Source organism: Schistocerca serialis, chromosome 5 (assembly GCF_023864345.2).
Source record: "Schistocerca serialis cubense isolate TAMUIC-IGC-003099 chromosome 5, iqSchSeri2.2, whole genome shotgun sequence".
Lineage (NCBI taxonomy): Eukaryota > Metazoa > Arthropoda > Insecta > Orthoptera > Acrididae > Schistocerca > Schistocerca serialis.
The window spans coordinates 111,954,736-112,085,888 of NC_064642.1; the positions used below are offsets into that span (position 1 = coordinate 111,954,736).

Consider the following 131,153-nt stretch of genomic DNA (forward strand, 5'->3'; position numbering starts at 1 on the left):
CTTTTGCAGACGATTTGGCGATTGTCACAAAAGGTATAAAGGAAACAAAAGACGCTATTGAAAAACTGCACGAAATCGCTTCCAAAACTGGACTACAGATCTCTTACGAAAAGACACAGTTTATGAGCACAAAGAAACTCTCATCTCTGAACACAAAGTATGGCACGATTTACAAAACGGCAAACTTCAAATACCTTGGTGAAACACTACAAATGAGTGGACATAACAGAGACTCAAACGAAGAAAGAAAGACTAAACTGGACAAGGCATACAAAGTAGTGTGGAATCATTACAACAAGAAGTCTATCTCACAAAAAGCCAAATTACGCCATTACGACACGGTGGTGCTCCCCCGAGGCACTATATGCAGCAGAGACCACACTAATCCTAGGGCATACACGTATCAGACAATTAGAAAAAGTAGAACGGAAAATACTTAGGAAAATATTTGGCGCAACTAACAACAATGGAATATGGATCAAGAAACCTACAGAGGAACTGTACAAACATACGGAGCCAATCACAGAAAAGATTAGAAAACGCAGACTACAATTCTATGGACACCTATACAGAATGTCATCACACAGGCTGACCAAACAGATCTTTGACTGGGTAACCACTAGAAACAACAAATGGGTGGCAGAGGTAGAAAACGACCTGAACCAGCTCAACATAACAGCAGACACAATAAACGACAGAATAAAGTTCAGAAACATCATTAAGAAAAGTAAACTACATGAGATACAATGTAACAAACGAACAGGAATAAAATGGACCGAAGAACGCAAGCAAGATCACAGCCAGAAGATGAAAGAAATATGGGCAACCAAAAAGGCAATCAGGATGAGGCCGAAGACACAAAGCCGACAAGAAGCATGGACAGAGGACCGGAAACAGAAACACAGCGAGCGAATGAGGGAAGTTTGGGCAGCAAGGAAGGCAGCAAAAGGAACTGGCCATGTAGTTTAGTCCAAATGCGCTCTTTAAGGGCAAAACACCAATAATAATAATAATTATATATATATATATATATATATATATATATAAAAAATACAGGGAAACATTCCACGTGGGAAAAATATATCTAAAAACAAAGATGCTGTAACTTACCAAACGAAAGTGTTGCTATGTTGATAGAGACAATGACAAACACAAACCCACACACACAAATTTCAAGCTTTCGCAACCCACGGTTGCTTCATCAGGATAGAAGGAAGGAGAGGGAAAGACGTAAGGATGTGGGTTTTGAGGGAGAGGGTAAGGAGTCATTCCAATTCTTTGCCTTTACATGTCTGCTTGCGTCTGTATATGTGCAGATGGATATGTGCGTGTGTGAGTGCGAGTGTATACCTGTCCCTTTTTCCCCCTAAGGTAAGTCTTTCCGCTCCTGGGATTGGAATGACTCCTTACCCTCTCCCTTAAAATCCACATCCTTTCGTCTTTCCCTCTCCTTCCCTCTTTCCTGATGAAGCAACCGTGGGTTGCGAAAGCTTGAAATTTCTGTGTGTGTTTGTGTTTGTTATTGTCTCTATCAACATATCAACGCTTTGGCAAGTTACAGCATCTTTGTGTATGTATATATATATAGAGAGATTCCCAGTACACACGTGTTTCGCATCGAGATCACAGAATGCTCCAAAGAGCTTGGAAAACAAAGATGTTGATACGCAACTTGGTCAATAGTTGCCACATAGCTGTACTATTCATGTGAGATGAAGTCATCATTCTAGTTGGGGAATCACTACCAGTTTGCTGTTGATCCTCTTGCTTGAGCAGAATATACTGCTGCTCTTCCATTCTCTCGATCACATGCTCTGATACATGATGCAGAAGATATATTTTCTGAAATGCGGATGTCACCATTGTAGATACTCAATTTCACTCAAAACTGAAAGATGCGGATAACAGCAATCAATCAGAGAACTTTGTTATTTCATTCACCAGAGATAACAAATGGAGATAACAAACTGACTGTCTAAGAATAAAACATTGTTAAAGTTCTTGCAGTGCATTCGCCCTCATGTATTTACCTCTTGATAATGACTTGTGTCAACGCTCTGTCCCCACATGCTCACATGTAAAACATGATCTAGAAAGATGTGTGTTCTACAAAATAATATTGTGTGGGCAGTGCCACACTCAATATTGATAGTACATATTTAGCAATTGTTAAGGCTGGTGCACACTTTATGTCCACCTTTTGAAAATATTGTAATCTGGTCAGTTACTTTATACTTTAAAATTCTGAAAAAAAAAAATTAATGAATTGGTGTACTGATTCCATGAATGTTTTAAATTTTACAGTTGAACTAATTAAAATATTTAGGTCTTAGTAGTCTATGTCACTGTCCCCAGTGGCTGATATAATCAATATTATCAGGTTCAAGATTTTACTTACACATCAGTGTCCTTATAAAAAGTATGTTGTGAGTAAAAGTCAACAACATTTAACGAAATTTGTTTTTTTTTTTTTTGTGGGCACAAAGTCCTCCCCCCCCCCCCCTTATTAACGTGCATTGTGGAAAACACATTAGTATTTCTTGGGTTAAGCAGTCACAGTGTAATATCTTTCGAAAGAAGGTAGCCACTCACTGCTGAATTTTTTCGTAGAAAGATACACAAGATTTGCGATATTTATTGTATGTACATACATTTGCTCAAACATCTGCGCAAACAGACCCTTTCATGTACCGGCCTTTACTTCCCAGTAAGGTTCACATTTGTTAAGCTAAGTATATGGTGAGTGCAATTTTGCACTGCGTCAGGGTCCTTCAAACATCATTGAGGCTAAAGTGATTTTGTATAAATCTTTAGGCCCTAGCTTGTAGTAATTAATAAAATAAAATGCTCAGTGATAAATCAGCAGTTGGGCAGTATGTTACAGTATTATATTCCAAAGAAGAATATAGTGTGGTGGAACTGTGACTCACAAGGGGAGTCCCCATTGGTGGGGCTGACTTTTTGAAACCAAATAGGTTAAGATCCCAGGTATCACACATTGTAGCCACCTTGGTGGGCCCTCATTTGCGAGTAACTGAAGAAAAAAATTTCGGTATTTTGCGTGATAATAACATCAAAAAAGTCAAATTAGCTGCTAAGATAGTAACTTAATATGCCAGAGATTATGGATTCGAGTCATGCCGGGTGCAATAATTTTTTCTTACTTTTAAATCTTCATTGAAATGACTTGGATCATTATTTTTATACAATTAATTCGTTTAAATGAAAAATTTTTATTGCTATTCCTTTGTCACTTTATTTAATCAGGGTAAAAACTTTTTTCATTTGTTTCATTTTTTCTTTATTTCACTCTTTTTCCAATTGGTATTTTTGTGAATATGAATTTAATAATAGTTATCTGTTATCATATTCCATTATTTGAAAATTCTGACCTATCAATTAAAAAACAGAAGACCAAATAATCTATTTATATTGACTGTGAAGTGATCTGAAAAATGTATTTTTATTACCAGATGTGCAATTTTTTGTGTGGTAATCGTCATACAAATATTTAAAACATAACCTAAGTACCTATTGCACTACAGACAAAATAACACAGATAAAGATTTAAATGAAAGGAGGGTTTGTAAGTATAATGAAATTCAAACAAAATGGGATACAATGAACGCAGTAATGTGGACAAAAAACAAGGTGATAAAAGTAATTAATGCATAAAATTAATTAAAAGCACATGAACAAAGATTTTATGTGGAAAAATAATGATAGAAAGAAAAACAAGAGAAAATGAAGAAGTTGATATAGCGATTAAAAAGATGTGACAAAGTATTTAAACCAATTAAAAATAACGATAAAAGTTATTTTGAAAAAGATTTAAAAATAAATGCTATTGTCACAGAAAATTCCGAAATTTTTACTTGCAAATGAGGGACTACCATGGTGAATAGCTGCAGCATGTGACACCTGGAATCTTAACCTACACAATGGTATAAATGGTTTCAAAAAGTCGATCTCACAGCTGGGGACCTATCCTCGTCAGATGAAAGCTGACGGCGCAAAAGTGACCAGTATGGAAAGGACAAAGTCCTGCTGCCTGTGACCAGAACAAAATGCTAAACTATTTTATCCTTGGGAGGATGTGATAAAAGAGTTATCAGTCCACCAAAACCAACAAAATGTGGCTATTTCCAAGTACCAGAGCTTCAGTTATTCGTGCAGTAAGGCATGTACCCATACTGTAGAGTAATCGTAACAGAAGGAATTTTCTCCTTGCAAATAGTTAGTGTAGTATAGCATTTTCTAAACCTGAAAATGAATTAGTTGATTGCTAAAATATTGTATACCTGTATATTTACTGTATCATTTTCTAAATATGGTTCAATATTTTATGCTCTTGCCCTCAAAACTTGGTGTTTTATTCATTCCTCATGTTCCTGTATGTTTACTTTAGAGGCATTCATTGAAGTTTATTTTGTCTCAACATTATATTAACATTTTTTCGTGAATAAATGATCGAGGGGCTCAAAGTAGAAGTGCAATTAATATTGGCCCCCTTTTATAAGGTTCCAGAACCACAGATGTGATGTACTTTAATATCTTTTTTTTAAATTGATGACGTATGTTTTTAACAAAACTAGAAAAATGAAATTTGCTGTTTGCCACTATTCTTTGTTTTCTTGTAACATATAAAAAGATAGGAATAAAGTGTGCAAAAGTAGCCCCACATTATGGTGCCAGTGAAGATGAAAATAAAAGTACAGAAAAATAGTAGTTAAGTTACTATAGTTTAAAATCAGATGATAATAACAATTATTTAAAAACTGAAATGAAGCAGAATTTTGAGGAACTGAATAATAATAATCTGGAATGTTTAGAAGATGATATCTTAAAATACAGGGTGTCCCACTCGAAAGAGAACGTGTAGCAATTCCACTAAAATTGCACCGTTAATTTGTGATGTTTGACGTGGCAACATTGCACTCTGCACAACAATGGGTTTCTGTACATCGTTGTGGCTGGAGTTCAGTGTTTAGTGACAATGTATTGCTGTTCTGTCACAGAGCGCATATTTCTTGTGAAACAATATTGGATTACTGATTCCATTAAGACATGTCAGTGAATGATCACTGAACGATTTGGTGACCAGCTTATGCCGTCTAAATGCTACAAACAAAAGTTACTGAACAAAACAGAGAGCAGTAGAATGGTGTTGGATCTTCACAGCGGGGGACAGTCGCCATTATTGGAAGAAAAAGTGACTGACGTGAAAGAATGATTGTTGGGCTCTCCCGGAGAGTCTGACATTCATCTCAGGAATGTGTAATGTCATGGACCATGTCACAGAAGTGAGAAGAAAGTCGATATGTATCTAAGTAAGTTTACAGTTGTTCAGCAACTGAATGTCAATGACAAATACAAACGCATTACATTTTGCTGTTGGTTTCAGCAATTTATTGCTCAGAGGGCAGGAATATTGAAGTACACATGGTTCAGTGATGAGTGGTTCCACCTCTCTGGCTATGTATACTCTCAGAATACATGTTTGTGGAGTAACGAAAATTAACATACACTGGTCGAGCAATGCCTGCATTCACAAAAGATTGGCATGTTCTGTACAGTATCGCAGAGTCGAATCATCCGACCAATTTTTTTGGGTCTACTATGCAAAGTGCCATTTACATCAGAATGTTTCAGGTATTTGTAAAACAGTTGGACGATGAAGAACTTGCCCTCGGCTGGTACCAAAAGGATGGAGCCACAAGCCACACATCTCAAGTGACCATGGCTGATGTTGAATCATTTCTCCCTGGCAGAGTGATTTCAAAAGGACTGTGGCCCCCAAGGTTACCTGATTTAACTCCACCTGACTTTTTCCCCTGGGGTGGCCTAAATGCAAGGTCTACAGGACCAAACCACATAGACTGGAAGATTTACAAGAGAACATCATCCATGAAATCCAGGCAGTGACACTAGTGGTTCTGGCAGCAACAGTTGAGAATCTACAGTGTCAAGGGCGGTAACTTCCAGCACCTTTTGTGATTTACCTTTGCTTTCCAATGAACAAGGTATGACATATTCATTTCATTTCCTGATTTTTATGCAAAGCCTGTAAATGTAATTCAAGCAAATGTTTGTGGGGCCTTTTTCAAGGGAGACACCCTATGCATGTAATTAACTGTGACATCACGAGTAGTTTATATATATTCAGTAAAACTGGGTAGAAAATGAATGAGAAATGTGCATAAAAATTTAAAATCTGAAATAAGATTAATCAGCACTGAAAATATAAACAATTAAAATGAGATTAGAAACACCTGTAACAAACAAATCAAAGTAGATGTTCATCCTTGTCACGGCATGTTAACAGAAGTAGCGTAAACTTGCTCTGGTAGTAATATTAATTAACTAAATCCCCAAACTGAGCTAATATAAACTGGCATAATGAATGTATGAACCCACTGTATGCGAGTTGAAACTTGAAAGGCCGAAAATGGAGAAGTCAAGAAACTTCACAAAATTGTGCCAAACAACAGGTAGGGAATCGATTTAAAATTTTTTAAACTGAAAATAAGGTAAATGAGATGCAGAATGTAATTATCTGTGTAACCTCACTGTACAAAATTTGTCACTCGCTTCAGAGAGCACAATGGTCACTTTGTAACACTCTAAATGGTGTGGAAACGGTACCAGGTTATTGGACTCTTCACTGTCATGGCAATGCAATGGCATGTAAGTGTCAAATCACTAAGCGGGCCTAAAGCTTCTATTCAGTCCCTTGTTGACCAGTCTGAGTTTAAGATAGCAAAATGAAAGCTGAAGTTTAAAATTTCACATTCAATAAATCGTTCACACAGGAGAACCACGCAAACCATCGGACAGATTGCCATATGGACGACATAGAAATAAGCTTACCTGTTGTAGAGAAGCAACTTAAAGATTTGAAAAAAAAAAAAAATAAATAAATAAATCACCAGTTCTGTATGGAATCCCAGTTTGATTTTACAAAGAGTACTCTACGGCATTGGCCTGACCCCCTAGCTTGCATTTATCATGAATCTCTCGCCCAACACAAAGTCCCAAGCGACTGAAGAAAAGCGCAGGTGACTCCAGTACATAAGAAAAGTAAAAGAATGGACCCGCAAAATTACAGACCAATATCCCTAACTTCTGTTTGTTGCAGAACCCTTGAACATATTCTCTGTCCAAATATAATAAACTTTCAAAGAATGTTATGTCCACGAATCAGAAATGTGAAACTCAACTTGTCCTTTTCTCACATGATATACTGAAAACTATGGATGAAGGGCGACAGGCAGATTCCACATTTCTAGATTTGTGGAAAGCATTTGGCACAGTGCCCCACTGCACGTTATTAAGGAAGGTACAAGCATACGGAATAAGTTCACAGACATGTGAGTGGCTCAAAGACTTCTTAAATAACAGAACCCAGTATGTTGAACTTGATGGCGAGTGTTCCTCAGCAGCAAGGGTATCGTCAGGAGTGCCCCAGGGAAGTGTGATAGGACTGCTGCTGTTCTCTATATACATAAATGATTTTATGGACAGGGTGGACAGCTGTCTGCTGTTGTTTGCTGATGATGCCACGGTGTACAGTAAGGTGTCTAAGTTGAGTGACTGTAGGTAAGTACAAGACAACGTAGGCAAAATTTCCAGTTGGTGTGATGAATGGCAGCTAGCCCTAAATGTGGAAAAATGTAAGTTAATGCAGATGAGTAGGAAGAACAAACTAATGTTCAGGTACAGTATTACTAGTGTCCAATCTGACACAGTCAAGTCATTTAAATATCTGGGCATAACACTGGAAAGCAATGTGAGGTGGAACTAACATGTGAAAACTGTGGTAGGGAAGGCAAATGGTCGACTTTGGTGTTTTCGGAGAATTTTAGGAAAGATTGGTTCACCTGTAAAGGAGACGCTATATAGGACACTGGTGTAACTGAGTCTTGAGTACTGCTCGAGTATTTGAGATCCGTACCAGGTCAGATTGAAGGAAAAGATCAAATCAATTCAGAAGGGGGTTGCTAGATTTGTTACTAGTAGGTTCAAACAGCACATCAGTGTTATGAGGTGCTTTGGGAAATCAAATGGGAATCCCTGGAGGGAAGGCGGCGTTCTTTGTGGCATATACTGCTCAGAAAATTTAGAGAACCAGTGTTTGGAACTGATTGCCAAAAGACTCTGCTCCCACCAACATGTATCACATGTAAGGACCACAAAGGAAAGATGAGACATTAGAGCTCATATGGAGGCATACAGGCAGTCGTCCTTCCCTCACTTTATTTGTGACTAGAACAGAAGCGGAAATGACAAGTAGTGGTACTGGGTACCCTCCTCCATGCACCTTACAGTGGCTTGCAGAGTACCTATGTGGATGTAGATGTATCGAATCTGTGCAGTAAAATGGGTCAATGTAGAGATGCGACACAACTGCAGACAGTAGCTACTGCATTTGGACAAGCCCATGGCAACATCATGAATAAAGTTACACAGTTTGTTGTGTTATAGAAAAACCGGGATGAATAATGACAATATAATGAAAAGGATAGATTGCCACTCACCATATGGAGATGTTGAGTCACAGACAGGCACAACAAAATGCCTGTTATACATTTGAGTTTTCTGCCAGAAGGCCTTCTTAAAAAAAGTAGAAAATATATATACACACACACACACACAAACTCACAATGGAGTCGAGTCTGGTTTCAGGGGCCAGAGACAGTATTTTCGTTGTGCCTCTCTGCAACTCAGTATCTCCTCTATATGATGAGTAGCAAACTATCCTTTACATAATATTGTCAACATGTCAATATACCACTCACAGCCACGTAACAAGGCACAAAACAGCAGTTGCAAAAACATCCTAACCAATAGGAAACGGAGACAAGTGTCATGCATTGTCAATGACATGTGGTTTCAAATCTGACATTGGTGATAGAGATTTATGTGATCAGTAAAGTAACATACGATGGCCACTTTTTAAGATTTTACAGAATCAGTACAAAACATGTTTGCTACAACTTATTTTATTGCTTCTCAAAATATTTGCCGTAAAAATTTACACACATTTGGATGCACTCAAACCAATGCTGGAAATAATTTTTCCTCTCAGATGATGGCACCTCAAAAACATGGCTCTGGAACAATTTTTCAGGTGCTGTATATCACTATTCAAGCAACTTTTGTTTGACGTATAACAACAAAAAGAAGTTACCAGGGGATAAAGAAACTAGTGCATGCAGGAAATGACACACTAATTAGATGTTTTTCTCTGACAAATAATGAGTTGTTTTATATGCTGTATAATGGCTGATATTGTTGTGATGAAGAATGACATGATCATTTTTAGTTGTTTTCCCCTATTTCAGTACCATGTGCAAACAAATACTCAGCACCCACTGTCTCCACCCACAAAGGAATAGTCATGGCAAGGCCCCTGTAACCAAAGAAACAAGTGATTATTTTCCTGAAAGTGAAACACTTTTGTTAGTTTCTGTTCATCTTAGAACAAACAGTTGAGGGATGCTTAGTTTTCATCTTGTATAATTATCCCAGATTGGTCTCCTGTTACATTGTTGTATACAGATTTTGCATTTCCTTAGTCAAATTTTGAGCTTTTCCTTACACCAGTTCAAAAGAGCTTGTTCTGAGTTTTTGTCAAATTGTGCAGAATCCATTGGGACTAGACCTTTTTTGTACCTACATGTTCATGCAAAATGAAGTACTGCCATCCTTAATATGCCAAAGGCTGTTTCTACTCATGGTTACCACATGCTGATCTTCACTCATACTGTGCACAGCATCAATGTTTTCGAACAATAAAAGATTTTTTCTTCTGCCCTTCACAAAATTTGTCACTGACCAAAGCACAACCACAACTAAATTCATAAACAAATTGTAAACAATCTTTTCTGCAGGTGATCAAGTATCAAGAGTGAAACAAATGAATTAGAAGCACTGATGTTGAGTTAGTCTTTTACAAAAATCATCAAACAAAATATTCATGTGAAATTTCATTTCTTTTTTCAAAATAACCTTTCTTTAAATGCTCATTGTAAACAAAATACTCTATCAATTCATGTAATGCCATTGCTTTAACTTTTAATGCAGTTGTAATGTCACAGCACAATAGTACCATCTAAAAGCTGTCTACGATATATGGTGACTATCATAAATGCTTATTATTTAAGAATGTTGTGAGGAGCCTATATCCTCCCATGTGAATATATTTGTCATTCTTTGTAACATTAAATCATAAATTTGTCAATCTGCTTCATCACAAAGTGTATATTACATTAATGTAGCTACAACTGGTTTAGGAGAAGCCAGAATTCCAGAGTAATCGTTGTCCACTGACAATGCTTGTAGCAAGTGTGTGACTGTTGTTGCTAGGTACAAGTGCTTAGTGCTGCTGTTACAGTCTGCAGTCGAGTCGAGTCAAGTCGGATCGGGTCAAGACAATCTTGGTGTCGGCATTGCTCAGGTGTGCCTGGCTGATTTGCTTTCGATATGATTCACAGTATGTTTTGTTTGTTTTATGGTTTCTTTGTGAAATGACCATTGTTGTACGGCAGCAAACGAGATACTGATAAAATGAATGCGTGTAAAAAATTTTGAGATGAGTAACATTTTCAGTAATAAACCATATAGTTCATGAACCTCAATTCTTTGATCAATCTTGGACAGGAAATATGATATAGACTGTAACTTTGATTATAAATATATAGTTGAACAACAACAGCTAGTCAAACTGAGAATGATGAGGTCAGTGTTGCTACAGATCTCATTAATGAATTGTAACTCATTAGCAGAATTCAAAGTGTAGATGCAGTGGAAAATAAAAATTCAGATTTGGACAAAAACATGAGGCAGTGATAGACAACAATCACATTGATGCAGTAGGAAAGGAGGATGCGTTAATGCATTTTTTAAGAAAATTGGATAGAAAAATAGATAACAGCGGGAGGTGAACAAAAGACTTGACAACACTAACAAAAAAATTCCTGATCATGGGAAAAATTTGAACCAAAAATCTATGAGCACAGCCAAAAACTTAAAATAATATTGGGCAAAATTTTGGATCAAAGGTATTAGATATTCACAATGACTTGCAGGAATAATTCACATGATTTGAAAAACATCACCATAGGGCCAAAGAAGTTCAAACATTCTGACTGCATTCAGGGTGCAGTAAGCAACACAACAAAGAGAAAGAAGAACAAGTGCTTGAAGGTCAGCTCAATTACTACTAAAGCAGCAAGAAATTCAACGAACTACTGAATAGAGTGTAGTAATTTATGATACCGCTGTTGACATGCAAAGGTCATTGGGACAAAAGTAAAGCAGACACCAAGTTGATTTTTGATGTATGAAAAGTTGTTCTGATTTTGAAATTAGCATTAATGAACTGAATAAATTTGTCAAAATCAAATGCAACTGCAATGCTTATGTGATTAAAGTTTAACATGAGAGGATCTTGATTTGGTGATGCAAGGAAGCTACAATTAGAACTGTTATTTCAATGTAATGAACTATGATTTTGCTATCAGTGGATAGTTTAAACTTTTACATTCATGAAATCCAAATCGAACAGAAAGGATGAGCAGTTGTGCACAACGAATGTATGTTTGGGACTACATAGAGGGAAAGTTCAGCACGGAAAATGTTACGACACCTGCAGAATTTGAAACAACATTTTAAGTAAATATTTGTCCAAGGATTGGCAGAACAGTATACATAATTTATTAAGTCATGACAAAAACTGCAATTGGAACTTACTGGAGGTAGGAAGAAAAATTTAAGGTGGAATAATAGATCGAAAAACAGTGCATGTAGAAAAAAATGGAAGAGACTTGGAAGCTGATTTCCTGAAGAAGAAGAAGAAATTACACGGTTACACTTGCGTGATAACAACTAGTCGTGACTTTCAAAAATTTTGTTTGTGTAATGATTTATTACTGTTTTCAAGAATGAGTGTGTATTTAACATTGTTGCACTGTTATAAACTCTCTCTCTCTCTGTGTGTGTGTGTGTGTGTGTGTGTGTGTGTGTGTGTGTGTGTGTGTGTGTCTTAATATGCAGTGATACTGCAGTCTGTTCTCTCTGTATGTTCACGAGGTCCCAGCATGCAAAGATACATCACTGTGACATCATGAGTGCAGACAACTGATTCATGGAAGCAGTACTATGCCACTACCCGGAAGACCAACAGCTGACAAACATCTCACTGAGCAGGACTAGTCTATGGTGCATGAACCTGCAATGCACCAGACTCCACAGTGTGAATTTTCTCAACGTGGCAGACAGCATGAGAGCAGTCTGTTTATCAACAAAGTCTGAATAACATACCAAAGATGCGAGTCTCAATTTTGTTTGATGTATTTACAGTGTCAGTCAGATTCTTTATAGAGCAGAGTGCCCACAAGTGCAGTGAATTGTAGTGCAATACAACTTGTGTAAATCTGGATATTTCAAATTTTAATGTGTGTATGTAATTAGGTCTGTAAACTGCATGCCACAAACATAGCTCTGCCCCCTTCTACTTTCTTCCCCTCCCCCCCCCCCCCCCCTTTTGAATCTATAATTATTAATATTTGTGTTTCTAAATTAGAACCTTAATACATCTTGCGTATACATTTTATTAAGTTACTTTTGTTCTGTTACCACACAAAAATTTAGTATTTATTTATCATGATAAAACAAATGAGACATTACTGTCCTTGATACAAAGTTTGTTAATCCTAATAGAGCTTGCATAAAGAAAGGTGGACAAAATAAAGTAAGATGTGCTGATTTATATTCTTCTGTAAAAACTCATTTAATTGTGAGTAGTTACTATTAGTTAATATATACATTTTATTAGTTTGTTAATTACCTTTTCTAAAAATCAAAGTATACATTTGTTTATTGCACAGTTACAGTTAGAGAATTGTGACCTTCATGTTAAGTACAACTGTTCTTTTTCATGCACAGTGGCTGCAAATAGCTGTGTTTTTTGTCTTTTTGTGGCAACATTTTCAAGAACATCGTATGAGAAATTTTTTTCAGTAATGTTATACATACCTATGATTTAGAAATATATTTTCAAGTGGTGATAGCTGCTAAGTGTAAACAGTTCCAATCCTTGTAAATTTAACATTACCTATTCTGTCTTTCCTATACACTGGGGCCCTTCTTGGTTGATTAATCTTACACTGAAACTTTATGTCACCATAAATTTCCATGCAAAATTTATTTTTTGATATCCAGGGATATATGAGGGTTCCTATATCCTCCCACATCAATATATTGGTGATCTATCTGCTTCACAGCAGGGTGTATATTACATTAATGCATCTACCACAGGTTTAACCAGGACCAGAATTCCAGAGTAGTCACTGCCCAGTGACAATCCTTGGCATAGTGTGTCGCTGTTGTTGCTGGGCATGAGCACTTAGCGATGCAGTCAGTCAGCAGTTTCTGACCAAGTCGAGTTGGGTTGAGACAATGTATGTCGGCATTACTCGGATACACCTGGTAATTTCCTTCTGATATGATTATTCATGCCACATTTTGTTTGTTTTAGGTTTCAGTGTGCAATGATCACAACGCATGGTGGCAGGTGGAATCCTGCTATACTGGGTGTATATAAAAGTGTTTGAGATGAATTGTGTTTTCAGCAATAAACTGTACAGTTGGTGATCTGCAAAATAAAGGAAGAAAGGTTGAGGTTAAACACTCACCCATTCAACAGAAGCATCCATTTTATGAAACACAGATTTCAATAAAATTGTATTACAAGAAGAATAAAGTAACAAGAATTGAAAAAACATTTTTCTCTGTACAAACATAGTCAATTGTACTGTACAACTCAAATAGCACATCACACCAGTCTTGTCTTCTTCACAACACCCACTGCGAATAAAGGTAAAACACAACTGCAGTTGCCAGAGGAGCTATGGCAGCTATAAAAATATATCCTCTTGCATCCTGAAACACAAGTTAGTATCTATTAGACACATATTTACATGTAAATGTAACACCTATGTACTGACACTATACAAATGGCAGGAGCCTAGATCCACATTGTCAATGTATGAAAAATTACTGTCAAGTTTCCACCAATACTGATGCTACTAATAAAACAATTTAGTACCATGATTCAAGAAAAGCTAGGTTAATTGTGCATTAATAAGACCTTACATGGATTATGGATGCATTTGTTATGGTTTTGCAACACAAAACTAGGGAAGTGTCAGTATAAGGCTATCAGAGTTTGTATTGGAGCATTCAGATCGACTCCACCTAATGTTTTCCTGGTGGAAGTACATGAAATGCCATTAGAACTATTCAGGAAACACATCACCATCAAATTATTCTTGAAATGTTTTCACTTCTTAAATGAAATTTCATCAACAAAGATTGGAGATCTCACAACAAAGTGCTATGCAGGCAGGTATTGGATTAAGATGAAGCTACCACACTTAGCAGACTTTTTTCTTCGATGGAGATTAATATTTGAATGCAGCAATGAAGTTTTGGCTGAACTACACAATAAAATTTGTTGTTTAGATCATTATACTTTGGCATGTAAACTACTGTACGGGACACATGGTATTCCCACCAGTGGTTGGAATCTTATCAACATAACCAAAACCCAAATCATTTTCACACACAAATCAACAGGAATAAAAATAAACTCATATTGTTTCTGTTTTTGACATACAACATATTAAATAGATTCACTACAATTGCAAATTTTGTAGTGACATAGGTATACTGATCAATGGCCTGGTGCGAACCATATCTGACACATAAATGAAAATTGGTGAACATGTTACTAACAGACAGCAAATGATTCAGGTATTAATTTTGATATGGTAAGGAAAGTTCAAATAATTTAGGAGTAAATAAAACCATTCACTGGATAGTAGAAGCATGGAGTCATTGACTGTTGCACTTGAGGCATTGTGTAGGAAGAGGGAGGAAGGAGTAGCAGGTGGGAAATAACAGGAGAATGGTACACGAATGCAGAAGGAAGAGGCAGTGGGCACACAGCACCAAAGCCAGTTAGTTCATGCAGTGTGCTGATGACAATGACGTGGAGGGCTGGGCTGGGAGGAGGGGATGACAGGACATAGGAAGGAGAGACTGTTAGGTAGTGGGTGTACACGCACACAATCCCTCAAACCAATCTACATCTACATGATTACTCTGCAATTATCAATTAAGTGCCTGGCAGAGTGTTCATCGAACCACCTTCAAGCTCTTTCTCTATCATTCCACTCTCAAACAGTGTGCAAGGAAACAAGCACTTTAATCTTTCTGTGTGGCCTCTGATTACTCTTATTTTATCACGATGATCATTTCACCTTGTGTGGGTGAGCATCAAATGAATATTTTCGCAATCAGATGAGAAAGTTGGTGACTGAAATGTCACAAGAAGATCCCACTGCCTTTGTTTCAATGATTCCCACCCTAATTCATCTACAAGCTCAACTGCAGTCCTGGCACTTTGTGTTCAGCTCACTGTGTGTGTGTGTGTGTGTGTGTGTGTGTGTGTGTGTGTGTGTGTGTGTATGTGTGTGTGTGTGTGTGTGTAGGTGGAATAGAAGGGGGGGGGGGGGGGGAGGTTTGCATGCATGCCCTCTAATTCTAGCTCATTAAAGGATTCATATGAAAGATTGCTAAGTCTTTTTAGCATTCCCACTAGCAGACATAACAATGGATGGAGACAAACAAGCTGGCGTGAGCAGTGCAGCGGGATAGTGCAAAATCCTGCCATGGAGGGTGCTTGTAATGTGTAGTATGGGCACACCTGCTTCATGGGGGTGTTTACCTGCAGGCAGCAGCAGGCCAGGCAAGCCAGTTCTTACTCATCTTTCAAAACCGTGGACCTTGGCTTGTGCGTCTTTCCGTGTGTTGTTGTAGAGTACTTAGCTATTAGCCATTGGCGCCAGTTGGGTGCTGAGTCAGTCCCATGCCCATCTCTGCTTGCCATAGACTGACTTGCACAGCAAGTTCATTTTCCTCTCAAGGGTTCTGCTCTCCGGCTATTATCGAACCACCATTGGCCTGTGAAGTATCAGCATTGACTGTGTAGTGTAATGGTGTTTTCACACCTGTGCAGATACTAAAGTGGTGATGAAGGATGTTATTATGCACATGATGCTCCTTTTTTTCTGCTTTCCATTTTCCTACTGTTAACTTGGGTCACCACAGACCCGGCATTTTTGCAATGCGGGCAGGAACAGTTGCATCTACAAAAGGAGCAGCAGCAGCTGCTGCTGATGCAACAACAGCATAAGTAGATGCAAGCACTGATAAACCAGAACGTGGACCTGCTTCACACCCTTGCCACCCACCGTGCAGTTTCCTCCGCCATCTCTGAAATTGTTTGTCAGTTTCAGTGAATTGAAGAAAAGGTGGGAGAATTACCTGCAACAGTTCTTACTGCACATCATCAATCCATTTGATAAGGTGGCCTTGTTGTTGTCCCGCGCCGTGAGTTTATATGAAGTTGTGTGAAATTTGAAGCTCTTCACTGTGCCAGGGCTTCTGGTGGTGGTGCTGGCAGTTGTATACAGACTGGATAGCCAATCTGCAAGGCCTCTCACGCAACTGTAGTTTTTAGTGTCCCAAATGTGCTACTTCTTATGCAGACTCGCTAATGTGGGCCATAACTGACTGGTTAGCTCTTGATCTCAAGCTTCAGAGTAGAGCATTGCCCTTGACTGACCCTTCTTTAGCTGATGTTGCCCAAACTACGGAATGGTGTGAGATTCTGGCGGTGCCTAGGGATACCTTTTCTGGCATCACAATTAGGTGTGCACAGTAAAAAGCCTCTGTGACCTGCAGGATATACCAAGCAACCTCACCTCTGAACAGGTTGCTGTGTGTTGGCGATTTGAGTGCAGCGCGTCACGTTGCTGCCCGTCCTCACCCGTGCTGAGCTTCCCACATCTATAAAACCAGTAGTTGGTTTTCCAACACCTCTTGGAGACTGGCCTTTATTGTAAACTGGGGAAGTGCAGTTTTTTCTCCTCAAAGATGTATTTTTTTGGGACAAGTGCTTAGTAAAGATGGTCTCATTCCTACAGACAACCGCATCAAAGCCATCGTCAAACTACCAGTGTCCAAAAACATGAAGGAGCTCCACTCTTTTTTGGGTAAGATTTTGTGTTATGCTCAATTCATTCCCGGACTACGCACATCTGCCAGGCTCTTAACGAGCTTCACTGGAATGGCATTAAGTTTGTCAGGCCTGCAGATTGTCAACAGGCTTTTCAGTCTCTCGAGCAGTAGTTGTGCTCAGCTCCCAGTCTGGATTCCTTTACAATGGGTAAATGTGATGCATCCCAGTATGGCAATCGTGCTCTCCAATCTCAACAGAACCCAGATGTCACCAAACAGCCCATTGCTTATGCCTCGAAGACACTTTCCGCTGCACAGCATAATTATTCTAATTATACACAAGCAGAAAAGGAGGCACTAGCTATTATTTTCGGAGTTAAAAAGTTTCACGTTTTCCTGTACGGGGCAATGTTCCTCCTCACCACTGACCACAAGCCACTGGTGTCTTTATTAGGCTCTCATTCCATGCTGCCCACCAAATGCAGAGGTGGGCCCTCATTCTCAGTAACTGTTGCAATAACATTTATTACCACTCCACTGCACAGGATAGCAATGCTGATTCACTATCGCAGCTACCAGTGGGCCCATGTGGAGTCTGAACAGCACAGGACTCTCATGTTCACGTTGGATGACACCTAACAGCAAACCTTAGCAGATTTTCCACTGATGGCACATGAAGTCGCAACCAACATGGCCACATACCTGCTTTTCCAGAAAATCGTTTCAGTTATCCTGATTGGTCAGCCGTAGCACGTCTCTTCGGGTGCATATGTTTTTCCGCCTAAGTGATCGGCTCAGCGTTGTCCAGGGTTCCACATGCTTGACACAGAGTAGAAATGCTGCTGAGAGGACATTCCCCAGTGTTGGTTGTGTCCTCGCACCCTCTAGTTGCTGCATGCGTTGCACTGAAGTATGTCTCAAATGAAGGCATTGGCATGAAGTCATATCTACTTGCCAGGGACTGATCGTGACATGAGACATCTCATGCAGGATTGCGGGATCTGAGCATGAACCCGACTGCACCACCATGTGAGTTTTCTCCATGGCCTGTCTTGGAGTACCCTTGGGGCAGGGTGCACATAGATTCTGCCAAACCATTTTTGGGCAGCTTATGGTTGTTGATAATCGATGTGTAGTCCAATTTCCCATAGGTAGCAAGCTGTCCTCCATATACTTGGCTGCCACTGCTCCTGTGTTGTCAGTTGTTTTTGCCATTGAGGGATCCCCCAGAACCCTAGTGTCCAATAATGGTAGGCAATCTAAGTCATGGTAATTTGAGGACTTGTGTGTTTGCAATAGTATCCAGCATCTGGTTACCACCCTGTTTCACTCGGTCTAATGCACTTATGCCCCTTTCAAAGACAAAGCTATGTCAAGTTTTCTGGCTAAATACTGTTTGCTGCTTGTCAATGGGTGCAGTCTTGCGTAACTTTTACACAGGTGCCAGTTGTGGGGTATCCTCGATTTGCTGCACCCAGAGATGCATGCCACAGACCGCCATAGACCCAGGGCTGCCATTTGGGCCTGGTCCTTCGGCCAGCAGCAGGAGTGGCTGCCAGGTGGTGTTGTGTGCCACAAAGGTTGGCAGTTGTTTGTGGTTATGATGTCAGAAGGGAGCGGCTGACCTGCCATGCAATTTAGCTGTGCCCATGCCCTATTGAGATACCACTATATTTTGGTAAGTCAGATGGTAAGGTTGTTCACAACACTGTTATGGGTAAGGGCTCACACCTGCAGCAGTGTGCTTACTCATTGTCACACCCTCCATGCACTCCACTGTCCTCCTGTCACCTGCAGCCACAACTCCCAGTGAGGCTCCCACCTGTGCCTGCCGATGTGGAGCCCATGGATCTGCTCCACCCTCCACCCTCCTCCATCCTCCTCCTTATTTATTTATTTATTTATTATTCTGTGGGACCAAATTAAGGAGTAGTCTCCATGGTCATGGAACGAGTCAATGCATGAAATTATAACACGATATTAGAAACAGATAAAATGAAATATAAAAAAATATATTCAGGTGACAAGTCATAAGTTTAAATAAAAAAATCAACAACGTAACACTGAAACTTGCTTAATTTTTTAGCTCTTCCAGGAGCTCCTCGACAGAATAGAAGGAGTGAGCCATGAGGAAACTCTTCAGTTTAGACTTAAAAGAGTTTGGGCTACTGCTAAGATTTTTGAGTTCTTGTGGTAGCTTATTGAAAATGGCTGCAGCAGAATAATGTACTCCTTTCTGCACAAGAGTCAAGGAAGTGCATTCCACATGCAGATTGGATTTCTGCCTAGTATTAACTGAGTGAAAGTTGCTAACTCTTGGGAATAGGCTAATATTGCTAACAACAAACGACATTAAAGAAAATATACTGTGAGGGCAATGTCAGAATTCCCAGACTATTGAATAGGGGTCGACAAGGGGTTCTTGAACTTACACCACATATAGCTCGAACAGCCCGTTTTTGAGCCAAAAATACCCTTTTTGAATCAGAAGAATTACCCCCAAAAAATAATACCATACGACATAAGCGTATGAAAATATGCGAAGTAGACTACTTTTCATGTTGAAGTGTCACTTATTACAGATACTGTTCTAATGGTAAATAAAGCAACATTTAGTTTCTGAACAAGATCCTGGACATGGGCTTTCCACAACAGCTTACTATCTATCCGAATGCCTAGGAACTTGAACTGTTCCGTCTCACTTATAATATGCCCATTCTGTCTGATCAAAATATCGGTTCTTGTTGAATTGTGAGTCAGAAACTGTAAAAAGTGAGTCTTACTGTGATTTAGCATCAAATTATTTTCCACAAGCCATGAACTTATTTCATGAACTACATTATTTGATACTGTTTCAATATTACACACAAGATCCTTCACTATCAAGCTGGTGTCATCAGCAAACAGAAATATTTTTGAATCACCTGTAATACTAGAAGGCATATCATTTATATAAATAAGAAACAGCAGTGGCCCCAGCACCGACCCTTGGGGAACGCCCTACTTAAGAGTGCCCCATTGGGACTGAACATCACTACCACTCTCAATATTGCGGAGAATTACCTTCTGCTTTCTGTTCTTAAAGTAAGAGGCGAACCAATTGTAAGCTACTCCCCTTACTCCATAATGGTCCAACTTCTGCAGCAATATTTTGTGGTCAACACATTCAAAAGCCTTCATTAAATCAAAGAAAACACCTAGCGTTCGCAACCTTTCATTTAATCCGTCCAAAACCTCACAGAGAAAAGAGACTATAGCATTTTCAGTTGTTAAACCATTTCTAAAACCAAACTGGACATTTGACAGCAAATTATGTGAATTTAAATGCTTCTTGATAACTTTAGCAAACACCGATGGCATAGAAATAGGTCTAAAATTGTCACCATTATCAATGTCTCCCTTTTTATAAAGTGGCTTCACTACTGAGTACTTTAATCGGTCAGGAAACCGACCACTCCTAAAGAAAAAGTTACAGATATGGCTAAGTACTGGGCTAACATACATAGAACAATACTTCAGTATTCTGATAGATACCCCATCATATCCATGAGAGTTCTTGGTCTTTAGTGATTTAATTATTAACTCAATCTCCCTCTTGTCAGTATCATGGAGGAGCATTTCAGGTAACAGTCTCGGAACACTTTTTTCTAAGAGCGCTATATGATTCCCTGTTGGGACTAGGTTTCTATTTAGTTCACCTGCTATATTCAGAAAGTGGTTATTAAATACTGTACATATATGCGACTTATCAGTAACACGGGCATTCTCACTACGCACTGATTCTATATCCTCGACCTGTCTCTGCAGACCAGCCACTTCCTTTACGACTGACCACATGGTTTTAATTTTATCCTGAGACTTAGCTATTCTATCTGCACACCACATACTTTTTGCCTTCCTAATAACATTTTTAAGCACCTTACAGTACTGTTTGCAATGGGCTGCTGCATTTAGATTTTGACTGTTTCTAACGTTTTGATATAATTGCCACTTTGTTCTACAAGATATTCTTATCCCTCCAGTCAGCCACCCAGGCTGCCTGTTTGTGCTAGTATCCTGTTTTGAACGTTCTAACGGAAAGCAACTTTCAAAGAGCACGAGAAAAGTCTTGAGAAAAGCATTATATTTATCATCTACTGTATCAGCGCTATAAACATCTTGCCACTCTTGTTCCTTGATAAGGTTTACAAAGGTCTCTACAGCAACTGGATCAGCTTTCCTAAACAGCTGATGACTATATTTAACACGTGTTGCAGCACAAAAATCTTTTAGAGTTAAAATTTGTGCAGCGTGATCTGAAAGGCCATTCACCTTTTTGCTAACAGAATGGCCTTCTAGTAATGAAGAATGAACAAAAATGTTGTCTATGGTTGTTCGACTGTTCCCTTGCACTCTCGTTGGAAAGAATACGGTTTGCATAAGATTATATGAATTAAGGTGGTCTACCAGCATCCTCTTCCTTGCACAATCACTTATACAATTAATAATGAAGTCACCACATATAACTAACTTTTTGTATTTCCTATAAAGTGAACCAAGAACCTCCTCTAGCTTTAGCAAAAATGTTGTGAAATCGGGGTCTGGGGATCTATAAATAACAACAGTTAGAAGTTTAGCTCTGTTAAATTTAACCACACCTGCACAACATTCAAACACCTTTTCAGTGCAGTACTTTGAAACATCAATTGACTCAAATGGGATGCCGTTTTTCACATACATGGCTACTCCCCCACACCACAAAGAGCTCCTCGAAAAGCTGCCAGCCAACCTGTATCCTGGTAAAGGAAGCCTATGAATTATCTCCTTATTTAAGAAGTGTTCAGATATACCAATAATTTCAGAGTCAACATCTATAAGCATTTCACTAACTTTATCTCTAATGCCTTGTATATTTTGATGAAATATACTTATTCCCTCATTACTCGGATACCTAAGCTCTGTCAAAAGTGGTTCCTTTGTTAGAGAGACTTCACTTAAGCAGGAATACCTATCAGCTGACTTCAATCTAAAAAAGGTGCAGCTCTAACACCCACTACTGCAGGAATTTTCCCATGAGTGATCCCACCAACCACACCTATGCTGTCACCTATAAGCTTTGCCAACCTCCCCTTCCCATACCTGTTGAGGTGCAGGCCATGTCTAGTGAAACCCGTCCTACTGATAGACTCCACCGACACCACTGAAATGTGACCCATGCTTTCTGTCATCAGCGCACCCCCAAGTCTCATGTTATTATGCCTGACGGCTGTATTAAGATGAGGCTGATCGTGAGGCTGAAACAGTTCCACGAAATGCACATTCGTGTTGCCAGTCTGAGTAGCTATCTTTTCCAGGTCACCATCTATGTCATACTCCCCATCCCTATCAATACTATTACCAGCCCCACCCACAATCATCACCTGATCCTCTTTAGTAAAATCCCTACATAACCCCCCTATGTTAACAATCACCTGAGCCAATCCTGTGTTAGGCTTCACAATGCTGGTGACCTGGTACTCACTCCTCAGCATTTCCTGCAACTGCTGGCCTACACCTCTACCATGAGAACTACCTAACAGCAGAACCTTCTTCTTCCTCTTCGACTTGCAACTGTTCTAGATGCTGTAACTACTGAGGTCTGCTGCATACTTCCTACATCAACAGCTACTAGAGATTCCTCTCCACTAGACTCTGACAGTTGGTCATATCTATTGTAAACACCAATAGTAAAACTATCTGAAAATCTTCTTCTCCTAGCACATCTCTTGCCAACAGCCAGCTCCCATTCCCCAACCCCGTTCTCCCTCCTCATCCTATCTAGCTCCTCCTGTGCATTTTTCAACTGCACCTGAAGGGCACAGATCTTATGCTCCTGCTCCTCTATCAACTTAGTCTTGCTACATAACCTGCATTTCCAGGAGAGGATCTCACGAGAATGCCCACTGGCTCCCCCACTGCATTCCCCCCAGTGAAAATGCTTCGAACAAGTCTCACACCGCAATCCACTACTCACGAACCTACGGCAAAGCCCACACTTCTCACTCATGGTAAAATTTTACTTTTTCTAAGTTCCGCTACTACAATAAGATGATGTTAAAAACCTGACTATGATAATCACAAACTTACTCTACAAGGGAAGTAACTACTATTATAAACAGTATTAATAAACAACAAATGTGAATATAACAAAAGACTAATACAGAAAGAGAATCAAATGTCTAATGACACAGTAACGAAGTTGAAAACAGTTCCCAAAAGGTTCTTCTGAAATTATTTCACCAGAAAGCACAAAAAACTCCAGTTGAAGACTACTAAAGTTCCTAAATAAACCACTATACAGAAACAATTAATTAGTACTTAGCTTTCGATGCGCCGCTACAGCTGCAACTGGTCAGCGCGGAACGTAAACACAGGTAAGAGGTTACGTTGCTCGATACGAAACACTCACAAATATTAGGTCACAACACAAGAAAGGCAGAGGTGAATGAAGAAACCACTAATAAGTTACTTATATAGTAAATATTATCACAAAAACTGTTAAAATATGTATCTGAAACCTAAAAATATATAAAAACTTAGAGAGCAATCTCACGCAGTCACTCGCTTATGACGTCACACCAAAGATCTCCTCCTACTCCTACTCCACCTCCTCCCAACCCTCGCCAATGGAGGTGATCTCACCACCACTGCTGCTGGTGGACCCCTCTGGGCCCTTCAGGCAGAGCCAGTGTCATCATGTTGCATGCATTTGTGTTTCTCCAGGGGCCTCTCTGCAGTGGAGGTCATGTCCCAAATCTGCTTATTTTTGATCCTACATGGCCTTTTCAGGGAAGAAAGATTTAGTATCCTTGTCAGTAGACATCATGAAGGTGGTAGATGTGAGCTAGTGTGGGTAGTGCGGAAAACTGCAATGGTGGGCAGGATGCACAGGACACAGTATGGGCAAACACGCTGGTGGAGGTGTTTACCTGCGGCAGTAGTCTGGGAAGGCTAGTGCTTAGCAGGCATTCAACTACTGTGGAACTTGCCATGCGCTTCACGCTGTGTGTTGCTGCTGAGTACTTAGCCATTATCCATCATCACCAGTTGCATGCTGAGCATTCTCAAACTTGTTAGAAAATTTAAAAAGGAAAATGGATACGTTAAAATCAGATGCAATGGGAAGTAGTGAAGGTCAGTGGCAGGAGGAACAAGACCTCTGGTCAGGTGAATACAGGATTATAAATACAAAATCAAATAGGGGAAATATAGGAGTTGGTTTAATAACGAATAAAAAAGAAAAATAGGAGCACAAATAAGCTACTATGAACAGCATAGTGAACACTTTATTGTAGCCAAGATAAACACGAAGCCCACGTCTACCACCATAGTACAAGTTTATGAGCCAACTAACCCGCAGATGATGAAAGAATTGAAGAAATGTATGATGTGACAAAAGAAACTATTCAGACAGTTAATGGAGACCAAAATTTAATAGTCATGAGGGCCTGGAATTCGATAGCAGGAAAAAGAAGAGAAGGAAAAGTAGCAGGTGAATATGGACCAGGAGTAAGGAATGAAACAGGAAGCCGCCTGGTAGAATTTTGTGCAGGGCATAACCTAATCATAGATAACACTTGGTTTAAGAATCATGAAAGAAGGTTGTATATGCGGAAGAGGCCTGGAGACACTGAAAGGTTTCACATAGATTATGTAATGGTGAGACAGAGATTTACGAAACGGGGAATGATTGACAAGAACAGGGGAAAGAAATACAGTAGGAGAAGAATGGGTAGTTTTGAGAGATGAAATAGGGAAGATAGCAGAGGATCAAATAAGTAAAAAGATGAGAGCTAGTAGAAATCCTTGGGTAACAGAAGAGATATTGAATTAAATTGATGAAAGAATATATAAAAATGCAGTAAAGGAAGCAGGTGAAAAGGAATAGAAACGTCTGAAAAATGAGATCAACAGGAGGTGCAAATGGCTAAGCAGGGATGGCTAGAGAACAAATGTAAGCATGTAGAGGCATATGCCACTAGGGGTAAAACAGATACTGCCCACAGGAAAATTAAAGAGACCTTTGGAGAAAAGAGCACAAACTGTATGAATATCAAGAGCTCAGACAGAAAACCAATCCTAAACAAAAAGAAGGGAAAGCAGAAAGATGGAAGGAGTATATAGAGGTTCTATACAGGGGCGATGTTCTTGAGGACAATATTATGGAAGTGGAAGAGGAGGTAGATGGAAATGAAATGGGTGAAACGATACTGCATGAAGAGTTTGACAGAGCACTGAAAGACCTGAGTCAAAACAAAGCCCCAAGAGTAGACAACATTCCATTGGAACTATTGACGGCCTTGGGAGAGCCAGTCCTGACAAAACTCTACCATCTGGTGAGCAAGATGTATGAGACAGGCGAAATTCCCTCAGACTTCAAGAAGAATATAATAATTCCAATCCCAAAGAAATCAGGTGTTGACAGATGTGAAAATTACCGAACTATCAGTTTAATAAGTCACACCTGCAAAATACTAAAGCGAATTCTTTACAGACGAATGGAAAAACTGGTAGAAGCCGATCTCGGGGAAGATCAGTTTCGATTCCGTAGAAATGTTGGAACACGTGAGGCAATACTGACCCTACGACTTATCTTAGAAGAAAGATTAAGGAAAGGCAAACCTACGTTTCTAGCATTCGTAGACTTAGAGAAAGCTTTTGGCAATATTGATTGGAGTACCATCTTTCAAATTCTGAAGGTGGCAGGGTTAAAATACAGGGAGCGAAAAGCTATTTACAATTTGTACAGAAACCAGATGGCAGTTATAAGAGTTGAGGGACATGAAAGGGAAGCAGTGGTTGGGAAGGGTGTGAGACAGGGTTGTAGCCTCTCCCCGATGTTATTCAATCTCTATATTGAGCAAGTAGTGAAGGAAACAAAAGAAAAATTTGGAGTAGGTATTAAAATCCATGGAGAAGAAATAAAAACTTTGAGGTTCGCCGATGACATTGTAATTCTGTCAGAGACAGCAAAGGACTTGGAAGAGCAGTTGCACGGAATGGGTAGTGTCTTGAAAGGAGGATGAACATCAACAAAAGCAAAACAAGGATAATGGAACGTAGTCGAATTAAATCGAGTGATGCTGAGGGAATTAGATTAGGAAATGAGAGTAAAGGAGTTTTGCTACTTGGGGAGCAAAATAACTGATGATGGTCGAAGTAGAGAGGATATAAAATGTAGACTGGCAATGGCAAGGAAAGCATTTCTGAAGAAGAGAAATTTGTTAACATCGAATATAGGTTTAAGTGTCAGGAAGTCGTTTCTGAATGTATTTGTATGGAGTGTAGCCATGTATGGAAGTGAAACATGGATGATAAATTGTTTGGACAAGAAGAGAATAGAAGCTTTCGAAATGTGGTGCTACAGAAGAATGCTGAAGATTAGATGGGTAGATCACATAACTAATGAGGAAGTATTGAATAGGATTGGGGAGAAGAGAAGTTTGTGGCACAACTTGACTAGAAGAAGGGATCGGTTGGTAGGACATGTTCTGAGGCATCAAGGGATCACCAGTTTAGTATTGGAGGGCAGCGTGGAGGGTAAAAATCGTAGAGGGAGACCAAGAGATGAATACACTAAGCAGATTCAGAAGGATGTAGGTTGCAGTAGTTACTCGGAGATGAAGCAGCTTGCACAGGATAGAGTAGCATGGAGAGCTGCATCAAACCAGTCTCAGGAATGAAAATTACAACCACCACCACAACAACAACAAAAACAACAACAACAACTAGTGAAACTGTGTGTGTAAGGTCTCCTGGTGTACAAATCTATAATAAAGTGACACAGAATGTGATTATAATAATCACAAATTTAGTCTGGCCTGATTTCTTGTTTAAGTTTCTCTTTCTCTGTGTGTTGATCTACAGATGCAAGTAACAAGATTACTTACACCATTTGACAGGCAAATTGGATATGCTATTAAGAGAGTTGATAATGAAAGCATTAGCAATAAAATTATTTTTAACAGTGGTAGCAGATGAATTTTTTTGTACACTACCTTGTCTGTTATTTTTTTGCACTTAAACTGTAGAACAGTACTAACGATTAATAATTTTGTTCAGACACGTAATTAATACTGTAAAAAATTCTAGGGCAATCATACTGATAACTACAAAAAAAGTAAAAGTCGATCACATACGCATCATGAACTGCAGTCATCTGACGATTGACTTATGTGACACGTGGAAAAGTCTGTACTAAGATCAGCAATTTCTTCTCCAGTTGTGTCCTCACATTCTACTGAGTTTAAATCTTTGGTTTTCTCCAGGAACTTTGCAGTTACCTGCCACTTCATTGTGTCCTTGGCTGCTTCGGTTTCCTTCACTGAGAGTACTCTTCTTTCTGACTAATACAGAAAATAATACTCAGTAAGTGAAAGATATAAATATTGATTTAAGAAAATAGTAATGGTGCACCATATATTAATTGTTTACCATTTGGTGACAGGTTTGGTGCTTATTTTTTGTTACAAATGGTGAAATTATAACAAATTAGAAACATCACGGACAATTACTTACATGAGGCAGACAGATTTGTCAATGATAACTTGGGCGTAAAGATGATGATTATTGAACAGTTCATTATTGATACTGCTTTTATAGGAATGTTTGGTGTCTGTTCTTGCTTTTGACCTGAAGTGTAATTAAGTAAATTAAATAACAATACTAGTTACATGAGTTACTTTGCTACTAACATTGAGTGAACTTCGGTAGCACATCCGACCGCTTACACTCCAACCGCTTACACTCCAATGTCTTCCCATTCATCTTTGTCGATCCTCGTCCTCACTACAGGCGACTCACTATCATCCTGGGGTCTGAATGACCTGACTTTCATTTTAACTTTCCCCATTTTACACCTCTGTCTTTGCTGAAGTAGGGATTAATAGTTCCAAAAGTTAGGATAATGACATCACTGTGTATGTCTATGTATGTGTCTATCGGCAGTGGTTAACATTTTCCCTCCTGGAGTTAAGTCCTGGCCAGCAATTCTGTCTCGCATAAATATTATTATTAGAAATATTCCATTGTATTATTTGAAATTGTCAAAAAATGAAATTTATTTGTTAAGGTATTTGAATGAGAAGCCAACAATTTTCCAACGAATGTTATTTTTGCCCATGTTTTATCTTGTTTAGTGTTGCAGGAATTATTTTTTATGTAGATTCAATAAACAAATCTCTGTCTTCATGGTGCATATAAATGTCCTTATCAAGCTCTGAAATGAATTTTAAATTCCCTTTAACAAAACAAATAGTCTACAGATACAGAGGAAAACAGTTATTTCTTACCTGGTTCCCATCCTCAGTGACAACTTTCATTTTATTATGACCTGCTGTTAAATGTATACGTTCATTAATGTGCACATTCGCACCATCTGCAATTAGGTGTATCAGCACTCTAGCTATGTTTCTAGCATCATCAATACCACAGTGAGGCCTTCCTTCAAATCCAATTTCCAGGTGATCAATCATCATCTTCAGGCAATACTGTAACAAATGTAATGATTTGCAGTGTATATATTAACTGATTTTTATGCTTCACGTTAAAATTTACGAGGACTGACTGACACACTGGATATATAAGTAAATTTCTTTCCAGTTTTCCTTACAAAAGGTTTATGAATGCAGTGGTGTCCTTGATTTATTTTTTTTAAAAAAGTTTTCAGGATGTCACTGCATCAAGATGTTGGGACATGATTATAGGAACAGTAATCAAGCAAGCATTCTTCAGTGCAAAGGCACTTGCTGATCAATGAGTGCCCTCAAACTGAATAGCATCAATCAAGATATTAAAAATATATTAGTATTGGTTGAAACAGTAAAAACTTTCCATTTGTCTGAATACACAGTAATCGCTTTTACAATTCCACACATATTTTTTGTGCTCTCACTGAGCAAAGATTCAAACACAAACTCATCCAAATGTCCATCCAATAGGAACATGGAAACATACATCACAAACTCTATTGAAGCATTCCAAATATAAGGCTTAAGCCAGCAGAGGTAATTTGAATAAACAGCTAGATTGGGCACTCTTTGGTGGATGAGTATCAATAATTTCATAAGTGCCACGGACCAAAAGCAGTTTGCATCCACCTAAGAATATCAAAGTTATGTTTAATATTAATGTTGTGGTGACCACTTTGCCCTTTTTACATGTTTTAATTTGGACTCCATCACTTCACTCATAACAAACTTGACTTATGCCTACAGATAGGTCAGTATGTAACATCCCATAACAAGTAGTTTGTAAGGCATCTGGCTGTGTATCAGCCTCGAATGATGTCACTACTTCGCTGTAACCATTGTTCACCAATATATCAGTTAGCTATTTGTGGATTCATGGATTCAAACTACAGCATTATTCTGCAGAACTCACTGATAAACAGTTTGTGCTCATATCTTATGAGACACTGAAATGAAGGAAAAAACTGAATCCATATTAATATTATAATTGCTGAACTCTGTGTGTGTGTGTGTGTGTGTGTGTGTGTGTGTGTGTGTGTGTGTGTGTGTGGGTGGGTGGGTGTGTGTGCGCGCGTGTGTGTGTGTGTGTGTGTGTGTGTGTGTGTGTGTGTGTGTGTGTGTGTGCGCGTGCGCGCACACATCCTTGTGGGTTTGTGCACATAAGTGTGCATGTTATTTTCTCATGACTAAACCACTGAACCAACTTTGATAAAATTTGGTATGGAGATTGCCTGAATGCTGAGGAAGAACTTAGTGTACTTCAGAAAAAAAATCACTCCCTAAGGGGGTGGAGCATCTTTTTTTACCAGTGAACATAACCCACGTTAAAAAATGATTAAATATATTTCATAATGTAGAGCTAATTCAGTAGCACAGTGCATAGATGTATGCTCCTACACACCCCTCAACATGCACTGCTTGACAGCAACAGTGTGTGATGCATCATCACGCATTTATGGTTGGGGGGGGGGGGGGGGGGGGGAGGTACACATCATGAGCTACACTTACCCAAACAGACAGACACGTGAGAGAAGTTGATGTTCTTGCATATACAATAGCTTACTTACACACCATCATTCATCATAGCAAAACTACTGACAGGTGAGTGCAGCCACGGGTTACAGCTAGTAATAAAATAAGGAGAACCAATTTTCCATACAGAGAATCATCAGTAGGACTTGAGTTGTACCTATCAATAAATTCAGTGTACCATTTGTATTATGAAAGAATACATCTCCGATATATTACAGTAGAGACTCTTCAAATAAGGAAGGTTTACAATGTCACCTAAAATTGTAGTAAATGCTTACACCAAAAATTATTCTGGCAGTTAGTTCAGAAGCACACTCAGAGTGTAAATAATTGCCATAGCATATTACACCTCTTAGAAACAAATATTGCTGAGCAAATATGCATGCTAGTATGTATTTTTTCCCATTGTAGCATTGTCAACACAGTCTGGGTCTTTTCTTATGAACGTAATGCAAATATTTGGAAGGAGGTGGGCGCGAACACTGTCAACACCATCATGAATCATTCAGCTTACGACTCTACCACTTTTTACAGTAAAAGTAAAGGAAAAAATCCGAAAGTGTAATAAAAGTATGTTCTGCAATAAATGATGTTAACATTTCCGCCTGATTATTTGGGTGTTTATTTCCGAATATGCGACGAGTTCCGAATAGTTGGTGTGGCAGGTATCTTACAGGGCAGCATAAATTTCTGCTACGGAATCAAGCAGCTATAAAATTCGTTTTTTTTTATTTCCAGCATGCTAGTTTAGTAACAGGACAGCAACTTGAGTTAACCAGTTTGATGCAGAAAACAGCCAAAGTTTCAAAATTCAGTTGCTTTTGTTTAATTGATGACCGATTTCATGTATCAGAGCCCATTCTCAAATCATCCAAAAAAAGAAAAAGGTGTACTCTGTAATAGCACGCAAACCACATTAATATTGTACATGATTGTGTTTAACCCATTAGTCAAGTTTACAGAGACCATTCATTGGCAGCACTACTGTTTTGTGTATGCTTGCTGGCAACCCTTGCGAATAAACAATATTTTGCACAATACCAATATCATTGTGGTTTTCAAAGCTGAGTGCATATTTTTCTGCATGTACTAGCTTACCAAAATTTTAATTAATATCGATATGATTGATTTCAAATTTTGTTGAAATAAGGTTCGCTTAAGCAGCTACCATACAGCTTTCCGCGCATGCACAGAGTTGAAATCGTGTATAAGTGATGCCTACTCACACTTTATGCTACTTGCCACTTGGAGCATGGCTCTTTGGTGTATAAGCAGTGAGAGAAAGCAGCCAGAATCCACCCGGAAAAGCTGCCAGATTCACGCATGAGCATAGCTGTCTGAGTTAGAATGGGGGTACACTTCATTAGACTCATGTTTTGTTTGGGGTGCATTTTTCAATCATTTCGAAGCTATAGCATTTCCCGCATTCGGATACTCATTTTTACCATCTGTTGTTCTTTTTTTTTTTATAGACTCGGCGACGAACACATGTGCTCTGTGAAAATGCCGAAACCTACAGTAACCACTGCCAAAAGGGTGCAAGAATTTGAAATCGATGGTTTATATGCTTTTGATAAGTTAACAGTGTTTTGTAAATTCTGCAATATCAGAGTTTCTATAGTGAAACATGTGCAGACCGGAAAACATAAGGACGACAAGTTGAAGCAGACCAATTTGCAAATAAAGTGGCAGTCTAAAATTAGCAACAGCTTTGAAATGACAAAAAAGAAGAGCGATTATGAATATCTGGCCCAAAGGACTGTGGAAACATTTTTGAAGGCCAACATTTCACTCCACAAACTGGAGAACGAAGACTTTCGGCACTGGATGAACGAGTTCATTGAAGGTGCCCAGTGGTGTTACTTTTTTATTTATTTTGTGGCTACAGCTTGCATCAAAATTATTTTGGTAAATCTTCACTTTACATGTACTCTCAATCAGTTCACAATTAAACTCTGTACCTCTCATATTTTATAAAAATATAGGGGGAACTGGGGCAATTACAACAGAAATTAATATATATTTTTTAAATACTTGCAAAACTTCAAAACAAAGAAAGTTAGATATTTGAGTTAAAATTTATATTAATGTTTAGACTTTCCCAATTTTCTCATCTTATGTTAGGGGCAAACCATTAATAGTTAAAAAAATAATAATGTTAAGTCTGCAACTGTAAATTCTAATTACCACATCTGGAGGTATTGGAACAGTGTGTCCCACTCCTTCACACTAATAATGAATGAATGTATTGCACGGCTGTTCGGAACGTAACTAACCTCAGCACTACATACCCTGAAAGTTTCACCAAAATCTAATTAATGAATCTTAAATAATAGTATTAAATTAGGCACAAGAGCTGATTGTTACAAATCCACAACAACTACTTGGTACCAGAATGAAATTTTCACTCTGCAGTGGAGTGGGCGCTGATATGAAACTTCCTGACAAATTAAAACTGTGTGCTGGACCGAGACTTGAACTCGGGACTTTTGCCTATCACGGGCAAGTGCTCTACCACTTTGAGGTGCTGGTAACATTTCAGGTGTTAAAACAATGAGAGACACTATTGTGCCTTCAATACAACAGCAAAGAAAAACTGAGGTAATGGAACAACTAGCAGCGAAAGATGTTGTTATATTAGCCGACGAGACCACTGACAGAAGAGGCTGTTGTGTTTTTGCTGTTTTGTTGAGAACTATGGAAGCTTGGAATGAGCAGAAAGTTTTTGTGGCAAGTGTGACAGTTCTCGATGCAGCGAACTCGACACAATGTGCTCATGCTACTTTGGAGTCTACAAACATATAATATACAGTGTGATAATGTTAAAACAGTAGTGAGTGACAGTGCTAAGTATATGAACAAATGTGTTGACTCCTTGAAAAAATAATAGGTGATAATTTAATCCATGTTCAATGCTGGGCACATAAAATTAATTTAATTGGCAACATTTATTCCAAGGAACTTAGTAAGTTAAATACTACAATCAGTTATTGAAGAGCGCTTTTTAAACACCAGAAAGAGGAAACATTTATGTTTGCAGTTTCTTAAAGGGAAAAATTGAATTCCAAAGGTTTTTCCTCTTCCAGTTTTAACGCAATAGAACTCTTGGTTCTCCACAGCCATTTACGTAGCAGAATATTTTGAGGTAATGATTGATTTCTTCCGCAGTGATGATATGCGAGAGCTGTCGAATGCAGGCACTGAGTATATTACTTCACTGTCAGATAATGATGTAACTAGGATTCTTGCAGAGGTCATGTTCATTAAAGAACATGCCAGAGACTTGATGAGCATGGCATTCTTCTTAGAGACTTCAAAGCGGCCAACTTCACATGGACTTTATTCAAAGTTGAAGCATCTTGAAGTATGGTTCAGTTTTGTGGGAAAAGGAATATTTGGCAATGAAACCAGTGAGATTTTAAAAACAATAAAGAGCGAAGTGCTTCAGGCAGAAATTAAGGAGGGATTGAAGTGAGCTGGGCTGCACCTCCAAACGAGATTGTCGTCTCTCACGGCCACAGATCCAAGTAAACCAGTTTTCAAAGCCTTGGATTCTTGTTTCGATCCAAGGACAATAATTCTCAATACTATTAATTCCGAAATAGCCAGTATCTTGCAATCTGTACCTGGGATGACTGTTCTTAGTACTGTAGATACTCTGAAGGGGTATCAATCTCTCCAAAATTTTGTTCAAAACCAAATGTCAATGCAGCTGGGACATGTTGACATAGTGAAATGTCTGCGGGCAACTGCAGTCGACAATCACCAATTTGCATTTGCAGTATTGAAAGCTGTTTGGTTCTCGTGTTCCACTGTTGACAGCGAGAGGCTATTTTCCAACTATAATGAAGTACTGCCAGATAGGTGGCACAATCTCTCTGAAGACAACAATGTTATAATGACAATGCTGTCATTCGAAAAATTGTCTACAGGGTGACGCCTTAGTGATACTGTAGACCTATCTTTGTTAGTTCGTTTCGTTATTCTTCTTTAAAAAAAAACTATGCATATTCTCACTTTCTCAAATGTTTACTAGTTTTTACTTCCCTGATGTGAGGAAGAACTATGCTTCTTTTGTTTGAGGATGGATTTTTGTTTTGTCTGTCTTTACCCTATTTGTCCAGATATCGGTAAAAACAGCTGAAAATACAGTACATAACTGAGCCTTACTACCATTTGTATACATGTGTCAAAAAAAAGAAGAAGAAGAGGAGACTATGTTAAAGGAAGTATTTTTGCAATTAAAAGATTGTGTTAGTGATGGGAAATAGAATTTAAAACTCAAAATTTGTACTGAAACATATCATAAACTTTATTTCCAAGCAACATGTGAGGGAACATTAAAAAATTAAGAAACTTAAATTTAGTCTTATTTTTAGCCCAAGTTAAATACCTTTTGTAAATGTTTATAAATATTTTGTTACTTATGAAAATTAAAAAATAAACTTTAAGCTTTCTTGGTGATATTCATACAGAAAAATCTCTTGGGGATGTAGCCAAAACATTTTATTTATTAACAATAGCACTGCAGAGGCAAATATTTTTCTTTACATTAAAAGATTTTCTTCTAAGTTTCATTATTACTATTCTGTACGAAATTTCAAGTATTTACAAGGGTCACTCCAAAAGAAATGCACACTATTTTTGTAAAAATACAGTTTTCATTCTGCATGTGTGAAAGTTTTACAGTGTGTAGATACATCCTTCCCACTTGTTTTCAAACTTAGTTCAACCTGTTCCCGTGAGTGGCACTGTCACAGCATGTCTTCAAGATGGCTCCTACACTTGACATTCGTCAGAAGCAACGTCCTGTCATAGAAGTCGTGTGCTGTGAAAACGAGACAGTGGGAAACATCCACAAAAGGTTGAAAAAGGTGTATGGAGATGCTGCTGTCGATCACAGTACAGTGGGCAAGCAGGTTATGTGATGAAAGCGGGCACGGCAATATTGAGGACTGTCCTCGAGGCGGCAGGCCTCATACTGCACACACTCCAGACAATGTGTAGAGAGTTAACGAATTGGTGACTGCTGACAGATGCATCACAGTGAACGAATAGTCACGCTACGATGGGATAGGGGAAGGAAGTGTTGGCAGAATACTGTAAGTGTTTGCCATTAAAAAAGGTTTGTGCCAGGTTGGTTCCCAGGATGTTGACGGTGGCTCACAAAGAAACAAGAAAAACGATTTGCAGCGAACTTTTGGAACAGTAAGAGAATGGTGGAGGTGAATTTTTTGGAAGAATTGTGACAGGTGATGAAACATGGCTCCATCATTTTTGACCAGAGACAATCAATGGAGTGGCATCATGCAAATTTACCCACGAAAAAAAAAAAATTCAAAACCACACCTTCTGCTGGAAAAGTTATGGCCACAGTGTTTTTTGATTCCGGGACATCATGCCAAGTGGAACCACTATAAATTCTGACACATATGTGATGACACTGAAGAAACTTCAAGCTCGACTGAGTCATAATCGACCACATCGGCAAAAGCAGGATGTTTTGCTGTTTACACGACAATGCACGGCCACATGTCAGACAAAAAACCATGGAAGCGATCACAAAACTCGGATGGACAACACTGAAACACCTGCCTTACAGTCCTGACCTGGCTCCATGTGACTATCATCTCTCTGGGAAACTGAAAGACTCTCTTCGTGGAACAAGGTTTGAAGATGATGACTCCCTTGTGCATGCTGCCAAACAGTGGCTCCAACAGGTTGGTCCAGAATTTTACCGTGTGGGTATATAGGCGCTGGTTACAAGATGGCGTAAGGCAGTTGAGAGAGATGGAAATTATGAGGAGAAATGAAAATATTGTTCCTAAAGGATGTATCAACACACTGTAAAACTTTCAAACATGTAGAATAAAAGATGGATTTTAAAAATAATAGTGTGCATTTCTTTTGGAGTGACCCTCGTAATATAAATATTTAAGTCGGTGAGACAAATTGTCAAGTGTCAAAAATAGACTGCAGACCAAAAAAAGGGGAGTTTTGTATATTTTTTAATCTGCTGGATACAACATTGATAAATAATTTTTTAAAGTATTTAAAATACATGTATCACTCCACACCATTCTGGCCAAGCAGAGCAACAGTATATAAATGTTAAAAATTGAGATAATAGTCTCTGTTGAAGATACTTCATAGATGACGCATTTCATGCTTCTGACGCATCTTCAGATCATTCTTGAGCCTCGGAAACTGGTTTCTGTGGTCTTCACATCTCAAGAATGATATGAAGAAGTGTGAAGCATGTCATCAATAAAATATCTGCAACATACTGCTATTTTCATTTTTACCTTCGGTATTTGTTTTTAAATAATAGTTTATGTCAAAATTTTTTGTTAAAATAATTTTTCTCTACACTTGTCTCATTTTTGACCCACCCTATCTTCCAATTTCAACATAGCATTGAAAAATGGTCAAATATCACAAAATAGATAATTATATAATAGAGGGAAACATTCCAATATGGGTTGTGAAAGCTTGAAATTTGTTTGTGTGTTTTTTATTGTGTCTATCTACCAGCGCATTCTCGTTTGGTAAGTTACAGCATCTTTGTTTTTTATATATAAAATAGATAATTAATAATAAAAGTAGCTTTCCAGAAAATAATACCAATAAATAACACCGAAAAGTGCAAAAAATAACACATTGATTTAGGCCATAAAATAACACCAATTTTTTCCTGTCCCTACCAATACTGTACAATGATAAGGGAGTTTTTGTGGCCTCATTTGGATGGAATGGACATTGAAGAGCTGTGGTTTCAACAGGATGGTGCCACCTGCAAAACTTCCTGTGAAACAATTCAGTTGCTCCACGAGCAGTTCCCTGATTGCCTCATTTCACAAAATGCTGATCATCAATGGCAACCAAGGTTAATGTAACTTAACTCCTTGTGACTTTTTTCTTTGGGGTCATCTTAAGTCAATGTTGTATGCCAATAAACCCCAAAATATCCATGACCTGAAGGAGAAAATCTGATGAGTTGTCAGTGAACTTGTGTAGGCAGAGTGAATTTCATGGATCTATTTCTTGCAGGCCACTGCAGTAGAGGTGGTCTTTAGTACAGACTTCAACTCTATCTCAAAATCTGTCAGAAAATCCACAGAGATTCTGGTCGTACGTAAAGCATACCAGCAGCAAGACACAATATCTTCAATGCACAATAGCAACAGTAATGTTATCAATGAAAGCTCCACTAGATCAGAGTTACTAATCACGGTTTTACGAAATTCCTTCACCAACAAAAACGCAGTAAATATTTCAGAAATCAAATCAAGAACAATTACAAATATGAGTAGTTTGAAAGCAGGTATCTTCAGTGTAGTGAAGCAATTTAGGTCATTAATAAAGGCAAGTCTTCCAGTCCAGACTGTATACCAAATTTGCAGTAAAATTTTGGAACATATACTGTGTTCTAACATTATGAAATACTTCAAACAGAATGGTCTATTGAAACCGTCAGCACAGATTCAGAAAATGTTGGTCTTGTCAAAGGCAACTAGCTCTTTATTCACATGAAGTAATGAGTGGTACTGAAACGGAATCTCAAATTGATTCTGCATTTCTAGATTTTCAAAAGGCTTTGGACAGCATTCCTCACAACGGCTTCTATCCAAGTTGCACACCTATGGCGTACTGTCACAGTTGTGTGACTAGATTCATGATTTCCTGCCAGAAAAGTTACAATTCGTAGTATGTGATGGAGTGTCATCGTATAAAGCAGAACTGCTGTTCCTAATCTACACAGACGGTTTAGGATGCAATGCGAGCAGCTCTTTTATACTGTTTACAGATGATGCTATTATGTTACTATATACTAAATTAGTCAGAATACCAACCAAACCAATTGCAAAATGAATTAAAAAAAGGTATCTGTATGGCGCAGAAAATGGCAATTGACTCCAAACAACAAAAAGTGCGAGTTCCTCTGCATGTATACTAACTAAAAGGGGTTCATTAAATTTTGGTTACATGATAAATCACACAAATCTAAAGGTTGTCGATTCAACTAAATACCTAGGGTTTACAATTACAAACATATTGGAACCATGTCACAGAAAATGTTGTGGGGAAGGAGAACAAAAAAACTGTGTTTTACTGGCAAAATACTTAGCAACAAATCTAATAGAGAGACTGCCTACACTATGTTTTATGTGGTCTTCTGGAATATTGCAATGCTGTATTGGATCCTTAACCCCATAGTACTGATGGAGGACATCAGAACATTCCAAAGAAGGGCAGCTCATTTTGTATTATCACAAAATAGGGGAGACAGTGCCACAAATACAATACGCGAGTTAGGATGACAACCATTACAACTAAAGGATTTTTCAATGCAGCAAGAACTTTTCACAACATTTCAATCACCAACTTTCCCTGCAAAAATATTTTGTTGACTACCACCTACATGGGAGGAATGACCATTGTAATAAAATAGTTGAAATCAGAGCTCGCATGGGAAGACCTAGGTGGTAATTTTTCCCAAATGCTATTGAAGAGTGAAACAGTAGAGAAATAGTCTCAATGAACCCTCTGCCAAGCACTTAAGTGTGAAGTGCAAAGTAGTCATGCAGATGAAGATGTGGGTGCCACTCTATCCAATGCAGAACAGATGCCTCAGTGACTGGATCTAAGTCAATATATGTTTGACAGATTTAATTTAAGAACTTAATGAAACTACACTAACTCTGAGTTTAGGAAATTTCTGTTCAGCTTACAGAGTGTTTTTGGATTATTTTATAGAAAGTACCAAACATTAGTTGTATGTGATGTCTTCAATATTAATTTTATAGCTTTATAACTGATTGTGCAAGAAAAGTATGTTGGAAGACTTCCTAAATTCTTTCCAGATAGACTGAAGGGGAACAGCAGCAAAACAATACACAACATTTTTGTTTATTCCTTATAACTAGTGGGGGCATTCTGTTAGTAAAAGTGTAAATGGTCTTTCGTACCATGACACACAAATTTTCACTAAAAGGGATTTGTGCACACAGAACACAAACACATGTTAAATATAATTACAAATTGTTTAGAAATTTTATCCCAGTGATAACAGAGACATTTTCAACCTCATTAAAGAACAAGAGTGGCAGGATGTTTATAGCATAGATAACGTAGACCAGCGGTTCTCAAACTTTTTTTGGTGACAGAAACCTTTTGAAATACAAAATATTTTACAGAGACCTAAATAAATAACAGCTGGTTTGAGGTCCATTCCTTGATTATAATCATTTAATGAAAATCATACAAAAATAGGTACATTATACACCACTGGCTTCTACAACGATATACAAAAACAACACACAACAATACAAAACACAGAAATAACACTGTATTGATTCCGCAGTAAATTGATAACATTGTTTACAATTAATGGGAGATGTGAAGTTGTTTTTTATTTTTGACCAACTGTTTAATGTCAGATCTGAAAGAAGAGAGTTGAAGATGCATGTCAGATTCACCATCCAGTATACTGCGGGTATTTTCTTTGTAGCTGCATATGCTAAACATCATGCTTCACACAAGTACGTTTTGGGTATAGGAGAAGATAACTCAGAGCTTGTATGCCACAGTGTAGATATTCATCACAAACCCTGCACCCAAAATCATCAAGTGACATTTTGAAAAATGATTCCATGCTTGAATCTGGTGTCATTTCCAAAGAGATTTTGTTTGACATATCTTCTGGCTTCTGCAAATACAGTATCCAAGGATTCTGAATAAACAAATTAATTTTTCCTTTTGTAGTCCGATCCTCAGGAAAATATGTCTCTTAAGATGCACGTACATTGTGGATACATTGGGCCAATTCTTCAAATATTTCATTTGGTAATTCTGCTATCTCACCAATGAACACTTGCCAATACAAACAATCCACAAATGTATTTTTAAGGCAGTTCTTTTGTTAAGAGTATTGTCTGTTTTCCTTTAAAGATAGATTTAATTCAAACAATGGAAAGTCCAGGATAGAATAATGATGATATCATGAATAGGATAGACTGCTTCTCACCATGCAGAGGACATGATGAGTTGTAAAAAGGTAAAACAAAAAGGCTGCTATACATTTAAGCTTTCGGCCAAAAAGCCTTTGAAAGTGACGGGTAAACCATAGGAAAGAAGAAAAAGAAAATGACGAATTGACACTGAGTAAAGTAATGCATTAGAGAAAGGGAAACAGTACTGGGTTCTGGGTTTCATTCATTAATCTTTACAAATATATTTGGCAAAAATGGTAGTCTGAACAACTAAGTCACATCCCTCAAACTGTCTTTTAATTTAAAAGAAACGTCAGTCAGCTCGTAATTCAGCTCTCACTTCGAATAATCCTGTTAAGGTCTTGCCCTGAGGTAACCAACTAACATTGGTATCGAGCAGTAGTGTTTCAAGTCTGCTCCCATCATCATTACAGTTGAGACGGTTTATTTAAAAAAAAAACTGTTAATCATGTTAAAAAAATTCTTTCCTGGTAGTGTTAGTTGGCAGTGATCTACACAAAAGCGACACTTCTTTGAGAGAACATTTATAACGGATATCATACAACTGGCATCAAGACAGCCAGTCCAACAACATCATGTGACCCACCCATTTGCAAAACAAATTTGTTGTGTTGAAGGTGACCAATTATTTCTTTTTCGATTTAGCCTGCAAAATTGTTAATTTGATGCAAAATTGTCATTAGAAAGTGGCATTGGAGAAAGATCCTTTGCAGATTTGTCATCGAGCACACACTGTGTTATCTGCCACATATGGTTTTATTTAATTCTCAGCGACAGTATGCACTCAGCCGTTTGTGCAGTGTGACAGCTGACCAAATACGATGCCTCTACAGATTTTTCATTCACTGTTTGGATCACAAACTTCAGAGGTGTTTGACTTCTTAATAACTGTCCTTTCGTATGTATAAAAAATTCTTCATTCTTCTCTTTGAAATTGGGCTGTATAGTTTCTAAATGTCTGCACAACTTATCAGGTGTCACAGAACTACTTGATAGTAGCTTGTTACATAATATGCACAGAGGTGAGCCATTATAATCAACACATCCGAGAATGATGTAAGATTTGTCATACTTACTTCTATTCACCTTCAGACAGTAATTAGATATCTTACTGCTTGAAACCATGGAGCTTGAAATCATTACATCATCTTCTTGGATATCATAGTCAAGACTGGAAATCTTTGAGGGTGATGCTACATCTTCTGGGCAAACCATCTTCGAACTTCTGATGCAAGAGTTTGTTACGATGTCTTTAAGCCAGCACTCCAGTCCATCTTTTCAAATCAACAGTTCAATTTTACAATATGTCGGGTACAGAATAACATTGCCATAAGGTATTCAATAAGAAACACAAATCAAATATACTGCGGTCCAAGAACAGTGGGCTGATTCGCCAAGCCAAATTAGACCACACATTGCAATTGCAAACTAGAGTAGGAACTGTACTCTGTGATGCGCAGCATGGTTTTTTTTTATATATATATAATGGAAGGAAACATTCCACGTGGGAAAAATTATATATAAAAACAAAGATGAGGTGACTTACCGAACAAAAGCGCTGGCAGGTCGATAGACACACAAACAAACACAAACACACACACAAAATTCAAGCTTTCGCAACAAACTGTTGCCTCATCAGGAAAGAGGGAAGGAGAGGGGAAGACGAAAGGAAGTTGGTTTTAAGGGAGAGGGTAAGGAGTCATTCCAATCCCGGGAGCGGAAAGACTTACCTTAGGGGGAAAAAAGGACAGGTATACACTCGCACACACGCACATATCCATCCACACATACAGACACAAGCACACATATGTCTGCTTGTGTCTGTATGTGTGGATGGATATGTGCGTGTGTGCGAGTGTATACCTGTCCTTTTTTCCCCCTAAGGTAAGTCTTTCCGCTCCCGGGATTGGAATGACTCCTTACCCTCTCCCTTAAAACCCACTTCCTTTCGTCTTCCCCTCTCCTTCCCTCTTTCCTGATGAGGCAACAGTTTGTTGCAAAAGCTTGAATTTTGTGTGTGTGTTTGTGTTTGTTTGTGTGTCTATCGACCTGCCAGCGCTGCCAGCGCTTTTGTTCGGTAAGTCACCTCATCTTTGTTAAATCCCCAGACAGGAAGCATAGACAGCGAAGTGACAAAATCTTTCGAGGCGGTTCAAGGTATCTTGAGGATGAGAGAGAGATGGAGCGAGTATAGTGGAATATCTGCATACGCGAAACACAAAGTTTGGTTTCACAAGAGGTTTAACAACCAAAAATGCTATATTGGACCACTGTAGAATAAGAGGAGTAGCTCACAACTGGTTCCTCCCACACTTTAAGAACAGACAGCAAAAGGTCATTCTCCACAGTAATGAGAATGGGTCTAAGGTGGCATCTGATAGAATCACGGTTAAGTGGGTGGTGCCTTGGGATGGTCATGCTGGAACCACTACTGTTTCTTCTATACATTAATATGCTTTCTGATATGACAGGTGATTCTAAAATATTTCTGTTTGGTGATGACACTAGCTTGGTAGTGCAGGACATTGAGTGCAGCACAGGCAATGTGTCAAATGGTGCAGTTCAAGATATAACTTTATAACTTACGGAAAATAAATTTGTGCTAAATCACAGTGAGGCTTGGTTTTTAGTTTCCAACACACAATTCAACTAAAATTGACATTTAGATTACACAGAATGGGTATAAGATTAGTGAGTCTGGATAATTCAAATTCCTAGGTGTTCAGGTAGATGGTAAGCTGTCATTGTAAGCTTATGTTCAGGATCTTGTTCACAAACTGAATGTTGCTATATTCACCACTAACACAATATCTGCAATAAGTGACAGCCCAACACAGAAATTAGTCTACTTCGCTTATTTTTATCCACTTATGACATACAGGGTAACTCTTCCCATTCACAAAGGGTATTTTTGACTCAGAAACAGGTAGTTCGAAAAATATGTAGCATAATTTTATGAACCTATTGTCGCATCTCATTCAGGAGTCTGGGACTTTTCTGACATCGGCCTCTTAATATACATCTCATTTAATGTCATTTGTTGTTAACAATATGAGCTTATTACCATGCCATAACCCCTTTCACTTAGTTAATACTATGCAGAAATTCAATCTGCACTTGGACTGCAAATCCCTGACTTGTGCAAAAGGGCATGCTGTATTCTACTGCATCCATTTTCAATAAGCTACTACAAGAACTGAAAAATCTTAGCAGTAACCCACACACTTTGAAGTCCAAATAGCAGAATTTCCTCATTGCTCACCCCTATTCTGTCAGTGTGTTCCTGGAAAAAATTAAGTTGATTCCTGTGATGTATTGTTGATTGTGCTAATATATGCTCACAGCTTGATGTCTGCATAGGATTCATGTAAATCTTATTTTATCTACTATTTCCTCATTTTAATTTCATGTACAAACTCGTTCCATGACAGGGAGATTTGCTCCTCAATTTGGTCCTACAGAAGGACATGAATAAAGAGGGAGTTCATTCTCAATATCAACCCTGAAGGTGTGGATGCACCAAATTCATCACTACATCTATTACATTGGAGAATTTAATCTCACAGCACCACTGGAGAGAGGCTGCAGAGTTGAGTTTAGGTATTCAATCAGTCTTTCGAACAGGGATGCTTTCCCTATGTTTTGAAGTATGAGGAAGTCGGACCTCTGTTCAAGAAAGGGCCAAGGGAAGAGGTGTAAACTATCAGCCTATTTCTATTCTTCCAGTCCTATCAAAAGTGTTAGAGAAAGAACCTGCAAACCAGATCAAAAACTTTATTTTTAAAAAAAATGATATTATTATAAGTAACCAATTTGGATTTCAACCAGGAAAAAACACTCTGGATGCAGTGAATAACTATTGAAAAGATAGGCAAATCATTGGATCAGAGGGGTAAAGTTGCTGGTACCTTCTGTAATCTCATAAAAGCATTTGACTCCGTGAACCGTGACTTGCTTATCTACAAATTAGACAAAAAAGGATTAAGGACAATGCTCTACACTGGCTAACATCATACTTACAAACAGAAAACAAATGATAATTAACACCTCAGATGCTGTGAACTATTATTCTAAATGGAGTACAGTATCACAAGGTGTGCCTCAAGGCTCCATTTTGGAGCCAATCCTTTTCCTATTCTACATAAATGACTTACCCATAAATGCAAATTCCCCATCAGTTCTGTTTGCAAATAGTACTTCTGTTTTAACTGAAGATTAAAAAAAAAAAAAAAATCCGAGCTCTGTCATAAGCACACTGGTTCCAATTAAATGGGTTGAAACTGAACATTGCAAAAATCCATATGGTACATTTCAAAACCAAACATTTGAAATGTGTGGAATTTAGAATACAACATAACTATCAACCTATGAAAGAAGTTGACACTGTCAAATATCTGAGACTAAATGTGGACAAGAACTTCGGCTGGAATACACATTTTGACTTCCTATCAAATAAACTAAGCAGTTTTGCATTTGCAATGCAAATAATAGCAAATTCCACTGACCTGAGTACAAGAAAAATTGCTTATCATAGTTATTTTGAATCTGTCATTAGATATGGGATAATTTTCTGGGTAGGTTCAAGTAGTGTATCTTGAACACTGAAACTGCAAAAGAAAATTGTCTGATACATGTGTACTGCACAGCAAACAGTCTTGTCACCCATTATTTCTTAAACTGCAAATCCTACCTGTTCCCTCCATATACATTTATGAAATTATAATCTTCCTTCATGGCACACAAAAATTATTCAAGGAGAATCATTTTAACCAAACATATAACACAAAAAATAAAAATAATTTTATGCTACCCACACACCAGTTGAAATTATATGCAATGACTCCACAGTATATGGAGATGACAATATACAACAAGTTAATCAGCAAAAACATATTTAATACGAAGCCAGAAATTTTAAAAATAAGGCTACAGCAGATTCTGTGGGAGAAATGCTAATACTCAATAGAAGAATTCACAGAGGACGAAATGGCAATTTGAGCAAGGGGTAATTAAGTGTCAGATTTTATTGTATGTATGTATAACAAAATTGTGTTATTATTATGACGCTGTCTGTTAACATAAACTATTCTCTGTATGTGGTGAAATTTTACCACAATTTGACGTGTCTCCTGTAACTGAACCACATGATTTAGATTATGCACATTATGAGACAAATAAATGACAATTCACAAAAAAGGGATGAGAAGAAGCCCATGGCAAGCTGGAGCTTCTAGTTTCTGATCATGTAATTGGTAGTACACTGGCAGGGAAATGTCATGATCTGCATTTGAGTCAAAGTCAAGTACACAATTTTAAATTGTCACATTCACTCACAACAATGTATACTGCACAGTAAGTATGAGAATGGAGGTTGACACATATTCAATATTCCAATTGATAGCAAAAAGTGCCTGTGTCAATTTCACCCAGAGATTAGTTTAGCACCCAGCACATTGATGTCCCTTGATGAGTGCCACCAACAGAAGTAAAGAGAGTAAGTGGTGAGGGAAAAATTATCATGAGCACCTTTTTTCATCCAGAATAGACACAGAATTACAATCACATATAAGGAATGTAGCACAGTAACCACATATTGTATGTTAGAATATGTCTTTCTATGCTTTCCAAACCAACTCAAAGCAACACCTGATGGACTTGCAATACCACTGCCCCACTACAACAAGGCAGTTGCTGAAGAGAGATCAAAACTTCACAGTTCTTGAGGATTCCAAATCAAGACACTTCTGCAGTAAACTTACAGTTCAAACACACAATATCACACTCTATCCCCAGGAACATCTAGGTCCATTTATAAAGTGTTCTTCACTAAACTTTCCACAGAGGATTATCATAAGAGTTTCACCAAGATACTTATGAGGATGCACTGGTCTACGCAACTTCTCGAAAACCATCTTGAGAAACTGAACGTAAGTTATCAGCAAAAGAGAAATTTGTACTAGTTATACAAAACTATCATAGTAACCCTAACATTCCTTCAAAGATGTCATTACATACACGCACTAGCACAGATTGGACAAGGAGAAGATACCAAAAGCCCTCATTTACTGATCAGTCTGACATCTGCTCAACTGATAAAGGAAACAATAGAAAATCAAAATCAGAAAAGCAGGACAGTGATTTGGAACCAACTCCTTTTGAATATGAGTCCAGTGTATTCACTACCATCTGGGAGGTTGCACGAATGTTGTCATACATTTTTTGCATCCATACATAGCACCCTGAAATTTGCGTCCATGCTCTTGAAAATGCAATGTGCCTCCGCGATTTAAAACAAAGATACTTTTGTCAAAATGTCATAAGATTCCTGAGTTCTTTTTAACTAATTCTGCAAAACATAGAGTACAACAATGTGGTTCTTCAACTTCTCCCAGTGTAATTCGTGACGAAATAATTCACGGGTAAATGTCCGGATGTTAGTTTCCGATGGGCACAATATTTTGGCATGCTGCCACATTGCCATCATCAGATGTACTAACAAACTCATTGCATAAGAGCTAGTGCAGTGTGTGTTTAGTCAGCACCCAGGTGCAGATGTGCACCTAGTATCTTCTCATCTCCTTCCCCCTTCTCATGCCGACATCCTGCTCTGTCCGTGGATCGCCTTCAGGGCCCATGCTGTCAGTGTCTCAGCTGTTGCTCCACCTGCACAAGTTAGTTTGTTGTGGGATGTCTCCTTCCTCTTATTAATTGGACCAAGTGTGGTAGCCACCATTATTATTGATAAGTGGTTCTTTTACTCAAATTGAGAGAGAGACTTAATTGATGCAGTTCCAGAACTTATACGCCTGTGACAGAAACTCTGTATGGTCATACTCCAGTCCTTGTAATTCTGATAAGCAACATTCTACGAGGCCTGACATTTTAAGGTGCTGCGGTCTCATGTGTTGTTGATGTTCTCGGCAACTATCTTCAGCATTACACAGTCTCTGACTCAAGTATGTCATGTCACATTAGCAGCAGATCTGATAGGCACTAGACTTCTATAGTGTGAGGTTGTCCTTGACACTACCAAGTACATTCAGAAAGATTGAGGGGGGAGGGGGGGGGGGGAGAAGGAGGAGGGGGGGGGGGATCTTTACACCCCACTCTTAGTAGCAATGATGCACTGACATACTCACTCACCAAATCCTTAAAGATATGACGAGCCCTGTCAGAAGACGTCAATTTCTTATTCGTAGCTCCATGAATTTTGTTGGGCATCTTAACAAGTTTAAAGCTTTGTGATTCTGAGATCCTTGTGTGCTTCAACATTGTCTCTCTTTTCACCTGCATATCTTTACAAGAATCCTTGTAGCTTATTGGCCAGAAATTTGACATAGAGACTACTAACCTTTCTAGGCTTTCTTGATGATATACTTTCTTTCTGGCAGTGGTTACTATGAGCAGATGGAAGGAGTAACCATGGGGAGTCCACCCTCACCAGTTATTTCCAACATGCATGTGAAACATTTCAACAAAGAAGTTCTAGGATCAGACCTAACTTTCTTTTCCGGTATCTCAATGACACCGTCATATGGCCACATGAATGATTTCCTCAGACATTTCAATTCCATACACCAGAATATCAATTTTTCCAAAGAAGTTGAAATTTGGAGTGTCTCCTTTCTGTATGTCCTGGTAAAAAGAAGAGCAGATGGGACACTGGGCCACAGCATCTACTGTAAGAAGACACACACCAACCTATACTTACAAGCACACAAATCCCACCACTTGGCACAAACAAATGGGACATTCTAAACATTAGATAATAGGATTCGACAAGACAGTCTCAACAACAATGAGAGTCTCAACAACAGTGAGAGTCTCAACAACAGTGAGAGTCTCAACAACAGTGAGAGTCTCAACAACAGTGAGAGTCTCAACAACAGTGAGAGTCTCAACCAAGAACGTGAACACCGAATATGGTGTTTTGGAAGAATGGCTCCACAGAGAGGCCAATCCAATGAGCACTAGATCCCACACTGACTGTACAACTGGTGGAAATTGAAGACCAATCTTATGATGATGTGCCCATTGCGTTTATTCCATTTTGTTGCGCATTATCTGAAAAGATAGGACGAGTTCTCTGGAAACACCAAGTGAATGCGGTCTTCTGCCCATGAGCTAAAACAAAGGCACTGCTCGGCAGTGTCAATGACAGCCTTGGAATGTGAAAGTCCATGGTCTATCAGAACCCCTGTCAATGTGGCGCGACATGCAGGAGTCAGACAGTGCATATTGTCAAAGATTGTTGTCGAGGACACCAGCAACACACCAGAGTCCAGCAAGCTGACAAGCTGGCAGACACGGAACATTGTCTTTGAGAATCACATGGAATGGAGTACAACCATACTAAGATTCTGACACAGACATCTAACTTCTGGGACTATGTCATTAAAGAATCTATTGAGATTTGAGTAAGAGAGCTGCTTATCAATCGTGACAGTGGTTACATCCTTAATGGGGCTTGAGAGCTTGCACTCAGTCAGATTAAGACGTGGAAGTAAATATCCCACAACAAAGTGATTTAGGGGACAGGCAGAGCAACAGCTGAGATGCCAACAGTACACATCCCTAGGTGCAAACCACAGACTGATTGAAATGTCAGCAGGATGTGATGCTGGATGTGCACCGGTGCCTAGGTGTGGACTGCATATGGAGCACGAGGTTGGAGGGAAGAGGCAGGGTAGGTTAGGGGCAAAAGCCCTACGCCAGCTCCTAGGCAATCAGATCACCAGTGCACTTCATGATGGAAATGTGATCACTTGTCGAAATATGGTGTCCATTGGACACGGGCTTCCAGCCGTTCATCTGTGAACAGTTTCATCATGGAGTACATCATCAGCGAGAGTGCAGTATACAATTTTTGGAAACTGTCCCGTCATCATCATAAATGGTGCTTCATGACATTATGCGCAGTTTTACTCAGGGGGATAACACACTTAGCAGAAAGTCTTACACAACTAAATCCACGACTTCAGAAAAGTAACCAGCTGGCTCCTGGTAGACTCAATAACACAGGTAGTCACTGAGGTATACAAATCACAGGAAAACAAGACACATACTCATGGCCACACATTAAGATCCTGTATTATCCCCATGTACAGTTGCCCCTAGGGGTTTTAAAGATGAAGTTTTTTATTCAAATCACTAAACACGCGTAAAATATTTGTACACACAACAGACTTGAATTATGCAACTAGCTATTGAAACACTGTTTAACCAGTGATATTTTCTAATTAACGTTCTTCCGACTGATGACGTTACATTTAACAGGGAAGGTATCTTAAACATGCACAACACACATCACTGGATATCAAAAGATCCTTGTTTCATAAGTGAATGGAGATTTCAAATCCTATTGTCTATTTATAATTTAGGTTGGAATTTGAATGATCTACTAAAAGATCCACATTTGTTTTGAAAGAAATTGGATTCTTTTTGTTTTCATCTTACACGTTCTCTCAGTTTTGTTAGAAGTCATCACTCTGCAAGCAGTTCAATGCATGTGGATTCAAATGGATGTGCAACAGTACACTGTGAATCTGCTGTGCAATTTTATTTAAATAAAGATTAGCAAGATCAAGGGAGTGATTGTGAAGGTCTCATTCAGTGACCAGTAAAGTTTCCATATTTGAATTCCATGGATTTCTCTCCATGAGACCACATGAGGCACTAAGGTTTACCAAAAACAAACCATACACTATCTTTAAGCTGACAGTACTCCTCCATGCACCCATGATTATCTCTTATGCTGATACGAGGCAAAAAGTTAAAACGTTCACAAGTATATGACTAAGCATTAAAGGATATAATGCCAACAACAGAAATAATTGTGAACAGTCATGGTGAATTACATGCAAGTTGTACATTGTAAATTAATATTTTTCACTGTAGCAAGTTAAGGTTACTGTTATGGTTGTAATAGTATTGAACTTTGCATTGTGGCATACCTTTACGTGTTATTACTATAGTGTAACAGACAATAACATAAAAGTTCAAAAGTGTTTGAGAGTCATGAGATAATTTTAAATCTTGCTCCTCATCCTGCAGTGCTACCATATTTGTTTTAATTGGATATTTTCTCATAAGCACAGATCGTGTGACTTTCGGAAAAGACTATTTTTATTTTAGAATTCAATGACATGTCGCATAGAGAAGAGCTTGGAAGTGAATTTCAGGACACCCTTTATATTCGTCAAGCCTCTGCACACCACGTTGTTAAGGGTACTTTAAATCAATATTAGCCACTCCCTTTTCTATTTGATTTAGGTATAAGCAAGGTAAAAATTGTCTGTGTGCCTCCCTAAATCCCTTTGGTCTTATTTTCATTACCTCTACATGATATGAACAATGGAAGTATCAGAACTATTGGAAAGCCTTCATCAAATACCAGTGCTCTACACTGGTCCAACAAAATGTCTTTAGAACAATGTCACCCTTCTTCCAAAGGTTCCCAATTAAGTTTCCCACGAAATCTCTACTGCACATTTACATGGGCTATGATGAACTGTAAACATCTAGCAGCATGTTCCTTAATTTGTTCAACAAACACTCAAAACATAAGGATTGTTTTCTAGGAAAAGTCCCACTGGCGTATGGTATGCGACTTCCTTCACAGAAGCACTGCTCTTTCCAAAAATCATCCAAAACAAATGTCAAGCTTTAATTTGCCTGCTCTACTGCTGATTTCATGTGTTTGTCCCATTTCATACTGCTTTGTATTCGCAATTCTATATGCACATAAATAATGTGAACCTTACATAGTACTTGGCTGGTGATGGTTCCACTGGATGTAGTAAACCACTGCCTTCCTATGACCTTTGACCTGAGTTATCCACACAGTTATAGGGGGGTATATTGTCTGTTCACTTTCTAAAGAGCCTTGGCACCTCGACTGTTGCCATTTGCTGTTTCAATATAAGTAAAAAGAATGTGTATGTCTTTGGAATAATATTCACTTGTTTATGGTCACTATCAATCTTATAATTCTGATAGTATCACAGCCATATTGTTTCCTACTTAATTCCACCATATTGTGACTTGCAATCTGTGATACAATTTATTATTTCAAAATGAGTGAGTCTGCTCTATCACTGATGGTGACACATTCAACTCTTTCCGCTCCGTTCATGAAAACAGAGCAGTGACTCACATCCAAGCTCACAGTTTAATGCTGTGACACAGAAAAACAGCAAAAGAAATTGTTACACCTGCTTGCTCAGTCAAGATAGTGAGCTGCTACTAACACCAGAAAAAAATGTCCAGCCTAAAGCAAATCCTGAAGTTCACAAATATTCATCCTGGTGAATCTCCAGGAAAGAAGAAGATGTCAGTTTCAGTAATTCTTCTGGTAGGTTGGTTTGGGGGAAGGGACTAAACAGTGAAGTCATCGGTCCCGTCAGATGAGGGAAGGATGGGGAAGGAAATCGGCCATGCCCTTTCTAAGGAACCATCCCGGCATTTGCCTGAAGCAATTTAGGGAAAGCATGGAAAATCTAAATCAGGATCGCCAGACGTGGGTCTCAACCATCATCCTCCTGAATGCGAGTTCAGTGTGCTAATCACTGTGCCACCTCACTCGGTAGTAATTCTTTTCTTCAGCAGTCTTAGTCCGAGCCCATAAGAAATACAATTTATGCATTCAATTAGAGCCCAATCACTTTGCATAGAAGTCAAATTACATATGAATTATGTGATTATTTTTCTCTTATGTAATGAACAATGTTGTCTAAGTTTCTATAGTACATCTTTCTCTTCTTTTCTTGGGAGAGTTGCTTGTAAAGTCCAGAGTGAAATCGACAACTTCAGTAAGTATGTGATATGAGACAACATGTATGAATTTTATGCTGTGCAGAAAGTTGTACCAAGTGTTAAAGACACTGTTGCCTGTGCTACAACAAAAGACTGATAGAAGATGGGGTACGACCTCACTGTGGGAACTATTAAAATCAACAGGTTTCAAAGGGAGAAGAGTTCAGAAGAAAATAACAGTATAACATACTGTGAAGACATTATGGACTGGCATTCCCAATTCCTTGTGGAAAAGAAAGGGATTCGAGAAGGCAGAGCTGAAATTTTTTACCTAGGCGAGTGTTGGTTGGACGGCAACCCAACATTTGGAAAATGCTGGCAATGTAAAGAAATAGCATGAGGAAGTGTCTCAAAGCAACTAATAATTGCAAGTGTAGTTTCCAAAACTAGGTTTATCAGTGAATCCCAGCTACAGATCTGGAATAAGTCCATCCAAAGAGTCTATCATCATCAAATGAACTCCATGAACTTTGAGGAGTGGTTTTAGGGATTACTTCTGCCAAACCTTCTTCTACATTTGGTGACTGTCGTCCACAATGCACCGTGTCACAACAGGCACCCCAACAAGACTCCAATAAGATGTGACATTAAGTGATGATGATGGAGTGGCTGCAGAAGAGGAAGATCAACTGTGATGACAGTATAAGAAAAGGAGCCCTCTTCGCCCTGACTGAATTGCACAAACCAGCAGAGAAAATGTATGCTTCCAACGAAATGGCTTTAAGTCAAGGCCATAAAATTGTCCACTTGCTGCCATACAACTGTGATCTCATCATAACTGAACTCAACTGGGCAAAAAGAAGACAATCTGACTGCGGACGTGTCTGGTGAAACCTTACAAAAGCTTGCTGGCACCTGGCTTCAGAAAGTCACTCCAGAGGATTGAAGAGGGTACCACAATGAGGTGGCACAATTACAAACTGAGTACCAGGCGAACAATGGCAACATGGAAGTTCCATTGATGAAATAATTATAAACACAGATACAATTCACTCAAGTGGTGGTGAATTGGAACACTCCATGATGGACAAAAGTGTTAATGATAGTGCAGGTGAAACATATAGTCTTCAGAAAATCTGTATGTAATGTTTAGGGATTGAATGTACATATTTTCAACAAAATTAAAAATAAAGAAGTCACTGGTAACATATTCAGTGTTTTGTAAATTTTACCTCTGCCTCCTGCGTAAACTAGATTTGATTTTAATTTAATTTGACCACTGTGCTCGTAGTTGCTTTACAATCATTAAAGATAATTGAAATCCATATTTTCAATTACTAATACATGTGCATGGTGACAACATTTCCACATGTAAGCGGAATCAGATGAAACGGTTACCCTTGAAAATGCTGAAACGAGTGAAACAAAATGGGTAACGTAAAAATATAGGTATTTTTAGTATTAGCAAATGCCTTTTAAGTATCTTTAATAAAAAAAATTCATTTGTGCAGTAACAGCAACACATTTTGTAGAAAAGGAGTGTCTTCAGTCGGCATAACATTTCTGTGATCTTGAACTCCATGTGTAAAAATATGTCTGCTGCTGTTTATGATGCGACACATTGTCGCCTGCTAATTACAACAGTTTGGCTACACCACAACAGCTGTCACTACTGACTGAAGCCATTTGACTTTTTTGCTTTTTAGCCAGCGGACAGACAATACAGTTTAACATGGACTTCGAACCACAGTGTAATTCAGCATTTTTCTAGTTAATAAACATTGCCAGATGTGATAAGTAATGAGATAAAAATTCTAATCTGACCAGTGAGCCACAGAGCCAATTGGAAAAAAACCTTACTAGGTTAACCTTGAAAAATGGCCAGAAAATCATTCATAACAACACTAAAATAATGTATAATAAACAAATTGAAAAGAACATGGTACAAATTACCAATGAAGTTATAGAACTAGTTGGTGAGTTTTTATCTTCTGGGAAGCTCATGGTAATCACTGGATGGATAGTAAAAGATGTAAACAAAGAGTAAAAATGGCCTAGAATGCTTTGGGTGCATTAAACAGAGTTTTCAAAACAATGTTTGCAACATGGCTGAAATAAAAGGTTTGCAATCCCTATATACTGGCAGATACACTGAAGAGCCAAAGAAACTGGTACACCTGCCTAATATCTTGTAGGGCCTCAGTGAGCATGTCGAAGTGCCACAACACGACGTGGCATGGGCTCAACTAATGTCTGAAGTAGTGCTGGAGGGAACTGACACTATGGATTCTGCAGGGATGTCCATAAAACTGTAAAGAGTACAAGGGGGAGGGGGGCGGGGGGTGGAGGTCTTTTCTGAATAGCATGTTGCAAGGCATCCCAGATATGCTCAATAATGTTCATGTCTGAGGAGTTTGGTGGCCAGTGGAATGTTTAAACTCGGAAGAGTGTTCCTGAAGCCACTTTGTAGCACACCTGGACGTGTCGAGTGTCGCACTGTCCTGCTGGAATTGCCCATGTCCATCAGAATGCACAATGGACATGAATGGATGCAGGTGATCAGACAGGGTTCTTACGTATGTGCCACATGCCAGAGCTGTATCTAGATGTATAAGGGGTCCCATATCACTCCAACTGCACACGCCCCACACCATTACAGAGCCTCCACCAGTTTGAACAGTCCCCTGCTGACTTGCTGGGTCCATGGATTTGGAAGGTTGTCTTGATACCCGTACACGTCCATCCACTCGATACAATTTTAAACGAGACTCGTCCGACCAGGCAACATATTTTCCAGTCATTAACAGCCCAATGTCACCGTCGATGGGCGCAGGCAAGGCCTTAAGCTTTGTGCCGTGCAGTCATTAAGGGTACAAGAGGGGGCCTTCTGATCCGAAAACCCATATTGATGATGTTTCGTTGAATGCTTCACACGCTGACATTTGTTGATGGTCCAGCATTGGAATCTGGAGCAATTTGCAGCAGGGTTGAAGTTCTGTCACACTAAATGAATCTCTTCAGTTGTTGGTCCCATTTTTGCAGGATCCTTTTTTGGACACAGCAGTGTTGGAAATTTGATGTTTTACTGGATTCCTTATATTCATGATACACTCGTGAAATGGTCTTACGGGAAAATTCCCACTTAATCGCTACCTCACACATGATGTGTCCCATCACTTGTGCGCTGACTGTAACACCACATTCAAACTCATTTAAATCTTGATAATCTGCAATCGTAGCAGCAGTAACCAATCTAACAATTTCACCAGACACTTGTTGTCTTATATAGGCATTGCCAACCACAGTGCCATATTCTGCCTGTTTACATATCTCTGTATTTGAATTTGAATGCCTATACCAGTTTCTTTGGCGCTTCAGTATACGAATTACTGCAAGTGAGGCACAGCTTTTAATTCAAACAAGATTCAAAAACTAATCCTTTCTTAGGAGAAATGAAGAAGTGCACCCTAGGAATCACTGAGAGACAGAGATTCAATGAAAATGAAATGGAGGTGGGTAGGACACAGCCACACTAAAGTATGGCAGAGAGACCAAGGAATAACTTTGTCAAATTCCAAAGGTAAGACTGTAAAAGCAACCTAATGAAAAATGATTAGAAGACATTAGAAAAAACACACAAGCAATGTGGATGCATACAGTTGAAGGACATTACAAGGCCATAGCAAAGATATCCTTCAACTCCAATTCAAAATTCTATTGAGACTGAATGATATACGGAGGATGGAACTTAATAGTGACAACTATTTATTTATGGCTCGTACAAAATAGATACGTGTTTCAATGTTTTACTGACCTTCAAAGTAGTCACCAGCATTGAGTATAACCCGTTGCCAGCGATGTGGAAGTTGTAGGGTACTCTTAGCAGTGCCAGTTGTGTCGACAGTTCGAGCAGCACGGTCTATTGCCCGACGAATTTGTAGCAGTTCTGAAGTGAATGCCGTGAAGTGTTTCCTTCAGTGTAGAAATCAAGTTGAACTTACAAGGGCGTAAGTCAGGGGAGTGCAGTAGTTGGTATAGCACTTAGCAGCCCCATCAGTCAAACAAATCAGTAACAGCTTGCACTGTGCATGCTTGAACATTGTCCTGCAAAATGATGGTCATGTCCTGCAGAAAGTGTCTTCTGTCTCTATGCTGTTCATTATTGGAACACAACCTACGACCAGCTTAGAGGCAGAAGTGATAACACTTTCTGCAGGACATGACCATCATTTTGCAGGACAAAGCTCAAGCACATACAGTGCAAGCTGTTACTGATTTGTTTGATTGATGGGGCTGTTAAGTGCTATGCCAGCTCCTGCACTCCCGATTTAAGCCTTCGTGAGTTCAACTCGACTTCTAAACTGAAGGAAACACTTCACGGCATTCACTTCATAACTGCTACAAATTTGTCAGGCAATAGACCGTGCCGCTCGAACCGTCAACACAACTGGCACTGCTAAGAGTATCCTACGACTTCCACATTGCTGGCAACGGGTTATACGAGGTGTGGCTAGAAAAAAACAGGACTAGTACTGGTGAAACAATAAAACGAGTGCAATAAGGCTCAAAGTCGCGTGGCCTGTCACGTGACTCTCGCTCCGCCTACTGCTCGAGTTTCATCTGCCTCCTGCACTCAGTCTGCCCGTGGCGTCTGTTTTAAGTAGTTGACGTTTTGTCTGTGCGTCGGAAAATGTTGAGTGTACAGAAAGAACAGCGTGTTAACATCAAATTTTGTTTCAAACTAGGAAAATCTGCAAGTGAAATGTTTGTAATGTTACAACAAGTGTACGGCGATGATTGTTTATCGCGAACACAAGTGTTTGAGTGGTTTAAACTATTTAAAGATGGCCGCGAAGACACCAGTGATGACACTCGCACTGGCAGACCATTGTCAGCAAAAACTGATGCAAACATTGAAAAAAATCGGTAAACTTGTTCGACAAGATCGCCGTTTAACAATCAGAGCAGTGTCTGAGTTAACAGGAGTTGACAAGGAAAGTGTTAGGCAGATTCTTCATGAAAGTTTCAACATGAACAAAGTGTGTTCAAAAATGGTTCCAAAGTGTCTCACAATTGAACAGAAGGAATGCCGAAGAATGATTTGTTCTGACATCCTGGAAAACATTGAAAGTGATCCCACCTTCTTACAAAATGTTATTACTTGCGATGAATCTTGAAATGAACTAGATTTGAGACTGTTGAAGCAGTAAAAGAAAAAGCGACGGAAGTAATGTATGGACTTACCGAAAATGATCTGCAGCATTGCTATGAACAGTGGAAAATTCGTATGGAGCGGTGTAGAGACCGAGGAGGAGAGTACATTGAAGGAGATAACATGAAATTGTAAATAATTGTAAATAAATGTTTTTTCCAGCATCAGTCCGGTTTTTTTCTAGCCACACCTCGTACACAATGCTGGTGGCTACTCTGAAGGTCAGTAAAACTTTGAAACACATATCTATTTTGTATAAGCTGTAAATAAATAGTTGCCCCTATTAAAGTTCCAACTCCCATATTTCTCAGTTCAAGCTACAAATTTTCAGTGTTTCCAATCAGATGTGCAGGTCTCACAAAATATGCAGCAGCACTCACCATGCATTTGCTTCAGACCCCAATATTGTGTTACTTTAAATACGTGACAATCAATGTGCAGTCACATTTACAATCGCTACAGACTCAGGTGAGCACAAGCAGTCAAGGGAACTGAAGTGGAATGGTTCTTTTCTGTGGATTTGTAGGAGAATATGGATGAAACAAGCTACTCCTAAATTACAATACATTCCCTGTCAACATTTCCGTATCTTATTGAATACAACTATGTGATAAATTCCATATTTACTCTTGGTTTTCATGAGTAACTGCCCTGGCATATCTGCAAATAAAATCTATACAGCATTGTTGCATTAACCTCTCTCAATATTCATAGCTTTCACCATTTAAAACAGAGATCTTGCAGAGACATTTTTTGTGCCAGCAGTCATTTTATCTACCAGTTAAGTACAAGCAATAATGCACTCAGTCATTAAAGCTCCTTAAAGAGCAGAATCTTCCTCTGTGGATATCAGTTGTTCAATAACAAGGAATTCAGGGCAATATTCATAATATATTAATTGTGGGAACACACTATGGCAGAAGTCGCGAAAATGGGCACCTCAAGGTCACCTCACTGTCTTACAGCATTGCCAGTTAGTGATAATTTCATGTGTTAATAACAATTTCGAAAGAAATATTAGAAATATTTATTTTTAGTCTAGAATATGATGTAGTACTTTCCAAAAGAAAATTCTTCACAGGTACTACAAAATAAACACAATGACAATGTTGCACGGAATTTTGAAGAAAAGTAATTTTTTACTTCAATCTATGGAAAAAAAAGCAGAGCCACTAACATTTTTAGACCGAAAAAAAAGAACATATGAACATTCTCAAAGCTTACTGATGCAAGTGATACATATTTCATCATGAAAACAAAAGTATTCTGAGACAAAAAATAAAATACTGTAAGAGATGTGAAACTATTCTGCCTGTGAAACTAAAAATGTCGTCACTGATGAATATGCATTCTGTTGGACCTTGTAGGAATGTCCAAACAGTAGTCCCTGCCGCTCTCTCTTTTGTTTGTTTTTTAAACTGCAACTCTTACTGCTCCTTTGTCACTGCATCCATCACCCAAATCACCAATATATGCTACAGAAAAGTAATTGTATGTATTTTCAGGCCATTATTTCTGCTGAAGTCAAGTAAAACAAATTTGTGTGCATGGTTTTGTGGAACCCAAGTTTTATCGAAGTATACTACAAGAATTTTGTCCTCAGCATGCAATATGTACATGTACACAAAACTTTGTTCTTACTGTTGCAATATCTCTGATTTTCTTTAAAAATTTTCGTTTGTCATTACACTTTCTGAGCCAAAAACCAAGTGAGCATAGAAGACAAAGAATGAAGGTCTCTGAGCCGGCATAATTAATTTTTTCTCTGAGTATTTATTTAGCTGTAGATACTCTCCTTTGTCAGTATGGATGTATAGTTCTATGCACTAATTTTTTGTCAAAATCATCAAATTCTGTAGATTTCCGTTTTGATTTATATCACCTTCTTGGGGAATCAAATCACTTGCCCACATCTAGAGATTCTGCCAATGTCACTGCACTGTTAATATTGCACACAGTCGATTTAAAAATACAAGTTTTGTCATCATTTTAGGAACATGTGCAAAATTTATATTATTCCTGGTTTCTTCACTATTGACCAGATCAGTAAAAAACCTTAAGCACATTTGAAATGACAATCTTAGTTAGCTTTTGAATGTCTTTTTGCACTTTCTGCACATTGACTAGAATACGCCCTTGCTCCTTCATTTCACTCAGTAGCAAACACACATCACTCTACTATTCCACAGAGGATTAAAACCACACATTAACACAAGCTGTTGCACAGAAACACTAAACACTCAGCTGGTGCTGACCTACTGCACTGTTAACAGTGTATATGTCAACAAAGCTATGAGATGGGCAAATCAGTGTTTAGTGCCTTTGGACTGCAGGCAACATGTGTGACCTTGAGGTGTCTAATTTCATGAGGGCCACTACAGAAATCATACATTTATCAGTAGCATGGGTCATAGTATTTATAAGTTGGGTACAAGACAATTATGTTACTATTGCTCATACTAAATAATAAATTTTCTCTCTCGTACTTTTATTTAAATAAAGAGAAACCAAAAGGATTGGCTTCTTTTCTTTCTCATTTATTCGAAAAATGTCGTAAACCACTGCCAAAAACTGGTTATAAACACTTTTTGAATATGACCAGTTTCAGTCTTCAGACAATCGTAGAGCATTGTAAGACATTTAAAGACTGAAACAGCTTATAATAATGAAGTATTTATTATAAGTTCTTGGCAGTGAACTATGACTATTTTTAAATACCTATGAGCTATGAGACACCACCTTCATAACATATATTTCTTATTTATAATGCTTCAGTTACATACCCTTTTACTTTTGTAGAAATTGCTGAATGTCTTTCTAATATTTATCCATTTTTTGCCAAAACTTGGGTATGGTATGCCAGAGAGCTAAAAAACAAAGCAGAATAAATCATACATCAATGTAAATGCAACTGACTATTGCTACTAGACATTCATACTTTTTAAGTGTTCATGCAACAACATTACAACAAACTTTTAAACACAGTGACAGTTTGTAAGTACAAGGGTTGGAACTTAAATAGTGGCAAATATTCATTCACAACCGATACAAAAGAGTTACACGTTTGCACCTGTTACTGTCCTTCAAAGTAGTCACCAGCATTGAGTAGAACCCGTTGCCAGCGATGTGGAAAGCATAGTATACTGTCAGCAGAATCTGTTTTGTTGATGGTGCAAATGGAGCAGTATACTGCCTGTCGAGTCTCTGGAACAATTCTGAAGCAAATGCCATGAAGTGCTTCCTTCATCTTCAGAATCAAATCAAATTCACAAGGACTTAAGTCCAGGGAGTATGGTGGATGGTACAATACTTCCCAGGCCCACTGACCGAACAGAGCAGCCACAGCTTGCGCTGTATGCGCCCATGCATTGTCGTGCAAAATGATGGGTGGGTTGCACGGAAAGTGTCGCCGCTTCTTTTGCAAAGCTGGTCACAGTTGATGCTCCAAAAACGAACAGTAATACTGTGCACTGACAGTCTGCCATGGAGGAACGTAATGCATTAGGATAACACCATCACAGTCGTACACGAGAATCACCATAACTTTCACCATACTGGGGCTCTGACGCACTTTCGACTTTCGCGGCGACCCATAATGACGCCATTCGTTTGATTGGCATTTCAGTTCTGGCTCATACAATGTGGCCCCTGTCTCATCCAGTGTTACAATATGGCATAAGAAAGCCTCTGCTTCGCACTCATAGCACTCCAAGTGCGTCTGAGCAGCATCATTACACATCCGTTTCTGCATTTCCGTCAAGTCATGCGGAACCCAACGTGATGCAATTTTTCGCATGCCCAGGTGTTCCTTCAGGATGCGAAGCACAGTCGTATTCGTTAATCCGGTTTCGTGAGCAAGCTCAGTGTTCTGTAAGGCAATGGCAATTACCCGCACACCTCTTGAAGACCTAGATGACACTGTCGTGCTGTACAACCTTTGGCACATTCAATCATGATCCAACTCTGTTGTCCCTGTTTCGAACTACTCACTCACAAGTAACTGTTTTTCCCTCAATTGGGTTGCAAGCCAGAGCCGTGGGACGGGCAAGTCTATTTGTTCGGAGGTAAGGCAGGTATGTCAACAACGTGTGCTATCAGCGACAATGTTGTTGTTGTTGTGGTCTTCAGTCCTGAGACTGGTTTGATGCAGCTCTCCATGCTACTCTATCCTGTGCAAGCTTCTTCATCTCCCAGTACCTACTGCAGCCTACATCCTTCTGAATCTGCTAAGTGTATTCATCTCTTGGTCTACCTCTACGATTTTTACCCTCCACCCTGCCCTCCAGTGCTAAATTGGTGATCCCTTGATGCCTCAGGACATGTCCTACCAACCGATCCCTTCTTCTAGTCAAGTTGTGCCACAAACTCCTTTTCTCCCCAATTCTATTTAATACTTCCTCATTAGTTATGTGATCTACCCATCTAATCTTCAGCATTCTTCTGTAGCACCACAATTCGAAAGCTTCCACTCTCTTCTTGTCCAAACTATTTATCATCCATGTTTCACTTCCATACATGGCTACACTCCATACAAATACTTTCAGAAATGACTTCCTGACACTTAAATCAATACTCGATATTAAATTTCTCTTCTTCAGTAACGATTTCCTTGCCATTGCCAGTCTACACCTTATATTCTCTCTACTTCGACCACCATCAGTTATTTTGCTCCCCAAATAGCAAAACTCCTTTACTACTTTAAGTGTCTCATTTCCTAATCTAATTCCGTCGGCATCACCCGACTTAATTCGACTGCATTCCATTATCCTCGTTTTGCTTTTGTTGATGTTTATCTTATACCCTCCTTTCAAGACACTGTCCATTCCGTTCAACTGCTCTTCCAAGTCCTTTGCTGTCTCTGACAGAATCACAATGTCATCGGCGAACCTCAAAGTTTTTATTTCTTCTCCATGGATTTTAATACTTACTCCGAATTTTTCTTTTGTTTCCTTTTGCTGCTTGCTCAATATACAGATTGAATAACATCGGGGAGAGGCTACAACCCTGTCTCACTCCCTTCCCAACCACTACTTCCCTTTCATGTCCCTCAACTCTTACAACTGCCATCTGATTTCTGTACAAATTGTAAATAGCCTTTCGCTCCCTGTATTTTACCCCTGCCACCTTCAGAATTTGAAAGAGAGTAATCCAGTCAACATTGTCAAAAGCTTTCTCTAAGTCTACAAATGCTAGAAACGTTAGGTTTGCCTTTCCTTAATCTTTCTTCTAAGATAAGTCGTAGGGTCAGTATTGCCTCACATGTTCCAACATTTCTACGGAATCCAAACTGATCTTCCCCGAGATCGGCTTCTACCAGTTTTCCCATTCGTCTGTAAAATTCGCTTTTGTATTTTGCAGCTGTGACTTATTAAACTGATAGTTCGGTAATTTTCACATCTGTCAACACCCGATTTCTTTGGGATTGGAATTATTAAATTCTTCTTGAAGTCTGAGGGAATTTCGCCTGTCTCATACATCTTGCTCACCAGATGGTAGAGTTTTGTCAGCTCTCCCAATTCTGTCAGTAGTTCTAATGGAATGTTGTCTACTCCCGGGGCCTTGTTTCGACTTAGGTCTTTCAGTGCTCTGTCAAACTCTTCGCGCAGTATCATTTCACCCATTTCATCTTCATCTACCTCCTCTTCCATTTCCATAATATCGTCCTCAAGAACATTGCCCCTGTATAGACCCTCTATATACTCCTTCCACCTTTCTGCTTTCCCTTCTTTGCTTAGAACTGGGTTTCCATCTGAGCTCTTGATATTCATGCAAGTGGTTCTCTTTTCTCCAAAGGTCTCTTTAACTTTCCTGTAGGCAGTATCTATCTTACCCCTCGTGAGATAAGCCTCTACATCCTCACATTTGTCCTCTAGCCATCCCTGCTTAGCCATTTTGCACTTCCTGTCTATCTCATTTTTGAGATGTTTGTATTCCTTTTTGCCTCTTTGCCTGCGACAATAGTAGATTCAATTGCATCGTGTCTCCACAGCAGTGTTGTCACTAATTAAGTTCCAACCTATGTACTATCTTTACAGATAAATAGTAGCAACAGTAAGAGAAATAGAAACACTGATTGCCTTAAGCTTTGAGATTCAAGGGTAACTTTATGCGGGACAGAAAGGGAGCAGAAGGAAGAGAATATAGTAAACAAATGGAGAAGAAATTCAGCCCTTGCAGCCTCGGATGGTATGGAACAGAATCAGGTTCCACTCCATCTTATTCTGTACGTGAGTGTCTTTCATCTAGTGTCATTTTTAAGATAAATGCTACAATTTTTCTTTCTCCCTTTTGTCTTCTGTTCTATAAGAACTACCTGGTTTTGACAAATATGTTGTCAACAGCCTACTATTTATGTATTCTTTGATTAGGTACTTTTCAAAACATTTTCAGGCCATTTTAAAGTGTTTACTTCTCTTTCTCAGTTGGCTTTAGCTTCCAACATAGGAACCCATTTCTTGAATTACAGATTGATTGCCTGATATTTTCGTTTACTGTTCCAGCTGTTACCATCTCAGCAATCAGTATGTAAGCTTCTTTTTACCACTTCATTGTATGGATTTTCATTGGTACTTTCAAAGTTTGAATTGGAGTTTGTTAGTTTAAATATAGATATATCCCAGACAAGCAGCATATTATTCATATCACTACTCAACTATACAGGGTCAACCTAAACTGTACCAACAAACATCAAGAGGTTAAAAAGGATATCTTGAGGAATTAATTAAGGATAAGGACCTATGTCTGGAAACATCATCTAACAACACCACAGTGCATGAAAACTCGAGACCAATCTAATGACACTCTTCGAGTTTGTGTTCATCGCAACACACTTCCTGTTTGATATAAATTATTATGAACAGGCGGAGAGCATCACCATGGGTCACCTGTTGCTGGTGGTGGCAAATTTTTTCATGGATGATTTTGAAGAGAAGGCACTATATCACACCCAACTAAAATCAACTTATTTCTACCGTTTCATTAATGACATGCTCACTGTTTGGCCACATAGATGGAACAGCTTCGGTGCATTTCCCCATCACCTCAACTCGTTTGACTCAAACATACAGTTTACTATGGCGGTGGAAAAGGAGGGTGCCCTCCCATTTCTTGACATCCTGAGGAAACAGAAACGAGGTGATTTTGGGATGAGACAAGGTTAAACGAGTATTTCGGCCAACCATTAAGACCTTGATACTGCTAAGTCTATTCAGTGAAGGATGATCAAGATCTCTGGGGTCTACCAGACAACACCTGCCATTGCAACAAATCTTACACTGGAGAAACTGTTACACAGCATAAGATACTTTCCATGAGCGTAAGACGACACATTGAATTGTGCCAGACCATTAAATCAGCCACGATCAAGCATAGCATAAAAAGAGGTCCTGTCATAGGTTATAACAAAACCAAGATACTTAGGCAATCTTCCTCCTCCTGGGATTGTGTGATTAAAGAGGCCATTGAAATTAGCATTCATGATTGCTAATTAAGAAAAATAGTGGCCTACAAGTTTAATCAGGTGCTGAATCCTACACTGGGCCTAGAAAAAGGAAAGCATTCCTGTACAGTGAAGTCTGCACCCGAGAGAGACAGCGCAGACACACTGGATGCCACAGTTTGCAGTCAGTTGTCACCATTCCCACCACGAGGGCTACACAGACTACGACAGGAGCAGAGGGACTTAATGAGAGGATGGGTAACAGCTAGTGTAAATAGGATGCTGACTGAGCACAGCAGCAATCATCAGAAACCATCTGAAGATGGCAACAAGTCTGCTTGTTAGAATAACCTGGAGAACTTGCAACCTTGAAAAATCTACAAGTTAGAAATATACCAGCAAAACATCAGATCACATGAATTGTAACACCAACACCTCTGCCATCAGTGTGCAGTGTTGTTGTGGTGGGTGTGAGTGCAACTGCCACCATCTAACATCCTGAATGCTGTCTGACCCTTTACAAGGAGTTCCACTTGAAATCGGCTAGTTACAGTGGGGCCTAGAGTTTATTGTGGACTCCAAATCATTATGCGACTTTAATTTCTCATTCATAATAATCATTACCAGTGGTAAAACAAGTGATACATAACACGGGCAGACACTCAAGAAATCTACAATTATCTCAAATTATTCTTGGGACCAAGAGCTGTATGAATCATCAAGTGGAAAGCTCTGAGATATTTAGTGAGCGATGGAATGTACATCGGAAAGACGCATCAGAGGCCAAATTAATTGTTGGATGTTTTTTCCAGCCACCCAATTCTGCTGTGACAGTTCTGGAATCATTCAAAGAAAGTCTATGTCAGTAGCATATAAGTAACCAGATCATGCAATGCTAGTTTGACTTTAACCTACCAAGTGTAGACTGGGTTGTTTATGGATTCATCGCAGGGGGTAAGACTGTAAATCGTGGTCTGGAGAGTTATGTGCATAGTGAGTGGATAAATGATGGAAAAGACCCACCATAGTTTAACAACAAAATTCAGAAGATGCTGAGGAAGCAGAGGCTGTTGCACTCTTGGTTCAAAAGAGAATGCACATATGGCGACAAGCAAAGATTAGTAGAGATTTGTGCTTCTGTGAAAAGATGCACGAAGCATGCAACTACTACCATCATACCTTATCAAGAGAACGCAAGAAAATTCTGGTCCTATGTAAAATCGCTAAGTGAATCTAAAGCTTCCATTCAGTCCCTTGTTGACCAATCTGGTGTGGTAGTTGAAGATGGCAAAACAAAAGCCAAAGTGTTCAAGAAATCTTCCACACAAGAGAATCGTACAAACATACCATCATTTGACCACTGGACAGAAACCTGTATGGATGACATAGTAATAAGCATTCCTAGCATTGAGAAACAACTGAAGGATTTGAAAGCAAATAAGTCACCAGGTCTAGATAGAACCCCAATTCAGTTTTACAAAAAGTACTCTATGGCATTGGTCCCTCACCCAGCCTGCATTTATCATGAATCTCTGGCCCAGCACAAAGTCCCACGTAACTGGAAAAAAGCACAGGTGACTCCTGTATACAAGAAGAGTAAAAGAACGGACCCACAAAATTACAGACCAATATCCCTAATTCCAGTTTGCTGCAGAATCCTTGAACATATTCTCAGTCCAATATAACAAACTTTCTTGAGACTTAGAAGCTTCTATCAACGAATCAGCATGGTTTTAGAAAGCATCACTCATGCAAAACTCAGCTTGCCCTCTTCTCAGATGATATACTGAGAACTATGGGTGAAGGGCAACAGGCAGATGCCATATTTCTAGATTTCCCAGAAGCATTTGACATGAAGCCCCATTGCAGGCTGTTAAAAAACATGCAAGCATATGGAATAGGGGCACAGATATGTGAATGGCTTGAAGACTTCTTAAGTAATAGAACCCAGTATGTTGTCCTCGATGGTGAGTGTTTATTGTCAGGAGTGCCACAGGGAAGTGTCATAGGACCGCTGTTGTTTCCTACATACATAAATGATTTGGCAGATGGAGTGGGCAGCAATGTGCAGTTGTTCGCTGATGACACTGTGGTGTACAGTAAGGTGTCAAAGTTGAGTGACTGCAGAAAGATACAAGATGACTTAGGCAAAATTTCTAGTTGGTGTGATGAATGGCAGCTAGCTCTACATATGGGAAAATGTACGTTAATGCAGAAGAGTAGGAAGATGAAACCTGTTTGGATACAGTATTACTAGTGTCCTGCTTGAAGCAGGCAAGTTGTTTAAATATCCAGGCATCACGTTGCAAAGAGGTATGAGGTGGAACGAGCATATTAGAACTGTGGTAGGTTAGGCAAATGGTCGACTCGGTTTACTGGGAGAATTTTAGGAAGCAGTGGTTCACCTGTAAAAAGACCACATAAAAGACATTGGTGCGACCTATTCTTGAGTACTGCTCAAGTGTTTGGGATCCATGACAGGTCGGAGTGAAGGAAGACATCGAAGGCAATTCAGAGGTGGGTTGCTAGATTTGTTACCAGTAGGTTTGAACAACAATTTAGTGTTATACAGATGCTTTGGGAACTCAAATGGGAATCCCTTTGGGGAAGGTGACATTCTGTTTGAGGAACACTATGGAGAAAATTTAGAGAACATGCATTTGAAGCTGACTGCCAACTGATTTCGCTGCTGTCGACATAAAACGTGCATAAGGCTCACAAGGATAAAATTAGGGATCATGTGGAGGTATACAGTCAGTCATTTTTCCCTAGCTCTATCTAGAGATTACTAGTAATGGTACAGGGTGGTTGGCTGGTTTAAAGGAGGGGGGAAGGGACCAAACTGTGAGGTCATTGGTCCCTTGTTCCCAGTAAAATAACTACTCAAGGGAAGGAAGAAAAGAAAGGAGACTTACAGCAGAATAACAGGAGAACAGAAGAACCAGAAGAATGACAGAAAGACAACCAACACTACTACGGACAAAACAGGTAAAGAAAACCACAAAGAGAAGCAAGAAACAGGTAGAAGGGATAAAACAAGAGAGCCTATGGCCATGGCTGGCCGACCACAAGAATAAAAAGAAAAAGCCAGCCACTTGTGACAGATTAAAACATCCAGTCTAAAAGCATTAGAGTGGAGAACACAAAGGGACCAAGGACGACGACAACTTATATAGAATGACAAAACTTACAGTCACATATAAAACGTAAAACTAAATTAGCAGATGAGACTTTGTCAGCTAAAATTAATGGCAACAAGTCCAGTAACTGAGGAGACCATCACAGGGCAGCCAAAGAAGTACAGCTCACCAATATATTGGCCACTGTCAGTAGAAGGTAGCCATGTGTCACCCAAGTGTCACCAATGAGGAGCCGACAGAGAACCACTGAGTTCCTGCGAGAGGCCCGCGTGGAGATCTTCCACACATTCATAGTCTCCTTAAAGGCACGCAGTTTGTTGTGCGTACTGAGGTTCTGCCTTTCCATCTCCCAAAGCCGCGAAACCTTGCAGCGTAGTACTGAACGCAGGTCAGTTGCAGAGAAGCCGATTCCATAAGCAGTTTCTGCAAGCCTGTTTGGCCAGCGTGTTGGCAAGTTCATTGCCTGGGATTCCGACATTACCTGGGGTCCAGACAAACACCACTGAATGACTGGACTGTTCCAGGGCACAGGTGGACTCCTGGATGGACACTACCACAGGATGAAGAGGGTAACACTGGTTGATAGCTTGTAGGCTGCTCAAGGAGTCAGTACACAGAAGAAACAACTCTCCACAGCATGAACGGATGTGCTCAAGAGCACAAGATGTAGCCACCAGCTTGCCAGTGAAAACACTGCAGTCATCGGGCAAGAAATGCAGTTCAGTATGTCTTTCATGGACATACGAAAAGCCGACGTGATCATCAGCCATCAAGCCATCAGTGTAAACCACTTCATGGCCTCTGTACATGTCAAGAATCAAGAGGAAGTAACAGCGGAGAGCTGCTAGGGTTAACTGAGTCCTTAGGGCCATGTGAAAGGCCCAGGCGAAGCCACGGCCTGGGTGTACAACATGGAGGTGTACATGAGTGACCTCAAGTATAGGTGGTAAAGGCAAGGACTCCAGTTCAGAAAGAAGGGATTGGGCATGAACTGCAATTGGAAGCCCTGACCTGGGCTTCCGATGCGGGAGATGAACCGCCGTGGGTGGGAAAAGGTCGTTATTCGGATGTGCAGAAGAACTACAAATGTGAGCAACAGAACTGGCCAGCAGTTGCGCACACCTAACCAGCAATGTAGCTACTTCGGCCTCCACCAGGATGCTGGTCACCGGACTCGTCCAAAAAGCTCCTGTCACTAGGCGAACGCCACAGTGGTGCACTGAGATGAGCAAACACAACACTGAGGGCACCACCAAACCATAAACCAGACACCCATAGTCAAGGCAGGATTGAACAAGGGCTCTGTAGAGCTGCAGCAGCGTAGAGCGATCTGCAACCCAGTTGGTGTTGCTCAGGCAGCGGAGGACACTGAGGTGCTGCCAGCATTTTGCTTAATCTGACGAAGGTGAGGAAGCCAAGTCAATCAGGCATCGAAAACCAGTCCTAAGAATCGATGTGTCTCCATTACACTGAGTATATCGTCATTAAGGTAAAGGTCTGGTTCCGGATGAATGGTATGACGCCAACAAAGTGCATAACACGCAACTTTGTGGCTAAAAACTGGAAACCATAGGGTAGAGCCCACAACTGCGCCTTGTGGATAGCTCCCTGTAGATGCCGCTCAGCAACACCAGTACTGGTGGAGCAGTATGAAGTGCAGAAGTCGTCTGCATACTGAGAAGGTGAGACGGACGGCCCTACAGTTGCTGCTAGACCATTAATGGCCACTAAAAATAGAGATACATTCAATACAGAGCCCTGCGGGACCCCATTCTCCTGGATGTGGGGGGAACTATGGGAGGCACCAACTTGGACACAGAAAGTACAAAGCAACAGGAAATTTTGGATAAAAATCAGGAGTGAGCCTTGGAGACCCCACTCATATAATGTGACAAGAATATGATGTCACCAGGTCGTTTCATAGACTTTTTGTAAATTAAAAAAAAGACAGCAACCAGGTGTTGGCATAAGGAAAAGGCTGTTCAAATGGCAGACTCGAGGGACACAAGATTGTCAGTGGTAGAGCAACCCTGGCGGAAGCCGCCCTGATATAGAGGCAGTAGGCCACGTGACTCCAGGACCCAATCCAACCGCCGACACACCATACGTTCCAGCAGCTTACGAAGAACGTTGGTGCAGCTGATGGGTCAATAGTTATCCACATCAAGCAGGTTTTTACTGGGTTTGAGCACCAGAATGATGGTGCTCTCCTGCCATTGCCATGGAAAAAAGGCTGTTCAAATGGCAGACTTGAGGGACACAAGATTGTCAGTGGTAGAGCAACCCTGGCGGAAGCCGCCATGACATGGAGCCAGTAGGCCATGTGACTCCAGGACCCAACCCAACCACCGACACACCATATGTTCCAGCAGCTTACAAAGAATGTTTTTGCGGCTGATGGGCCAATAGTTATCCACATCAAGCGGGTTCTTACTGGGTTTGAGCACCAGAATGATGGTGCTCTTCTGCCATTGCAATGGAAAGACACCACTGCACCAGAGCCGGTTGAAGATGATGAGGAGATGTTGCTCGTAGTCAGATGAGAGATGTTTAATCGTCTGACTGTGGATCCGATCTGGCCCAGGAGCAGTGTCAGGGCAATGTGCAAGGGCACTGAGGAGCTCCCACTCTGTAAATGGGGCATTATAGGATTCACTGTGGCGTGTAGTGAAGGAGAGGATGTTCCCTTCCAGCTGTCATTTGAGAGTGCGAAAGGCTGGGGGTAATTCTCCCACGCAGAGGCTTGAGCATAGTGCTCAGCAAAGTGCTCAGCAATCATGTTTGCGTCGGTAGATAACATGCCATTTATGTTAACACTGGGAACACCTGTTGGAGCCTGGTACCCGAAAACACATTTGATCCTTGCCCAGACTTGGGAAGGTGACGTATGGCACCCAATGGCCGAGATGTATCTCTCCCAACACTCCTGATTCTGGCTTTTTGATAAGTTGGTGATCGCGGGCACAGAGCCGTTTAAAGGCTATGAGGTGCTCCAGCGACGGGTGCCGCTTATACCGCTGTAGAGTTCACCGATGCTTCTTAATTCTTTCAGTGACTTCCGGTAACCACCAAGGGACTGCCTTTCACTGTGGGCACCCTAGAGAATGAGGGATCGCGTTTTCTGCTGCAGAAAGGATTGGTGTAGCCACCTGCTCAACCATCACATCAATGTTCCTGTGTGGGAGAGATTCAACGGTGACAGCAGAGGTGAAAGTTCCCCAGTCCGCCTCGTTTAAAGCCCATCTGGGCTCACGTCCGTGGGCCTGATGCCAGGGCAGTGACAGAAGATGGGGAAGTGGTCACTACCACACAGGTCGTCATGTGCTCTCCAGTGGATAAATGGGAGGAGTCCTGGGCCGCAAACTGATAAATCAATGGCCGAGTAACTACCACGAGCTACACTGAAATGTGTGGCGGCCCCAGTATTTAAGAGGCAGAGTTCGAACTGAGACAGTACAGTTTCGACATTTCTGTCTCCGCCAGTAAGCATGGTGCCACCGCACAAGGGGTTATGGGTGTTAAAATCTCCCAAAAGTAGGAAAGGTTTAGGAGTTGATCAATCAGTGCAGCTAATGCTTTCAGGGGTACTGCACCATCTGGAGGAAGATATACGTTGCAGACAGTTATTTCCTGTGTCATCCTTATTCTGACGGCCACAGCTTGAAGAGGGGTTTGAAGGGTCACACTTTCACTACAGACTGAGTTTAGGACATAAACGCAAACTCCACCTGACACTCCATTATAGTAGCTACAGTTCCTGTAATATCCCTTATAGACACGGAGGGCAGGGGTCTGCATTTCCGGGAACCAGATTTCCTGGAGGGCAATGCAGAAAGCAGGTTTAAAGCTTAACAGTTATTGTAGCTCAGCCAGGCGGTGGAAAAACCGCCACAATTCCACTGGAGGATGACGTCATCGTGAGACTGGGAAGGCATGGAACATTCAATGAGGCAGTTTATGCCTCAGGGTCACCTGCTGCCACCGACTTATTGCCTGAGCAGTCTATATCCACTGTGTCTGAGGGTCTGGCAAGATCTAGGTCCTTAGTGGACGCCAGAATCTCCACCTCATCTGCAGACGCAGAGCTTGTAGGTAGCAGTGGTGTGGGTGCCACCGCAATTCCCTTGGTCTTGGGGATCTTCTTTTTGGATTTCTCACACTACTCCTTGGGTTTCCCTGGCTGGGAGGACTTCACTGATTCAGTCTCCGGGACTGAGCATGAGCATGAAGCCCTACGACCAGCTGCTTCTGGGCTCTTTAGTCACTAGCGGATGTCATCTTTTCCACTAGCAGAAACCTGGGAAGAGAGTGACCTAAGGGACCCCTTCTTAGTGAGAGGAGCTGAAGAACCTGTATGCTTCTCCGGCACACAAGTGGGGACTAATATCCCCAATTGTTGGGGGTGGGGGAGGGGAAGGGGGTGTTGCTCCCGAAGTAGGTGGTGCAGGAGCAATAGGGAGGGAAGTGCCCCCCACCATCAAGGGGGCAGATGTAGTCTTCTTACTCTGAGATGTGACTGGGGTTGGCGGAGCTGATGAGGCTAGAACTGTTGCAGCGGCGGCATAAGACATGTCATACGTACAGGATGTAGGCGTTCAAATTTCCTCTTAGTCTCAGTGTAGGTCAGTCGGTCATGGGTCTTGTACTCCATGATTTTCCTTTCTTTCCAGAGCATCCTGCAGTCAGGCAAGCAAGGCGAATGGTGCTCTCTGCAGTTGACACAGATGGGAGGAGGGGCACATGGAATATTGGGACATGATGCATCCGCAATCTCCACATGTGACGCTAGAAGTACAGCGGGAAGACATATGGCCGAACTTCCAGCATTTAAAGCACCACATTGGGGGAGGGATATAGGGCTTTACATCACAGCCGTAAACCATCACCTTGACCTTCTCCAGTAATGTATCACCCTTGAAGGCCAATATGAAGGCACTGGTGGCAATCTGATTATCCCTCGGACCCCGGTGGACACGCCGAACGAAATGTACACCTCACCGCTCTAAATTGGTGCGCAGTTCATCATCAGACTGCAAAAGAAGGTCCCTGTGAAATATGATAGCCTGGACCATATTTAAGCTCTTATGGGGCGTGATGCTTACAGAAATATCCCCCAGCTTGTCACAGGCGAGTAACGCTCGTGACTGGGCAGAAGATGCTATTTTGATCAAGACTGACCCAGAGCGCATTTTGGACAAGCCCTCTACCTCCCCAAACTTGTCCTCTAAATGCTCAACAAAAAACCGAGGCTTCATTATCATGAAAGATTCCCCATAAGCTCTCGAACATACAAGGTACCGGGGCAAATAAGAGCCACTGCCATTCTTAGCCTGACGTTCCTCCCATGGTGTGGCCACGGAGGGGAATGATTTGGGGTCCTACTCCTGTGCATTGAATTGAGCCCATGAATGCTTAGAGACTGCTGGTGTTTGAGCACCACCAAGGGATGATGCACTACGCTTTGTCACATGTCATCCGCCCTGATGCCACCCACTCCGCCCGGGGGCCCTCCCCATGGGTGCCACCCAGCCACAGCGAAGGCCATCTGGCAGGATGGCCATTGCTGGGCGTCCCGATGCCCCAGGGTGACGGGCATCTACTCCTCGGCATACGCAGGGAGTTAACGGCACAGGCATCAGTAGAGCGATCCCTGTGTGGTCAGGGAGCTACAACCAACAGGGTACAAGGCGGCCCCGCCACAACAGACTGGCTACCGTGCTGGATATCAGGTGCAACCAGGCTAACAAGTCCATTATCATCATCAGTGTAGAAAACGATACTGCACAGTTGATAGAAAAATACGCACCAAGGAGGGTGACCTAGCCCAACAGTTGGAGAATGAGCAGAAGTGCAGATCCACATCAACAAAGGATGTGATAGGTCTTTATGAAGCACCACGTAAGGTGCCCTTCCTCAATTGGCTCACTCTTTGGGAAACTTTTGAAAAATGGTCAAACCCTACAGGAGACCATCACATAAAAGCCGAAATGTGTGAGACTCCTTTTAGTCACCTCTTACGTCAGGCAGGAATACCTCGGGCCTATTCTAACCCCCGGCCCACAGGGGGTAATGGTACAGGGTATCATACGGTGGCTAGTGGAGTATCAACATAGATGTAGATAAGTGGGCAAAAATTCTAGGACCAATCAGGTACTGACACTTGAACATTTGAGTTTGTAATCTGACACTTACACACTCTGCCACCACATCATGGAAGACACAAAGAGAAACAAAAATATCGTCCTCATTTCCCTCTAGACAACAGCACTATCGCTGAATAATAACAAATAATTTACAAGCTGCTAATTTCATCCGACAGTTTGTATACATTGGGAACATAACCAGATCTCCTGATATCTCTTTAAAGACATCAAATATTATTGCATTGCAATATCTAACCACATAATGTTTTAGGAACTTAACTTATTTAAGGCAAATGCCAGAATGGTTCCTCCAAAAAGGGCACAACCTATTTCCTTCCCTATACAATCTTTCTCTATGTTCCCAGTGATCCTGTCACTAAGGATACTTTAAACCTTGCCCTTAATCCTTCTCCTGTGCCTTACTAATTATATCATCTCACTTTCAAAGCTTACTAAATAACAACAAATTTGATTCACTTTTATAATTTTGATTTCTTTTCTTATTGATCATGTCACATGTGGCACTTATTCCCATCTTCACTTCTTCATACACACTGCTTCCCTTCCATTTGTCTTTATTTCATTATTAATTCATGTTCACAATGTAGTTCCTGGAGCATCTCAACACCTTTCTCTGTCTTCCCGCCCTCTCCACAGTCCTTCCCTGACTACTCCCTCTCTCAAAACTTGCCAGACTACCTAAAACTTTCTCACATACCACATCGGTATTCATGCGGATCCTTTCATTGCATTTCACAATGTTATAACTGCTCTTTAATTAATTACAAGCATGTAATTTCCACTCAACATTCCTCATCATTAATTATATCTCAGAGTGTGTACAAATTTATCAGAACTAAGAGCCTCTTTTCTTTATAATTACACTGGTGCATCAAATAACACCAGTATTCTTTTCAACAAAACAGGATATTTTTCATTTCAAAGCAATAGTAGAAGATTTTTTTGAGAAGATGAGAAGCATATACAGCTGAAATAAGAAAAATTGGAGCAGCTCTGGAAAACACACAAAACAACATATAGTATAAACAATAACAGTAATAAGAGTGCTAGTTTTCATTTAAGGTTTTTCTTCCATCAGTAGACAGGAAGGAAACCAGAGAAAGTAAGACATCCTGAGCACATAAAACATAAAATAATGTTATTGAAGCATTACTAAACATTTTGCAATTTATTAGTGTAATAAGTTTCCTTTAAATATAATCTGACATAGGTTCATTAGTGTTGAAAACTATATACAAAAGTTAAAACATTTAAATCACATTCAACAAATAGGTGGATTTCAGATTAAACGCCGGGAAAACTCTTGATTGTTCTCATAACAAGCAAGAAAAGAAATAAAAATCTAATAATAAATAGCAAAACAAATCAATTTGAAACAACTCAGTGTTGCGAGATACACATATACTGACTACTAATTTATACAATCGTTGGAATTACTCACCTGGCATTGGCCATACAGAAACCTCCCCATATCCCAAGGCCCATCTGTCACGATGGCATACTTGTACTTCGTTCCAAGTCCATGTTTCACCAGCCAAGCTTCAAAACGTGACAGAACTTCTGGAAATGTTTCAGCTTTGTCAACTTGCTCCTGAGTGATTCCCGTCAATTCAGTGCAAAATTTAGACAGTGTTGATTTTATAGTTGGTCTACAATATGACTGAAAACAATCCTCAATTTCTTGCTTTTCTGAATTTACCAGTACTGCTGGGAACTCTATTATTTCATGCCTGGAAATTTAACCAACATGTGAATTTAAAAGGAATCAAACCACTGTAGTCATGGAAAGAAATGGTTGAAGTACATCTATGAGACACTGCTTTTTAATCAGATGTTAACATACTTAACTGATTACTAAAGTCAACATTGACTTTTTGACCTCTAACCTCAAATTTTAGTTGTGAGGGAAAAAAACACATACTTCATTAACATAACTAAGGAACTGCAAGACAGACGTAGTGGCAGATAGCTCAACTGGTAAAAGCATTATGATTCAAATGTCCAGGATCAAAAGCTGATAAATGATATAAATTTAAAGTGATACACTTGCACTAATTTTGTCCTATTCCCATAGATGTATATTTCATTTAGATATACTGAGAAATATGGGACCAGTACGAGTAAACTTCCTGTTTGACATCGCCCAAATTAACTTACTCCTTGAAATACATCACAAATTGTGAAAAACAAAAACATCAGAATAATCTCATGATGGTTTCTTACTATTATCTACCAAATACTCTAATAAAGGACAAAATAACAAAGCACAAAAAATTCTTCACAGATCACAAATCCATAGATCCCCCATTGTGTTTTATATGTCTTAATATGACCTTTAAATTTGAAAATCATCAAATGTCAGCTATTAATGTACAGTAACATTATCACAATGAACAGTCAGCAAAATTACACTGGATCAAATAGTGATTCGTAATGCACAATACGTAGTAAGAGAACAACAGATATGTTACTGATATTTCACAGAAGACTCAGACCACATAAACAGAACCAGTAACAGCACACAATAACTCAATTAGTGGGAAAAAATATTCCAACACACACAACTCTTCCACATTTTTATTTGCCATAACTTGCATGTTTTTGTTCTCATAAATCTACCTTCTGAAGGATACAAAGAAATTTTCTTTCTTTTGGTTATTCAGACATGTTTGAGCACCAACATGTCCTACACAGTCAGCTAAGGACTGGATTTTTACACAAGGAACAAGTGGCACAATTACTCAAACACACACAGAACTTTTAGAGAGAGCAGGTGCTGTCAATGTAAAATTCCCATTTTGTAACATTTCGTTGTTTTAAATTCCAGAGTTTCTGATGATGCTCTTGTAAAATTATAGAGTAAAACCGGTAAAAATAAAACATTCTGATTGCAACTTGTATCTGTCCTGATAAAATCAATTCCAGAATACTTTTAGACTGAAGATTCCTGTACTAACAGTACTTTTTTAACTTTTGTAGCAGTAGGCACCAATCTGTTTTGAACACAAAAGATCTGCAATGGTGCCTATTTGATCTTTTTCACTGTCTTCAAAACATAGTAACATTCAACAGTTAAATATCGTTTCAAAAGTGCTAAAACTGTCATTGCTAAAACTGCCACTGAACCATACAAAATAACACAATAAACAAATGATTATCTAAGTCAAAAAGGCCTTCCAATAATATCTTATGCAACATATTATACCACTGATTAGTAAGAAAATATATATCAGCACATTTTTAAAAGTCTTAATAAATGTTGACAGCCTTACTTTGACCTACAAGGATGAATAAAACAAACACCTCTCTTACACCAATGTTAAATGGCCAGTATCAATCTTAATGCACCATTTCCAGTTGGTTCCTTGCCACTTCTGCAAAAAGTTTCTCCAAGCTGTACTGCAGTTCAAAGTGACACCATATTAAAGTTACACGAAAATCACACTTATGGTTTCCATGTAAACAAATGCAGTTTCACTTTAGTTATCATGCCAAGTCTGTATTTCCATGAATGCTATTTCCATCTAGCTAGTAGGTCCATTACTTAATTCAAGTCCTCCAATGACAAATCACGTGTTCACACCTAACCACAAGAAACTGAAAAAATCCGAACAGCACTACACATCTGCACATGGGAAACACACTGTGAATTCTTGCATTCTTTCTTTATTACAAAAGCAACTTTATTAATCTGTATTATCAATAACTTCTAACTGCAGAAGGTAGCACTCTCAATTACTCCCACCCCTCCCCTCCTCCCCAGAGATGATATTGCTCCCAGTATGGCTGTCAGATGACTTTCTTGGGTTCCAAGCAACTACTGAAATTGTTTAAATGTTTGAAGTCCTTCAGTGAATTAGATAAGAAGTTCAAAATTTATTTATTTTATTTTTTTAAATTCCAATGCAGATATTCCCATCAGTCATTTTCTTTCCACTACTGTGCTTATCTGGTAAGTGCTGTCTCCTGTTTTGATTTCTTACATTATTAATGATAATAGGGAAAATACCTTACATCACCATTAGGTTTCTAGTTCATAAGTGAGCCTAGCAGATTCTGACCCCAACATTCAGTATTGAAAATCTGTTGGAGGACTGTCTTCACTTGTATGAGGGAAAGCCAACCCATCAGCTCCCTACTTCAGACCAAATGAGGATTGAAGTGCACGAAAAACTGTCTCTATAGCTAACATAATACCTCCTCTGAACCCTTGTCTCAATGTAACATAGATATGATTTGTACATGATAGGATAAATGAGATGACATTTATTAAGAAATATACAGAGATTGCCAGAAAATGGAACCCAGGTGCTAAAAACATATCTGAGTGACAAAAAGAAAAAAAAAAAAATATCACTGAAAAATAATGCGTGACTTCCAGAATCCTTCATCCAAAACATATGAAAAACACACTGAAAATATGAGCTTCAACGTCCATCGAGATAATTACAATTCGCATCGCTCTCCTCCATGGTTATCCAACCCCAGTTTCTTTAGTACTACGTTAATTCCTCCCTACCTGTAATTTAGCTCTTTCTCTTATTATCTTCATCAGCAAAACAGTTTGTCACATCTTCACAGAAAGCATTCTTTTGTTTTCTTCCCTTTTTCCCCATCTCTCACCTATTTCTGCACATTTTCCGCCATTCTTACGCATTTATTCCTTACATTTACAATTTTATTGCTCTCTGTTTATATTCGCACTGTCCCTGACATCATCCACCACTTTTCATTTGTAGTTAGTGTTCTAAGGCCAGTCAGTGACTTGTCTTTTATCATATCTTCCCTATTCCAATGTTTGTTCAGTATTCTGTATATGGGTGTTCTTTACTTTCAGCTTTCCAGAAATATCTGTATGCTCCACAACTGTTTCATTTTAAGTAAATCGTGATATTTTTCTGGAAACTTTAGAGACATTCTGAAAATTTGCTCATTTACTTTTGTCTTGGCTAGTTGTTTTAAACAAAACAAACCAAATGCTCTACAATTTTGATACTTATGATGTTTTGAACAATGCTTCATTTTGCAGCAAGTTCTTATAGAAATTACAGAGGACTGTGATTTGTAGCTTAACGCTGTTCAATACATTGTAATTTTTATCACTTCTAGTGTTTAAAAAATCTCTGTGCGTGACGATGGCATAAAAGGTAAAATGTGGTTTGTGAAATATGTAATAAATATTGTAGAATACTACTCTAGTGCCACGCATGCGCATACGTGTGTGTGTGTGTGTGTGTGTGTGTGTGTTCTCTGCAGACATGTAATCACCAAGGGTGAATGCCATACGAGGGGGCCTGGGTTCGATTCTCGATCGGGCTGGAGATTTTCTCCGCTCAGGGACCGAGTGTTAAGCTATCCTCATTATCATTTCATCATCATCATTGACACGCAAGTCATCAAAGTGGCGTCAAATAAAAAGACTTGCAGCAGGTGGCCAAACTCCCCAAAAGGGAACTCCTGGCCAAATATGCCACACACGGCGCGCATGGGCACGCACACATGCACGCGCACGCGCACGCGCACACACACGCGCACACACACACACACACACACACACACACACACACACACACACATACAGGACCACTTCTGAGACTAGTTTACTGGCTTTCCTATGGAAAAAATAAAGTTGCTGAAAGATTGTGAAGACCAACAAGAAGCTGTTGGGATAAAATGTAAAACATGAGATAAATTACACATATTTGAAGGAGGATAACATTACAGGTGATATATTTATCACCTGTAATGTTATCCTCCTTTGGAGTGACGATAACAACTCCCCGAATAGTGGAATCAATAGGCACAGAAAAACAAACTTTTCTAGTCATCAAACATGACCCCCTCCCCTGATTCTTTCACTTGAAAAAGGATTTTTTGAAAGCTAGTGAAGTTATTTTTTAATGCATGTCAAAAATTTTACATTTCCATTATTTGTCAAGTTGTTACTTTCACTCCCAAATTGTTTACAATCTGCCAGAGAAGATAACATTATAGTCAAAATGGTTGGTTGGTTGGTTTATTTGAGGGAGACCAAACAGCAAGGTAAATCAAAACAGTGTCTGTCTGATCTGGAAGATATGAAAACCTCAGGGTCTACTTCCTCAATACCCTCTGCTATCCTGTGAACAGCGTAAATGGTGCTGAATGGTTCCTTCAGGACACTAGGAGTCTTCATTCTGTCCTTTCCACTGCATTCAATGGTGTTATGAATGCAGAGTAATTATTTGTAAGTTGATAGATTTTGCTGTCAGCTGTTTCCATACAGAGATGGTAAATTCTGTTCTGAGCTCTGGAGAATGGCAGATGATGGAGAATATTCATGCTGAAGGACTATGTGGCAAAAAATAATACGCAAATAAAACCAATATGAAGAGAGTGAAAGGATAGAATTATTGATTACGCTTTTACTCTGGAACAATTTCTTCAGAAGCTATGCTGTATGAAGTGCACTGGCATTTATAAAATTTAGGTCTTCCTTTAACATTAATCTGACTGTGACAAACAAGATGTTGCTTATCAGCTCTTATTAAGGGCAAGCAATTTAGCTGCATTGAATTTATGTGGACCATCCAACACAGGTGCCATAACACAAGGTAACAGAATAGTAGAATTAATTTGTTTATAGGCACACAGAGGTAAGATACAGATTGACACAACACAGTGGTATGTTGTTATGAAATCAAAGTAACAGTATAATTCAAGGTCAAAAAATGCAACTGACTTATATTTACATACATAAGTAGATGACTGATAATGATACAATTAAGAATGCATATTAGGGAAAAAAATTATAAAGAATAACACAAACACAGATATGTGATAACAAAGAGGGGACAACTTTCTTTTGAAACAACATCTAACACTTATGAATATCTTGTCATTTACACAAATTTCATTTGCACTATAAATATGTCCAATATTTAATAGCACACATCTCACGTACCAATCATCATAGAATCAACCGTTTAGGCTTTATTTTTTTTTGTTTCATTAATGTACATTCACTCCCAAAATTATATTAATGGATTGTGAATAATTTAAATTTTTGTGACGGCTCCCTAACCCAAGGTCCTCGGCGGTAATTTTGGGGCAGCCACCACAAATTGTATAAAGCGTGGGTAGTGACCTGGATGTAGCTATGTCTGTTGGCCAAAAAATAATTAATGACAAGAATTGTGCCAGCTAGAATGAAGAGATAACTTATCTTTATTTCTGATGAAACGTGCACCAGCAATACAAGTCCAAGTAATATCCAAGAGTAATCCATGTACTGAGCCTAGTCGAATACAATAGCAAATATCCCACTGCAATGGCTCTGCTATAAACTCCATGAAAGGCTAGCAATAGACAATCGACAATAGACTGTCCGTCTCGGGGCTAGCGTTCCTCCTTATATGCAAAAGGCAGGGGGCGCTGCGGACCCGAGCTCAGCCATGGCGTGACCTCTTCCGTCAGCGGTAACGCACTGAGACGCCGACGGCCGCGACAGGAACTGTGGCCAGCGATGTCATGGTTAGGGCGCACGTGCGCGAGTTGGTTGGTTGGTTGGTTGGGTCCATGGGTAATGTATGTTGTACTTGTGGGACACATTTTGGTACCGTTTTGTGATGCCGGAGGCCAGGCAGACGGGTATATAAGAAAATCAGGATGCCAGAGACACACAGATAATTGTGGCCAGTAGGCAGTTAGCATGGGAACCTGATGTAGCAGATGTGTGGTACAAATAGCTGGTGGTTCAGTTTTGTGGAAGTGGCAGTTGAGTTTTGTTTGGTAGCCAGAACATATTGAACAGTAGCTTGAATGGTGGATCAGCCATGTTAACGAACTGAAGTTATATTTTACTCAAATGAATATTTTTATCTCAGAGAATTACACTTTTTGGGTTTATACAAATAATGCTTCCCACCCCGTGAAAAGCATTTTGCTTATCGAGTAACCAAGCGTTAAAATCTGGACTATTAGATACAAATTGAGAAAAATATTGCTCATGAACCTCCACAAGTAGACTTGTGATGGATAATACTCAAAATGTAAATATTCACTGTAAATTGTACAAAACCACAAAATGTGAAGCATCTGCTGGGAGCCATACTTTTGTAAGCATACAATGACAAACTTTGCTGTAATGGTGAAAGAAATGTTTGGATTCAATCACTGATTATTTTAATGCAAAGCTGCTCCCAAATCCTGTGCAAAGAAAATTATTTTGAAGAAAACAATACAGAATTTAGACCAGCTTAACTTAATACTGATGATGTTCCCCCCAAAAAATTCATCATTTTCAAGGTGGCAAAGTTGAAATTTGTAATCAATACAAAAAAAGAGCAAATTTTCAGAACTTTACCAAATCTTTTCCCTGAGACCCTTTCCCAATGATCGTATGACTCATCCATTTGCAACACTAACAACACAATGTAGTGCATGTACTATTTTTCAGCTCAAAAAAATAACTGCCACGGCTTTAATCTTTTCTAAAAATGTCAATAATTCTGCATCAATGAAGAAAGATCACACAACACTGATGAATAACCCTTTCTCCAATGATGATGTGAACTAGATCTGTTCAATCAATTCTTACATGGGAAGGGGTGCAAGAAACTGTTATTTGCTTCATGCACTGTGGTGTTCCACAGACTGCTCAAGTTCCAAAACACATTTTTCAGACACAGCACTAAGTGTTGATCCATTACCACATATCCTCCTCTTATACTGTCATGAATGCATCCAGTGGCCTGCTTCTACTGGATGACCACTCATCCCCACTTATTGCATACTTGCAAATTCAAGTATGAAGGCTATCCAGTAAGTAACTTCTGTTAGACTATAAATAAAATATTGGAATAACTAAAGCCAATTTATTACAAAAATCTTGAAACTAAAATTTCATATTACTTCTCTACATGAACACTATTCACATCTAAACATTTATCATGTCTCTTAACAGGTTTGCAAATCCTTTTGCACAAAATGCTGCCACATGAGATTGCATGTGATATCATCTTTAAGTTCTTCATCAAAGTTGAAGCACTGGCAGTTGAGCTACTTTTTCATGTGTACGAAGGGGACAAAACCAATTAGAAACAGATTTGAGCTGTGGGACAGATTTTAAAAAACGTTGCATTTGCACTGTTGCAAAAATTCGTGTTCGCTGGACAGAGAGGGGCTCAGCATCATCATGTAAAAACGAAACACATGTTGCCAAGAGACAAGGTAGCTTTTCTCTAAATGGCTTTACCGGTTTCTTAACGTTTCACAGTAAGCTTCACATCTAATTGTCATTCCATTTTCAATAAAGTCTACAAACAAGATTCCTTTAGCATCCTTTACAAAATTAACACAAACAACCAGTAGTCATAACCTTTGTGGCTTTTCTCGATTTTCTGGGCAAAGCAGTAAGCCAACTGCTGTTTGTCTTCTATTAGGATACTCATGCCACCTGTCACAATTCTGTTCATGAACCACAGACCTTGCCGTTGGTGGGGAGGCTTGCGTGCCTCAGCAATACAGATAGCCGTACCGTAGGTGCAACCACAACGGAGGGGTATCTGTTGAGAGGCCAGACAAATGTATGGTTCCTGAAGAGGGGCAGCAGCCTTTTCAGTAGTTGCAGGGGCAACAGTCTGAATGATTGACTGATCTGGCCTTGTAACATTAACCAAAACCGCCTTGCTGTGGTGGTACTGCGAACGGCTGAAAGCAAGGGGAAACTACGGCCATAATTTTTTCCGAGGGCATGCAGCTTTACTGTATGGATAAATGATGATGGCGTCCCCTTTGGGTAAAGCATTCCGGAGGTAAAATAGTCCCCCATTTGGATCTCCGGGCAGGGACTACTCAGGAGGACGTCGTTATCAGGAGAAAGAAAACTGGCGTTCTACGGATCGGAGCGTGGAATGTCAGATCCCTTAATCGGGCAGGTAGATTAGAAAATTTAAAAAGAGAAATGGATAGGTTAAAGTTAGATATAGTGGGAATTAGCGAAGTTCGGTGGCAGGAGGAACAAGACTTTTGGCCAGGTGAATACAGGGTTATAAATACAAAATCAAATAGGGGTAATGCAGGAGTAGGTTTAATCAAACAACATAGTGAACGCATTATTGTGGCCAAGATAGACACAAAGCCCACGCCTACAACAGTAGTACAAGTTTATATGCCAACTAGCTCTGCAGATGACGAAGAAATTGATGAAATGTATGATGACATAAAAGAAATTATTCAGGTAGTGAATGGAGACGAAAATTTAATAGTCATGGGTGATTGGAATTCGAGAGTAGGAAAAGGGAGAGAAGGAAACATAGTAGGTGAATATGGATTGGGGCTAAGAAATGAAAGAGGAAGCCGCCTGGTAGAATTTTGCACAGAGCATAACTTAATCATAGCTAACACTTGGTTCAAGAATCATGAAAGAAGGTTGTATACATTGAAGAACCCTGGAGATACTAGAAAATATCAGATAGATTATATAATGGTAAGACAGAGATTTAGGAACCAGGTTTTAAATTGTAAGACATTTCCAGGGGCAGATGTGGACTCTGACCACAATCTATTGGTTATGAACTGTAGATTAAAACTGAAGAAACTGCAAATAGGTGGGAATTTGAGGAGATGGGACCTGGATAAATTGAAAGAGACAGAGGTTGTAGAGAGTTTCAGGAAGAGCATAAAGGAACAATTGACAAGAATGGGGGAAAGAAATACAGTAGAAGAAGAATAGGTAGCTTTGAGGGATGAAGTGATGAAGGCAGCAGAGGAGCAAGTAGGTAAAAAGACTAGAGCTAGTAGAAATCCTTGGGTGACAGAAGAAATACTGAATTTAATTGATGAAAGGAGAAAATATAAAAATGCAGTAAATGAAGCAGGCAAAAAGGAATACAAACGTCTCAAAAATGAGATTGACAGGAAGTCCAAAATGGCTAAGCAGGCAAATGTAAGGATGTAGAGGCTTACCTCACTAGGGGTAAGATAGATACTGCCTACAGGAAAATTAAAGAGACCTTTGGAGAAAACAAGGGCTCAGATGGAAACCCAGTTCTAAGCAAAGAAGGGAAAGCAGAAAGGTGGAAGGAGAATATAGAGGGACTATACAAGGGCGATGTTCTTGAGGACAATATTATGGAAATGGAAAAGGATGTAGATGAAGGCAAAATGGGAGATATGATACTGCGTGAAGAATTTGATAGAGCACTGAAAAACCTACGTCGAAACAAGGCCCCGGGAGTAGACAACGTTCCATTAGAACTACTAACAGCCTTGGGAGAGCCAGTCCTGACAAAACTCTACCATCTGGTGAGCAAAATGTATGAGACAGGCGAAATACCCTCAGACTTCAAGAAGAACATAATAATTCCAATCCCAAAGAAAGCAGGCGTTGACAGATGTGAAAATTACCAAACTGTCAGTTTAATAAGTCACGGCTGCAAAATACTAACGCGAATTCTGACAGCGAATGGAAAAACTGGTAGAAGCCGACCTCGGGGAAGATCAGTTTGGATTCCATAGAAATATGGGAACACGTGAGGCAATACTGACCCTACGACTTATCTTAGAAGAAAGATTAAGAAAAGGCAAACCTACGTTTCTAGCATTTGTAGACTTGGAGAAAGCTTTTGACAATGTTGACTGGAATAATCTCTTTCAAATTCTGAAGGTGGCAGGGGTAAAATACAGGGAGCGAAAGGCTATTTACAATTTGTACAGAAACCAGATGGCAGTTATAAGAGTCAAGGGACATGAAAGGGAAGCAGTGGTTGGGAAGGGAGTGAGACAGGGTTGTAGCCTATCCCCAATGTTATTCAATCTGTATATTGAGCAAGCAGCAAAGGAAACAAAAGAAAAATTCGGAGTAGGTATTAAAATCCATGGAGAAGAAATAAAAACTTTGAGGTTCGCCGATGACATTGTAATTCTGTCAGAGACAGCAAAGGACTTGGAAGAGCAGTTGAACGGAATGGACAGTGTCTTGAAAGGAGGATATAAGATGACCATCAACAAAAATAAAACGAGGATAATGGAATGTAGTCGAATTAAGTCGGGCAATGCTGAGGGAATTAGATTAGGAAATGAGGCACTTAAAGTAGTAAATGAGTGTTGCTATTTGGGGAGCAAAGTAACTGATGATGGTCGAAGTAGAGAGGATATAAAATGTAGACTGGCAATGGCAAGGAAAGCGTTTCTGAAGAAGAGAAATTTGTTGACATCGAGTATAGATTTAAATGTCAGGAAGTCGTTTCTGAAAGTATTTGTATGGAGTGTAGCCATGTATGGAAGTGAAACATGGACAATAAATAGTTTGGATAAGAAGAGAATAAAAGCCTTTGAAATGTGGTGCTACAGAAGAATGCTGAAGATTAGATGGGTAGATCACATAACTAATGAGGAAGTACTGCATAAGATTGGAGAGAAGAGGAGTTTGTGGCACAACTTGACAAGAAGAAGGGATCGGTTGGTAGGACATGTTCTGAGGCATCAAGGGATCACCAACTTAGTATTGAAGGGCAGCGTGGAGGGTAAAAATTGTAGAGGGAGACCAAGAGATGAATACACTAAACAGATTCAGAAGGATGTAGGCTGCAGTACGTATTGGGAGATGAAGAAGCTTGCACAGGATAGAGTTGCATGGAGAGCTGCATCAAACCAGTCTCAGGACTGAAGACCACAATAACAACAAGCATGGTAATGAAAAACACAGTCCAGAAAAGAAGTGATCTACTGTTTTCCAGTTCTAAGAAAGGAGTTTAGGATCCAAAGTACACAGAACTAGTGGTATCCTATTTATTTAGTTATGATATCATAACTACAGAAAGTTGTACAACAGTTGAGATACCATGAGATGTTAGTTATCAAAATAGTTTTCACTAATTTTCTGTACATGCACATTGCTAATTACTAGGGACATGAAAAATTGATATTTTATTATAAATGCAAATACAGAAACAAATTCTGCCTCAAAATACAAAATTACCTAACAGATGCTACTCCATACCAAATTGTATCTAGATGAACTATTTTATCAGAAATAGTTTGAAATAAGTTTACTTTCTGCATATAAATATTGAAATTGTAATATATTTTTGATTACTGGTACTATGCATAATTTGGTGAGGCTGATTTGGAATGATAAAGTGTGTAAGAACGTGTTTGCAAAATAAAAGGGCATGAACACGGCAATGAATCAGTGCAGTCGATGCTCTGCTGCCATGCAAGTTGTGGGCAGTTGAATCGTTTGTAATAAACACTGCATAACGCAATGTATCACTCAGTCATAGGACTTAGCATCTTCTAACAAAGACACACGTCCACTTGTTTGTTAGCAGAAGTTCAAAAGATGGTAAAATGCCGATACTTTTAACATGACAGTTTTAGGCGGTGGGCTTTGTGAACAGTGGTTGCATCAAATGTGGCTACAGGTTGGTCCTGAACTACGTAGTTAATACGAGGGCTATCCACAAAGTACATTACGTTTTGGAATTAAAAATAAAGTATTGGAATTTTTTATTATTATATACAGATGAAAGCCACACTTAAATACTACTTTTCTACATAGTTGCCATTTAAATTAAGGCACTTATCATAGCGATGGACGAGCTTGGAAATTCCTTCGTCGTAAAATTCGGCCGTATGCGCCTTCAACCACGTGGTTACCTCTTCTTGAAGCTGTGCGTCGTCATCAAAACGCTGCATAGCCAACCACTTCTTCATTGCTGGGAACAAGTGGAAGTCGCTCGGTGCCAGGTCGGGACTGTACGGTGGATGTGGAAACTACTCCCACTTAAAAGATTTGAGAACTTCGCGAGTGGCATTTGCCGTGTGGGTCCGGGGGTTGTCGTGAATCAGCAAGATCTTTGAGCCCAACTTTCCCCTGCGCTTGTTTTGTATTGCTCTTCTGAGGTTGTGCAGAGTTTGGCAATACCTTTGAGAGTTTATTGCAGTGCCTCTTTCCAGGAAATCCACAAAAATCACACCTTTTCTGTCCCAAAAGACAGTCGCCACGTGGTTGAAGTCGCAGGCGGCCGAATTTTACGACGGGAATTTCCAAGCTCGTCCATCGCTACGATAAGTGCCTTAATTTAAATGGCAACTATGTAGAAAAGTAGTATTTAAGTGTGGCTTTCATCTGCATATAATAAAAAAAATTTCCAATACTTTATTTATTTTTAATTCCAAAATATAATGTACTTTGTGGATAGCCCTCGTAACACACTGCCAAAGCCCTCGTAACACACTGCCAATCTCAACAAGCAATGCACAGAATCCGTTCCCAAATACCTTGTTTTGTGCTTTGCTCATTGTTTTCTTTTCTTATTTCAAGATGAAGGAAAAGACTACTCTTGACCCATCACAGATTTCAATTACAGCCCTCACAACACCAGGAGGGATCAGTGATCCCTGGGTCAGTTCTACTTTCACAAACAAGAGTGTAGGTTGCTGCCCCGTGAGAGGAAGGTGGGGCTTGTTTCCCCACACTGGTCCTCTTACCTCTGGTGCTCAAAATTCTAGTTTGCTTAAGCTCCCATATGTCTGTTAGTACATAGTGTTCACACATTGCACTATGGTGAATGGAAAACAAAACAATTCACATATTTCGGCTGTGTCAAAATTCTTCCTCTAATATTCGAATAGAGTTATTTTTGCTCGTACTTCTATGTTAAGTTCCTTGTCCTACCAGTAGCATTGTCAAGTATGGGTCGCACGGCTATGAGTGCCCATGAACGATCAAAATTAATATTCTGCTGATTTTATAATCATCGAATTGGATGGGAAAAGAAATATAATGTTGAGGAACACCTTTAATAAGAGCTGCATTCAGTTCATGGGTGGGATGCTACTGTCTCAACAGAACAATCTTTTTTGCAAACTTAAAACACAGTCAAAAGATGAAAACAATGGCCATTTTTGAAAAAAAAAAGAAAGAAAAAACTGTTGAAGTTTTTGCAGAAGCAAACATTCCAGTCAAACAGCTCCCCAATCAGCGCTTTTTTTAGCTAACAAGTTCAAAGCACTATAGCATTGTCTTCACTCATGTAGTGTGACAACCTTTTAAATCCATTCAGCCAATCATTTAAAAAAGATGCAAATTTCAACAAACGTAGATGCAAATTTCACCAAAATAGATGTTACATTTTCCAGTCTCTACTGGTTACATATAAGCAGCCACTGCCATCATCACCATGCATATTTGCCCTTCCATTCTTAAACAAACATCAGTGATGCACAATACCCTCATTCTCTGGTCCATACCCAGTGCAAATGATGAGCATCAACAGCTATTGTATTTAGTCACTAAGATTCAGGCTGGTTTGATGAGGCCTGACATGACTTCATTTCCTGTGACAGCTTCTTCACCACAGGGTAGCACTTACACCCAACGTCGTCAATTATTTTTGTTGTATATATTCCAACCTCTGATTTCCCCTCTGGTTTTTGCCCTTTACAGTTCCATCTAGTACCACGGCAGTTATGCCCGGATGTATTAACATGCCTTATCATCGTTTACCTCAGTGATAGTGAACCTTCTCCCTGCTGCCCACTGGTGTGTGTTTATGCTTTCATTGTGGACAGTAGGCAGCAATAAAAACATTTTCATAAGGTTTTCATAAAATTTGGAGATAAGTATTTTGTAAGTAATTATAATATATGCTTTAACTTACTGTATCTCTGCTTTATAAATTTTATAAAGTAAAGTTAATTCCCTACTTTGTAATACACCATTATTGTTGAACTGGTGGGCAGTTAGGAAATTTTATTAGTAACAGACATATAAAACTGGGCAGCAAGTAAAAAAGGTTAACTCCCCCTGCTTTATTTTCTACTAGTGAGTGTTTTTCATAATTTCCTTTCCTCGGTGGTTCTGTGGAGAACCTCCTCATCTCTTTTCTTACAAGGCCACTTCATTTTTTGCATTCTAAAATCTGTATCACATAACAAAGTTCATACTTACGAGGAGTTTCAAGTGCAACACTCAACTAGAATGGCTATCATAGGCGAACAAGAAGCAATATCGCTTTGTCACTATCACCCTCTTAAGTACACTGACTTACGGTGAGTCAGTGTAATGACTGTTCTGTTCCCCTTCTATTTCCCATCCAACATGAAAACTGAGGTAACTTCCTGGATAGTCCTCTTATCAGCTTCAGACACCACGAAATACAGTGTTATAGACATGACAGGCAGGACGCAGAGATCACTTTTAAGCAATCTCTGATATGCAAAAAATAAGTTTACATATCTGTGCTATGAATATAATCTTCAAAGCACCCTGTTTTTCATGTGCGACAGTTTCCATTGAAGAAAGGCATTTTCTAATGTTTATTAGATTCAAAGAGGAGGTTTTGGCAACAGACAATACCCCCTAGTATTTATGAATATATATAACACAATTCGCAAATCACTGTATCCTCAGCCTTTGTTAGTCATTGTCCTCAAACATCCAGTACTACACAGCCCTCTATTGTACCAATGCACCCAGCCATTTTACTTCTCTCCTTTTCCACTAACCCCCCTACCCCCCCCCCCCCCCCATCACCATCACCTCTCCCCTGGCCTCCAACTAACCTCCCAACTGCACCTAGCTGCCCTACCCTCTATCCACTTCGTCCCTGCAATGCTCGCCAGCAGCACTTCACTGTCCCCCACCCCTACCCTGCTATTCCTCCCCCTCCCCACCCCAGCCTCCTCCACACACCCGCCCAGTTGCCTCTCCCAACAGGCACTACTACTACTGCTGCTGCTGCTGCTGCCACCACTCCCAGTGTCACTTCAGTTGCCAGAGATGGCAGTCGTGTGTGTGTGTGTGTGTGTGTGTGTGTGTGTGTGAGAGAGAGAGAGAGAGATCTATTTTTGACAAATGTCTTGTCAGCCGAAAACTTCCTTTTTATGACACTTTTTTGTTGTGCCTATCTGCGACTCAGCATCTCCGCTATATGGTGAGCAGCAACTATCTTTTAATAATATTGTATATTCCAAGAGATGTTTTAGCTGTCAGTTCTTTAATAAAATTTAAATTAGCACTGTCAGTTTCATTATGGAAATTTGCTGCCTTTACAAATAATCTGCTGGAGACAGACTACTCACTTTGCCGTGTCATAAGAGCCCAGTGTTGGCAATGTGAAACAACTGTTTCTCATAATACCTACTTCAAACCATCGCCTCAGCACCAATGCTGCCTGATTCATATGTGAAATTCAACTGGTTCTGTCTCTGCCAAGACGATCTCACTTCAAAAGTGGTTGAACTGTCTTTGACTGACGACTACTAATCAGCCAGGGTTCATCTAATCTGTTAGAACTTATATAATCACTTTATCATGTGTGCAGTGACCATCATGAAGAAGCCTTTATGCAGCATATACAAATTCTGTGACAAAAAAAAAGACTGAGTGATGCACATGCAAAAGAGTTACTGTATCTTGATGTTTGTAGGACTCGTAACAGAAAGCACATAAATCATCTGCCAAACATTTCAGTTCCTGGACAGGCACAGGACAAGTTGCTAAGTTAGGCACAAACAATTTAACATTCCAATACCATCTAAACAAATAAAACCATTCTGTTTCTATGAGATGGATTTATAGCAGGTACTTTATAAAGGGTTCTAAAGACGGGAAAGATTAAGAGATGAACTGCAGAAGTTTGTCAGATAAAATAAAAATAAATTTTAGCATGGGAGAAATAAAACTTTTAAAACTTATTATGTAGCGAATTAGAGAAGTTGGGTGGCAGGAGGAACAGGTCAGGTGAATACGGGGTTATAAATACAAAATCAAATAGGGGTAATGCAGGAGTGGGTTTAATAATGAGTAAAATGAATAGAAACGTAAGCCACTATGAACACATTATTGTAGCCAAAATAGACATGAAGCCCACACCCACCACAGTAGTACAAGTTTATATGCGAACTAGCACTGCAGATGAGGAGGAGACTGAGGAAATGTAGGAAAAGGGAGTGGAGGAAAAGTAGTAGGTGAATGGGGACTGGAGGAAAGGAATGAAAGAGGAAGCCGCCTAGCAGAATTTTGCACAGAGCATAATTTAATCATAGCTAACACTTGGTTTAAGAATCATGAGAGAAGGATGTATACATGAAAACACATGGAGACATAGGACAGTTTCAGATTGATTATATAATGGTTAGACAGAGATTTAGGAATCAGATTTTAAATTGTAAGACATTGCCAGGGGCAAATGTGGACTCTGAGCACAGTTTACTGGTTATGAACTGTAGATTAAAACCTAAGAAACTGCAAAAAAGCAGGAATTTAAGGAGATGGGACCTGGATAAAGTGGAAGAACCAGGGGTTGTAGAGGGTTTCAGAGGGAGCATTTGGGGATGACTGACAAGAACAGGGGAAATAAATACCGTAAGAAGAAGAATGGGTAACTATGAGAGACGAAATAGTGAAGGCAGCAGAGGATCAAGTGGGTAAAAAGACGAGGGCTTGTAGAAATCTTTGGGTAACACAAGAGACATTGAATTTAATCGATGAAAGGAAAAAACATAATAAATGAAGCGGGCAAAAGGGAATACAAACATCTAAAAAATGAGAACGACAGGAAATGCAAAATGGCTATGCAGGAATGGCTAGAAGACAAATGTAAGAATGTAGAAGCATATATCACTAGGGATGAGACACATACTGCCTACAGGACAATCAAAGGGACCTTTGGAGAAAAGAGAATCACCTGTATGAATACCAAGAGATCAGATGGAAACAAAGTCCTAAGCAAAGAAGGGAAAGCACAAACGTGGAAGAAGTACATAGAGGGTCTATACAAGGGAGAACTACTTGAGGGCAATATTATGGAAATGGAAGAGGACATATGGGAAGATGAGAAGGGAGCTATGTGATACTGCAAGAAGAATTTGAGAAAGCACTGACAGACTTACGTTGAAACAAGGCCCCGGAAGTAGACAACGTTCTGTTAGAGTTACTGATAGCCTTACGAGAGCCAGACATAACAAAACTCTTCCATCTGGTGAGCAAGATGTAGCAGACAGGCAAAATACCTTCAGACTTCAAGAAGACTATAATAATCCCAATTATAAAGAAAGCATGTGCTGATAGGTATGAAAATTACCGAATTATCACTTTAATAAGTCATGGTTCCTAAAAACTAACATGAATCCTTTTCAGCAGAATGGTAACTGGTAGAAGCAACTTCGGGGAAGATCAGTTCGGATGCTGGAGAAATGTAGGAACACGCAAGGCAATACTGACCCTATGACTTCTCAAACAAAATAGGTTAAGGAAAGGCAAACCTAAATTTATAACATTTGCAGACCTACAGAAAACTTTCGACAATGTTGACTGGAATACTCTCTTTCAAATTCCACAGGTGATAGGAGTAAAATACAGGGAGTGAAAGGCTATTTACAATTTGTACAGAAACCAGATGGCAGTTAGAAGAGTCAAGGGACAGGAAAGGGAAGCAGTGGTTGGGAAGGGAGTGACTCAGGGTTGTAGCCTCTCCCCGATGTTATTCAATCTCTATATTGAGCACGCAGTGAAGGAAACAAAAGAAAAATTTGGAGTAGGTATTAAAATCCATGGAGAAGAAATAAAAACTTTGAGGTTCGCCGATGACATTATAATTCTGTCAGAGACAGCAAAGGACTTGGATGAGCAGCTGAATGGAATGGACAGTATCTTGAAAGGAGGATATAAGACGAACATCAACAAAAGCAAAACCAGGATGATGGAATGTAGTCGAATTAAGTCAAGAGATGCTGAGGGAATTGGATTACAAAGTGAGACTCTTAGAAGGAGAAAATTAGTTTTGCTATTTGGGAAGCAAAATAACTGATGATGGTCGAAGTAGAGAGGTATAAATTGTAGGGAGGATATAAAATATGCAATGGCAAAAAAAGCATTTCTGATGAAGAGAAATTTTTTAATGTCTAGTATAGATTTAAGCATCGGGAAGTCCTTTCAGAAAGTATTCATATTGAGTGTGGCCATATATGAAAGTGAAACATGAACGATAAACAGTTCAGACAAAAAGAGAACCGCAGCTTTTGAAATGTGGTGCTACAGAAGAATGCTAAAGATTAGAGGGATAGATCATGTAACTAAATAGAAGGTACTGAACAGAACTGGAGAGAAGGGTAATTTGTGGCACAACTTGACTACAAGAACGGATTGGTTGGTAGGACACATTCTGAGGCATCATGGAATCACCAATTTAGTTAGCACTGGAGGGAAGTGTGGCGGGTGGGGAGGGGGAGGGGGGGGTTAATGCAGTAAGCAGATTCAGAGGGATGTAGGTTGCAGCAGTTACTCGGAGATGAAGAGGCTTGCACAGGATAGAGTAGCATGGAGAGCTGCATCAAACCAGTCTCTGGACCGAAGACCACAACAATAACATGTAACTTGCTACCTTGGTTCTCTTAAAGCTGCCCATTTCAGTATGGGAAGAGGAGGAAATGCCCCTGCAATGAAGGACAAGTTATACACAAGAAAGAAGAAGTGTGACAACTAATGAGGAATTACACTGATAAACTTGGGATAAGTATTCTCCAGCATACTGTTTGATCGTTTCCTCCTAACTGCTCAAAGAGAGACTGGCTCATACCAATGTGGATTTCTGTATGTCCATCTTTTCAGAGATGGTTGCGGAACCTCGGCTATTCAGTCAGAATGTCAAATCAAACACCATTCAGCCATCTAATTTTCAAACTATTATTTTATTGGGCTACCAGTTTGAGCGATATATTATGTCATCTTCTACCTCGTGTGCAGAAAAAATGGTAACAGTACGAAACATATAACAAATGGGGGTGGTGCAGGTTTTATATACAGTGATAATATACTAAACTGTAGGTACATGCGTTATTTTCTATCTTTTGTAGTTACTTGAGTTCGTCTCCTTTCATTTGTTACTTTCTACGTCTCATTTTTTTTGGACAGAAATCTACAGATATCACTCTTTGTCTGCTGGCACCTATTTTGACTGGAACCGCAGTTGGAATCTTCCTACACCTCGGCCACCTGCTTAGCTGGGTGGTAACGTTCTCGCCTCCCATGCAAGCAGGCCCGGGTTCCATTCCCAGCTGGGTTGGAGATTTTCTCCGCTCAGGGACTGGGTGTTGGGCTGTCCTCATCATCATTTCATCCTCATCACCAGCGCGCAAGTCGCCAAATGCGGTGTCAACTGAAATACGACTTGCACTTGGTGGCCGAACTTCCCCAGATGGGGCCTCAGAGCCTACGATGCCATACGCTCATTTCCATTTTCCTACACCTCGGTCAGGGAAAGCCTTCATTCGTATGTTGCTTTTTCACGTATTTTTAATGTAAGGTTTTGGTGCGTAACTACTACAGTGCTTTTAAGCATATATCACTCAGTTTGTTGACAACATGCACCTTCAAAGTACTGGGATTTTGTATTATGCCTCTTTGTTATTCTTTCCTTTCTTCATTAGAAGTATAATGAGTACAGTTTTACTGACAATATGTACTTTCCTATTCTTGATGTTTCCAATTCTACTTCCTCATTCTTCAGTAGAAGTATGACGAGTACAGTATGAGTAAGGATGGTAGATGTCTAGGTAACTGCATTCGAATTCTCATTTCATGCAATTAGGAATGCAGCAAAGTTTGCACATGACATACTTGAATAGCCGGATGTTCTAACTACAAATAATTATTTGTGGTGATCTCTCACTGTGTAGTCGTTTTCTGTGGTTTTTCTACTACATGGTATTTGCCTCTATCATATACAAATTATCATTTAGTTACACACTTATTTGTGTGTTCCCACTGATACGCTGCCATAGCACTAATTCATTTGAACTATATGTAATATAATTAACATTAATGTATGTGCTACTTCCATTAACCTTTTATATTTGAATTGTATTGACCATACTGCTGTCACGAGTTATCACGTAATATTTCCCTCCATCCTTTATGCACCACTGTGATTAGTAATGACATGTCCTCAACTGTTACGGGCTCCTTAAGGTTGTGGTGGTGCTGGGGGGAGGGAGGGGGGCCTTGTTAGATCTAACACTCTTGACTAGATTCCGCTATTCTATGCCACAGCTGACCTACCAGTTGCTGACAAAATTGTTTATATGCTGATCTGGATAGGCGCACTGAGACTGCTTATGTTTTACTGATATGCTCATTTTCTTATCTTTTTACACAACTGTTCATGTTGAGTCCCTAGCAGTTTTAGTTTCTGGGTAAGAGTATGCCCTTGCTTCTCGACTTTCAATAGTCAGTGTTTTTCCTTCGAACAGCCTTGTTTGTACATTCCAGGATTGATCTACTTGAAATACACAGGCTTGGTTCCCCAAGTATGGTTGTAGACTAATGTACAAAAGATTGTAAGTTTTAAATTTTTTATCATTTTGTTCATTGATAATTAAAATGGGGTTCTACTTTACATTTGTGTTTACCTGTATATTAGAATACATTAACATAGTTTCCTGGTTATGACTCAGTACTGAGTGCAATGGTTTCATGTGTACTGTATATGAGACACCGCTCAACAAGGAATACATAACCGTAGTTTGACTGTTGTACTTCTTGCTAATAATTTCGTACAACAAACATGTAACTACACACGATATTGTTTTACTGGTCTTCAACATGTACAGGAATATCTCTTTACACATATTCCTTACAAAGTCTGTAACATCATTTTTCTAGACTGCTCTACAATCATGCAGTTAGATTCTTGAAATAATGCAGATGGTGTTAGTTTATTGTACCTTCCTAGATTTTTCACAAGCCCTGTAAGACTTAAGTTAATGTTGCCTTGACCTAATTGCTTACTTTCATTCTTCAACATGTAACCATGATGGTTGTTACACCACATTTGTTGGCATTATGGTGTTAGTGTTGTGAGTTCTTCCCTCTTTACATTGATTTCATGGTACATGATGAGTGTTCTTTTCCATGTGACTTCTACTTTTATTAGTTGACATGGGTGTTTATTCAGATTGCAGTGTTCTGGTACACTATGTGATCAATAGTATCCGGACACCACCAAAAATGTATGTTTTTCGTATTAGGGGCATTGTGCTGCCACCTACTGCCAGGTACTCCATATCAGCGACCTCAGTAGTCATTAGACATTGTGAGAGAGCAGAATGTGGTGCTCCACAGAACTCACAGACTTCGAATATGGTCAGGTGACTGGGTGTCACTTGTGTCATATGTTTGTACGCGAGATTTCCGCACTCCTAAACATCCCTAGGTCCACTGTTTCCAATGTGATAGTGAAGTGGAAACGTGAAGGGACACATACAGCACAAAAGCGTACAGACTGACCCCTTCCGTTGACTGACAGAGACCACCAACAGTTGAAGAGGTCGTAATGTGTAATAGGCAGACATCTATCCAGACTTGAAACTTGCTGGCAGATTAAAACTGTGTGCCGGAGTGAGACTCGAACTCGGGACCCTTTTGTGGGCAAGTGCTCTACCAATTGAGCTACCTAAGCATGACTCACGACCCGCCCTCACAGCTTTAATTCCATCAGTACCTCACCTCCTAACTATCCACACCATCACACAGGAATTCCTAACAGCATCAGGCTCCACTGCAAGTACTATGACAGTTAGGTGGGAGATGAGAAAACTTGGATTTCATGGTCAAGCGGCTGCTCGTAAGCCACACATCACACCGGTAAATGACAAACGACACCTCCCATGGTGTAAGGAGTGTAAACATTGAACAATCAAACAGCGGAAAAATGTTGTGTGGAGCGACAAACCACAATACACAATGTGGCGATATGATGGCAGGGTGTGGGTATGGTGAATGCCCGGTGAATGTCATCTGCCAGCGTATGTAGTGCCAACAGCAAAATTTGGAAGCTGTGGTGTTATGGTGTGGTCGTGTTTTTCATGGAGGGGGCTTGCACCCCTTGTTGTTTTGTGTGGCACTATCACAGCATAGGCCTACATTGATGTTTTAAGCACCTTCTTGCTTCCCACTGTTGAAGAGCAATTTGGGGATGGCAACTGCATCTTTCAACACAATCGAGCACCTGTTCATAATGCATGGCCTGTGGTGGAGTGGTTACACAACAAAAACATCCCTGTAATGTACGGGCCTGCACAGAGTCCTGACCTGAATCCTATAAAACAACTTTCGGATGTTTTGGAACGCCAACTTCATGCCAGGCCTCACCGACCAACATCGATACCTCTCCTCAGTGCAGCACTCCGTGAAGAATGGGATGCCGTTCCCCAAGAAACCTTCCAGCACCTGATTGAACGTATGCCTGCAAGAATGGAAGCTGTCACAAGGTTAAGGGTGGGCCAATACCATACCGAATTCCAGAATTACCGAGGGAGGGCGCCACGAACTTGTAAGTCATTTACAGCCAGGTGTTCGGATACTTTTGATCACACAGTGTACATTCATTGACATCCACATTCTCAATTAACCATCTACTCACAAAGCTACCAACTGACATATTATACATTGTATGGTATATTCTGTTCTGGTGGCTTTTCTGTCAAAGGTCATACTATCCTTTCTTCGCCAGCTTAAGCGCTAGGCTACACGACATATAGAGATATGTGTCTGGTTGTTCCGATTGAAATGAGTGTCTTTCTATATAATGCACATGTATTGCAGTACTTTTCCTTAGACTTACTTCATAGCTTATGGTTTTGCATATCATCCAGCCACACGTCTGCTTACCAGCAGACTTATCACTTTCATAATAACTTACTGGTTAGTGGGAATTTGTTACAGTATACTACATTACATTCATAGTTTAATGTAAATGGATAGATAAAAAAATCTACTCACCAAGCGGTGGCAGAAGGACACACACACACACACACACACACACACACACACACACACACACACACAAAGGTTTAACTTTTACAAGCTTTCAGAGCCAGTGGCTCCTCCTTCTGGCAGAAGAGTTGAAGGCAAAGGAAAAAGGAGCCATTGGCTCCGAAAGCATGTAAAAGTTAAACCTTTTTGTGTCTGCTCTCCTGCTGCCACTTAGTGAACAAATTTTTTGTCTATCAGTTTACATTATACTGTCAATAATTGATTATTTTTGCTGTTATAGATTCATAGTTTGGTTTATTAAACATGTTTCATTAAATAATTTGGATCTTATGAGTCTGTAATTGATAAATGATATTGATGTAACTTTATATTCTCGTTTTATTAGTTGTTAGTGTATGGAACATGATGATGAGGGGTTCACCTCAGAAAGTGGTTTATGTTTTATTACTATATGACAAAATGGAATCAAATGTTTCACCTTCATTGTGGATTCATCAGATACGACTAAACTGTTTTACACTAGTCATTTCACACGTATTGCATTAGCATTACACTGTGATTACCTATGCATCATACGCAATATTGACCTCCACTTAGTAGGTTCTTTTTACGATTATATGACATACATATTTTGCTCCTAGTTTATGATATACAGCGTGCAACTGTTCTCTTATTTTACTCCATAATTTAGCTGTAACTTTGATGTAACTTCCTGTACAGTTTGGTATTGTAATGTTATTACACATTACCACTGTATATAAGACTTGCACCACCCGCTTTTGTTATCTGTTTCATACTGTTGTCTGTACACAGGAGCCCGAAGATGGCGTAATATATCGCTGAAACTGGTAGCCCAATAACAGTTTGAAAATCAGACAGCTGAAAGGTGTCTGATTTGACGTTCTCCAATGTGGATTTCTACCAGGGAAATCATCATATCAGATCACAGCTTTATCCTAAGGCAAATTTTAGAAAAGACAATTGAATTCAGGACTGACATGCATCAATTCCTCATATACTACACATCAGCATTTGATAGCCTGGTCAGACTGCCATTGTCCTGTGCTTAGACTGGACTAAGAACTCCTGGAAAATTTTTGAGGCTTGTGAGAATTACAACGATTGAGGAGTAGAATAGAATAAAAATGGGAGTAATGGAGTCTCATCCACTAGATATAAAGCGAGGAGATATGATGGCGTGTCTCCATTTTTCACATTGCCTTGGAGGTCACGAAGAACACAAACCTGCTGAACAGGGGAATGATCTTTTATAAATCAGTGCAGATACTCACTTATACTGATGACATAGTACAGATACAAGAACTCTGTCTTGAGCAAGTCAGCAGGAATGTGGGATTGCATAGCAACTAACAGGAAGCAAAATATATGGCTGCCACAAGAACAAACCACCCTCAATAACACTGGGCTAAATATCTGGGACTGACACTCACCCACCTCAAATAAAACCATGTACCAAAAAAATTATTTTCCGTAATGCCTCGAACTTGGTCATTAACATCGAACAATATTGGAATGGTAAATGTCTTTGAGAGAGAGCGAGAGAGAGAGAGAGAGAGAGAGAGAGAGAGAGAGAGAAGGGGGGAGGGGGGGAGAGGGGGAGAGGGAGGGAGGGAGGGAGGGAGGGAGGGAGGGAGAGAGAGAGAGAGAGAGAGAGAGAGAGAGTGAGAGAGAGAGAGAAGTAATTCGAAAAATTGCTGATCCAAGCTGTGAAGGAGGGTATAATCATGAACTGTACACTTTAGATACCCACATATCACACAAATAGTGAAATCATCCAGATTGTGATTGGCGAGGCACTTGGCACTGATGAGTGATATGGAAGAAAGTAAGAGGCTGTTAAGATGAAAATCCAGAGGCCCATCAACCCCACTGAAGACCAGATAAATAGATAAGTCATGGGAGGCCTGCAAAAATGGGCTGCTAGAGTGTTGGATCATGGTAACTGACAGAAGTGTTTTAAGAGGCCAAGGTTCACAATGAAATGTACAGCAAAGAAGATGACTTGTTAACTTACGGATAATCTGGTGGATTTACTTCTTCACACGTAGCTTCAAAATCTACAATCACATAATATGGGTAAAGTTTATGAGAAGAAGTCACATTGATTGTAGCCAGCTTCCTTTTCTTATAATAATTCTTCAGGCGCTTTTTTAGAACATCTGTTGATCCTTCTGTGCTCAGTCGTAGGCTCCTCATTTTCTGTATTAGTGTCTGCTTGTTCATTCTATTAACCTGGCCATTTAACCTCGACAGCTCATGATACACTGCATCACTATAAGGAGAGCTTCCCAGTGTCTTAGCAATGGGCTCTTTAGCATCATCAGCCTGCAAATAAACAAACTTTCTTGAAATTCAGCGAACTGATAAGTATTATGCAGTACAAGATTAATAGCAAAATTATTCATAAACCAGTACTTAAGGGGAGCCGGAACGATCCATATCCTCCATGTTAATTTTAGCAAATAAAAGGAACATATTTTCTAAAACCATTAAACATATTGCTCTGAAATTTGGACTAAGTTCGGTGAATATTTCTCTAAAAAGCTATAATGCCATGTTAAGAAATATTTATTGGTTTTTGTTTAACAGTTTTTTTTTAAACAAATGCTTAATTTTTCCCTAAAATTTTGCACTTTTTCTTCTACAACTCTTGAATTATACAATATTTTTTTACAATTTGTTATAAAAATGAAGGAAATGAAGTAAACAACATTGTGTATAAATTTCATTGATATGCTGTTAGCAGTTTATGAGAAAATGTTCCTCAAAGATGAAAATTTTAAAGTTATGGGAAATGGCTTCCAAAGTTTTTTAATACATTCCTGCCTCATATGATGGATTTTCAGCATCCTCTTCTTTTTCCAGTGTTAGTTTCCTTTTCACTGGTCTTTTCTTCCCTTTTTATTCAGCACATCACATTTGATAAAACTTCCTTCATTGTATGTTGCCACTGCATCATACACTCCAAAATGCAATGTTTTTATCTGTACAGACACTCTTTTGGGAATCCTAAACCAAATTAAATTATTTACACTTTGATTTGGATTTTGTGTATTCCCATGTAAACACTTTTCCAATAAACTTGGCTGTGACAACTCTGAATATTGGCTTAATAACATCAATTACATCATTTGGCAAACTGTTTTTATGGGCATATTCCTTTCCTGATTGATACTTACACCATGAGTCATCACATGTGGGGCACAGTGCATGTTGTGGGTGCTCATTGTTGATGCAGTATGAAAAAATAATGCCCATACTGCTCTCCCCATATGCTCAATGCTTCTTGTATTTTGCCTAATTGCACACCCACAATACCTCTGCAATCTATCAATTGCTTCATCTGCCAATCTTCCTCTTCCTCCAAGGGTCTTACCATCACTAAGCTTCTGGGATCCTAATGTCTGCTTTAGATTGCACAAGCAAGCCCCCATGCACTTCTGTGCATGCCCAATACACTCCTGTTTCTTAATGTGAATTTCAGTGCCATAAGGTTTGAGTTCCTCTACAGCGTTATATCCCTTAGAATCACCATCTCCTAGATAGTTAGTGTATTGTACATTATACCACTCCTGTGATCTGGAAAAAATTGCTTTCACTCCCTCTACTTCCATCGCTCCACTTGTGCCGTGAAAATTTGCTTCACAACTTTCACTATGTTCGTCCTTGGTATTGCCCTTACATCTACAATGTTTTGATAGAATAGCAACATCAAATACTTTGCAACTGTCTCCACTGGTAGCTGTCACAATTCCATTTAGAGATTTATGACCTCTACGTTGCCATTATCCATCTAAAGCAACAGTTAAATATCTACAATTCCCATTATCTGTCACAGCTTCTTCAACTGCTTTCTGCATTGTTGCTTGAGCAATATCTTCAGCAGAAGATCCCACCAATTCACTATAAAATCCTAACTTGGTTGGTGCTTTTGGCAAGTTCATAATTCCACATAACATTGTCCCTGCAGCACTCCCCTTGCCAATGCAATGCAAGTCATACACTAGCCTATCATTTACATCATACACCTTCTTTCCACTAACACCACTACGAGGAATACTGTTGGAATTAGAAAACAAAACTTCTGCAGCACATTTGTTACACTTCAATAACATTTTACATGCCAAACCAATGTGTGAAGTTATTTTCAATTCCAGTCCTCTTTCTTTGCAAACTTAGCATAATATGTTATGTTTCAAATTATTAGAGAGCAAGGAAATGCTAATTATTTTATTCACTTCATTACTGTCACTTTCATAGTTTTCAAATTTTTCTTTGCTGTCACAAAGTTTCTTGCTGGAATAAGTTCTATCACATTCATTTGGAGTAGTCGGTGAAGCAGTCTGAGCAGCATCTCCCTTCAAAACAACAAAAGATTATTTCTTCCACTCATTGTGCCTTTTCTTAAACACTCGATTGCTGAAACGGGGCATATTGACATCCACAAACCAAATACGTAAAACAGGTACGAGCAAAATTCGTCAAATATGCAAAATTGAACAGCTAAACAACACAAAGCAAATTCCATAAGTCAACACACATGGTATAGCATTTATGTTTACCGATATGAACAGTCACTTGTCACAGAGATAAAGCCATACAACATTGGAAAACAAAACACTGTCTAATTCCGCAAAGATACCCTGCTTGCAGCCCAGTGAGCGGCGCCATCAGAGGTGACACACCAAGTCGCTACAGCCATTTATGCGGTGCGTCAACTTTGCAGCGATAAAAAACACACTTAGAATGGTGAAATTTGATTTGTTTTATTCAGAAAACTCCAAATAATTTTATAATGAAAACAAAAAACATTAATTTTGTCACTTTCATCATTCCGGCTCCCCTTAACAAACAAATAAAAAGTGATTAGTCAGAACTCCTCACAAATTTAATAATGAAAATTGTTATGCACTTGCCTTTTTCATTTTCTGTAGCATTTTCCTGAACTGGAAGAGACTAAAAACTTAATGTGTAGTTTAACCAGTTGATGAAACATTTCATTTCATGGACGGAGATTGAAGAAGATTTTACCTTACCCTTCTTTGACTCCTTGATTCACTGAAAACCCAATCAGTGTCTCAGTCACAGTGGATAAAGAAAGGCTACTCATAAGAACATGTACCTACATTCTTTCAGTTAGCACCACCATTCAGCCCAAAAGCGGAGGGTTCTAAGAATCTAGGTTCATAGAGCGGAAACAGTCTCAATGATGCAAACTAGCCAAAACAACTGAACCACATATGAGAAGTCTTCTGAAGAATGGTTGTAGTAACAAACAAATATGGCAAGCAATTTCATGAAGTACCTGCACGTAAAAATAATGTAGGCGTAATAGTTTCTGGGCTAGCACAATGAAGGAAGCTATAGTGGTTAATAAAGAAGGCAATTTGCAGCTGTTCATAGAACGGAATGCTGCCATTGAGGTTAATGTGACACGGGACAAAAACATTACCTTATATAGCAATGGGCAGAGCAGTTGCGGTATCACAGCCGACACCACAGCTGTATAAGGATGAAATCAGTAAAAGCACATGGCACACATTTATCACCTGACAAAATTTCCAAGGAGAGTTTGGAAAAATGCTCACGGACATACAATCACTTGAGATGGCCCAACACCCTAGAAGATTTTATTCATTTACATTGCCATAAGACCACATATTTGTACAATACTCTGACTTCTCACTGCATTGCAAATCAATCAGAATCATTAAATGAACACCTCACAATATAATAAATTGCAACCAGCTATTGGCTTTTTGGATACAAAAAAACACCGCTCTCAGAAAGAGAGAAATTGGATAACATTTATTTTCACATAAGCTACATGGTCTCAAACATAGAACCTCACTCATTATGATGGGCTAAATTCATACAAGCTTCCAAGAAAAATTTTCATGGCTCAATAGCCAATCACTGCTGTGTGCTATTAATCAAAAGCAAATAACAAAATGTTTGACGTACCCAGTAGCGGAATGTACCTTTTGTTAAGTACAGTCCCTTGGTGTTCAGAGGACCATTCAATACCGAACAGTCACTTTGCTTTCCTCTGCCTTGAGATGTCATATGGATGTAGTGTGGTGGAACATGGGGTCAGCACACCATTCTGCTGGTCATTGTCAGCTACCTACACCTTGGAGCTGCTAATTCTCAATTGGCATTATGAGGCCGAGTGCACCCTGTTCCCATACTCCCACCTTAGAAAAATCCCTGGAAGTAGCAGGAATTGGACATAGGTTCTCCACAGGATGGTCAGACTCATTAGTTGCTCAGTTACAAAGGCAGATGCTGTCATACAAGTAGCAGAATTAATAACAAGAGCAATCCGAAATGAAAAGTCTTCAAAAATGATGCGGACGCAGAAAAACTGTTATACAGCTATTTCCATGTGTTGTTGCAAATGGTACTTCCCACGTTTCCAAACAAGCACATGCACACCTTGCTGGTACACTCAGTCTTGGCTTGGCAGCCATTGGGAAGAGAGCTCCCATTGGACACTACTGCCAACTGCAACATTTGTGTAGTTGTTTAGGTTTTGAATGGCAAAAGGTGTTGAGAAACAACCAAAATTAAGCTTCAATTGATAGAGAGTTGTGCATGGATGTCAAAAGTGTTTGCAAGTGGCGTAGTGTTTATAGCTGGTTGTATTTATGAGGAACAAAGAAGTGGGAGATCATAAATTTCTGACAAGACAGTCACGAGGTGGCATTCATTCATTCACATACCATCTTCCATCAGTCCTCTAATGATGGGATGTGTAACGGTTCAAGTTATACAGGCAGAAGCAACAATTGCTGGCTACTTCTGTAAAGTATACTAGAAACAAATTATGACAAGTGCTAATGTACCCAAACTAATAATTAAGGTAATTACTCCCATATTATATTATTCATGTGTGTTAGAATTTTGAAAAAGACAGTACTACTCCTCTGATACTACTCAGCTGGTACTATTATCTAATATTTCAAACAAATCATTTTAACTTTACACAGATCAGAATTAGCAGTCTTTATAATGGCAAAATCAGGAACAATGCAATGTAAGTATTAGACAGGAGAATTTACATTCGCGAATCCAATTATTCAGATAAACTGTAGGAGGAGTGGCTAAGGAGGTATTCTTTCATTTTGTGTTTAAATACTTGGGGATTTTTAATGGCTGTGAGATTCCAACCGGACTTGTTGTAGACAATAAAACCATAAATGAAGACAGGCAGATTACTCAGAATGACCTCTGCATTTTGGTTCCTCTCTCAGTGAACACCAAAGTCAAGTACTACCACAGCATTGTTAAACCTTAAGCAACATATGAGAACTGAAACACTATTTAAGTTGAACACCAAATTAACAACAGACAAACTCCAGAAAGTAGAGCAAAGAATCATCAGATCAGTAATCAACTTAACAAAGTATTCTGCCATATATCAAGACTACCAAAAAAGTTATTCAACTACTTTTGAAAAAAATAAAACTAAGAATAACTGGTTTAAAGAAGTCCAGGATGATTATAAGAGTTACAAATAACAATCCAACAAATTAAACCACTTCTGGAACAGAGATATAAGGCTTAAACCAAAACAAAGTAACATAGCCTGCAGCCAGGCGACTAGCGCGAGTTTTGGTGTTCTCGTAAAGATAAGTTATTTTAGATTATAAAACATATAGATTAGTACTGATTACGTGGTAAATAAGTGTATTAGTGTGCCGTTTAAGTGTACCATTAAAGGTTTCACTTTTCTTTACGTAATATAGCAGAAAACGCGAAAAGACCGTACAGTCGTATTTTTTGTTTACGTTCTGCTGCAGCAAATCTATAGAATTTCGCTTAGTTGTTCCTTGCTCTCTCCAGCAATTTAACTTAGCTTACCTCTTCATTATTTAACTAGCATTTCCGGAAAGTAGCGTAAAGTTTAACTTCTTGTTTCAGAAACTTTGCACTTTTGTTTTTGTTTACACACAGTTGCGTATAGGCCAAATTTGTGTAACCATATTTTCGTGTTTATCTGTAATTTAACTGACTTATTCTTAATCAACTATTACGTTTATCATGAGTGAAAAGTGCTTGACTTGCCGTAGAATTGTTAGGTCGGGGCTTTGGTGTGATGGGTGCTGTAGTTTTTTCCATGTGGGTGACTGTAGTGGCGTGGGAATAGGGGAAGTAAATGAGACTCATCAGTGGTTTTGTAGGATTTGTAGTAGAGATAGGAAGATACTGGAACAGGAGGGGAAAATTGCTGCCCTTCAGGCTGAATTAGACAAGGCCAGGGGAGATCTTGACAGGTTAAGGAGGGAGAAGGGTAAAGAGAGGTGGGAAGTGGCAACAGGCAACAGGAGGAACAGGCCTAGAACTTTGTCTGACAGCTTTATGGTGAATGTGGAAAATAGATTTGACCTGTTGCTTCAGTTAGAAGCTGGTGAGCCTCAAGCAGTTGCAGGTGTAGACAGGGCACAACAAACTTTCAGCAGCAGATTGAAAAGTAAGAATGTAGGGAAATCAGAAAAGAGAAAGAAAGTGTTGTTGTTAGGTAGTTCCCATGGAAGAGGTGTTGGCCAACTCTTGCAGGATGAACTAGGATCAGAATACCAGGTCACCAATTTTTTTAAACCTAGTGCTGGTCTGGAGCAGGTGACAGAGGATTTAGGATCACTTTGCAAAGATTTCACTAAGGAAGACACCGTGGTTATAGTGGGTGGGGCAGGTAACAGTATTGACAGAAATCCTGGGTACAGTATAGAGTGTGACCTGGCGAAGATTGCATCAGCATCGAAGCATACTAGTGTTGAGTTTGTATCTGTTCTTGGGCGCCATGACCGACCTCATTTGAACTCTTCTGTCAAGAGAGTTAATTTGGAGCTGGAACGGCTGCTCATGTCGGGTGCGGGGTCACACATTGGTGTGGTTCATGTTGATTCTCTCAGTAGGTGGGATTATACTAGGCATGGCCTTCACCTCAACAGGAAGGGGAAGGGTAAATTGGCTGGGGAAATAGCAGGAAAGTTAAAGGGGGGAGGCACTGTCATGAGTGGTAAAATACCAGTGGTTATAGGATTCAGAAAAGACTCTTTTTTAGGGTAGGGAGGACAGAAAGAAAGCAAATTTTAAGAGAGGTTAGAACTGAGACAAACCTTCAGTTTGAAAAAGAAATCAAAAAACATAATTCCAGCTTATTACATCAGCATAAACAGCCATTGGTTAAGAATTTTCAACTGTCAGCAGATATTTTAACTCCACCCAATTTTAACTCAGACAATGTGAAATGTCAGCTATCTTTATTGCATCAAAATATTCGAGGACTGAGAAATAAAATTAATGAATTAACTATATGCATAGATGAATTAGAGTCTTCATACCCAGCTGACATAATCTGCCTCTCTGAACATCATGTGACCACTGGTATAGAACTTTTAAGTGTTACAGGGTTTAGGTTAGCATCTCACTTTTGTAGATCAGAAATGGAGAAAGGAGGAGTTGCCACATTCATCAGGAACTGTCATAAATTTAAGAACATAGACATTCATAAATTTTGCCTAGAACAGCATATGGAAGCATGTGCAACAGAATTAGATTTTCACAAAAAATCTTTCATAATATTAAGTGTATATCGAGCACCTGCAGGTAACTTTAATCTGTTTGTAAACCACCTTGAAGCTGTACTGGCCCATTTAATAACCAAAAACAAAGAAATAGTGGTTGCTGGTGATTTCAATGTAGATTTCCTTAAAGACTCTCCGAATAAGAACTTATTTGAGTTAGTAACACTATCATTCAACTTAATTCCCACAGTAAAGTTCCCCACTAGGATAGCCACTTGCTCACAAACAGCCATTGATAATATCTTTATAGAAAAGTCCAATGAACAAAATTATATTACAAAACCAATAGCCAATGGCCTCTCAGACCATGACATGCAGTTCCTTCTGTTAAATGTTAATACTGAACAGGATATAAAATCTGTTAAATCTGAGCTCAAGAGGGTAATCAGTAAGCCAAAAATTGATTATTTTAGGACACTCCTCAGAGACATTCACTGGACTGATGTTTACAGTGCTCATGGCATGAATGAAAAATATAACATTTTTGCTAATAAAGTGCTTACCTTATTTGAACACTGCTTTCCCCCAAAACTTACCAAGGTTAGAGGAAAATCTACAAAGAAGCCATGGATTACTCGAGGAATAAGGGTATCTTGTAAAACAAAAAGAAAACTGTATCTGTCAATCCGAAACATTTCCAATGTTGATGCTATAGCACATTATAAGAAATACTGCAAAATATTAAAGACTGTAATATGGATGTCAAAGCAAATATATTACAAGGAAAAGATAGTCATATCAGATAACAAAATAAAGACAATATGGGATATAGTGAAGGAGGAGACCGGTAGGACCAGACATGAAGAGGAACAAATAGCATTAAGAGTAAATGATACATTGGTGACAGATGTGTATAGTGTTGCAGAACTTTTTAACAAACATTTTATAACTGTTACTGAAAAGATGGGGTTGTCAGGTTCGGTAGATGCTGCTATGGATTACCTTAGACCAGACATTTCAAGTAATTTCCATAACATGAATTTGACCCTCACTACCCCAACAGAAATAATGTCCATCATAAAATCTTTAAAATCAAAAACATCTAGTGGGTATGATGAAATATCAACAAAGTTAATTAAAGAATGTGATTCTGAGCTAAGTAACATATTAAGCTATCTGTGTAACCAGTCGTTTATCAGTGGAATATTTCCTGAATGGCTGAAATATGCTGAAGTTAAGCCACTGTTTAAGAAGGGAGATAAAGAAATAGCATCAAATTTCCGTCCAATTTCACTGTTACCAGCATTCTCAAAAATTTTCGAAAAAGTAATGTACTGTCGTCTTTATAACCATCTTATCTCAAATAACATACTGTCAAAGTCACAGTTTGGATTTCTAAAAGGTTCTGATATTGAGAAGGCTATCTTCACTTACAGTGAAAATGTGCTTAATTCATTAGACAAAAAATTGCAGGCAACTGGTATATTTTGTGATCTATCAAAGGCATTTGACTGTGTAAATCACAATATCCTTTTAAGTAAACTAGAATATTATAGTGTAACAGGAAATGCTGCAAAATGGTTCAAATCTTATATCTCTGGCAGGAAACAAAGGGTGTTATTAGGAAAGAGCTTGATACATGTCTATCAGGCATCATCCAACTGGGAACTAGTTACATGTGGGGTCCCACAAGGTTCCATTTTGGGGCCCTTACTTTTTCTTGTGTATATCAATGACCTTTCATCAGTAACATTACCAGATGCCAAGTTTGTTTTGTTTGCCGATGATACAAACATTGCAATAAATAGCAAATCAAGTGTAGTCTTAGAAAGATCAGCCAATAAAATATTTGTGGACATTAATCACTGGTTCCTAGCCAATTCTTTGTCACTAAACTTTGAAAAAACACACTACATGCAGTTCAGAACTTGTAAGGGGTGTCCCAAGAGTATATGTCTAACATATGATGACAAGAAGATAGAAGAAGTGGACAGTGTTAAATTCTTGGGATTACAGCTTGATAATAAATTCAATTGGGAGGAGCACACCACAGAACTGCTGAAGCGTCTTAACAAATCTCTGTTTGCAATGCGAATTTTGTCAGACGTAGGGGATATAAAAATGAAAAAGCTGGCATACTATGCTTACTTTCATTCCATAATGTCATATGGGATTATTTTTTGGGGTAATTCATCAAGCCAAGCTAAAGTTTTCCGGGCACAAAAACGTGCAGTAAGAATTATATGTGGTGTGAACTCAAGAACATCCTGCAGAAGCCTGTTTAGGGAACTAGGGATACTAACTACAGCTTCCCAGTATATTTATTCCTTAATGAAATTTGTCATTAAAAATATATCACTTTTTCAAACCAACAGCTCAATTCATGGAATCAATACTAGAAATAAGAATAATCTTCACAAGAATTTAAAGTCACTTAGTCTTGTACAAAAAGGTGTGCATTATTCAGGAACACACATTTTCAATAACTTGCCAGCAGCCATAAAAAGCTCAACAACCAATGAAATTCAGTTTAAGAGAAGCCTAAAGGATTTATTGGTGGCCAACTCCTTCTACTCCATTGATGAATTTCTTAGTAAAACCAACTGATTTGTATATAAGTACAACATAACTTCTGCACAATTTCAGTGCAGTAATGTGTTCACTGAAAATTTGTGTGTGTGTGTGTGTGTGTGTGTGTGTGTGTGTGTGTAAGTATAATCTAACTTCTGCACCATTTCAGTGCAGTAATGTGTTCATTGTAAATAAGTATTACAGTAGTTGTATTACATGTTTATTACCTTATAAATAAATAAAAAACGTTTTTTATTTTAAATTCAGTGCAATAGTATTTGTAAAATGACTCTTAGTGTTCATTAAAAATGACGATCATTCCACTTGGGACCTGTGGAATGGTACATTAGTTTATTTGTTTTAGTTGTAAATATTTGTCATGTATTGTTGTTTTTCTGACATGTTCCACATCCAGGAGGACCTCCTCACTACGGATCAATTGGAATGAAAGTAAATCTAATCTAAGAAGGAAGGTCAGCCACTTCAGAAAGCTGAAAAAGTTTTGGGAGCAGAAGAAGCTAAAAAGCCAATCTATACTTCAGAAAATATATGGAATAATTGAAGCACTCCAATGTGCACATTAATTATACAAAAAAGGTTCCAAAAACCTACACAGAACAGATCGTTCACAACACTGTTCATCATAAACAACAAACAAGGTGATCTAGGGACATACTTCAAATTGAGCTTATCCATCATAGATATCACTGAACACTATGACTGTATATTAAATTATATATAACTACAGACAGCTGTGACCAAATAAGTGACTGGTCATAGCTATCTGTAGGTACGTTTCATACTATATTGTTTTGATTATGTTCACATAGAGACTTGGCTCACTGATCAAGACAAATCTGTATCAACAATGAGCACCAAGGCACACACGGCTACAAAAATAAACAAAAATGTCATCATGTTCATTAAAACGGACTTGGTAGAGGCTACTTCGTTTCTCAGGCAGCTACTAGAATCATTCAGTTTGAGCAAAGAACATGTGGTGGGACTGTGGCTCAAGTGAAGAGTCAGTTAAACTCCACATACTTACATATACACCTGGCAGAATACAGACCCCCTTTGACATAGAATCAATACCAGGAAGTTTCTTTAAGAAATGATGTTTACTGCACTACAGCTACAAAGTGTAGCACAAATGTAAATATATATTAGGCCTAACATTAACCAAAAGGACAAGTAGGACAATGTGTGAAACTACAATAAGTACTGGAATACAACACTATCATGGTGCTTCTCCAAAAGCCCTATGAGCACGGAAATTTGTTTGTGGATACTTCACAACCAGACAGCGACCAATGTTCATCAGAAACAAAGGCCAAAATGTTGAATTCTGACTTGGTCCATCAATCATTGCATTTTGGAATGACTGCTCCTTTAAATTTCAGGAATGCAGACACTTATATTTATTCTCCTAATGTTTTGGCTGAAAGTTATACACCAGAAATATATGGAGACAAAATAGAATGCATGTGGCAGTACGCCAAAAATTTAATGGATCTCACTATTTCTTCCATCAAAGAAAAATCAAGGATAGTTTCCAGCATTCAGCTGCTGTATCAATGTGTGTATAAGTGACTTAGTAAGTAGCACTAGTAGTGTTAAAAAAGTTTAAATCTCCCAGGGCCTGACAGCGTGCCTGTCAAGTTATATACAAAATTTATGATTAAATCCACTCTTGACCATAATATTCTTCAGATAACTTGAGTAAGAAAACTTACCACCAATTGGAAAAGAGCACAGATCACACCCATCTAAAAACATGCTGTCACTCATTTCCATTTATACTAAAATTCTAGAATGTTTTCAGGGATCAATCTATCTGGAACAAAATGACGTTATCTGTGTCCACCAGTATGTAGTTAGTTCCACTGATAATTTTGCACGATAAATTGTAGTTATGTGGAACGAGTCATTTTACATTCACATTGCAAAACTATTTGTACATGTTGTTAAGCAGCTTACATGCTGAATATTTCTGAGTGTTTTTCATTTTTATTTTTTATGTCGGATAAGCCTGTCATGTTAATCCTTAATAATGCTTTTCCATGAACAATGTCTTGATGCTTATGGACAGAGGGTAACTAGATGGATTCAATGACATCAATAACATATGAGACATTTTTATGGACTGATAAACCAGGATCACAATTAGACTGAAAATTTCTTACCATGCAGAATTCAACATGGTATCCCCAATAGTGTCATCTATCAATGCAGAAGCAAAAGCAGTGTTAGAGAAATGCAACAGGGCCATTGATGTTCATATTACATATGAATGATTCATTGGAAAGAAGTTCGAGCCATCTCAGAGTTTTGTATATCAAACAGTTATCTACGAGGAAATATTATCTCCTTAGAAAAATAGTGTTACCCATTAGAACTTGAGAAAATGTCAGTCAAAAGCAATGACTCACAACTACTTCGTAATACAGTGTTGTACGTCTTATAGGATGTACAAATATAATAGCACTTGACTGTATAAGAAATGAGTTGCATTTATAAACAGACTTGTAATGGAAGTAACAATGGACAGATAAGTGAAGTGGAATTATCATGTAAGCTCACGTGTAGGTAACCGAAATAGCAGTTTTTGTTTATATGCTACTGGCCATTAAAATTGCTACACCATGAAGATGACGTGCTACAGATGCTAAATTTAACTGACAGGAAGATGATGCTGTGATATGCAAATGATTAGCTTTTAAGAGCATTCACACAAAGTTGGCGCTGGTGGCGACACCTACAATGTGCTGACATGAGGAAAGTTTCCAACCGGTTTCTCATACACAAACAGCAATTGACGGGCGTTGCCTACTGAAACATTGTTGTGATGCCTCGTGTAAGTAGGAGAAATGCGTACCATCACATTCCCGACTTTGATAAAGGTCGGATTGTACCTATCACGATTGAGGTTTATCATATCGCGACATTGCTGCTCGTGTTGGTCGAGATCCAATGACTGTTAGCAGAATATGGAATCGGTGGGTTCAGGAGGGTAATATGGAATGCCGTGCTCGATCCCAACGGCCTCGTATCACTAACAATTGAGATGACAGGCATCTTATCTGCAAGGATGTAACAGATCGTGCAGCCACGTCTCGATCCCTGAGTCAACAGATGGGAACGTTTGCAAGACAATAACCACCTGCACAAACAGTTCGACGACATCTGCAGCAGCATGGTCTATCAGCTCGGAGACCATAGCTGCGGTTACCCTTGACGCTGCATCACAGACAGGAGCGCCTGCGATGGTGTACTCAACGACGAACCTGGGTGCACGAATGGCAAAACGTCATTTTTTTGGATGAATCCAGGTTCTGTTTACAGCATCATGATGGCCACATCCGTGTTTGGCGACATCACGGTGAATGCATATTGGAAGCATGTATTCGTCATCGCCATATTGGCATATCACCCAGCGTGATGGTATGGGGTGCCATTGGTTACACGTCTCGGTCACCTCTTGTTCGCATTAACGGCGCTTTGAACAGTGGACGTTACATTTCAGATGTGTTATGACCCGTAGCTCTACCTATCATCCGATCCCTGCGAAACCCTACATTTCAGCAGGATAACGCACGATCGCATGTTGCAGGTCCTGTACAGGCCTTCCTGGATACAGAAAATGTTCGACTGCTGCCCTGGCCAGTACATTCTGCAGATCTCTCACCAATTGAAAACGTCTGGTCAATGGTGGCCGAGCAACTGGCTCATCACAATACGCCAATCACTACTCTTGATGAACTGTGGTATCGTGTTGAAGCTGCATGGGCAGCTGTACCTGTACACGCCATCCAATCTCTGTTTGACTCAATGCCCAGGCATATCAAGGCCGTTATTACGGCCAGAGGTGGTTGTTCTGGGTACTGATTTCTCAGGATCTGTGCACCCAAATTGCATGAAAATGTAATCACAAAATGGTTCAAATGGCTCTGCGCACTATGGGACTTAACATCTATGGTCATCAGTCCCCTAGAACTTAGAACTACTTAAACCTAACTAACCTAAAGACATCACACACATCCATGCCCGAGGCAGGATTCGAACCTGCGACCGTAGCAGTCGCGCGGCTCCGGACTGAGCGCCCAGAACCGCTAGACCACCGCGGCCGGCATGTAATCACATGTCAGTTCTAGTATAATATATTTGTCCAATGAATACCCGCTTATCATCTGCATTTCTTCTTGGTGTAGCAATTTTAATGGCCAGTAGTGCATATAGGATACTGGCAAACTGCAGTGTTTACCAAATATATTGCTTTTAAGCACTTACAGGAAATTGCAGCATTGTGTGGGATCAGGGTCAGGTCAGACAAAGAAGGCAAAACGATTGAACACAAAGAAGGGTGGCAGGAATGGTCACAGTATTTTTTGACAGATGAAAGAGTAACAGAAAAGGTGAAAATCATGTGTGACAAATAATTTAATAAAAGTTCCATATATCTCATGAAAAGCTGTTTAGAAAATTAGCTGACAGTTGAAACTATGAATATTCTTCAGCCTGAAATGTATGGATATACATGGGTGACTGGATGGGGATTTATATCTCAGCCTCCTAAGTCACCAAAATATTCATTACATACCATACTTGTTAGCAGTAGCTTCCCAAACAATTTCCTCAAATTTGATCTCTAACTTAAATTTGAAATTAAAACACCTCTGTCCACACAATATTTTAACAACCCTCAAGATTTTTAAAACATTTTTGTCTGTGTTTTTGTACTATGTTCTGTGAATTTAAATCTAATGTATCCATCTAGAAGACATTCTACTCTTGCTCTTTGGTTGTCATCATAACTGCTTAGCATGTGTTGTTCACTATAATTTTTGACTGTGAGTCTCTAACTGTTTTATGTACTATTAATGCTGTTATTTTATTACAATTGGTTCTAATGCACATCATCTGCATAATAATACAGATTTTTAAATATGTTTGTACAAAATCACATTCCAAATACTCACCCACTCCATCCTCACCCAGTAGAAGAAGCCATATTACTTTGAATCACAACTTACACGAAATTAAGGCATTTAGATGAGTTAACAACTGATGTCTCACCAATAAAATACATTACTTATCACACAATAGACCATATCATTTCATGTGCAACTATTAAAAACTCTATACATTGAATTTGTCTCTATAAAGATTATCTTTATGTGTATTATGATGTAACTAGCATAGGTACTGTTCATATCTTGCACTTCGTTAGCATAACCTGTAATTACTGATCAAAAGAATTGTTATTATCAAATTTGTATCTGCATTTTTTGAGTTATGTATTGACACGTTCCAGGAAAAGGTAGCCTTTTCTTACATGATTTCATAAAACCCCCAGGAAAAACATTTAAAACACCTAAATAATAAGTGAAACCGGAATGCCATCATTTTTCAATCAAAGCATTAACACTCGCCTACATCTGACCACATTCAATTAAGTACACAACATTTATGTTAAAACCAATGTGCACAGCCAGTTCTCACACAAAGTCAAATTTACTTGTTCATCATACATACAAGAACGATACATCAGAAAACAGCTCTTGAACTCTCATTGCACCTACTGTCTTTTGCACTACATATTAATTCAATGGTGTGTTCATAAAATATTTACAACATTGCAGCACCATAACTTTGTATCATATTATGTCCCTCAAGTGCTGCAAATTACTGACCCAACAGTGAGCAGTGTTAATAAAAAGACATGTGTGTTTCCTTGGTTTCAATTAACTTTACACTCTAACATTTTGGTCTTTGACAGTACTGCAGGTAAGTGATCAGCACAGCCAATTCTGTTTCTTTTCTGTGTACAAGTGTTTAAATACCGTGGCTACACTTCACAGCACCAGCTTTCTAATAGTTTTATGTAGTCTGTTTTTAACCAAAATTATATTATTACAACCGTAGGTAGCTTCAACAGTGAAATATAAGAAAAATCATTGCATCATATTACCTTGGAAGCTTTTGTAGAATTGGCCATCTCAGCAGCTCGTTGTACTATGTAGAACACAACACCCAATCACTGTTCAACAACAAAATCTGAACCATAACAACTCGGCCGAAATGGGAGTTATCGTGGTACAAAACATTACATCAACTCCAATTCCAATGTAAACATTTGCCGTTCATCGCTCCCTCCGATTTCCGACACACTCAAAGATCATAGTGTTTGTAAGATATGAATTGTATATTCAGGAGTGCATCGAGAAACGTTGTAAAAATTGTTTTTTTGCGACCTAAACAATTTACAAAAATTGACAGCCTTGGAATATTTAAAAAGCAAATTGCAGATCCGGCGTTAGTTAAACAAGAAATGGAACTTTTCCGAACATCTTAGTCGGACCAGAGGCATTGAAAATAGTTCAGGGCATACTGTTCCATAACCAGTTATGTCTCAAAACTCACACACATCGATCGAAAGAAATATGGCGATGTTGGGAAAATGTCTATACGGGGTAGTCGGAAGCAGTTTGAAAAGCTTGTAAAGGTGCTGCAGGGTAGGTTGTGCTGAGAAATAAATGTTAAGAAAAACGTTCGATACGTTGCGTCTTTTCCGAATTAATTAGCCCTGAAGGTAGTCAAGCAGGGCGTAGTGCGCGGCGCAAGATACAACGTATCAGTTGTTCTCCTATCGTAGCTGATAACGTACGACATTACTCAGCCTACGGCTCGGGTTCTACCCTTACTACTGTCCCATGTCCAATTTTTATATCGCTCTCTTGTTCGGTTTGAGGAAACCAAAAGAAGAACACGTTTAGCGTCACTTTCTCTGGCGAGCCGCTTAAATTTGCGCTCGCAATGGTCTGGATGGGTAACCTGAAACTTCGGAAACGGCGTGTGGGGACCGAACAATCGACTGTAGCAAATGACTCCAACTAGAAAGTGTTGTATATCTTTCATACTTGTACCTCTTGTAATTGTGATTCTAATAAAGCTATCCAGGGTATGTGCATCAACCTCGCCTTTGCACTAAGCATTCCTATAGAGATGATCCTGATTATAACGAGAAATGTCGACTTCACTAGACAAAGGAGGGATAAATGGAGAGGACGACGGCAACATGCTGCCTCCACACTTCAACGCCAGTATGAGTGCTGACCCTGCTCCCCCTCCGCCGCCTCCCCCCCCCCCCCCCCACACACACAATACAACAACAACCGCGTCTACTACAACCAACTACGCAAGGTAGGACAGTGTAACAAATGAAATTACAAGCTTTCTGGACGTCTTACAAGCAGAAAGCATTTTTGCCAGCACGAAATCGATAATGACATGCAGTTTCATTGTGTTGTGGCACACCTAAATAAATTGCAAATAATTCTCGCCAAAGAGGTTTCGCTTTTCCACAACAAAACGGGTCTAAAAAAAAAAAAATCTTTGCCCCCTCTCCAGAGCTCAGGCTGCAGGGCTGATGGCAGACAACAGTTTAGGCAATAGATCACCATGTCAACTTCTACACGAACTTCATTCTCTATCAGGAATAGACTTAACACAAGAACAATCACTACACACAAAGTGGATTAAAAGACTCCCCAAAAATATGAAAATCATTTTGGTCATGGACAAAAAGTGCCGGCAGAAAGAGCAGAAGCAATGGCGGCATGCATCGAATTCAAAGCAAACAACGTTGTAGGTGGAATTATTTCGATTTAGAGCTCTGGACTGAGCACGTCAGAATTGAATCAGCACATGAGCGAGGCGCAAGCCCTCACAATGGAACAGTTGGGGGATGCAGTTCACAGTTTGGCTGCACAGGTGGCAGCACTGAATAACAAACAGCGCACAGGAGAAGGTAGTGACAGCAACGGCTGGGGTCGAAACCACGTGCAAAATGATAAACATTGATGAACAAACAGATTTTCGTGGTGTTGGTTTCACCAAAGATTCACTGAGAAGACTCGCAAATGCTTCACATCATGTCAGTAACCAAACACATTCAACAACCTCTCTAGGACGCTCAGTTGTTACATACAAACATTAAGTTGCCGGCAGAAATATGTCATTTGTTCGCCTATCGCCCCTTCAATGCCAGGTTCGCAGGAGGCTTTCGCAAAATGTAATCTCCCTGGTGCACAACTGGGTGTGCAACGGAAGAAGATATCTGCAGTCACGAAATTGGCTCCACATCCATCAAGAATACAGATGGCAAGTCTGAACAGAATTTTCCAACAGGATACTATGTTCTGCATACTGGAAGCAACAGGCAACCAGCTAGGCAGCCTCGAGCTGGTAGCCAGCACAGAAGTAATATGCACAAGGTGTCACCACATCGCAGCATCATCTGGTTATGAAAATTTCAGTTGTCAAGGGCAGCACTTTTTTACAGCCACTATCAGGATGTGAGGGTAGGATTCACAACTTTGACAAATTAGGCAAAGCTACTATTCATAACAGGCAGATACTCCCAAAAGGAGTTTCTGGTAGATATGGGTTCACATGTCTGAGTGTTACCTGAAGGATTGTTCCAATTGGACTGCACAGCCACTCCTCTACATTTAACAGGAGCAAATACGTCAGCAATCTAAGCATATGGAAGCATATCATTGGTTTAGATCTTCGCTTTCAAAGAGCACATGATATGGAATTTATTGATAGCTGATATCACCAAGCCAATTCAACGTGCTGATTTTTTTACACAGTTTCGACTTTGCAGTTGATATTAAGAGAGGACTACTGCAGAAAGCAGTAGACACAGTAGTAGGCGAAAACGATGACTGGCACAGCAATAGTACAAGAATCTCCAGGGATCCTGTCAACAGCAAAGGCGCAGGTGAAGACATGACACATCATGGAACATTTCATTCACACCACACCAGAAGAACCAGTAGTGGTCAAACCATAGTTTTCTGCAGCTAGGCAAGACATGGAGAGGAAAATACACAAGGATGTGACAAGGCTATCAGGAGACAGAGGAGATTAAAGAGAATTCGCAGACTGCGCTTCATGCTATACAGCAAAAGGCGTACCGCTTTGGGAAGTGGAAACGGTGTTGGGAGCGAAGTATCAAGAGGTAAGTATTTCGAAGGAGACCATGTACAATAAGTAAAAGGTTAGCGTAGAAAAATTTTGTGGACAAAGTTCCAGAGTTTTTTTCAGGCAGACCTCGTATGGAGCACAGGAAGAATGACTGAATGCCTTTATGCATGCAGTAATTATTCTAATCTTATCCTCACAATCCCTATGTGAGTGATACTTAGGAGACTGTGGTATATTCCTGAAATTATCATCTAAAGCCAGTTCTTGAAACTTTTTTAATAGACTTTCTTGTAATAGGTTATGCCTTTCTTCAAGAGTTTTCCAGTTCTGTTCCTTCAACATCTCTATGACACACTCCCATGGATCAAACAAACCTGTGGCCATTCGTACTGCCCTTCTCTGTATATGTTGAATATCACCTGTTAATCTAATGGGTTCCACACATTACACTTCGTTTCTATGAAAATTTATCAGTCAGAAAGCTCACCTATATAAACAGGGCAACTATCTTTCGATTTACAGAGATACAGTTTACTGTAACAAAAGCACCATATCTCACAGCAAACGAAGCCAAACATTTACAATGTACATAGAACTGGATTAGTTCAGTAGGCCATCTTCACAGTGTTGCCACTTCTCACGACACTGGCTTCTGTAAAGGTGGCTATGATCATGCTCATGAAAATCTGCTAAAGAAAATGCTGCTCAGAAACTGATGATTAACTCAACTTTCTCTGAATGGACAGTCAAATTTTTAATAAATAAGATATTTTGCCCTCACATAGAAAAATAAGACACTAGTATGTAAAAATTTATTTTCTTTTCCTTGGTCCTTTAATGACAGTTCATTAAAATACAACAACACGGGAAAATATACATTGTCTGTAGAAGAACCAGAGAGCTTCAATTTGTTATTGATCTCCTCTTGTATGTTGTGCGTAGAATAGGCCTATAGATTTCCTTCTTGACCTATTCCTGTGTAATAGGCACAACACGGCTCATTTTGGTAACTGAAAGTGTTATTTCATTTTTGGCCTTCATCATACTTTTTGTAGCTGTCGAAACTCATGATACAGTGAGATAAATCATAATAAAACTCTTTCTCGATACACATGTGCGGTAAACGTCAACACAAATAACGTCCGCCATCTTGTCAGAGCTGCTGTAGATCATCATTTCCCCTAAATATGCCAAACACACCGTGTCTGACAAATGTCTCAATCATTGGTGTACACAGTCAAACATTTGCCAAACATAATTAAGTTTGACAAACTGCTTTTCTATGGGGTCGTAATATCCACAGTAAGCTGTCTTCACAGTATCGCTGCTTGTGTAACGGTAACTGTACCTCAGTGCAGGCATGTGAGAGCTGGAAATTGCTGCTGAAACAAACCAGCTGTCTTTATGCAAATGAAGCGGTGTTATGAGTTCCTACCACAAGGTATAAGAACATTTTGCCACGTTACCAACTATTTATTTATATACTACACCTATGTGTATTGTTAAGACTATGATCATATGGGATATCAAACGAAATTTGTGACTAGACAGGACTTTTTGGTAGGGTGAATGCAGCTTGTTTTCTTGGATGGAGAGTCATGGTCAGATGTAGAATTAACTTTGGGTGTTCCCCATAGAAGTGTATTGCGATCCTTGCTGTTCAAGTTGTGTGTTAATGACCTTACTGACAATATTAATAGTAACCTCAGACAGATGGTGCAGTAATCTATTATGAAATAATATCTGAAAGAATCTGCATAAATATTCAGTCAGATCTCGATAAGATTTCAAAGTGGTGAAAAGATTTACAACCTGCTTTAAATGTTCAGAAATGTAAACTTGTACACTTCGCAAAACTAAAAAAATGTAGTATTCTCTGACTACAATATCAGTGAGCCACTGTTGGATTCAACCAAATCATACAAATACCTGAGTGTAACATTTTGTAGGAACATCAAATGGAATGAGCACATTTGCTCAGTCGTGATAAAGCAGATCCCAGACTTCGGTTTGTTGATAGAATGCTGCAGAAGTGCAGTCAGTCTACAAAGGAGATTGCTTACAAATCACTTGAGAAACACATTTGAGAGTATTGCTCAAGTTAATGGGATCTGTACCAAATTGGACTAATGAGGTGTATTGAACATATACAGAGAAGAGCAGCACAAATGGTCACAGGTTTGTTTGATCTATGGGAGAGTGCCACAGAGATACTGAAGAAGCTGAAATGGAAGACACTTGAAGATAGATGTAAACTATGCTGAGAAAGTCTCTCAACAAACTTTCAAGAACTGGCTTTAAATGATAATTCTAGAGTATACTACAATCCCCTACATATCGCACACATAGGGATCAAGAGGATAACATTAGAATAATTACTGTACACACAGAGGCATTCAAACAATCATTCTTCCCATGCTCCATACCTGAATGGAACAGGAAGAAAACCTAATAATTGGTATGTGTAATGATCCTCTGCCATGCAGTTCACTGTGAGTTGCAAAGTTAGATGTAGAAGATAAAATTAACATTTTTTGCTATAAAGTTGGGTTTCTATAGCCACGAATTACATACACAGACATGCCCCCACCACCACTCACATAAGTGAACTTAAACCAGGAAACTCCTTGTTGTCACACTCTCATATCAACTTATGTTTAAGGTACGAAAAACTTAAAACGCATTTAACAATCTTTCTCACACTAAGTCACTAACCCTACCAACACCTACAACCTTCAGCAACTGCCATTAGGTGGATCTACTCCCATACCACTTTCATTAATTCGACAGTGTAGATCTTGAGTCGTTTGTTTACATATTTGTGTAGTTATGCCATGTTAAAATAATGGACGTAGTCTTTAAGTAATTAAATAAAAGATTTTTTCTTAAACTACATGACAGAAATCTGATTATAGCATTCAGATATTCTTTATAATCACTCATTTGTAATAAGGACACACAGCTGTAGAAATTCATGATACAGTGAGATAAATCGTAATAAAACTCTTTGTCGACAAACACGTGCAGCCATTGCATCATGTGAAATATAAAATAAGGTCTGTGATGTTTTGACCATGTGCCTCGCAAAGCAGATTATTCCCACTAAGTTCAGACTTCATTTGGTTGCAACATAGCTATAGCATAGTTGAAGGAACAAATGTTTGTTTTGATTCAAGCAATGAAAGAACAATGCCTGTACAATGTAAAAAGAAGGAATTATTAAAACAAACATTGTCGTACAGAAGATCTCCCACGCGTTTTTTCCTAAAGTGGTGGATGTTAGACCTTAATTGAGCAACCCAAAAGAGTGTCAAACGAAATTTTATAACATGCATGAAATGTATAATGTAGAAAACATCAAGAGAAAAGAGAGTGTGAGACTTCAACAAGAGCAGATGATTTAGGTATTCACTATTCATCTATTGGTTTATTAATTACTTGAGTATGTACTGGTATTTTACTGTACACTGTGACCAAAAACCAAAGTGCAGCACATTTCTTAAATCGTTCCGAATAATTTTTCAGGTGTGTATGCCAGCTGTGTGGTATTTCCACAATCTGGAATTTATGGACGAACGTTACCTACCACGAAATAGCGTGGCAACATCTTTACCTTCATCCACCCTGTCAGCAGAGCACGGTTACAGTTTCCATGTTTGTACATTTACTTAAAACCGACTTTGTCCCAATGTTAAGTATTATGATGTCCACTGATAAGTGTTTAGAAATATTTTCTGCTTAATTTTGTCGTTATATTCAAATTGCCAACTATTTATAGCCTTTTGAAATAAATGTCTAGTATACTGTGAACCAGTTCTTTGCTGTTCTGGCAGTAGCATGATGGTTGCATGGAGTGGGTATTTACATAGTAGCATCATACATAACATCTAAGTGCAACATTTTGTGATTTAAATTCAAACTGAGTGCACTAGTGAGGATGGGAGTATTACTTTCTCGAGAAATTTCACCTTTATATGTGAATCTGCACTTGTGTAAGACTGAAGACTTCGTTTTTCACTTATACTGTCTGTCTCTGTATTTCATTTGTAAGTATGCATGGTTCTCCTTTTTTCATGTTATGTATACTGTTGTTAATTGGTTGAATTCAATATTTACCAGCAGACAGAGTGCACAGATGACTTCATTTGTAATCTTAATTTGGACTTTATATCTCCATATTTTTTTAAAATCCGATTTTGATGTTCTTTGGCAACATACGCTATGCAACCCATCCAAGTCCATTTTTTGCATCTGCTGAGCAAGTACTACTACTACTACTACTACTATTTACTGTTACAAGTGTGCATTTATTCTCACATGCTTATACAGTGTAATTTTTGTTTATACCTTCCTAACACGCAAAGCTGAATACTTTTATTTAAGTCATTGTTTTGTATACTTCAGATAGATGAAAGTTCTAATGAAAACGATTCTGTGGAATCTTCTACAAATAGTGGAATAATGATATCGACTTTGCAGAAGAAATGGACATTGTAGTTGAAATCATGCCGCCAGCAACGACGAGTGTAAGGCAGAATGCTGTACCAGGAAAAAGAAAGAGAAGTGAGTGAGATTATATAGTGCACTTCAGTTGATTGCTTACAGACTGCAGTCCAATACCAATAATGATGTTGCTATATTTGTTAAATATGTAGCCACTTGTGAAACTTGTTTATGATGTGGTAATCAATCATTAAATGTGTGAATTTCGTGTGCTGTTTTTTATTCTTTCATGGAAATAAACAAAATCCTTATTACCTCTGTAGAGATCAGTGTATCTATATGATACCTGGATTATCAAAATAACTGTCAGCAGTAGTAATGTACCTTTGAGCTGGCAAATTATTTTAAATTTTGTCAATCATAAGAACTGTGTGGTATGGCATGGGTGTTGCCATATTTTGATCATCATTTATAGGTACAGCTGTGTCAAATCATACCGTACTTTCTTGAATTTGTCCATCATTGGTGTGAGCTGCACTATAATCCTTAAAGCAACACATGGTAAACCAACCTCAGAAATGTTGTATAATTTGTATACCATAACTAAGGGACCAAATGAAATATGATAGCTGCATGATTTGTGTGCAACAGTACTGCTGACTGTATTTTGAAAGCTAAATCACTGCTCAACTTAAATGACACATGGCTCTAAGATTTGTGTGTATTTGCACCACAACTCCCACTTATAGTGTACATTTTAAAAGGCAAATAGGTTAATTTTTTTTTAGTTGCCAGTTTATTAGAGGAATTTCAGTGACCATATGTTTTACATATGAATTAGTTTGAAGTCATAAGTTGTTGCTGTAGCTTTCAACTACAATATTTTACATTGAATGTGAGTAAAATCAATACCTAGAGGCAATGTTTAACATCCAGTTTTTTCATCTTTGTAACCAGTAGCAACAGAAAATTATTAATGTGTTATCAACAAGTATAACTGAAAATGACTTATAATCAAGTACATACTATAACAAAGATAAACTCAGTATAATAAAGTAAAAAATGATGAGAAAAATTTTAGGCCTATAATTGGCTTCAAATTCAGCTCAAATTGTCACAATCATGGAAGAATTAAAACTTTGTCATGGGATTGTCAGGCAATATAGCTGTCTATATTCTGGTGATAGTTTAGTGTTCCATGGATCGTTTGCATGATAAACTACAATGATTTAGAACATACCATTTTATGCACACATTGCAAATTCACTTTTAAATGTGGCTACATGCTGAAGATTTAGAAAGTTATATGTGTACATACATACATGTGTTAGTAATTCCTACCCACCATGTTTCACATATTACAGAAATTCTTCTATAGAAGAGAAGTTAAGGAGAAACTTTAGTTTTCAAATTTTTCTTTGCTGTTTGTCAGACATATTAGATCACTGGGTAATTTACTAAATTTTTGTGGCAGCGTAGTGCACACCTTTTTTGTCCTAGAGAGACCCTTAATATAGATGTCACTTTTTCTTCTTGTACTGTATTTATACACATCATAGTTTCTTTTAAACTGCAATTAATTATTTACGACAAACTTCATGAGGGAATAAATATACTGTGGAGCAATAGTCAGAATGCCCCATTACTTAAACAGATGCCTACAGGAAGATCATGGGCGTGCACCACATAGTACTCCAACAGCAATGTTTTGGGGAGTAAAGACTTCCTTTCTCAAAGATGAGTTGCCTTAGAAAATTATCCCATGAGAATATACAAAATATGTCATCTTACAGATTCTTTTATCCACAGTATTCGCAGTGATTCTAAGTGAATATGTAGCTGAACTACGTAAACTGGTAATATTTAAAGACTGATAATATGCACATTAAAGTGAACCAGTATTCATGTAGCACACTTCAACACTTCTTGAAGGATAATTCAGTGTTGTTGGTGAATCGTTTATGTTGGTCAATAATAAGACGGCCAAGTACTACAAAGTGTGGAAGACTTTCAGAAAATAACATGAGGAATATTTATCCTGTTTAGTTCTAACGGAGCAAAGTTCTAGAGCTCATATATTTCTCAAATCATTTCAGAAATACATTACTATCCACTGTTCCACTATTTCCTAATACTATCTGGAATGTTACTGTAGTGACCAAACCATTGCTGGAACTCAATAACTATGTGCCTTCAATCAGTGCTATTAGACATGGAATAAATATTGAAACTACAACCTATTATGTAATAGCTATTTATATTTACCCTTCTCTAGAACTGTGAGCTATGAGCACAACTGCTAGACAGTTAAAGGTTGGCAACATCTCCTTCTAAATATGTTCCTCCACAGCATGAAAATAGCATAGGCAGTATTTACAGCATCATACGTTTCTCATAGCAACTGCTGTAAATCTTTACTGTTAAGGAAAACTGTAAAATTTTTCCAGTGATAACAAAAGCAACTTTTGTGTGTGTATTATGCTTGGGAAAGTATGTTAGGTTGTTGATTACAATTAATGTATACAACACATATTGAATGCAAAATCCAGAATAGAAACATTGAATGATTTACAAAAAAATTATTTATTATGTAACAGGTATAAAATACGTGAATTATTATCACATCCAAATTTGTACAAAAATATATCACATAGAAGTAGGTGCTGTTTGTTAAAGCTCTACATTAGTCACCACCTCCCAGAATCAATGGACCCTTCTTTCCAAGGGACACCACCTATGGAGTTGAAATACATATTGAAGTCATTTCTGGCTTTCAAAGCATCTGCAGCTGCATGCCTCCTGGAACATACCACCTCAGATTCTGTTCCATGATAAAACTGTGCGGAGCACAACAAGTTCTTATCATTGTGACGATCGTATTTGAAGTTAAACGAATGGGGTTTTAGCAGAATACCAGATTCATTGGATATTATACCAAAAGCATTCCCTGCAACTCTTCAGACTCTGCTTAATGTAATTAATTAAACACCCTCTGCTCTTTTGACAACCCTCTTTCCGGATAGGATTTCATCATATACAGTTTGAGAGCAAAAGCGTCATCTGCTACAAATATGTATGGCAAGTCAGGTCCACCAAAACTCTCCACATTCTCAGGAGGTGACACATTCATGTTATTGCTCTGGAACGTGTCTGACAGTTTGCTTTGGATAAAAACTGCCCCTTCATTAATTCTACCATTGGCACCAATGTTGGTATGCAGGAAACTGTAATCTGTATCAACGAATGCCAGGAGCACACTGCTGTTGTGGCCTTTGTAATCTCTGAGGTAGGCTCCTGTTGATCTCAGTGCCTGGAATGTAACCTTTTTACTGTCAACTGCACCTATACAATGTGGGATCTGCCGCAATGGTTCAAATGGTTCAAATGGCTCTGAGTACTATGGGACTTAACTTCTGTGGTCATCAGTCCCCTAGAACTTAGAACTACTTAAACCTAACTAAGCTAAGGACATCACACACATCCATGCCTGAGGCAGGATTCGAACCTGCGACCGTAGCAGTCGCGCGGTTCCGGACTGAGCGCCTTAACCGCGAGACCACCGCGGCCGCCTCTGCCGCAATAAATTAAGTGAATGTGCTACTTGTTTGCATTCATTAGCTATGTTTGGAATCTGAAAGAAAATATTTACGTTGTCCATTAACATCTTAGTGGAAATCTTATAAAGTCCCATCTTATAATCGAGATGAGTAATTTACAATGTTAATTTTTAAATAATTTAACAAAACAGTCCTCAAGAAGTAGGTTTCACCATGTAAAATGAAGCAGTCTATTAAGAACAGTTGTTCTATGCAATAGCAAACTAAAACATAATGTTACCTTTCATGATAGTCTTTCACTTTACAGCTACCACTCCTTCCCAAAATATGCAGTCTATGACAAATACGTTAACCTGCTTCAAGATGAATAATAGTCCTTGTACAGCTTAGTTGTATGCATTAGAGACCGCAGGTCTATGCAGAAAAATGCAGCATGTAGTGTTGCAAGCTGCTACTGTAGAACTGCCTTATGGGAAGAGGGGGACATATGTCCATAGAGCATGAAGTGGTAAATCACTACTCACATTATACGTTGTCTGGTATAAAATGTGTATTATTGAAAAACGTTGTACAAAGGGACCAATACAATGATGCAGTGCAGTTATTAAGACACTGGTTTCATATGTGGGAGAATGGAGTAATTCCTGTCCAGCAATCCTGATGTAGGTTCTCTTAAATCATTTCAAGCAACTTCTGGGATTATTCCACCAGCAGGGCCACAGCTGACCAGCTGTCCTACCCTCAGAAAAATATAGTTACATATTCTGAGTGTACATACATTTTAGCTATCTTTCATTGTACTACGATGACAGATACTATGTTACTGATTGATGATCACAATATATAAGTAAATAAATACACAGACATGGTTACCAACAAAATTGGACAGCACTATATAGTAATATATTACAGATCATTACATTTTCAAAATCTAAATTAAGTTCACACCACTAAAAAAGAAACCAAAATGCAATAAACGAAAGAGGAACTTAGATCCCCACCAGTTAATTGGAAATGATAAATATAGAGAAGTCAAACAAAACATAAAACTGACTGATAATTTAGAAGAACTGGTTCAAATTCTCAGGCAACAAGCAGAAAATTTAGCCCCATTGAACCCACATAAGAGACATTTCTGCTGGAACTCAGAATGTGGCAAAATTCATGAAGAAAGACATCATCGTGGTTTAAATTTCAAACACACAAAACAGAAGAAAATGCAACCAACCTCAAAAATATGAGGAAAAATTATCAGGCAAACCAAGAGAAAAACACAGAAAGATCTAATCGACTCAAGAGAATAAAATTACCATTAAACGAATTCCAGAGACTTTTACAAAAAGTTTGGAAAACAATTACCAAAATTTGCCCCTCCCACGTTAATGCTGAAAAGGAAAGTTGGAAAAAGGCACATCATGACAACGAAAATGTCGAAATCATGGCAAAAGCATTTAGTAAACTTTTGAATTGTGAAGAACCCCAGGAACTTTTAGCAATTGATACAGACACATGCATCAAGACTCCACCTGATCTCATAAATCCTCCAACAATCCAAGAGGTGGAAATGGCACTCAGAGAGATGAGAAATTATAAGGCATGCAGAGAAGACCAAGTTTTTGCAGAAATGTAGAAAAATGCCAGAGATACATTTCGAACATCCTTACACATAGCCTTAACAAAAATCTGGACAGCAGAAAAGTTTCTCGAACATTGGACCACAGCCTTAATCCATGCACTCAACAAAAAAGGAGATAAAAGCAACCCAGATAATTACAGAGGTATCTCTCTCTTAGACTGCACATACAAGATTTTCTCCAGAATCCCATAGAAGAGGATCAAAGAGCAACTAGAGGAAGAATTAGGTGAATACCAAGGAGGCTTCAGACCTTGGCGAAGCTGTGCAGAACAGATCATCACTTTAAAATTAGCCATAGCGTATTACAAGAAACGAAATAAACGTCTTGTTGTAACCTTCGTGGACTTTAAAAAAAGCATATGACTGTACCCATAGACGTTCAATGTAAAAGTCTTAAGATATTTCCATACAAAATTAATCAAATTGATAGAACTCACCTTAACCAACACTGTATCAAAAGTCAAGTTAACGGGGGAACTCTCTGAGCCATTCATGGTAAAAACAAGTTTAAGACAAGGAGATTGATTGGCACCCCTGCTGTTCGACTGTGCTTTAGAATACATAATGAGGGAATAGTACAAGATAATCCAAAGAACATCGAAATTGGAAGACCCAAAGACAACATAAGTTGAAATAGTCTAGGATTTCTGATGACCTTGCTCTCTTGTCCAACAGTACTCAGGAAACCAAACAAGTTACCTCACTACAGGAAATACCACAGGAAACTGGTCTTGGAATATCCATGTTAGCTGACCCAAAATTCATAAACAAAATTGTCATAGGAAACCAAGAAATGAAAATTGTAGATAAATATAAATATCTGGGAGAAGTCATGATGTATAACCTCAATGAAAAGCCAACATGGCATAACAGAATAAACAAATTGACTAGAGCAAAATATATCACCAAGAACACCTACAACAAAAAGAGCCTGTCAGTAGCAACAAAATTAAAACATTACAAAACAATTACTCAACCAGAAATAACATACGCACGTGAAACCATCTTCAAAACAACTAACACTGCACAAATAAACAAAATACTCAAAGTAGAGAGAAGACTCATCAGAGCGTGCATCAACAAATCGTACCAGAAAGATGGACACTGGAGAGTAGCTACAAATGAAACAGTCTACAAGGAAATAAAACCAGTAATGAGTACAATCAGGAAGAAACACATTTCATTTTTTGGACATCTAATCAGAACTCCAGAGAACAGGATAATCAGGAGAATAATAGAAAAATTGTGGAATAGTAAGTGCAACATTAAGTGGATTACAGAAATCAAGGAGGATATGGATGAGCTACAGATTACATTCGAAGATCTAACATAATCAGGCCACTCACAGACAAACAAACCAGACTACAAATGAGAATCAACAAACATACAATAGGAAGGTTGATTTCTGATGAAGAAAGAAGGATGTGATCCGAGAGAATAAGGAAGGACTAGGCTGACAGGAAACTAAAAAATATTTTGTATAAAGTGGGTTAGAGTTGTCCAATGAAGGCCATGAAATGTAAATAAATAAATAACTACATTACTCTTCCTGTGGCACACAAAACTAGATAATAAGATCACCATGGCCAGTTAATGAGTAAATAATGTAAGTGTGAGGTACACATTACCTTTGAGCACTTGTTTTACAAATTATTAAGAACTGCCTGCAGTGTTTCTGGGATGATTTTTGACAATGTATTTGGCGCAATTTTCATTGTGTAATCCGGAGACTGGAATGTTTTTCCAGTCGCCAAAGATCTTAAAGTGACTGTCAGTTTGCACCAAAATAAGTATAAACATAACAACA

The 131,153-nt window shown here is 39.1% G+C and overlaps 1 protein-coding gene across 3 annotated transcripts; it reads right to left on the bottom strand.

Annotated features, from left to right (window-relative positions):
• Positions 1–13,700: 13,700 nt before the first annotated feature.
• LOC126481319 (3'-5' exoribonuclease 1-like) lies at positions 13,701–116,911 on the bottom strand. 3 transcript variants are annotated; one of them, XM_050104981.1, is made up of 7 exons: positions 116,688–116,911; positions 100,627–100,937; positions 75,270–75,558; positions 59,870–59,953; positions 28,398–28,595; positions 27,390–27,452; positions 13,701–13,944 (listed from the first exon to the last, which is right to left on the bottom strand). In XM_050104981.1, the coding sequence occupies exons 1-7, from the start codon at positions 116,712–116,714 to the stop codon at positions 13,858–13,860; spliced, it is 1,059 nt and encodes a 352-aa protein (XP_049960938.1). In that variant the 5' UTR covers positions 116,715–116,911; the 3' UTR covers positions 13,701–13,857. The 3 variants fall into 3 exon arrangements, with proteins under 3 accessions (XP_049960938.1, XP_049960937.1, XP_049960939.1); XM_050104980.1 differs by having other exon boundaries at positions 27,246–27,452; XM_050104982.1 differs by lacking the exon at positions 27,390–27,452.
• Positions 116,912–131,153: the final 14,242 nt, after the last annotated feature.

Coding starts and splice junctions, on each gene's coding strand:
- LOC126481319 (XM_050104980.1), bottom strand. CDS start 116,714: ATGGCCAATTCTACAAAAGCTTCCAAG. Junction 59,954..75,269: donor TTCTGTATGGCCAATGCCAG/GTGAGTAATTCC, acceptor TTTGTTTTTTAG/CTCTCTGGCATACCATACCC. Junction 27,453..28,397: donor TCACTGAGGATGGGAACCAG/GTAAGAAATAAC, acceptor TTTCTGTATTAG/TCAGAAAGAAGAGTACTCTC.